Genomic DNA, 135,995 nt, shown 5'->3' with positions numbered 1-135,995 from the left:
GCCCTGCGACATGTGAGGGGTGACACTTCCCTGCGACATGTGAGGGGTGACACTTCCCTGCGACATGTGAGGGGTGACACTTCCCTGCCTGTTCCCGCTGGGCACAGGGATCGGCGGCAGATGGAGCGAGTCACCGCCGGGGCAGCGGCACACGGGGCGGAGAGAGGAGCTGCGGGAGCATCCTGCTGGAAGGATGCGGGAACGGAGCCAGGGGAGAGCGAGGGACACTGTCAGGGGTCTGTGCAGGGCCCTGCATCGTTTTGCTGTGGGGCTCGGGGAGTTTTGGCACCTTCCTGGGGTTGGAATCCACCCTGGTGACGGCAGATGGGTGATAGAAGGTGTTGCTGCTCCTGCTCCTGTTCTTGCTCCTGCTGGTGGTCCCACAGCCCCATTGCCTGTGGGAGAGCAGGGCCCTTCCTGATCCAGGCCCCTGTGTCCTCAGGACCCACCTTCATCAGCTCCTGGGCGATATTTTCCTTCCCTGCACTGCCAGTGGATTCACTGATCCTCGGTGTGGTTTTTCCCAGTGGATTTTGGTCTGGATGGTGAGATCCTGATGGAGCCTGGAGAGATGGATTTCACCTAGACAACCAGGACTCAGAGCTCCAAAAATCCAGAAACCATCCCCAGCTGGTTTTTGGGCAGTGGGGAAGGTGATTCTTCTCCCGTGACTGCTCCAGCAGACATCAAGCAAAATCTCTTTTAAAGGAAGTTGGCTTTGCCCATCCCAACTTTTGGAGGCTGTGGAAGCTCAGCCAGGAATTTCTGCAGGAATTTCTTAATTCTTTGGGAGCTGGGACCTCCTGGCTGGATCCTCCTCCCAATCCATCACCTTCCAAGGCCACATCTGCCTCTAACCACTTGTTACTGCACCAATGCATGGCCAAGTGCTCCCAGGGTGGCCACGTGTCCCCTTCCTCAGGGGGGACACCTGGAGGGGACAGAGCAGCCCATTCCTCTTCAGGACCACCAGCACACCAGAGCAAAGCAGTTTGGCAACAACTGTAATAAATTGATTCAATCTGGCGAGGCAAAAAGGAAGCGAAAGAGAAGCGAGAGATTAAAACGTGAAGGAGGAAATTACCCGGAGTGCTCCCAGCAATTGTGCTGGATGGCAAATCTCTTCTTTATTACTCCTTTATTATTTCTAGAATCTGAAGTTTAAATAATTAAGCAGAATAAATGGTGGAAGATTTTTTTTTTTTTTGTTCGAGTTTGATTTATTCTTGCAGGACGGATGTGCAGAGAAGGGCCAATTCCTCCCCTGGTGTAAATCAGGGCAGGATCATTAACACGGGTGTCACTTAGAGGAGATTTACCCCAGCTGAGCATCCAGCCTCCTCATTTTGGGCCAAAAACGTGGAAGGCTATGTAGATTTTATTAATTCTCACCTCTGTCTCCTGTGTGATTAATTTATTTTCCAATTTAAAAGCACATCAGGTTTGAGTTGGGACTTTTTTTTAATATATATGTATAATTTAAATACATTTGTTGACAGTGCTGCTGACTCTGAAGGTCTTTTTGGGAGGCTGGGACTGGAGAGGCTCCATGTGCCTGCGGGTCTGTGCTCAGACATCTGCCAGGCCGGGCTGCGTCCTGGCAGGAGAGGAGGAGCTGGATCCCAACGCTGGATCCTGAGAGCCTCCGGAGCCACAACATCCTGGGGGCTTCTCACCTGGGCAAGCTCAGGGGTTGGGGGCATTTACAAATGCCCTGGCCGAGGATTTTCCAGGCTTAATTCCCGATTTAGCTTGATGTGCCCTTTGGTGTTGAGAACCCCCACTTGCCCAGGGTATTTATCCTTTTGAAAATTAAGAAAATTTCAGAGTCCTGGAGTGCATCCCTCAGTGCATCCCAAGGCTCCAGGATGATTTGGGGTGATCATCCTGCTGTTCTTAATGGCAGCTTCAATCTTGGGGGTCTCAATATCCACAGCTCTTCAGCTTGGGGATGTTTGGGACAGGAGGGAGGAGGAGGAGAAGGAGAAGGGGAAGGAGCTGGCAGCTTCTGCAGGAGGGGAACAGGAGCCTCAGAGAAACAGAGGCTTCGACCCGGTATTAACAGTGGGGGAAATTAAGGAGAGCAGGAATTAAGAAAAATCTGACATCTGTAAGGAAATTTGTGCCGCTCAGAGGGTGGCAGGGACAGAACAGCCCCATGAGGGGATAACCAGGTGCTTCCCTTCGTTATGCAGACCTGCCCCGTGTGTTAAAACAATGAGCTGGGGATGGTGCCCAGCGAGAGGCACTGCCAGGAGTCCCCAGCTCCGGGTGAGCTCTGTCCTGGAAGTCTCAGCATCACCTGCAGGAGTTTCTTGTGCCAGGAATGCCAGGCTGGGAGTGCAGCTCCACCTTGGATGGCTTCACTCTCCACTGGGGAACCCAGATGGAGCTGTGGGAGGTCCCCTGGAGCAGTGGAATTTTCCTTGCCCACAAGCAGGGCATTGGAACAAGCTGATCTTCAGGGTCCCTCCCAATCCAAACCATTCTGTGCTTCTGGGATTCTGTGGAGCTGTTTTGTCCCAGCAGGATGGGAGAAAGTCTTGGGTGTCAGGAGCTTGAATTGGGTTCTTTCCCACCTATTTATTACCGGCCTGGAAATGAAAAATCTGCCCGTGATTGGCAGCACAGTGGGGCAGGAAAACATCTCCAATCCTTCTCTGTGTTTGTTCCACACTCCTGACAGGACAAACCATTGGATTTTGGGGAGCTGAGAGGGGGTGGCTGTGGCCTTCCCAGCTCCACCTGCATTGCACTGAGCCATGAGGTCGGGGTGAGCGACTGAAGGAAAATGAGGGAGTTGAAAATGTTTCAGAGCAGCGCCTGGAATTTGGGCACCGTGGCTGGGTTAATCAGGTACCAAAGGAAGGAGGGTCCCTGTTGTCCTTGGGGCTGAGTGGGGCTGTTATCCCAGCTCGGATGGGAAGGCAGGAGGCAGGAGGCTGGGCTCCTGGCTCTGCCAAAGGATGCCAAATTAACCTCCCTCTGGGAAAATTCCTGCCCGGCTTTAAAACTGGGACAGTTGTCACCTGCCTTTTTTTCAGGGGAGGATGGTGTTTTTCAGCGTGGGTTGGAGATTCCACACTCACAGCAGGGTGAGGTTCGGGCCTTCAAAATGCCACTCAATAAACAAGGAGTGATGACAAACACTTATTGTTATTCCCCCGTTGTGTCTGTGGGAGTAGCTGATATTTCTAAGTGACCGAGGATTGGCGTGACCCTTTTAAACAGCAGGAATCTTGTTTAATTCATGGCTTTTATTTATAGGTTTGGGCTCCTCCAGTTCCTCTCCTGTGTGGTTGCTGCTCAGCGAAAGGGTCCAGCCAGAGCTGCTCTCCAGGGACAGCTTTGGGGACACTGTCGTGGCAGGAATTCTCTGCCCTGAGCACAGGCCTGGCTCTGGCAGGAGCATGAGGTGTGTGAAGCTGGGAGAATGTTAATTATCAGATTAATGAGGACGTGATTGAAAAGTCGTGAGAAAATGATGGGGTGGTGCTGGGCAGAAGCAGCACGGGCAGAGTGGGGTGAATTAGAAGGGAAAGGCAAAATCCTAATCGTGTGTCCTGAGCACAGCACGGGGACCTGATTCCCTCCCTGCTAAAACCTCTGGAATTCAGAGGGCTCTGGGCAAAGCATCACAGGGAGGAAATGGAGAGGCAGCAAAGGGAGGGAGCTGCAGCCTGGGGGAAGATAAAGGCTTTAGCGAGGATGGCTGTGGAGAGAGCGATTACAGCAAATTAAACACGGCCAGGCTGGAGGTGGAGGCTGGGGAGGGGAGTGTGGCCGTGCCAGCGCTGTCACCGCTGAGCCGTGCAGGGCTGGGAGGGACAGCAGCACTGGAGCAGGAGGTGACACGCGTCCGAGGGCAGCAGGGACGGGCTCTGGGCTGGAACAGCAGCACAAGTGCAAGGGGCTGGAGGAGGATGTTAATTCCTGCCTGGCAAAGCACCGCTGCACACACTCCAGGAGTCCAAAGGAGCTTTTCTGCCTCTGGTTTTCCAGCCAGCGTGGAACATCCAGCGTGGACCTGCTGGACAAACCTCTGCAAGGAACGGAGCATCTGAGGCACCAACCATGAACTGGGCAGCTCCTGCAGCAGGAAAAAGCCACAGCAGATGGATGTGTCATTCCCAGCATCTGGGAGCACTCGCCTTGCCTTGGGATCTCTGGAGATGCTGGAGGACTGATCCCTGAGGTGCCAACACAGGGCAGGGTTGGAATTTGGGGATGGATGAAGGTTTTCCCCCAAATTCCAGCAGTGCTGGTGACATCAGTCTTGCTGTTTTGGTGAGGGAGAGCAGCCGGGCTCCTGGGAGCTCTGCAGCCACCCCTGGGAAGTTGCTGATCCTAAAACTTCCTCTCTGGAAATTGCTGCCAGCCTGTGGGAGCCCTGGCAGTGGCAGGGCTGTTGTGTTTGTCACATGTGCCACGTCTCAGGGAGGATGAGGAACAGCCAGGAGACCTGAGGAGTTCAGGACAGCCACATCTGGAATTCTGCTGCTGGAGAGGAGAGCCTTGGTCCCTTCTCCTGCTGTTCCTTTCTCCCACCACCCCTTCTTAAAAATTAGGGAAGAATTAAATCCCATTTGTGGCTTTTAGAAGCCAACTGAAAATGTCCTTTATTAAATTACCACCCTATTGATCTCACAGTCGTCCAGGAGGGGATTGATTGAGGGCTTAAACAGACGCGCAGCCGGGCCAGACGTTCAATTAATGTGCATAAACGGGCAGTGGAGAAGCAATTTCCAGAGCAAGTCAAGCAAAAGATCAGGCCTGCTCTGCCTTCCATGCCGAAGTTGCTTCTGTATTTATTTTCATGTAATTTCTTTTTTTTTTTTTTTTTTTTTTTAATTCCCCTGTCCCTCTCATGATAAGCAAGGTGTTGAGAGGCAGCTCTCAAAGCACAGCTCATGAACCTCATAGGGCCACGGCTCGCTCGGAGAGGGAACAACTCCAGGAATGATGGGGGAAGCCACATCCCTTGAAGATCTTGAAGCTGAGGGGCTTTTGAGTCGTGTGAATCCCAGGTTGTCCATTCATTCCTGCAGAGAAGGCCCCGTGCAGCAGCAGAGCCATTGCCTGCTTTGAACACTCCTGTCTCTGATGGGCCTTGAAGTTCCTCTTCTGACTCTGGGGAGGAATTCTGTGCAGAAAACCCTCGTTATTGATTGGGGCCCTCCCACCTCTTCACCACAAGGTAATTCCAGCTGGGATGGATATGTAAATATTCAGCTTCAGTCTGGCCTTGACTTTGGATGCTCCTGGAAGTAGAGGGAAGCACTGGGAGGCAAATCCCTGCCCTGGGTCTGTGAACGAAGCACAGGAAATTCCATGGGTGGCTTTTTTCCCTGGACTTAGGGAGAATCCTGATAAACTCTGGCCCCCAAGGCCACCAGCTCTGGCAACTCCAGCTTTTGGCTCTTTGAAGTCAGAGGTGGGTGGCACCATGGGGGTCACCTGTGGTTTTAATTGGCACAGAGAGAGCCCCAGGGTGAGGGCAAAGTGCTCCTCCCTTTGCCCATGGCATGCCCAGTGTTTGGGCACATGGAAAAAGCCATTGTCCCCTCCCTGAGCAGCCTCCTGCTGGCCTCAGCCACCCCCTCGTGCTGTTCTGTGCGACAAGGTGACATGGTGGCATCTCCTGTGTGTAGGAGAAGGGAATACAGGTGACCTTGTCCCTGATAAATAACAGCTGCGTTAGTTACCCAATACAGCCTCACAGCTATACATGTGATAAATGAGGGTGAGTTAGCTGGTGAGGTGTGGGAATTCCAGGCACAGGAAATTCTCAAAATCCTGAGCGTGCAGGCCCAAACATGGCAGTGATCACAAGGTTTGACCTGAGACCTTGGAAAAGGCTTCCAGGTCTAGAGACCATAAGTAAGAATGTGGGTTTGTAGTTTATAATCAAACACAATAAGCTGGGTAGTGGAAAGTTTTAAAGGCTTTAGAATGTGCATATAGAAGTAGTTACAGAAATAGCAAAAAAGTTGAAGTGTAGCAAGTAAGTTTGTGTGTCACTCTATGATTGGTTAAGAAAGTCCACATTGCAGCAAGATGCATAAGAAAAATTAATTAGAGATTGGTGTGAAAGTAGAAACATTCCGTGTTGCAGTTTATTGGCCAGTTAACCTTTAAGAGACCTTGTAACCTGTGGTCTTGTGACCACTGACCACAAACTTCTGGTTTACGTGGTGAAGACGTTCTCACTCCTCATGAGGCTGTAGAAGAAGAGCAATAAACCATGCTTTAAGACATCTCCCAGCGGTCCCCTCTCTCTTAATAACCCGACAGTGAGGGAGGATCATGAAGGAAAAGGAGCCTGGGGAGAGAGAATCACTGCTATGAGGTCAAGTCTGGGTGTGCAGAAAGAGCCTGTTGTTTGAACCTGGAGTCACAGTCTAGCTGGGTAAAAGCCGCAGTCACAGTCTGCAAACTAATACCTGCAGTCAGAATTTAGCAGTCACAGTCTAGCTGGGGAAAAGTCTGCAGTCAGAGTCTAGCTAGGTGAAAGCCTGCAGTCAGAGTTTAGCAGCCATAGTCTAGCTGGGGGAAAGCCTGCAGTCACAGATTGCACACTAATAGATTCAGAGTTTAGCAGCCATAGTCTAGCTAGGTGAAAGCCTGCAGTCAGAGTTTAGCAGTCACAGTCTAGCTGTGGAAAAGCCTGCAGTCAGAGTCTTGCCAGGTAAAAGCCTGCAGTCAGAGCTGCAAATGAATCCCCGCAGTCAGAGCTCAGCAGGCAATAACCAGCAGTCAGAGGCTGCAAGGGAAACCCACAGCAGGATCTTGCTGCAGGCAGAGTCAGGGAATGGTTGGAGTCAGGATGGCTGAGCTGTAAAGAGGAATAAACCAGGACCGTTTTCATGCTGTGATAAACAAGAAGTCTGTGTCTTGGCTTGTTTCTACCCTCTAACAAGAGGGCTGCTGTGACATCCCATGGGCAGGGGACGTGTCCTGGTCTGGCCTCGCTGGTGAGTCATGGCGCAGAGCCTGGCGTGTCCCCTGTGCTGCAGGGGGAATGTACTCCAAGCTGCAGCTATAATTAGCAGGAACTCCTCACAAACTCTGGGATTAAGGACCTGTTCATTCCTCCCCCACTCTTTTTTATTAATTTTTTTTAATTCCCTAAAATCATTGTTTCTCGTGCAGGAGTTTCCCACAACTCCCCGACCCAGCAGCAGGCAGGGGGTTGGATGGTCCCTGTTAAATTAAGGGCTGCCCAGCAGTTAAAAGGCATTCCTTGTGTTTGTGTTTTAATTTTTAATGGCTCTGCTTTGGGGATCTTTCGGAGCCAGGATTTTATTTTAGTGCATTACTTTGTCCCTGCTTGTACAGGCTGTAATTTAGTGATTCTGCATTAATAAGAGATCATTCCTCCTTCCTCTCTCACTTGTCCTTCCTTTGGTAATAATCAAAGAAATGGAGCGTGTCAGGAAGGGGCTGAGAGCTCCAGAGTGTGCCTGGGGCCATGGGGCCCCACCTGGCAGGATGCCTGCTCTGGCCAGACCTTCATGCCTTTTTCCTGTATCTTCACAGTCCTTGGGTGTTTTTATTCCCCCAGAAATGTTGTCCCTGCAGCACTCTCACTGCTCCAGGACAACGACGAAGCATTTGGCTTTGTGGTCTGCTCTGCACCGTGTGGATTTAGGGGTTTAGCCAGCACATTCCAACCTCTCTGACTGTGGGATGGGGAGTATGGGGGGTTGATTTGGGGGCTGCCCATCATCCTGGCAGCACCAGCAAAGTCACTGCTGGGGACAAACCTCTTGCTGCTGAGACCATCCCGAGGTGGCAAACAACAGGATCACTTCCCTTTGGAAGTCAAACTCACCAGAGCAACATCAGAGCCCTGCAAATTTGGGGGGCTGGGGGAGAGAAGTGATTTACACTGATTGTATTTGCATTTTAAATCACGCTCTCCGCTAAACGTACGGACCCCCTATTTATAGCTGACTCCAGCCTAAAGTGAGCGCTAATTACTACAATTAATACAGCACCGAGGCTTTGCAGCCAACTCCACTGCCAAGGAGTCGCCTACTCATTTTCAATTAAGGCGCATTGACAGGGAGAATATGCGGCCAATAATGGCCTAGGCCTGGGGTGTAATTACATTTTGCCAAGGTCATTAATCTCCTGCAACCACCTGGGTGTGCCCCCAGGGCCGGAGTGGGGGCACTTCGAAGGGACAGGTGAATAAGGATGCGGGGTTTTCCTGTAGGACTGTGGGAGCACATCCCTGGATGGGCATCCCTGGCTCTGTGGGTGCCCCAGGAGTGCCAACCCCACCGTGCTGCACCCCTGGGTGCCTGCATTAGGGTCAGGCAGAGCAATCCGGGGGCTGTGGAGCTCATGGGGAGGTTTTCCTACCTTCATCAAATTTCCATGGATCATCCCCATATTTATGGCTATCTCCTGAGCTCTGTGCAGATTAAAAAGGGCTTTTTCCTCCCCTCTGACCAGGGAGCAAGACAGAAACAGCTCTGGGTTTTGCCCTGGGTGTTTTGTGGGGTCAGAGGGAGAGCAGAGGAGCCAGGAGGATGAATCCCAGGCTGGGCCAGGGTTATGAGGAATGCCAGAGGCTGGATCATCCCAGAAGTGATGAACACCTCCCTGCCCTCATTCCACACCTGCCTCATTTCAGCTTTTTGGCAGAGGGTCCACGAGGGCACCAGAGGAGCCGCTCGGAGAAGCAGAAGGAGAATAAATAAAGAAAAATCAGAGTAAAGAAGAGACGTTACCGCAAACAAGAGAGCAAAACCCCCGGAGCAGAACGGGAGCAAAGGCTCCCGACGCCTCCGGCTGCGGCTGGGGAAATCATGTGTGAAATGTTGCGGTGACAAGGGGCAGTGCTGGGGCGGTGACAAAGGGCAGCATCGCGGTGGCAGGAGCACACACACGGCCCTTTAACACTGCCAGGGTTTGACTGCCCGGGACTCGGCGCTGGCAAAGCAGCTGCAGCTCCAGGGTGCCCGTGTGGGATGAGGGGAGAGGGGAAAGAGGTGGAGAGGGGGAAGGAGATGCTGGAGAGGAGAGGAGAAGGTCTGAAGAGCAGGGAAATAGGAAAAAGGACTGAAGAGCAGAGAATGAGGGTTGGGGAAGGGGAAGAAGAACTAGGGATGGGAAAGGAGCTGCTGGAGAGGGGGGAAGAAAGGCTGGGGAACAGGGAAGAGGGGCAGGGGAGCAGGGGATGAAGGCTGGGCAATAGGGAAGGGCTGGGAAATAGGGAAGAAGGACTGGGCAGCAGGGAATGAGGACTGAAGAAGGAGAAGAAGGTCTGAAGAAGGGCCCAGAAATCACAAGATGCTTCCCCTTCCACTCCTTCCCACCCACTGTGGGAGCTGCTGTGGGACACCTGGCTGCACCCTGTGAGCCTCAGGGCGTGACCCAGCTCCCCCCCATCCCACGGGTGTCCCAGCGCTCCTCAGTCCCTGTCACAGAGCCCTGGCTTTGCAGGGGTGGCTGTTTCAGGAGTGGGGTTGTTTATCTTGGAGCTGCTTCTCCGAGTTCTGTCTGCTCCCTTTGCTCCGTGCCCTGGGCTTGGCTCTGGACTCTCTGAGGTTCTGGATCTCCTCAGCCTCCTGGAGCCAGAACTCTGCTCAGCTCAGCTGTGTCCAGCTCGGTGTTCCCGCATTCCCCGATCCCCACAGCTCCAGGTTTAAACACTGGCACTGAGCAGGGAAAAGCTCCCAGTCCATGTTTGCTCCCGGCTTTTATGGACAGCCCGGAGGAGCAGCCAGGGCTGGGAATGTCTGAGGAGCTCGTGCAGAGGGACAGGAGCAGCACCCACCGCGTGTGACACTCTGGGGACACTGTCCTGCTACTCCCTGGAAGGGGATGGCTCTGCCAGAGCTGCAGACAGCGCAGTGACAAGGCAGGAATTCCATCCAGACACTGGCAGGCTCAGGATGTTCCATCCCTCCTGCTCCTGACCCTTCTCCCAGCTCTGCAGGAGCTCTGGATCCCATTCACTCGCATTTCTCTCGGAGGAAGTGCTGCTTTTTGCCTGCTAAATTCCCAACATCTCTCTGCTCTCCCCAGGGCTCAGCTCCTTGGCTTGACTGACACGGAAGCGTTGCAGCATCACACACCGAGAGAGACAAACGAGCAATTTGCCAGGAAATTATCCTTTGGGATTCCTCCTCTCTCCAGTCGGTTTAATTGGGTGAGCTCAGGGTGGCTTTAATTGCTGTGCTCCCAGCACAGCCTCACCCCCTCCTTGCTTTTGTGTCTTCCATCTTTCTCCTTCCTGGGACCATTTATCTTCCTCCTCCTCCTCCTAGGTTTTTTCCCCCCCCCAATATCTCCTGGAAATGGTGACAAGCTGAAATGTTCGAGTCCCTCACAGCTGACAGGTTTTTTAAGACTTTGGTACTTCTCAGAGGGTGATGAACGGGCTGGGGGATCCCTTGGGTTCCCCGGGGATTTGGGATGGCTGCGTTCCAGAGGGATGCCCCATGGGATGAAGGCTCTATGTCCACCTCCTTGTCCTTGTGCTTTGTACCCAGCGCTTCCCAAACGTGTCCCAGGGCAGGCTGAGGGGACAGCTGGGACAGCCCAGGGTGGCACTGGGAGCTCCCGGTCTAGAGCCTGGAGGATGCTCCTTTTCCCTGCTCCCGCTTCCCAAATTGCTCATCCATTTCAAAGGGGTTGGAGAACACCTGAGGTTTGTTGGCACTGGGCACAGGTGGGGCACAAATTGCACCCTCTTAATGTGTCCTGGCTTTTGGTCTCATCCCAGAGGTGCCTTCAGTGCATTTCATGGGCCACATTCCCAGTGACTCAGCTGGGAACATCGAGAGGGTCCAGTCTCATTCCAAAGTTACCTTCAGGGCATATTATGGGCCACAATTCCATAAAACTGAGAGCATTGGGAGTGTCCAAGGTGCTCCCAGAGGAGCAAAGGACTTGCCTGGAGGGCTGGGGGGGGATCGGGGAGATGGAGAGAGACAATCAGAGTCCATCTCCGCTCCTTCCCAAGAGGCCTGGAGTCTTTCTACCTGTCTTCACCATCCCCCTCCTCCCTCCTCACCTTTCCCAGGAGATTCCCCACCTTTCCCAGGAGATTCCCCACTCTCCCAGCCCGGCCTGGCTTCTGCCCATGGAGGCAAAGCTCATTTTTTGGGAGTTCACTGCACGTTCCAGCTCAGTGCCTGGATTTTATGCAGTGTATGGAAACGAGGGAATAACAAGCCCAGTCCCTGGCCAGGAAACAGCAGATTTGTGGCTCTCTCGTGGTCCCCAAGGACCCAGCACAGGTATCCAGGCAGCACACGGTGATGAACGAGGGACAATTCCAAACAGCAGCTGTAGTCCAAGTTCTGGCAGTAATAAACACATAAACTAGTTAAAAATAAATTGATTAGCCAAGGATATTCTCTTAGCACTCTTTAAACTCTAGCATCTGCTTGTAATAAATAATTCAGCTGTGGATATTAATGAGGGGAGGCTGGGCTGGGTGGGGAGGATGCTCAGAGCTCTGTGGGGACACGAGGTGTCCTTGTGCTTCCCCGGGGACTTCAGGTGTGCCCATGTGATTCCCTGGAGGCTTCAGGGGTGTCCTTATGCTTCCCTGGGGTCTGTTGGAAGCAACACACGTGTCCAGGCGTGTCCCAGCTGACAGATACACGAGTGCAGGGGTGGAGGAGCTGAGAGCCAGGCACACACAGGGTGACCCTCGTGTCCTCAGCGTGTCCCTGCTCCTGCCCTGTGGCCCATTTGGATCCTCAGGAGCAGCCAGGCACATCCCGTGGTGCTGGATCCCTGTGGATTGGGAGATCCCATCATGGAGCCTGTTCCCTTTGGAACTTGTGCATTTTCTGCCGCATCCCTGTGGGATCCAGGGAGGACTTGGGGACCCAGCCTCCCCCTGCCCTGTCCCCAGCAGCAGCAGGGGCTGTCACAGCCTGATAATTGCTGGGTTTCTCCGTTTTTAATCAGCACCAGCAGCTGCTGTGCCCAATGCACCAGGGGCTGCTCCTGGCACACGCCTGCCAGCCCAGGGCCGGCTCCAGCTCCGCTGGAGGAGCCAGCTGGACCCAGACCAGGGCTGGGAGTCAGAAACACTCGGGGGGAGAGCAGCGGGACCAGCAGCTCCAGACAGGGCTGCAGCCGAGGTCCCCGCCTGGCTGCTGGTGCCCCTGGTGCTGATGGCATCTCTGCCTCTGGGAATGCAGATCCTTCCCAGAGGATGCAGCAGGAGAGGAGTCCAGCTCCCAGTTTAACCAGTTGCAGCTCCTGCAGGCAGAGAGGGAAGGGCCAAAGGCCAGTGCTGGCACATCAGCTCAGGGAAGGAGCCCCGTGACGTCCCTGGAGCACCAGGCGTGCCTCTGTGTCTGATGGGACAAAAGGGACAGAAGAGGACAGGAGAAATGAAGGATTTTAATCTCCCCATGAACCTCAGGGAAGGTCCCAGACCCGGGAGATGGTCAGAGGCACAGCGTGAGCAGGGGGCAGAGGGACTTTGTGAGCAGTTGTCACCTCCTGTCAGCTCCTGGTCCCCAGCCTGCCGCCTCCACCCTCCGCCAAAATACCTCCCTGACCTCCTGAGGCCACGACGAGTCGCTGGGCTCATTAATCACCCCCTCCCATCGGTGTCTGCCCAGGAATTAAACTCATTTGTCACTGCTGCCCTGTTCCCAGCCGCCCCTCGCCCGCTCTCCTCGCTGCCCCGGGGCCGATGTGTCCCCACATCCTCCTCAGCCACCGCGGCCTTGCTCTGCCTCCACCTGCTCAGAAATGCCCTGGGGCCTGCACAGAGCTGCTTGCTGTCCCCTCCCTTTGCCCCATCTCACTTTGGGACCGCAGACCTGGCTGCGCTCAGAGGCAGCCCCGGACATTGATGCGCCAGGGCTGACCAAGGCTGGGGTGACCCCTTCATCAAACCCCGCTGGCAGACACCACCAAGCCTCTTCCATCCTCCTTTGGGCCCAGGTTTTGGGTGCCCATTTGTCCTGAGCTGTTCCCCAGCCCATCCTCTCCCTGCCCTGGTCACCGAGGCCTCGGTGCTGCTGGAGCAGAAGGTCAGTTCCCAGTTCCTCCATCCCCTGTGCTGCTGCCTCCACACTCCGAATCGTGCTCTGCTCCAGCTTCCAGCACGGCCCGGAATGCTCCTGGGAATGCTCCTGGGAACGCTGTTAATGAGCCTCCCGTCCCTGCCCAGCACCCCGGCAATAACACCGGTCCTGCCTTTTAACTACCTGCTCCGACTCCAATAAAACGGGCCGGAACAAGCCCCTGGTCACGTTGTTAGCCATCATTTTCCCGGCTGTTAGCCCGCTCCCCTGCTCTCCTTCTCCCCGAGAAGCCCCAGATGAGATGGGGAGGCAGCAGCCAAGCGCAGCTCCAAGTGTGGCCACATCCAGCAGCTGCTGCTGCCCCCTGCCCACCCCTCGGGCTGGGTTTGGGGGCATGGAGGGTTTATTTATCCACGTGGCTCCATCCCACATCCAGGCTGCGAAAATTCTGGAAAATGGGAATGAAAGTGGAAAATTTAAGTCCCTGCCCCGAATCACCGCCCAGCACAAGGAAACATGATGCTGTCTGCACTGGCTCTTCCCACGAGACTCCTGTTTTCCTGTAAATCCCTGTTTTCCTGTAAATCCCTGTTTTCCTGTAAATCCTGACATGCCAAAAGCCTCTCCCTGACTGGAGCCTGAGCCCGGCGCAAAGCCCCGAGGCTCTGCTGCGGCTTAGCGTGGCAAATGTAATGTTCTTAGTCAGCCTCATCGCGGCAAATCTCCATATTTCCCAGGGATAAACACTCACCTCTCCTCCCCGGCTCCTGCTTTAGGGCTGGATTCCTCCCACGGGAGGCGGATGGAAGAAGTCCTGGCCCCTCTCTCACGGGGGGTTCTCCACACTCTCAGCTTTGTAATCAGATTTTTTTCTTTAAAGGGAGGTGGTTTTGCAGAGAAAGGAGCTGTGGGGACTGTCCTGAGCACCTTCCAGCCGGGCTGGTCCTGCTGGGGATGGAGGAGCCCATGGCATGGGCATGGAATGCTGAGCTGAGCACTGGGAGCTCCCTGGCATTACTGTGGGGATAAAGCCCATGGGGGTGGTGTGAGGATGTGGGGATAAAACCCATGGGATCTCCCCAGAGGGTCTTCCCCGGATTTTGGGATGTCTGGAGCTGCCAAAGGCTGCACCCTTGGGTGTCACCCCACCTGCACTGGGCTGCTGCCTTTTGATTTTTGGGTGTAAATGGAGCTGAAATCCCCACCCTGGCCCACGTCTGAGCTGTGCTGGTGGAGAAACCAACCCGAGCCCCAAACCAGCCCCAGGCAGGGCTGCACCAGGGCAGGGCCAGACTAAGCTCAGAGCTGTCCCCATCTCAGATCACCTGGAGCTGGGCACATGGCATGGGGTGCTCCTGTCCCAGCAGGACCAGCCCAGCTGGAAGGTGCTCAGAGCAGTTCCCACAGCTCCATTCTTTGCAAAATCTCCTTCATTTAAGGGAAAGTCTGTTCACGAAGCTCACAGTGTGGAGAACCCCCCATGAGACGGGGCCAGGACTTCTTCTGAGCTGGGCTGTGCCCAGGTGTGAGGGGCAGGGGGTGTCCAGGGAGGCCTGAGAGAGCTGCTGGGCTGCTTCAGCGCTGCCAGGAGCTGCAGGTGTCCTTCCTGCTGCTGTCAGGGCTGTGGGGCTGAGCTTGGCCGTGGCCACAACTGCCCGAGGCTCTGCAGCAGCTCAGAGTGTCACTGTCCTCTCCTGGTGACTCCCCGGCCCAGCTCCGTGGGTGGACAAAGGGAAAAAAAGATGCTGGTGGAAGGAGAGAGATTGGGGAGCTGATGGGAGGAGGAGAGAGACAGGCAGGGATTGTTCCTAAAGCACTGGGGGGGATGAGGATGTAGATCACCAGAATTGGCGGGGGACAGGCCATAAAGCAAAAATAAAAAGGTATTATAATTTATGATGCACAGTAAAAATATCCTGGGAACTGGGTTATGAAGAAGAATTCATTCTCTCGCCAACTCTGCGTATCTTTAAAGATGATAAACGACGTTATGATTCTTCCCTGTATCCGAGAGCTGGAAAATTCACTCCGCCTTGCAGCTCCTGTCACATCCCCTCTGTGCTGCTCCTGCTCCCCAAAACACCGCGGGGGTCTCAGCTCTGTCCAGGTGCCCCTGTGGGGACAGCGAGGGTCCCCAGTCCTGGCTTGGGGACAGCAGTGCCCGGGGGGCTGCGGCACAGCCAGGACCTGAACTCTCCCTGCTTTGTCCCTGTCCCACACACAGCACCTCTGCCAGCACTTTTGGGGTGTTTTTTGTCCCCCCCATCCCCAGGCACAGCCCCTCTTGCCTGTTGTGGGTGGCTGCTGCTGTCCCTTCACTCTGAGTGTCCCCAGATGTCACAGCAGAGCCGGGGGAGGAGCCTCTGGGTCACATCTCATGCACAGGGCAGTGTCTGGGGTGAGTCAGGGAGAGAAATTCCCCTTATCACCTGGATCCATGGGATCCTGAGCCCTCAGAGCCGAGGAGCAGTGCCGGGAACGGGACAGGAGGTTTGGCGCTGCCCAGCTGAGCCCTGCAGACACACGGCCCAACGTGGGTCAGCTGTTCACAGGGCGGATTTAAAGAGCTGCGAGAGGAGGATGAAGCTTTCTGCCAGGCAGCTTTGGCATCTCTCCCTCCCCTCTGCACAGAGCCGGCCGCTGGGTTCCTGCTTTGATAAGAGCCCTTGATGCCTTCGCGCCTCCAGGCACCGAATAAAAGCTTTAATTACCCACTGCCAGCAGCGCAGCGCTGCCGAGAGCCGGGAGAGGCCTCCTGCCCACACCCGGGGAGGGGACACTTCCATTCCCAAATTCCCATTCCACGAGCAGAGCAGCCAGTGGCTGGGTAGAGCCTCTGCTGGTCCCTCTGCTCCTCCAGCCCTGCGGGCCGGGGAGGTGAGTCCAGGACACTCAATCCCACCTCCTGAGGGGTTCCTAAAGGATGTGGCTGTGGCCCAGAGGCTCCTGCCACGGCTCTGCAGGGACCCCAGTGTGGGTGAGGGATCCATATGGCCCCGTCCTGTAAAGCCTTGGGGACACCACCAGCCCCGATGTCCTTGGCACGGTGACAGCCACCGGAGCTGTGTGGCGCTTGCAGCCAAGCCTCCTGGTGGTGGCACTCCCAGGAGGGGGTTTTTGGCAGAATTGGGGTGAGATGGAGCCTGAAGCCCACGGCTGGATCTCCCCGAGCTCTCCAGCCCCAGCAATGCCAGATCCCTGCCCCTCCATGAGGACGCTCGGGGCTCTCCTGACCTCCCCCAAAAACCCGTGTTAGGGAGGAAGAGGGAACGAGTCGCATCCTGCGGCTCCAGCTGAGCTCCAAAGGTCAGTGCTGCCCCCTCGGGCTGCCTGGAGGCCGGCCTTCCTCACACCTGGAAATTTCCAGCCTTTCCCAGCCCAGCAGCAGGCTGGGAGCAGCTTCCCAAGGCTCCAGGTCTGTGAGGTGCTCTCTGCCCCACGGAGCTGGGTCAGGGCTTCACTTCAGCCCCCCAAATCCTGGTGGGGACCAAGCTCTGCTGCCTGCAGACCCCTGAGCTCTCCTGGCTCCCCTCCCCTGCTCCTGCAAACCCCATGAATGATGGAAGCAGCTCCAGCATTCCCCAAGGAGCCGTTAACGGGGTAACGGGTGTTCCTTTACAAGGGCTCGGGAAGCCTTTGGGAACGGCAGGAGCCGGATTGCCTGCCTGCAGTCGTGCACAGGTTGATTTGCACAGCGGGATGGCGAAGTGCCACATCCCATAAACTGCCCCAATCCCACAGGAGCAGCCTGCTCCGGGCCCAGCTGCAGCGGGACCGTGTGCCCAGCCCGCTCTGCCGGCCCTGCCTGTCATTTCTTAATCGAGTTCTGCAATATTTTATTACTCCTGGCTCGAGCTGCTCCTTCCTTCCCTCCTCCCCTTTCTCTCTCTCCGAGTCACTTTTGTGCTGCTCTCCCTCAGGGCAGCTCCACCCTCTGCTCAGGGGAAGGGGCTGGCTGCGACCCTCCAGGCCAGGGGATGCTCTGCCCTCAGGCATTTCGATCCAGGAGGGTCCTGGCGCTGTCCCCGCACCTCCTGCAGCCCAACCCTGCTCCAACAGCACCTGCACCCACCTGGCCCCACCTGGGCCCTGTGCCAGCCAGAGCAGGGGGTGAGATTGGCATTTTCAGGGTGAGCTCAGCTCCTCTGGGGCGAGTTCGGCACCTTTGGGGTGAGTTCAGCAATCCCAGAGTGAGTTCAGCACATTTTGGGTGAGTTCAGCACATTTTGGGTGAGCTGAGCACCTTTTGGATAAGTTCAGCACCTCTGTAGTCAGTTCAGCAATCCCAGAGTGAGTTCAGCAGCTCTGGAGTGAGCTCAGCACATTTTGGGTAAGTTCAGCACCCTCGGGGTGAGTTCAGCATTCCCAGGGTAAATTCAGTACCTTTGGGGTAAATTCAGCACCTTTGGGGTAAATTCAGCACCTTTGGGGGCAGTTCAGCACTCCCAGGGATGGTTCATCCCCCCAGCAGGAGCAGCCCGGACCATCTGCCATCAGAATCGGTGTTTTCCAAGCTGTATCACAGAATCTGCTCCTTTCCCCGCAGTTCCCCTCTTTAAAAAACTCTTTATTCCCAAGCAAGTGATGGATGTGACAGCCGGAATGTCCCCCACGGCCTTCCCTGCCTCGAGCTCTTCCTGTGCCTTTGTCCATCTGCCACAGCGAGGGGGCTGCGGCCGCTTTTCTGCCGGGAAAAGCCGAGAATTCCGGGCAGTTCCGTGCCTTTTTCCCAACTGGAATTGTGGCTGGAGACGCGGCGGGGAGGGAAGGCAGGAGGGGGTTTGGCAGCGAGCTCACATCCCCTTCCCACCTCCCAACAGCTTCTCAGCCACGGAGATGGGGGGATTTGGTTTCATTTTGCTGCCACCAGTAAAACACGTGCGGAGAGGGGACGGAGGGATTTGGGAGCTGAGGGTGGGAACAGCCCCATCCATAACTAAAGAGGGAGCGAGCAATAAACAGGGGTGGGGATATGTGCCGAGATAAACGGCCCTCAGAAAAATCTGCTCCTCGCAAACTTCGCGGGGATAAAAATGATTTAGGGAGACGCTGTCAAGATAAAAATCATATCTATTCAAGAACAACTCCTTACAAGTGTTATTAATAGCGCTGGGGATGGTTCGGCTGGGAAGGACTTTAAAATATTGTGTTTGCTTTGGGCTGCCGGCGCTGCCGGGTGTAATTCCTGTGGGGTGTAATCCCTGCCGGGTGTAATTCCTGTGGGGTGTAATCCCTGCCGGGTGTAACTCCTGCTGGGTGTAATCCCCAACATTCCTGCAGGGTGTAATCCCTGCGGGGTGTAACTCCTGCGGGGTGTAATTCCTGTGGGGTGTAATCCCTGCCGGGTGTAATTCCTGCTGGGTGTAACTCCTGCCGGGTGTAACTCCTGCTGGGTGTAATCCCCAACATCCTTGCAGGGTGTAATTCCTGCAGGATGTAACTCCTACTGGGTGTAATTCCTGCAAGGTGTCATTCCTGCCGGGTGTAACTCCTGAAGAGTGTAATCCCTGCCGGGTGTAACTCCTACTGGGTGTAACTCCTGCGGGGTGTAATTCCCGCAGGGTGTAATCCCTGCCGGGTGTAATTCCTGCCGGGTATAAGTCCTGCGGGGTGTAATTCCTGTGGGGTGTAACTCCTGTGGGGTGTAATTCCTGCAAGGTGTAATTCCTGTGGGGTGTAACTCCTGTGGGGTGTAACTCCTACTGGGTGTAACTCCTACCGGGTGTAACTCCTGCCGGGTGTAATTCCTGCCGGGTGTAATTCCTGCCGGACAGTGCGGGAAGAGGAATAACCAGGGGGCAGTGGGGCCAGCAGAGCCGCAGCCTCCCTGTGTCTGCCTCCTCAGCACCCTCCGGGATGTGGGTTTGGGGGTTTCTCTGCCCTGTGTTTCAGCCACGTCCCGCATCCCAAAGTGCCTCGATGGGGATGTTGGGGCTGGACAGGAGCAGAGAGGACTTGGCTTTGGTGGCCCCGGTGCTGAGGCTGCCAAATCCTCTCCCCGCTGCACCCCAAAACCAGCAGCAGGCTGTGGTGAGACACTGGGGAGTGGAGAAGGGAATTGGGGAGCAGGGAAGGGAATTGGGGAGCGGAGAAGGGAATTGGAGCCGGGAATTGGGGAGCAGGGAAGGGGATTGGAGCAGGGAATTGGGGAATGGAGAAGGGAACTGAGAAGCGGCGCAGGGCTCAGCTCCAGCCCCATTTGGAGACTTTGTGCTCTGTCCCGGGGCCAGCTCAGGGACAGACAGACAAAGGGACGGGCAGATGGACACCACCGGAGAGGAGGGAGCTCCCTGCTGCCCCTCAGAACGGGCAGGTTTTTGTGGAAATTCAGGAATTGGGAACAGCAGGCAGTCTCAGCTCCTCCTGCTTCCCCAGGCCAGTGGGAAAGGGGTTGATCAACTCCTGAAGCCTGTTCCAGGTCGGGACGGGGACCCAAGGCCTTTCCCGGGAATGGGAGGGGTGAGATTGAGCTCCTGAAGCTCCCCTGTCCGCCTCCTCCACTGCTGAACCCTCCAGAGAATTTCCCTTCCAGCCAGCCCAAACCTCTCCATCCCTGACCCCAGGGGACGGATTGTTCCTCTCCTCCTTCCCTCCCTTTGCAGTCCCCCATCATTCCCGCCGCTCTCCACGGCCTCATTCCCGGCACTTGACACCTCTCAGCTGGATGAAGATTCATTTTCCCCGCCGGGATGGCTGGAACAGGAGCGGGGAGGTCACTGCTGTGCTCTGAGCCGGCGGGTTTGGAAACTACCGAAGCAGAGCTGAGGGTTTAATGGCACCTTAAATATACGGCTGATTGTTGGGTCCAATTCTGATTTGAAAGCAAATACAGGCCTGGGAATTAAGGAGGAAGATGAGTTTCACTAGAAGGTAAATAAAAATTAACTGGTGGTGATATAAACGTACCTGGGTACAAACGCAGGCACGTGGGGTTTGAAATACGCTCAATTAGAGAAGCGAGAGTTTGGGGTTATTTTGAATAAAAGCTTCATGGTGAAATTTCAAGGACTTACAAACAATAAAAACACCCCCAGCACCGACACCCAGCTCGGGATGTTTATGGCTGTTTAGTGCTCTGAGCATAAAATAAAAGCACCGGCACAAATTAGCCGGTTGTTTGTGCCACCTCTTGTCCCTGATCTCTGCGGTGGCTCCAGACCCCGACTGAGCGTGAGGAGGGGACCAGGACACCCCGGGGTGTCCCTGGGGATGTGTCAGGCTTCTCTCCAAGCTGGGAAATGGAGGGGGAGATGGAGTAATTAGAGGAATTAATTAAGCAGGAGGCCCCTTGGCTGGCATTCCTGGGGTATGGGAGCAATTAAGCATCACCCTGATGATGCTCTCGTGGGCTCTGTTTATTCCCGAGGGTGTTGGGGCAGGGCTGGGGCACTGGGGCTGCTGGAGCACAAATGTGGGAGATGATAAAACTGGGCTGGAGCAGCTTTGGAGCAGCTAAACTTGAACTTTGTGCGAGCAGCGCTGCCGGCAACCTGCTCTGGTTTGGGAACCGAGCTGGGGTCCATGAATCCCAGTGAATCCCAGTGAATCCCAGTGAAAGGGGAGCTCCCTTCAGCCAGAAAAACCCCTAAAATGAGGAGAAAAGAAAAAACAGGGAAGGGAAAAGCTCCTGCCGGAGGGCACGGTCGCCCGGTGGTTGTTTCCAAACTTCTCGCAAACAGGGAACAACAAAGAAGTGAAACGCGGAGATAATTAAGGACATAATTGTACACACACAACTGCTTAATTAAGCTTTTCCTCTTTAAACCTGACAGAATCTGCTTACAAGGTGCGAGCACGAGGGGAGGCTGCCCATATGCTGGGCCATCTGCACCGCAGGCGGGAGGCAGCAGCCCCGGCGCTGCAGCCCGGAGAGGGAGGAGGAGAACCGGGGAAAGGAGGAAAAACAGGGGAAAAAACCAGGAGAAGGAGGTGGTGGGTGCTGGCCTCAAAAAAAAAAAAAAAAAAAAAAAAAGAGCATCGCAGTTCTGCTCTGGCCATGTGCCAGTGGCTGTGCCTTGTGCCTGTGTCGTGGATCTGTTCAGCCCCCACTGCTCCTGCTCGGGACCTCCCGGCTTCAGGAGCCCCAGGACTCCCCAGAATTCAGACTGAGACCCCTCCCTCACTTCTCTGAGGTTCTTGGGATGGGAATTCGGAAAAAACTTTCTCTTTTTTTTGTTCCTTTAAATAAGCAGGACCGAGTAAAGCTCATGAGTTTTGTCCCAGCTCGGCCCCAAGGGTCTCTCTCCTCTCTGACACTTGGGTATGGATCCAAAGAAACCCTCGGGAGTCTAAGAGGCCCTAAATCCACGTGTCAGCCCCTCCTCACCACAGCCCTCAGCGAGGGCAGAGCAAAGGCCCAAATCCTGCGTCCAGGGTCTCTCCTGGCTGCAGCCTCAGCTCCTCTTCCCATATGTTTCAGAACACGTTATTTGATGCTCTTCCCTGCCTCCTTTTCGAGGCTGGACAGCAGGGATCCATCCCAGCTCCAGCTCCTCTCCCTGTTTCACCCCCAGCATCCATCACTGAGGCCTGTGGGGGATTGGGACGATGAGTAAAGACTAACAAACGAGAAGAAAAAGGATGAGGGCACCCGACCTGAGCTCCTCCTTCCTGAGATCCCAGTAAAAGCCCCAGTGCTGTTGGGATGTGGAGATTATAAACATGTTTTTAATACTGATCCATCCCCACAGCCCTCCAGACTGGCTGGAGATGATGAGGGGTGGCACTGCCAGCGCTGGAGCCAAGCGTTGGTGTCACTGTGTGTCCAGTGTTGGAGCAAATTCCAGCGCCTGGGGACTGTCCCAGGATTGTGGCACCAGCAGGACACGCGGCCATGGGATGGGACACCCGGGAACCCCAGCTGTCCCCAGACCCTCTGGGAATGTGCCCAAGAGCCTGCAGGACCCACCCTGGCCGTATCCCACATTCCCACTGGGATGTGCAGCTTGTCCCTCGTGTCCCTTGTCCCCAGGCACTGCCTGGGCAGAGCCCCCGAGCGCCTCGCTGCTCCTTCGTCATGCAGCAGTTTTATTCCATTTTTTATTCCTTAACACGGAGTCCCAGCGGCCAGGACTTGTCCCCAGAGCCGGGAAGGGAATTCCAGCCGAGCCCGGGGCTGGCATCCCTGGCTCTGGGTGTATCCCAGGTGCTGCCCCTACTGGGGAATGTTTGCTGTGCTGGGGGTGGCTCCCTGGGGACAGTCCAGTGGCTCCCTGGGGACAGCCTGGTGCTTCCCTGGGGACAGCCCGGTGGCTCCCTGGGGACAGCCCGGTGCTTCCCTGGGGACAGTCCGGTGGCCCCTGGGGACAGCCCGGTGACTCCCTGGGGACAGCCCGGTGGCCCCTGGGGACAGCCCGGTGGCCCCTGGGGACAGCCCGGTGGCCCCTGGGGATAGCCTGGGCCCCTTTGGGGACAGCCCGGTGGCCCTTGGGGACAGCCCAGTGCTTCCCTGGGGACAGCCTGGTGCTTCCCTGGGGACAGGCCGGTGGCTCCCTGGGGACAGTCCAGTGGCTCCCTGGGGACAGCCCGGTGGCCCCTGGGGACAGCCCGGTGGCTCCCTGGGGACAGCCCGGTGGCCCTTGGGGACAGCCCGGTGGCTCCCTGCGGGGCGTGGCTCTGCGTTGGGGATGAGTCCCCCGGGATGTCAGGATGGGGCTGCCCCAGAGCTCTGGGGAAGTTGTTTCTCTTGAGGCAGCTGCCAAAAATCCCTCCTTGTCCTGGGGAAGGCGGCTGTGCCCATCCCAAACTGGAAATGCATCCCTGGGGACGGGATGGGTGAATCTCCTGGGGGAGGAAAAGTCTCCGGGAGGGGAAAGTTTTCTTCGGGCATTTGTCCCGCTGGAATTAATGGGATTGGAGTGGGGAGGATGAATGAAGCGTGGATTGTGGCTGGGGAGGGGTTACAGGGGCTCACAGGATGTTTAATTACCCCGGGAAGCTCGAGGGCAATGAATACTTGATAAAGCAATGAAATTATTAATTATCTGTTCATCGAGGGCAGTGAGATGAACCCTCTGAGCCGGGAATGACCTCGCTCATCATCTCTGAGGGAACAGGATCCCGTGGGGCGCCCCTGACACGGATTTTGGGGAAAAGTGCTCCCTAAAGCATTCCTTAATTTGTTAATCATGTGCTGAGCCTCATCAGGCACCTGGAAACTACCGGGAAGGGCTGAGATGGGGTTTGGGATTGTGGAGGGAGGGAGCAGGACAGGCTGGGGCAAAATTCCATGTATTCCCCCAAAGGACCGGGCAGAGAAAACCAAACTAAACCCCAAAGCTGAGCTCAGGGCTCGCTGCCTTGAGGCTGTCCAGGGATGCAGGACAGAGCCAAACGCGGCGCACAGAGGAGTTTTAGCCACCCCTGACACATCCCAACCACCCCAAATCCAGCTTCGGGGCTGCGCATCAGCAGAGAAACGCGGGGAAAAGCAGCGGCGGGTGAGGCCGGGCTGTGTAAATCCCTGCTCGGGGCTGGCCGGGAGCGCTGGGTGGTGACAGAGCAGGGACAGGGCCGGGGCTGTCGCATCCCGGCTGCCGCAAGGAGCAGCCTCTGCTGCCATCTACCTCCGCCGGAGCCGCGGGGCCGGGGGCTGCGGGGCCGGGGGCTGCGGGGCCGGGGGCTGCGGGGCCGGGCTCGGGGCTGCCCCCGGCTCCGGGGAGCCCGAAACATCCCGAGCCGAGGCTGAAAGGTGCTGGGAGCCCGCAGCGGGAGCGCTGGGACTCTCCTCTGCAGCCTCTGCTCTGCTCCGTGGTCTCCCTCCAGCATCAGCCCGGGGATTCCTGGCTGGGAATGCTGCCCTGGTGCCTGGGAGGAGGAGGAGGAGGAGGAGGAGGAACGGGGGTGGAAACATCCCCTCGGCACCACATTTCCCCGAGGTTCTGCTGCCCGAGCCTTGTGCCCCTGAGGCTCAGCCCCCGAGGGCTCCAGGCGGTGCCAGTTTGGGGCATCCTCTGCCAGCAGCCGCGGCTCTGCTCGAGCCCTGCGAGGCCAGGAGCTCTCCCGGCACCTTCCTCCCTTCCCTCTCCACTGCCTGCTTCATCCTCTTCATCCTTTCCCCTGGAGGGGCAGAGCAGCCCGGCACATCTGCATGGCACAACTGGCAGGACGGGATATTCCTCCCCAAACCCCTCTTGGCTGTGCTGATCCCACTGGGATGTCCCGGGTCTCTCCTTTCCCTGCTCCAGGCCATCCCCTCCCGCTTTTGGTGCTCCCAGTGTCATTTTGTGTCGCTGCCCCTCCGAAATCCCCGCCGCCGCCGATGTTCTCTAGACCTTAAAGGATATTTAACCATCTGGTAAATTATTTATCCCTCGGAGGTTCCGTGCGCTCGGGGCAGCTCGGGGCCCTCCTGGAGAGTTAACGAGAGCCATAAATCAAAGAGACGTTGGAGAAATGTTCCCACTCTCGGGCTGGGTCCCCAAATGCCACTCGCGAGGTGGGAGCCGGGCGCTGCCACTTTGCTGCCGCTACTTGTTTAGGAGCTTGTTAAATTTAGAAGTTAAATAGACTCCAGGAAGCGGATGAGACACAGCAATCGCTGGCTAAGGGGGAAATTGGGTGGCTGCCACCTCCTAATGCTCCTTTTGAAGGTGGTGGTTTTTTTTTTTTTTTCCAGGCTTTGCAAAGCTCCTCCATCAATCCATCTCTGGGAGAGGAGGAGCCGAGGCTGCAGCGCTGTGCCCGGGGGATGGGGACAGTGGCAGGGCTGGGTCAGGCTGTGCTGGAGGGGACAGCGGTGCCCCAGGGGCTCCTGGCAGCGCTGGGGGTGTAAAAGGCCGGTGGGTTTTACCTGTTGTCCTTCAGGTGAGGATGGGGATGGAGCGAGGTCTCTGCATTCCACCGGGATGCTCGGGCTGCTCCTGCACTGCTCAGATGTCTCCTGGCCAAGGGACAGTGACACATCCCGTCCTGGGTGTCCTGAGAGCCCCAGGAAAGGATTTGGATCAGGAGAATTCCAGCCCGGGGGCTTTGCCCACAGCTGTGACACCTTTGCCTCCACCACCCACCCCTTCTGCTCCCCCTACCCCCTCTGGGTGAGACTTTAGCAGGGTTTGTCCTCATTCCCACCCTTCAGGAACCCCCAGGCTCACCCCGAGGGGCACAGAGGTGTTTGGGACAAATCCCTGGGGACAGTGGTTCCCCTTCTCCCCCTGGAACCACGACAGGGTGTCCCAAGAGGAGCCAGACAAACTCCAGCTCCCCTTTGGTACTAAATGGATTAATTTATCTCCCCGTGGGATGATGTGAAGCTGCAGCCAGACCCCCGAGGTGGGAGCTTCACCCCTCCCGTGCTGCTGCCTGAGCCCTGCTGCTGATCCCCCACAGAAATGCGAATTTTGGTTTATCACGTCTGCCTGGCGGGCAGCAGGAGCTGCACAGCGAGCTGGGGGAAAGCACAAGGTAATAGAGGTATTTATTAAAGCAGGGAGGAAATTTATATGCTATTCCTGCTTTTTCAGCTCTCAGTCATCACCGAGGGGAGAGGAGGAGTGGGCAGCCTGTGCAGGAAATCGCCAGGAGTCTGTTTTCTGCCCATTTGTCAGTCTGATGAACAAGAAAAATACGGGCAGGCTGGGTGAAGGGGAAATGGAGAGTCTGGAGGAGGCTGGAATGTGCTTATCCAGGAGCAGCCCCAGGTGCTGGGGGAAGCCTCCCTGGACCCCTCGGGGCTGGGGGGATTGTGCCACCGAGGGCTTGGGGACCCTGAGGCTCCCGTGGTGTCGGCAGAGAGCTGAGAATGGAAGGGGATGGATGGAGAGGGAGTGTGGGGAGGGGAAAAGGGCTCGGGATGGGATGGGATGGAGGAGAAAAGGGATTCTGGAGAGGACAGGCTGGAGGAGGAAAGGGATTCTGAAGTGAATGGGCTGGAGGAGAAAAGGGGCTCTGGATGGAACAAAGTTGGAGGAGAAAAGGGATTCTGGAGGGGAAAGTCTGGAGGAGAAAAGGGGCTCAGGATGGGATGGAGCATAAAAGGGGTTCTGGAGAGGACAGGATGAAGGACAAAAGGGGCTCTGTATGGAACAAGCTGGAGGAGAAAAGGGATTCTGGAGGGGTCAGGCTGGAGGAGGGAAGAGACTGTGGAAAGGACAGTCTGGAGGAGAAAAGGGCTCTGGAGAGGATGGGAGGAAGGAAAAAAAAGGGGATTCTGGAAAGGACAGGCTGGAAGAGAAAAGGGGCTTGGGATGGAGGAGAAAAGGGACTCTGGAGAGGATGGGATGAAGGAGAAAAGGGGCTCTGGATGGAACAAGCTGGAGGAGAAAAGGGATTCTGGAGAGGATGGATGGGAGGAGGGAAGAGACTGTGGAAAGGACAGTCTGCAGGAGAGAAAGGCTCTAGAGGGGACGGGCTGGAGGTAAAAGGGTTCTGGAAAGGACAGGCTGGAGGAGATGAGGGGTTCCAGAGCGGTTCCAGTGGGGCTGGACTGGAGCAGGGCCCTGGCAGTGGGATGAGGTGGATCCCAGTGCCCAAAACCCTCACCCCAGTCCCTGCAGCCCCCCCTTGGCAGAGCCCTCCCGCTGTTGGAGCAGCATTTGGCACCTCCCCGAGAGGAGCACTGGGGAGTGCAAACCCACCGAGTATGAAGTGCTAATAATTCCCTCCTTTCATTTGCAGTTATCCACCTACATGTGAGAGGCCGGGATTTTGCTGACACTTTCTGGCTGGGAATTGAATGCTGCCTGAATCATCCAGCCAGGGCCATTTGTTCATAAAAGTAAGGAATTGCTGTTTGAATCCTTTTATTGCTGCTAACGTGACACAGGCAGCCGTGATGGATTCAGACTTGGGGATGTGACACGAACGTGGCCGTGCTGAGAAGTGACACAAATGTGGGAACTCCTGAGCCCTCCTGGGTGGGAGGTAAACACTGCCTGGGTCTCCTGGGGCTGTGCAAGGTGCCCCTGGCACTGTCAGGAGCAGTTCTGGCTTCTCCCAGGGTGTTATCCCAGCAGTTTTTCCCTTAAGGAGAAGCTTTCCCCCCTGGTATCAGGGTCTGGGCACGCCAGAGAGGGATTTGGCGGCCCCAGCCCTATGTGTGATGGCACAGAGGGAAGAGGGGGAGTGTTTGAGGGTTTTAATCTTGTTCCCAGAGCTGCTGGAGTGGCTGGACAAGGAGATGTTTTCTCCTTTGGCAGAGACAAATGAGCAGAGCCAGACCCTCTGGCATGGAGCTGCTCCTTCTACACTGATGGGATAAAAATGTCCTGGGAGGAATCCAGGCAGTGCCATTCCAGCCTGGAGAGAGAACTCTGGGCAGGATGAGGATTGTGGGGAGCAGCACTGGGCCAGGAGCCTGGTTTGTCCTTTTTTTGGGGGGGGTTCTGTCTGTGCTCAGGACTGTGGGGCAAAGCCCAAGAACATCTCCCCACTGAGACCTCCCCTCCTCATCCCTGCGGGTGCTCCAAATCAGGATGTTATTAACTCCAAGCTGCTTTTCCCCGAGTGCCGCTTGCACAAACGAGAACTGATTTAAAATGAATTGAGCCAATTACTGCCGTTTTCCTAAAGCAGCTGACGGCAGTGCTGGGATGAGGAGGAACAGTCCCAGCTGCACAAAGATGGGACTCAGACACTGAAATGGCCTTTGGGCCCCAGATTCCAGCTGTCTCCTTTCCCTGGATAAATCTGGCTGCTTTCCTCTGTTTGCATCTGAGTTTAGGTGGCAGCAGTGCCAGGCCAGTGGCGCTGGAGCAGGTGGTGGTGCCTGCTCTGAGTGGGTGATGCCAGGATGGTCCCTGCTGCTGGCAAATGCAGTGCCTGGATATATCCATGGATTTCTGGAAAAGTGGAAGGAAAGAACTCCTGGGTGGTTTTTCGAGAGGAACTTTTGAGTGAGGTGTTTTCTGCCATGGGAGGGTTGGGTTGGTTGGGCTGGGTGAGGTTTGGGTTTTCGGTTACCTGGTGGTTTTTCCACCCCTGCCCCCATGGTTTGAAGGAATCAGTTCTGAGCTTGGATATTTTGGGTTTTTTTTAGGAATTTGGTCAAGGAGAAGGAATTCCATCATCATCCTCAGTGGCTGCTGCAGAGGGGCTGTGAGTTTGGTTTGCTTCGGCGGGCTGACTCCTGGGCGAAAGTGAATCGTGAGAATTTAATAAAACCCAGTTGAAGCCCCCCACCGGAGTTCCATCCCTTTATTTCTCGCATCGTTCACGCTTCTGCTGAGGCAAGAACCTACAGGATGGGAACCGCATTCCAGAATACAGGACCGTAACTTTTTGCAACGCCGGTGCCAGAGCCAGGGAAAGAGGACTAAAGCCCCGAGAGAAGCACCACACCATCGCAGATTCCTTGTGGATTCCTGGTGGATTCCTTCTGGATTCTCCCAGCACTGCTGCGTCACAGCAAAAGGCAGCAGCCCTGGGCTACGGCTGCAGCATTTAAAAACCATCACAGACACGGGGGACACACGGCTGTTCAGGGGGTCCAGGGCTCTGTTCCTGGAGAGGTTTTCACTCTGGGGTCTGGGGGGAGATAAGGGATGCCGAGGGCTCCTCAGTAGATTCAGTTGCTCGCTATAAAACAGCCCCAGTGCCTCTAAAGGAACTAAAGGAAATGGGCTTTGGAGAGAAGCAAAAAGAGGCTCCTGGGATGGGCAGTGGCCATGAATTATTCAGCATATCAGGAGCGGTGTGGGAGCTGCTCCAGGGCAGTCCTGGGAGGAGCCCTGAATTCGGGTGGGCGCAGAGACAGGAGGGTGCCTGGAGAGCCGGGGCTGCATCCTTCCCCCTCCCAGGGCATGGTGTTTTGGGGCAAAAAGTGCTTCCTATCCCTGCCTTCCCATCCTGGGGATGAGCCTGGGGCTTCCCGCTGGTTTTGGTGGCTTTGGACCCAAAAAGGAGGAAAAACAGAGGAGAGGGCAGGTGTGAGCTGAGCAGGGCGGGGTTCTGGCAGCGATGGCACCGCTGTAAGGAATTCACTGACACAGGGAACAATTTTTCCCGGACTAATTTTCCTCTGCCAATTCCGTCAGGGTGCTGCCTGGAAGGGCCCCGCAGGAACGGGAACTTGAACTCTGTGAAAAGCTCTCAGCTGAATCTTTATTTAAGGCTGCATGAGGAAACCTTCAATATTAAAGTACAAAAACCAGCAGCTGGGCAGTGAGGGCTGTGCCCTGTCTGTCTCTTTTTGTCACTTCGGTGCTCCAGCTATGGGGCTGTCACCTCGTGGGCATGGTGTCACCCTGTGGGGATGGTGTCACCCACAGATCCCCCTTCCCATGGCTTTTGGGACATCTTGTGTCTCCAAGAGCAGCATCTTGTTCCCCCAGCTGGCCACCAGCATCTCATCCCCACAGCCCAAGAGAAAGGACAAGGACTGAGCATCTGTGTTTTTCTCTGTGCTGCTTCTTTTTATTTCTTTTTTTTTTTTTTCTTTTTCTTTTTTTTTTTTTTTTAATCCCTACTCCTTGACTGCAGACGTCCTTGTGCTGAGATGAGATTATTTATTTATAAAATATGTACAGGAAAGCGCTCGGGTCCCGGCCCCACCCTCCAAGGTTGGCCTGTGCCTGTCCAGCCAGAGCAGAGGTGGAAAGGGAATTTCTCTGCTTCAGAGTCGGGAAGAGGAGGAGAAAGGAAAGGTCTGAGAGGGATAGAGACTTCAAAGAACGTGAGCAAATATTTACAGGTTCCAAGACAAAAAAATATATCTACAGTGTTGTCTTGGGGCTAGAAGGAGTCGGGCTGGAAGCAGAGCCTGCTCGTGGCTCTGTTTGTTATATTGATTTATAGGGACTGCAGGAATCGATTCCTGCTGGGAATCCCAGTGGGAGCACGGCTCTGGAGAGTCCCGGGCTCAGGCTCTGGCCAGGGGCAGGAGGGGACATGGAGTCCTGCTCCTGGGGCTTTGCCAGGTTATCCAGATTTTTGCAAATGAGGCCCGGATGCTCCTGTGACACTGCCTGGAGCTCAGGGAAGGGCAATGCTGGCGGGGAGCAGGATTCAGGCAGGAAAAGGTTTGGGCTCCCCACCGACCGCTGCCGTTTGAACACAATGGGGACAGGTGGGGACAGTCCCCTGGAGCTGGGGCAGGGCCCTGGGCTCCCAGAGTGGCAGAGGTCAGAGTGCCACGTGTGGGTCCCCATGGGTGTGTGGGGTGGGGTCTGCACAGGGGACGCTATGGCAGGACGGGCACAGCTAAATTCTCCTGCAGGGGAGGGGGCCGGGGCACGAGGGAGTGGCTGTGGGGCGTCTGTCTGGGTCCCCGAGCTGGCAGGTCACCCCAGTGCAAACTGTCCATGCTCTATGCGGGTGATACTTGGCTGGAGGACACGGAGGAGACCTCGGTCTTGCTCTGGGATACAGTGGAGGAGGTGTCTTCATCCCCAAAGGGGTTCTTGCCGCAGCAGATCGTGGTGATCATGCAGTTACGGAACTGGGGAGGGGACAGAAATAAGAATGGTGGCACTGGGGGGCCAGCAGGGATGTGTTATAGGACCAGGAGTCCCTGGATGGATGAACTGAGATCCAATCCCTGCTGGGAAGGAGCAAGGTGCCCTTGGAGCCCCGAGCTGTGCCCAGCCCCGGGGCGTCTCACCTGTTTGTTCATGAGCACGTAGATGATGGGGTTGTAGAGGGAGGAGCTCTTGGAGAAGAAGGCAGGCACTGCCATCAGCGTGGCCGTGAAGTCGGCGCCCTTGTTGGTGAAGATCCAGAACGCCACCACGGCGTAGGGCGTCCAGGCCAGCATGAAGCCCAGCACCATGAGGATCACCATCCGCGTCACCTCCTTCTCCGCCTTCTGGGTGGTGGCCGATTCCTGCTGCTGGGCAGCTGCCTGTGGACACACAGCGTGGTGAGGGGCAGCCTTCCACCCCCAGCCCACGTCCCCTGTCCTGCCTGGGCCACCTGGCCTGTCCCCATCGGTCCCCTCCGGCCCTTACCTCGCGGACTTTGCAAACGAGGCGCCCGTAGGAGAAGAAGATGATGACGACGGGGATGATGAAGTGGATGACGAACATGTAGAGCACGTAGGACTCGTTGTGGAAGTCGGGGTTGTGGGTGTAGTAGTCGGGCCCACAGGAGCACTGCATCCCCTCGGGGATGTACCTGGCAGGGAGAAAGGTCGGGATGTGCTGCAGGACCCTCCTCAGGGGAAAACAGGGAACTCCCTGAGGACGGGGGATGCTGGGAGGGTGGCACACGTGGCTTGGGTGCACTCCAGCACACGGTGACAGCTCGCTGTGACACCGCCATGAGAACAGGACATTCATTTCCCTCCTCCGAGGCTGGGCTCTTCCCTGCCGGGAGCCACCTGCTCTCCCTGTCGGGTGGAGGGATCCAGGAGCTGGGGCTCCTGGGGCTCACCTGGACCAGCCGAAGAGCGGCGGGGCGGCGCAGGAGATGGCCATGACCCAGGTGAAGGCGATGCCCATCATGGCGTGGCTGGCCGAGAAGCGGAAGTTGCCCATGGGCTTGCAGATGACGATGTAGCGCTCGATGGCCAGGACAACCAGGGACCACAGGGCGACCTGGCCTGCGGGGAGGAGAGGGAGAGCCCACAGGGTGCTCAAACACCTTCCCTTGGTGCTTCCAGAGGAGAGCACAGGGAGCTGGGGATCAGTGTGGGATAAGCAGCAATCCCGCTAAAAAACTGGGAATCCTCCACCTGGGAACATGCATCTGGGAGCCGAGGGGATGCAGAGGGCGGAGGAGGAATCACCGTGGGGTTTTTAATAAATTAGGAACCAAGGGGGTGAATCCCACCTGGGCGTGGGGAAGCACAATTCCCGGCAATGCTGCCAGATGCCTCCAAACCTGTTGATTCCTTTTTAAATGTGCGTTTCACCAGCCTTCCTTCCGCCGGCGCTGGATCGGGGGAGGTTCAGGGAGGGGGGGTACTGTGTGGGTGGGCAAACGTGCACATGTATTTATGAGGGATAATTAAACTTCAGGGGATTTGGGAGCGTTTAGTCGGTGCTGTAAGCCTGCTAATGCCCCCAGCTGTGATAAGCTGCTGATAACGACACCCTGTGCTGGGATTCGCTGGGGACCTGCTGCTCAAACAGCCGCTGCTTCCCAGCCAACTTCCTTCCCTGGGAACAGCAGCCTCCTCCTCCTCCTCCTCTGAGAGGTACAAACATTGGAGGGACAGAATAATGCCGCCCAAAGCTCACTGAGCAGGGATGGGGCAGACTTTGGGATCTCCTGACCCCAAAACCAAGCCTTTCCTTGCTCCTCGGCTTGGATCAGGACATCCAGCTGTGCCTTTGGCAGAATGTCCGTGTTTTTAAAATGCGTGTTTTCAGAGCAGCATCACTGTGGGAAACGGCCCCGTTTAGGGGAAGGAAAGCAAAGTCCCTGTGGTGGCTCTGGGTCTCTCCAACAAGGACTGTTGGCTGTCAGATCCATCACGAGGTGTGGCGTGGGCAGGGTTGGCTGCTGAGCGAATTCTCCCTGTTTTTCCACAGGGCGAAGTGTTGGCAGCAGTCGAGTTCCTGAGAAATGCCTCAAGGAAAATCCCAAGGGCACCCAAATCTGGAGCTGAGCCATCCCTGTGGAGCCTGGAAGCCACCCTGGATTCTCCTCAACCTTCCTTTTGCCCCTGGATAAGCTCTGAGCCCTCTCACCTCTCCACGCCTGTAGCTCTTCCATGGGATTCCCTTCCTGAGGGATTTCTCTTCCCCTTCTAAACCCTCCATTTCCCCAAAAAGGGAAGCCTTTGGGCAAAGGAATAATCATGGAATCGTGAAGGTTGGGAAAAGACCTCTAAGGTGATCAAGTCCAAGCCTGAGCTTGGTCTCAGCTGCTTGGCGTTGATTCAGGAACACGCTGTTGTCACCCCCGGCAGGTCCCTGGTGACCACCTTGGCGTGACACCCCCAGTGACCAGCAGGGCCAAGTGACTCCAGGCTGGATCCTGCAAACGAGGATCCCATTCCAGGCTTCCTTTTCCTGCCATGGAGGCTCCTTGCTATTGAGGCCAAACACGCAGAAATCAGTTTTTCCTCCCCAATTTTAAGCACAGGGCGAGCCTCACACGAGGAGGAACAACACTGCACACCCAAACAATGCCACAAAGAGATGGAGCCAGGCTCTCAAAACCCTGCAGAAAGACTCCCCGAGCCCCCACTCCCAGCCCTTACCTCCCAGCGTGGCAAAGAACCCCTCCACGGCGCAGCCGATGGGGCCGAACACGAAGTAGCCGTTCCAGGCGGTGTAGAAGGTGACGGTGAAGCCAAAGCAGGCCATGCACAGGTCAGCCACCGCCAGGTTGACCAGGATGTAGTTGAGGGGCTGCCGGAGCTTCTTGTGCTTGAAGGTGACCAGGAGGGTGAGGAAGTTGATGGGGAAGCCGGTGGAGATGAGGAAGAAGATGTAGCAGCACACGAGGCGGTATTTCCAGGGCTCGGCCAGGTAGTACTGCGGGTACTCGAAGGGGCTCCGCACCACCCCCGTCTTGTTGGACATAGGCACGTAAAAATTGATCCCCTCCGTCCCGTTCATCCTGCCCTGGCTACGGGAGCTGCTCTGCCGGAGGGGTTTTCTGCAAGGAATCGCGCTCCCACCCCGATTAATTAAAAAAAGGGAAGCCCCACCCCCTCCCAAGGCGGAAAATGCGCAGCGAGAGGATTCCCCTCCAACCTAAAAAATGGAATGAATTAGTGGGAGCAGCAGAAGTTGAGAGGATGGAGGTGGTGCCCTGCCCTGTGCCGTGCCGGGGGCTGGCGGTGCTGCCCCCGGGGTGGTTTTATACCCTCCGGCCTCCTGGAGGGAGGGGGGAGGCTGATGAGGGGCTCGGCTAACTTTGTGTGACAAGGGCAACGGGATTGAGAGGGGTTGATGGTTTAAGCACCCTCTAAGCAGCCAGTTGGCCCCAAAACCTGCATTAAAGCGTATTAATTGCCATTAAGTGTTTAATGTTGTTTAAGGTGTTGGGGGCAGGAAGGGATGGGGTGGGGAGCGCTTGGGAAGAGGGGCAAAGGTGGGAGGAGCAGTGGGGAATTTGGGAGTGGCCGATGTGGAAATGGGGCTGTGTTGTGGTCCAGGGTGTGTCACAGGTTTGGGGTGTCCCTGGGTGGCTGAAGGACCCTGTGAGACCATCTGGGGAATGGAGAGTGGCCAGCTCTGCCCCACTGACCTTGTGGAGGTCACTGGGGGAAGACTGGACGGAGCATTGTGGGTCTGAGCTGTCGGCTGGGCTCTGTTTCGGGTGCCTGGTGCAGTGTGGGGTCTGCTGGGGTCTCCATCCCACCGCAAATCCAGGCTCTGCTGACACAGCCAAGGGCCTGGAGCTGGGCAAAGCTAGGAGGGGAAGCCACTTCCCATCCCAAAGGTCATGCAGTTGGTGATTGTTTTTTGTAAATGTAACGTTTTGGGGGAGGGCTCTTGGTTATGTGGCCCTGATCACACCCCCGATTGAGCCACGCAGCAAAGGACAGCAAAGATGTGCAGAGGGTGAGGAGAGACCAGCCCAGCCTGGGAGAGTTGGGATGGAAGCAGAGGGATGGAAGGGAGCTTTTCCCAGGCTCTCAGCACGGAGTGTGGGATCCCCACACCAGCACACACCGGCCTGATAAACCCTTCCCAGCAGGGCCAGTGCCAATGCTCCATCTCATCCAAGTTCTTCTTCCCCATTTCTTCCTTCTGGGTCATGGGTGCTCCTTCTCCAGGGGACCTGCCTAAGGCGCCTTAGGGAAGCTCTTCCATTAATCCCGGGGATGTGGGGCGTTAAGGGAGCTGATCGGATAACGAGGTAAGCTGCGCCTCCTCCTCGCTGCCCTCCCCAAGGCACAGCCCATGGAAAAAGTCACCATTGTCCCATGGGATGAATGAGGTCTCCTGCACGCCTGGAGCGTCACCGAGCTGGGAGCGGAAGGCTAAGGGGGTGTTGGGATGAATGGTGTCCTAATCCCTGATCCTCCTGCACAGATCCAGAGGGAGCAGAAGTAGGACGTGGTGCAGGGAAGTGGGTCAGGCCAGCCTCAGGTGCCCCAGGATGAAGCTCTCCATGGGATGGATGTGCCTCTTGGAATCGTCACGCCGTGGAACCACCAGGCACCAGATTCCTGCTCCAGGTCTTCCTGGAGTGTACAGAGCAGTTTCCCCAGGAAAAAAGAGATCCCCTGGAAAAAACGCCTTGGGAAACTCCATCCTTAGTGCCATAAGCAGAAGGCTGATTGACATGCTCTCTATGCTAATTGTTACCAGAAAGTTCTCAGTTCTTTGTGTTATCATAAGTTGATTTTTAGTGCAAGAATTGTAATATTCCTAATAGTTGTCCCCTGTTGGACCTCTCCCTCAGACTCCTCCCTAACTCCCCACCCACACCTGGGTCTATAACTACCCCTCTGTGCCTCTGGGCTCCACCTTTGGCCTCGTGCCTTTTGCCCCTTGTACTGCTTTGTCTGGCTCAGTCCAATACAGTGGACGTCTTATTGTTTGTCATTTTTGTATTATTAAGAGTACTTTTTGGTCAACTGGATCGAAGCTGTCTCTCTCTCTCCATTCAAGTTGCTGTTGGGCTGAGTCCCGAGGAAACTCAAAGGGGTGGGATAGTCTGGGCCAGACCCCAGGAAGCCTCAGTTGAGGGGATGAGTGGAAAGTGGAGGAGTCCCATGGCCTTGCCTCTAAGAGAATTCCTGGAGGAATTTCCTGCCTCTCCTGGCCGTGGTCAGATGTACAAAAATTGGGCACATTGTTGCAGAATGAGTTGAATATCGAAGGAGATCCCAGAAATTCCAATCCACGAAAGCAGCTGTGCGCCCATCTCAGTTCCAGTGTGCCCCTCGCAGCTCCCATGGGAGAAAGCAACTCTCTCCAGCTCCGGTATTTCACTGTGGTGGCCCACCTTCAAAAGGGAAAGCAAGTGTTCAGCTCCAATATTTTGCTTCAAAAACACTTGGGCCTTGCTGCCAGCACCAGCAGCAGCCCAAAGCTCTGGTGCCTCTCCAGGGTTTTGCATGTGGACACGGGTGTCCCATGGGAAAGTTAATTGTCACCTCCCATCCCTTCCTGACACTGCTTTGGGGTGTCCTGTCCTCTTCTAAAGTCAAGAGTGTTCAAAGGAAGCTGTGGGGGGAATGAGAGACACCGAGTCTGGGTGCTGGGGGCAACTTTTTGGGAGAAGGACCTTTCCTGGCTCAACAGATCCTCTCCACTCACCCTGGCAGCTGAGTGTGGAGGAGATTTGGCTTCATGGGTGGTCCCCAGACCACACCTTTCAAAGGGACAAGTGGGCTGAGAGGTTTCAACTGACCATCAACAAGGCCTGGAGCAGGTAAGCCTGAGCCACCTGTGCTCTGTAAGAGGGCTGTCCCCTCCCAGCTGTCCTCATGGACGTGTCCCCTTGGGTCACTGTCCTGAGGCTGGTGGATTTAGAGCTCTGGGCAGCCGGAGCAATGGCCAAGGCCTCGAGTAAACCCAGAGCAGGGAAATGACACCGGTGAGGGTGGCTGGTCCCTCCAGGACGTGTCCTGAATGCAACCTCAGCTCCTGCTGCAGCCCTGTCACAGAGATGGCTTTCATTTGGTGTCTCTTAGCGGAGAAAGTTTATGAGCTGCTCTCTCTCCTGGAGAGCTCCCGGCTGCTTTCTGTGCTGACTCTACGACAACAGCAAATTCCAGCCCTGCCTAATGCGGGAGGAAAGCTTTGCTGCTCTGTGTTTGTCCTCCAGAAAAGGCTTTTCTTGCCCCTTGCAGGTTTCCCTGCTTTGCTGAGCGCTCTGAGCTGGGATTGTCTCTGGCTCATTGTTTGTTCACACGCAGCGTGACGGGGCCCTGAGCTGCTCTGGGCTTTCATGTCCCGTGTAGAGCAAGGAATGATAATTATAATCAAATAACCGGCTTGCACGGAGCCGACACGCCTGGTTCACAGGGATCAGCGACAGGCAGGGCTCACACAGGGGAGAAGGGTTCCTGGAGCCCTTTGTGGTGCCTGACCCCAGCCCTGCTGGGCACAGGAGCCACTCGCCCAGGGGCACCCAGGGAACACCTGGCAGAGCAAGGTGGAGGAAAATGCAGAAACACAACAAATCAGTCATGAAGGGAACATCTGTGCTGAGCTCCTGGTGCTGGGCTGACCCACAGCCCCGTGAACCCCGGCCGTGAGCACGGTGCTGCCTGCACGGCTGAGCTCACTGCTGTGCTTCTGGAAGGTGTTGTAACCAGTGCTGCCCTGAATCTCCCTCCCGTGGGGGCTCATTCCTCCCCGGTGGGCAGGAAAAGAGGGAGGAATGTGCCTCTGGGTGCCCTGGGAAGACCCCGTTTCCCATATCACATAGCAGCCACCCAGGGCCATGGCGCTGAGCCGCTTAGGCCCGGCTTGTGAGCTCCCTCACCAGGAAAGGGGTTAAGGCAAGATAAAGCCAGAGCGTTATAGAGACCATATGGAGGGGAAGAAAACCCTTTATCCTGTAATTGGATTCGCTCTGCGCTGGAGGTGAGGCTGAGTGGAGCTGACAGGCCGTGATGGGCGAGGCGCTGCCAGCCGCCCGTCCAAAGCAGGATGTGTGTGCACAAACTTGTAGATCAATCCATTAGAGTGGATCAAATAGATTTAAACGTGTGGCAGGGAGAAGGAGGACACTGATGTATTTACAATTGGGTTCGCTGGGCCCGCCCTCCCCCAGCAGGGATTACCTGGCCATGGCTGGGGGCTCTGCGGCTCCGTGGTTGTGCCCTGGGCACTCACCCAGAGCAGGGGCTGGGGTGCACGGAGAGCTGCCCTTGCTTCTGTCCCAAAAATTAAGAGTGCACAGCAGGCTCTCTTCCATCTTTCATGCACAAAATTTGAGCAGGAGGGACGCCAGCTCCTGTTTTCCATGCAGTTCTCCATCTCCATCCTGCTCTGGTTCTCCATTTCCATCCTGCTCCAGGCTCTCTCCCCACAAGCCATAAAGCAGTTAGGATGTGGGGAGAGCTCCCCCATGCCAACCTCTTCCCCGGGTATTTGCACGCTCTGTCAGCTCCCAGCCTTTTCCTCCCGCTGCCGATCCAGGTAACGTCTCTCCAAGCGCTGCAGGATTTCCTTGGAGAGACAGGTGCTCTTTGGGCCCTGTCATTTCCCTGCCAAGGAGCTGAGCAATCCCGGCTCAGCTGCGAGCCTGCTCCGCTCCGTGTGGTGCTGTCAACACTTCTCCCTCGGTGACAACCCGGGGCTGTGGCAGAGTGGGCAGGTGTGCAAGACATCCCCCCAGCCCTGCAGCGAGGAGCGGGCGGCACAGCCGGCAGATCCCGGCAGATCCCGGCAGATCCCGGCAGATCCCGGCAGATCCCGGCAGCTCCAGCGCCGCTCCCGAGTCGGGCTCTGCCGAGGCGATGGTGAAAATGCTGCTCTGATCTCCCTGTCTTGCACACTGGAGCCAGTTTGGATTTTGGGCTGGTTTCTGGGCTCTCTGAGGTGTTGGGCAGGAGACAGCACGGGGAGATGGGGGTCAGGGATCTGTGTCAAGCTCTCCTCCTTTGCCTGACCAGGGGCAGGTGTTTGACTTCAGAGAGGCAAATTCCCGAATTCCCGAGGGATGCACGTGCACCCCACCCCCCCACCATCCTTCAGTGTCCATTTGAGCCTGCCTGAGCAGCCAGGAAAGGGGGTTCAGGCACACACAGAAATAATCCAGCTCTTTTATTTTTAATTTGTAAATCTCATTTGAAGTGGAATCCTGTTACTCCCGAGGGCCTTGTGGCTGCTCACGGGCTTCCACAGCGATGCTGTGAACGCGCTGCTTCGTTTTGTCATAACTGGGTCAATTTATTTTTTTTTTTTCCTCTTTCTAATACAAGCCCTGTGTTTTCTCAGTGGAAGTCTGGAGCCTGCTGTGACACGGGCAGCTGGGTTATAATCTTATAAGAATCAGCATGGAGGAAATTTGGGGGTTGCCTGCTTGTTTCCCCTTTCCAGCAGGGCTGTTCCCTGCTGCCTGGCGGGGCTGGCTCTGCGCTCCAGCATCCCCAGGAACAGCCAAACTGCTGTCCCAGCTCCCAAAGAACCACATCCTGGCAGTGTTTCTCCCTCAGCCAGGGGCAGAGCCCCATTCCAGCCTCCTGCCCAATTACAAGGCCCCAACTCCTCTCGGTGGTGGCCGCGTGTCCTGCACCGCGATTCATTCACATCCTCTTCTTGCCGTCCCTGCTTTAAAGCCTTTTAGGGATTTGCTCCAGACCAAATATGTCCATCCTCTCCCCATGCCCTTCATCCTGTAATTGGATTCATTTCCTCCATCCAGCCCAGGCCGGGCTGCTCCCCATCCCTTTATGTAACAGCGCTGGCTCTGGCTGTGACCCGCAGCCACTGACACCAGCGCAGGGTTTGCTGCCTTGAATCCCACATTTGCCATTTTTTTGGGCAGTCCCTGCTCCCTTTTCCCTCTCCCGTGGGAGGTGGGCTCTCTCCAGGCTCTGTGTGGCTCCTGAAGCAGTTCCATCCCAGCACAATCCCCCTGAGCCTGTGGAGCTCCTGCTCTAGAGACCCATAAATCCAACAGCCCCATGCAGAGGAGCACGGGCAGGAGTGTCTGGAAAAATCATGGATCTTCCCACCCCTTTCATTAATATTTATTCTCCTTAATTCCCAATCTTTACTGTTTAGCCCTCTGAAGCCTTTGTGGTCGAGAGGCTTTCGCTGAGGTTGCTATTCCACCCTAAGCAAAATATCCACGGATTAAACGGGCATTTTATCAAAAGTGAGCCCTGTGCTGGGATCAGGCCTGGCTGCACAGGCCCCAAGGCTCTGCAGATCTTTCTGCTGCTGTCACAGCTTTCCATTCCATTTTTCCACATCCCAGCTGGGATGGATGTGCTGTTGTTCCTTCTCCCCAGTCTCCCCTGGGATCCCTCACCCTGGAGCTCACTGACCTGCCACGTGTGAGTCTCTTTTTCCCCCTGAAGCCATCCAGCTCTGCCTCCTTGCTCCTCCCGGGATGAATTGGTGCCTTGAGAGCCAGAACCCTTCTCCTCTGTGGCAGATAAATGGCCACTGATTGCTGAGGGGTGCTTGGGATGAACAGGGTGATTCCAGTGAGAGCACCAATAAATCCTGGGAATCTGGCATCATCCAGTCTTGGGAAATCTGCTGGCAGCTGGCACAGTGATGATGCCTGGTCCCCTTCTGTCCCCTCTCTCCTTTCTTTCCCTTCTCTTATTCTCCCCCTGCTTGTTTTCCCTGCCCTTCTTTCCCTCTTTTCTTTTTTTACTCCTCTTCTTCCCCCACAATTGTTTTCCCTGCCCTTTTCTTTCTTTTCCTCTTCTTCCTTCTGCTTGTTTTCCACACTCTTCTTTCCCCCCACTTCTTTGTTTCTTTTCCTCCTTTTATTCTCCCCCTGCTTTTCTTTTTCTTCCTTTCTTTCTTTCTTTCTTTCTTTCTTTCTTTCTTTCTTTCTTTCTTTCTTTCTTCTTTCTTTCTTTCTTTCTTTCTTTCTTTCTTTCTTTCTTTCTTCTTTCTTTCTTTCTTTCTTTCTTTCTTTCTCTCTCTTCTCTCTTTCTTTCTTTCTTTCTCTCTCTCTTCTCTCTTTCTTTCTTTCTTTCTTTCTTCCTTTCTTCCTTTCTTTCTTCCTTTCTTTGTTTCTTCATTTATTCCTTTCTTTCTTCTTTCATTCATTCTTTCTTTCTTTCTTTCTTTCTTACTTTCTTTCTTTCTTTCTTTCTTTCTTTCCTTCTCTCTTTCCTTCTCTCTTTCCTTCTTTCCTTCTCTTTCTCTCTCTCTTTCTCTCTTTCTTCCTTCCCTCCCTTCCTCCCTTCCTTCCTTTCTTCTTTCCTTCTTTCCCTCCTTTTCTTCCCCCAAGTTGTTTTCCTTGCTCATCTTTCCCTCCTTTTCTTCCCCCCAGTTGTTTTCCCTGCTCCTCTTTCCCCCTCGATGGGCCCAGGAGTGGCCACTGCCCATGGTGAGCCCCGGCAGATCCCGGTGCTTTGATCCTGCTCCCACCTCAGATGGTCTGAGCAGCCCCCAAAAAACCCCTTGGGGCTTTTTGTGGTGCCTTGGTGGTGCTGTCCTGCAGGGCTCCACCTGCCCCACTGGTGTTGGATACGGGGACAGGGCAGGGGAAGGAGGGAATGAGGCAGTGAGGGGTCAGAGGGTGCCCGGAGTGTGGAAAAGCTGAATTCCTCCTCATCAAAGTGAATAAATGTCCCCTGTGAGCAGGGCAGGGATCTCTTTGGCTGAAATCTGAGTGATTTCCCTGCCTCTGAGCTCAGCCCAGGCCCTGGCTGGGCTCTCCCATCTCCTGCCCGGGGTCACAGCACCCCAAAAGGACACGGGGGACATCACCCAGCCCCATGGGACAATCCAGTCCCAGCCCCTCCCCGGGTGTGAGGCTGCATTTTGTACCGTTCCTAAAAATATTCCTGATCCCTCAAGTGAAAACTGGGTGGCTCAGATCTGAAAACCAAAATGGGAACAGCTGAGCTGCATCCCATCGTGTTTTCTCACCTCCTCTCCGTTCTCTCTTCACTTCTTCCAGATCGGGGAGAGGGTGGCAAAGGAGTGACCAAAAATGTAGAGAAATGAGGCAAGGAAACATTTTTCTCCTGTTTATTTCTTTCCTTATTTGAGAGAGGAGAAAGTTTTTATAAGCACAGACATTTATTTTACTAGAGAAAGGATTTAAAAGAAGTTTTGGTTCTTTTCTAATCTGCAGTGAAAGGAGGATTGTTATCGGGATAGGAGGTTTTGGTCAGTGCCTGTCCCCTCCAGCCCTTGCAGAGAAGCCAAATCCACCCAGGCTCTATCCAGAAAACCATTTCCCCTCTCTTTTATTCTTTCATGGAGAAACTGAGGCAGCAGGCAGAATTTCCCCAGTTTTGGGGTGCCCAGATCACCTCAGAGCTGGTTTCCAGAGAGGCTTTGGGGTGAATTTTGTGCTGTAAATCCCAATCCCAGAGCTGCTGCCATGGAGCTGCTCCTCAGGGAGCTCTGGGAGCTGCAGGTGCAGAGGGGCCACAGGAGGAGGTAAAAGTGAGAGATCACTGCTCCTGCCAGGCTCCTGAGCCTCTGCTGCTCCCCCAAACCTTTCCCTCCTTCCCCACACCTGCCCCGTGCCGGCAGCCTCCGGAGTGGAGAGGGAGAAACTCCATGAGACAAATTCCCTCTTAATCTGAGACCACCCTTTGCTGTCAGAACCAGGAGCTCAACTGGGCTGAACTGGGAATCCTCGAGCAGGAAGTGAATCTTTCCTATCGGTCCTTGCCCAGCCAGGAATTGCCAGGAATTTTCTGGAATTACACCGGAGCTGGGAGGAATCTGAGTGAGATGAGAACAGGAAGGGGCAAATGCAGACCCTTAAAATATTCACGCTGCAAATGAACATGTCCTTTAAGCCTGCGACACTGCAAATGTGTATCTGGCATTAATATTTGGAAAACTGCATTAAAATCTGCCACCGGCGCTTTATTCCTCAGGAGCCCGTGAAATCTGTGCCACATCCATGCCGGGCCAGCAGCTGGAGGATCTGCCTGGGCTGGGAGAAGGAGATTTCAGCTCCTGCTTCCTGAGCAGGGAGCCCCAAACGAGCTCCTTCCCACTCTGACCTCACTTGTGTGACTGCAGCTCTTCAATCCCGTGCTGGGTTTTGGACCCCTCTGACCCCAAGCGAAGATAATTCCATGGAGATGGGGTAATAGTGGATTCCTCTGGGCTCCAGGAAGGGAACTGGGGGTAGGGGATGGGATTTTCCCAAGCCTAATGGTGGGTCTGGCAGGGCTGTGGGAGCAACAGGTCCTGAACAAAGTCCTGTCCCTCATTCCCAGCTCCATCCAAGCAGTTGTTGGATATGGGGGAAAGGGGATGTGGCCTTTGGTGGTTCTTGGAGCTCTGATGCTCAGCTCTGAACTGGAAGCTTTGCTGGGAGCCCCCAGTGCCTGCCAGGGTGGGATTTGGGTCCTCCCCATCACCCCATGTGCTTTCCCCAGGCTCAAATTCCACATCAGGCGCTGATCTCCTGCCCTCCTGCATCCCTGAGCCTGGAGCAGCTTGGAGAGGGGAGCACAGAGAGAAACGCTCCGTGCTGCTGGCACAGACAGCTTGTTCTGCCCCTTGTTCCTTGACACTGCAACTGCCAGCAGGCCCAATGGACTGCACTTCCACTGCCAGTTTCCTGGGAAAACGACTCCCAGTTATGCCAAACGTTTAACTTTTGGAACAAGCAGAACTGCACCCAAGCCCATCCTTCACATCGTGTTTTTGTTGAGCCTCTAACCTCTGCTGCCATTTGGCACCGGAGCCCAAAGGGGAGTTTCGGGGGCTGCAGGTTGCAAACTGTGCCAGGGATGCAGCAGGACAGAATTTTAGAATTACAGGGCTGGCAGGGAGGCCTCCAGCTGGGATATTTTATTTTCATTTATCCTTGTTTTGCAGCCAGGATGTGCCAAAAGCTGCGTTTATGGACTGAGCCAAACCAGAGCCAGGAGGAGCCTTTTGCTCCCACCTGCCCTGGCGCTTCCAGACCTGGAGTCAGATCCTTTATTTTCAGCTCCACGATTCCTTCCTGTCGGAGCACTCCTGCATAATTAAGAGGTGAAGCTGGCAGGCTGCATGCAGCTAATACAGATATGATTAATTTTCATCCCTCTGTTTGATTTGGAAGGTAGTCCTTCCCGAGGCAGAAGGCTCCATCCCAGATGGATGGAAAGCTGCCAGCCGGACACGTCTTGGAGGGACAGTGGGACAAGACACGGGAAAGTTTAGTGCTTTGGAAAAGTGACCTTTCTTGGTGACTAATTTGTCACTTCCCAGCACCATCTGCTGACTCGTCAGCTGCATCCATCACGACCACGTGAAGAAAAGGACTGGAAAAGTCAATTAAAATGGGAATCGGATGAGGTTTGTGCAAATTGTTTAGGGAAGGGAGGGGGAAACCCCACGTTGTGTGGGTGACATCCTTTCCATCACCCCCAGCCACATTCCCAGGGAGGTTTCCAGGGAGCAAAGCTGTGCTGGAGTCTCTGGGAGCTTTCCACTGCCCAGGGGTTGGTGATAATCTGCAGTGAATGCCCAGGGATCCGGGAAGCACCTGAGTGCTGGACACGAGGTTTTTCAGGGGGGTTCTGTCCCAAATCGAGCGTTATTGACGGCTGTGACAGCAGCAGCTCCTTGGTGACACCTGCTGTGCCCGTGTCCTATTGACTGGGCCAGGTGACAAATGGCATTCCCAGGTGACAAATGGCATTCCTGGGCTGGGCAATCGCTGTTCCCGATATCCCTCCCCAGCCAGGCAGGAATGCTCCCCGCTCTCCCAGCCCATGGATCCTGTTGGATGCAGGAAGATTTCATGGCTTCCCAACTCGTTTTTCCCTCCTGCCCCTCGCCTGGCTGCTCCCAGACTCCCTCAGGAGCAGCGCCGGGATGTGCCTGGCCTGGTCCCAAACCCTCTGGCATCAGCTCCCGGCTGATGGTCCCGGGAGAGCACAGATGAGTTCTTGCACAATTCCCTCCGTCTCTCATCACCTCGTTTGTCTGGAGAGGGATGACAGTGCAGGGCTTGCGTTCCCCAGGGGGATCGGTGTGCCAGGCTCACTGAGGATGGGAGAAGAGGCCACTTGAAGACTCAAAGTGGCAATTTTGATATTGTTGTGATTAGCAATTACAGTTGAAATATAATTGGCACAGGTGTCACTTTAGTGCTGGGACATTCACATCACAAAACCTTGTCCTGCAGGCTCAGGATGTGAAAACATAATCCAGGAGAGAGGAACGTCTCTATTTTAGGGAAGGGAGGGGAATTCTCCATCTTAGAGATGGGGAAACTGAGGCAGCAGCAGATCTGCCTCAGTTCTGGGACCACCAGGAACAGCCGAAGGACCTGGGGAGGGAGCGAAGGGGATCTGCCTGGAAACCAGAAACTCGGAAAACTCCAGTGCAGATAACAACATTCCCTGCCTGGGAAAGCCGTTTCCACGCAGGCCAGGCAGCTGCACAGGGTCACAGGTGAGGGACTGCAGTGCTGCATGGGTTTATAAAGGGAGGGGAAGCGGCAGGAGCATCCAGGTGTGACAGGAGGGAGAAGAGCTCCGATCTCCAGTGTCCCGTGGCTGCACTCCCAGGTAGGTCTTGGCAGCTCCTGGCCACAGCAGAACCAGCTCAGAGGAGGAGGAGGGAACAAAATCGATGCTGAAACAAGGGGGAAGGTGCTTTTCCCTCATCCCCATCTCGGGAGCAGCGATTCCAGCAGCTCCTGCCTCCTGTGGGTGGCGGGCACTGTCACAGAGCTGTGGGGAGCCCCGGTGACTCTGTGCTCGGGGAGCTGCTCTGAGCAGGCAGGAAAGGACTCTCAGACAGGTCCTAGTGACAGGAATGCTTGGATTTTTTGGGAGACAGCTCGGTAGGTGAATGTCCTGTCCTGTCACTGTGCCAGCTGTCCCCACCCTGGCACTTGACTGAGTTTTGGGGGTTGAGCAGAGCTGGCCCAGCCCCGTGTGCCCGCAGTTCTGATGCTGAACTCGGGGCTCTCCTGCTTTTTTCTTTTCCCTTTGGAGCTGGGAAGCAAATCCAAGTTCTCTCTGCCTGGACAGGTGCTGAGCTGGAGACCTCAGGGCTGGAGTACAGCAGGGGAGGGCTTTCAGCAAGGATATTTCTGAGTGGAGAAGTCTGTGTGGGTGTTCTGGGAGAAGAGGGAGAGAATCAATTCCCAAAGGGATTAGCCAAGACGAGATGAAGGAGGTGACTGGGTTTATTTTCTTGGTATTCAGCAGTATTTTATTTATTTATATATTTGCTGCAGTGATAGAACAAATGAAAAAGCAGCAAAGATTGATGTTGCTGAGGCTGCATTGCAAGGAGAGAGCTTGAGAATTCCTGCCTGGATCCCTGCAGGAAACAGGGCTGGGACACCCTGGGATGTCCCAGGGCAGGAGGTGGCTCTGGTGGCCCAGTCTGGGTGGGCAGGGGGAGATGGCAGCGGTGCTGCCCTGAGCAGTGCCCTGGGAAGGGAGAGCAGAGGATGTGACTGACAGGTGCAATGGAAAGGGAATATTTATTAACTTCCACTGGCCCTCCGTTCAATACCAGCTGATATTTATGGGAAATCTAATTCAGGAGTCCAATCTGACCTAACAATGCCTTCTCAATAAAGTCCAAACCGAGAGGTTGTTGAAACTAATTAAGGATCAGGCTCCAATCAGGTGGAGAAGTTAAGCTGTAGGACCTGACTTCATTAAGTCTGTCCAGAGAGAATATTTTAATATTTAAAGAGAACATTCAGTGTTTACATAAGTCCTTTCCTGACGTGAAGTCACAGTTAGATCACTTCAGAGGTGGTTTTTAAAGCCCTTTATCCAGGCTCAGATAGCTGGAAAACGCCTTTCCCATCTCCATTGGACTCATTGAGGCTTCTCAAAAGATCCAGTTCCTCCAGGAAGGTTTCCAATGGTGAGGAAAATCAAAACCAAAATTAACAAAACGGCTGTGTGAAGGTTTCTCTCTTTGCAGCATCTCAGTTTCCCGTGCTGGCACTGGGGTTGATGGGGCTGCTCTGGATGTGGTCAGGTCTGAAACCAACACAGTTGCAGGGCTGAAGCTCGAGAACTCAGGAAAGCTTGAGCGATCCTGAAGGGCTGGGCTTGAAATCTCTGGAGGTGTTGCTCAAAAACAAATCTGTTTACACCAACAGCTTTGAGAAGAGAATTGTCAGTCACGTCTATTCTCAGCTCAGGAGCAACTGGAAGAGTAAATATCCCTCTGATGGGCTGGGGCTGAGCTGGATTGCAGCTGGTGCAGAGCCAAAGGCATTTCTTGTCAAACACCCCTCTCCACTCTTGCCCCTGGTGTCTCCTTTCCCGTGTTGTCCAGGCTCTCAGGATGATTTCGAGGAAGGTGGTGGCCAGTTTGCTGCTGGTGTCCCTGCTGTCCGTGCTGGCTGAGCAGACCCAAGGCTTCATGCCCTTTTTCACCCAGAGCGACTTCCAGAAAATGCAGGTAACCCCTCTGGAATGAATAAACCAGGGAAGGTTTCTCCCACTCTCCTCCCCCAAACTGCCAGTGCACAGCATCAACAGGAGACACTGTGATATCCTTCTCCCCAAATCCATGGCTTCGGGGGGAAGCAGAGGGAATTTTTAAAGTGTGAGACAGAAAGGAAGGGTCTGGACCCCTCTACTAAAGGTCTGTCACACCTGTGGGGGTGTCACCTGCAGCCCCTGTGGGTCCTTTCCCTTTCCTCAGTGCTGGAATTCTTCCAGAGCAGCTGCAGCCTCCCATCAGCTCAGTGATGGCTCTTTTGTTGTAACAAATAATTAACCATCCCCCGGCTGGTTGTCACCTCTGGGACGTGCCGAGAGAACGTTTTTCCTTTTGAAGTGAAACAAATACCGTTGAAAGGTGTCAGGCAGGCTCAGAGACGGCAGCTTCTGAAACACAGCCCCAGTGAGCTTCCCCCGCACTGCCGAGCCCCTGGATACCGGGAAAAATCCCATTTCCAACACCTATCCCTGGATAACAATTGCTTTTTGTGGGCAGCACAGGCATCCTTCAATGTCCTTGAGGAGGATGGGGACCCACACGGGCTGTGTTTGTACCCCCCAGCCCTTGTAGCTCCATGTCTGTCAGGAACTGGGGGTTTTCTGGATGACCAAAGGGAACTCTGTCCCCCAAAGGCTGTCCCTGCTCCTCCTGTGCTCACACGCTGGACACCGAGCATGGCTTGTGCCACGTTGGACATGTCCTGCTGCGTCTGTCATATTCCAAAGCACTTCTGGCTTTTTCCAGAGGGTCCTGAAGGCAACTTTAGCCCCATAAATGGGAGGAGGCTGACATTACCAACCTGCAGAAAGGCTGGGAAAATGTGACCTCAGCGCAGGGCTTTGCACGTGCGGAGGTCAGTTGAATTTCCGTGCCGTGATCCAGAACAGACGCAGGCCGAGTTCTCTGGGACAGCTGGGTAAGGTCCCGGTGCTCTCAGCTCCCGTGTCCCGCTGACAGGGTTCCTCCACCACGTGTAGGTCTTGTTTACTGCACACCTCCACTCCCGTAACCCGACCTTGCCCCCGGCACTGCTGAATTTCAGTCCCCAAAGGCCACTCAGGCCACAGCTGATGGGCCCTTCCCAGGGGGATTCCACCACCCCGCTGGTTCTGTGCCCAGCCCGGGGGATTCCTGCCTGCTGGGACAGCACAAGTGTGGGTTTCCCAGCATCACCAACTGCCCTCTCTGCTCTCTGCCCTGAAGATGCAGGAAAAGGAGAGGAACAGGGCAGGGCAGAAGAAATCCCTGAGCTCGCTGCAGCAGCTGGAGGAGGAAGGTTTCTCTGAGCAGTCTGGTGTGGATGTCAACACAGCCAAGACCCTCCAGGTATGTGGAGCCATTTGACTCTGAGAAGCCCACGAGGATGTGCAGGGGACACGGAGTCCAAGAGATGTCCTCTGCCAGCCTGCCTGCTTACATCAGAGAGAAGTTATAGCTCCACTGCACAAATTACCTTGGTTGTTTGGCAGCCAGGTCACCCCTGAGACCCAACTGCCTCCCCTGAGGAAGATGGGAACAGCTCGAGGTTCCTTTGCCAGGCAGTGAAGCCCAGCCAGGCGCAAGGCAGGAACTCCCAGTTCTGCTTCAGCTCCTGCTCGGTGTCACCTCTGACCCCACGGTTCTCTGCACTGACAAGGTCTGATTTAAAAACTAGGGCCCAAAGTCTGTATACAGAGCAGAAAATGAGCAATTTTAGGGATTGAAGTGCCAGGCTAAGCCCTCAAAGGCAGACTTACCTGGCAAGCCAAGTCTGAAAATTGTGCTTTTCCACTTGAGCACAAGGAATTTTTTTTCCCTGCGTGGGCTCCTGCAGGGAGCTTGGCTGTTCTCTGCCAGCAAAAGGAGGGTGCAGGTCCCCCAGACAGGGACAGAGCCAGTGGGACAGGCAGCAGGACCAGCCAGGCTGGAATTTGGCCAAGGCACAGCTTAATGTGCAACTCCTCCTGCACTCGTGATGCACCGACACTGGGTAACAGGATTGGAACAGCAAAAAGGCCCAGTTCAAAGTGTGAAATACCCAGCACATCCCCACAGCTCACCAGCACCAGCACAGAGCTCTTTGCTTCAGGCACAGCTGGCTCCAAGTCCAGCAGGCTGGAGCAGGACCACGGCTCATCCTCAGCTGCTGCTGGGGCAGGAGCTCTGCAGGCTCAGGCTGGAAGGGTTGATGTGCCACACAGTGGAGGATTAGAAGGTTCAGAAATTATTTTCTTTGCAGTTCCCTGCTGCCAGAAGGTGCCTTTATCTGGATTTCTGAACCAGCCCACGGGTTATGCAACAGCACTCTGAACAACTCGAGAGTGCGTTGCCTTCAAAATGTTGCTTTTTTCCCTATATGAGGATCATCCTCTTCCTTCCAAGTCCACCCTAAATTCTCCGCCAACTCGATCCAAGTGGGGTCAAAGCACCCCAACCTCCCTCCCTCTGCTCCCCTCAGCTTTTTGTTCTGACTTCTCTGGCTTCCTCCACAGCAGGCCATTCCTGTCAGAGCTTGGCTCACCCCAAGGCAGCTGGAAAAATACCAAGATGTCCTGGAGAAACTGCTGGCAGAGCTGTTACAGGACACCCCAGACGGTACTGTCAAAGGGTTGATTTCTGCCTTGGGGACTCTGCCTTTCCCTCTTCTCACCAGCTCATCAGCACGGAGATATTTATATTCCCCAGAAGAGTTTTTGTGTCGTGTTTGCTCACTTTGTGGAGCCCTCAGATCCCAACCACTCCCGTGTGCACCCTTCTGGGAAGGTTATTCCCTCGGAAGGTGCTGCCTGTGCCCCAGAGCCGATATTGACTGGCAGCAGCAGCACAACCCTCCCCAGCATCTCTGTTTGCCACTTCCCTGCTCCTCCTCCTCCTCCTCCCAAAAAGTCCTCGGTCTCCAGGGAACAATTTCCAGCAGAGCTTGTAACAGCAGCTGTACCTGGGAGGCAGCTCAGCACGTGCAGCCAGCTTGGAACACCTCGCTGCCTGCACGGGGGCTTAACACTGACACTTAATTACTCTCCAATTTGCTGCAAATCCTCCTTTTCCTTTGGGAAATCGTGTGGGGGAATTGCAGCAGCAAATATCCAGGGGCAGGCTGTTGTGCTGCTCTTCTTGCCCGCAGGTTGAGGGATGTTGGGATGGGGCTGTCCCTGTGCCTTTGCTTTTTCTGGGATGTTTAAGCCCAGGGAATGGGGTCCTGCTCTCCCTGTGGGATTGCTCTGTTCTGCCTGTGCTGATCCCGGTTTGCCTCTGAGCTTTCTGCTGGGGAGCTGAGGAGGAGGAAACAACACATAAAGCTCTGGAAAGACTGAATGCCAGATTTAAGGACGCTTGTGCTTTTCTCTCTATTTAGCTGACTGATATCTGCAGAGGATCAGAAGAGAAAGCGTTGGAGCTGCTCAAGCTGAAAGACTCCACTTATGTAAACGAAATTTGTGAGAGAGATTAACAAAATCTGAGGTGAGATAATAAATGTGCAGCATAATTAAAAGGAGGATTTTCGTCTTCTGTCCTGCGAGCTTCTCAAACAGATGGGGAGTGCCCAAAGTGGGAAAGAAGAGAGAGGGAATGCTGCAGGTTCTGGAGAACATCCCTGTTTTCCTGAGCACTGCTCTGGAGAGTCTTGTGAGGAGCTGAGGGAGCTGGGGACGGGCTCAGCCTGGAGAAAAGGAGCTCAGAGGGAATTTCTGGCTCTGCACAACTCCCTGCCAGGAGGGGACAGCCGGGGGGATTTGGGATCTCATCCCAGGGAACAGAGACAGGAGGAGAGGGAACGGCCTCAGGCTGTGCTGGGGAGGCTCAGGTTGGACATCAGCAGGAATTTCCTCATGGAGAGGCTGGTCAGGCCTTGGAAGGGGCTGTCCAGGGAGGTTTGGAGTGCCCATCCCTGGAGGTGTCCAAGGAAGGTCTGGATGTGGCACCCTGCGCTCTGGGCTGGTGGCAAAGTGGGGACAGGGCACAGGTTGGACTGATGATCCCAAAGGGATTTTATAACCTCAAGGATTCTGGGATTCTCTGAAAGTGTGTGGCAAAGCCTGAGGAATCAGTCTTTGAGGAGAATTAAGTCTTATCCCTCCCTTTTGGCAATGAGGGAAACTGAGGCCAACCTTTACCAGATCTCCTGGCTGACCTAGGGACACAAGGGGGGGACCTGGGTGTCCCTAACCCAGTTCCCTGCTCCAGGAGGGTTCTCTGGCACATTCCCACACTACTGGAGAATGCAGGAGCCCTGATGGGCAGCCCCTCCCTGTGCCCAAACCCCTCCTATCAGCCTGCTGCTATAAATCCACCAGCACGGTGAGGAACGGCTGCGCCAGGCACAGTGTGAGGGAACGGCACCGAGCTCTGCCCTTTCTCCTGCCTCTCAAACACACCCCAAGGTGAAAACCTAATTCCACTTGAACATCTTGCTTTCCATTTCCATACCTTTGGCTTATCTGAGAGCTACTCCTCTCTGCTGGCAGCAGGAAATCCAACATATGTAAAGTACGGATGGATGAGATCAATGGCATGTACGTGAATATATCCAATTTCAATCCAATTTTATCCTCCCAACCTAACAGGAGTTCTGTTCTCACTGAGCTCATTCCAAGAGCTCTGTTTGTGCTGGAACAACACCCCTCAGAGCACTCTGCCGTAAGCAGCCCTCGGGAGAGGAGAAAGCTCCCAATGGATAATGGAACAGGCAGCGTGCAGTGGATTACAGCTCTAATGTTTGATCCAAAGGCACGCTCCTTGTCCAGGGACTGATCAGCTCCAGGAAGCTCCCGGTATTGCTGAGGCTGTGTGAGCTGTGGAAGCTCTGTAATGACTCTGAGTGGGAGGGAGATGGGAAATAACACATTCCATTAGGCTGGGAGTGAGAGCAGTCTGGGCTGCAGGAGCTCCATCTGCAGAGGGGTGATATCCATGGAGGTGCTGGCATGGGAATCACAGGAGGAGCCGTGGCACATTCACACCAGTGTGCAGCGAGGTGACAGCCTTGTTCACTTCAGAGGGCACCTCTTGTCTTGTTACTCCAGAGACACCCCAACCTTCACTCTGGGTTTGATTTTGCCACATGAAAACAAGGAGAATTCCCCCTCGAGAGGCAAACTGCTCCCAAACCCCCTCCATAAGCTCACAGTGGGTCAGAGCTGCCCCTCCAGGGTGCCCCTTTCCCAGCTCCTTCCCTCCCATCGTTTTCCAGGCCGACACCTCCCCTGTGCCACCCAGGAAGGGAAGTTTTCCAGTGACGGAAAGAGAGAAAGTGAACATGAGCCTCTTGGATTTGCTTCCTGGACCATTTCCCACTGGGGTGATTGTGGGGCTGACGCTGTGGAAAATTCCAGAGGGTGATCCACAAGCACCGTGATGAACAGTGAGGATCTTGCTCTTATCCTTGGACCCAGACAAGCTGCATCAGCAAGGGTCAGCTTTGACCCTGGCCATGGATTCTGCCAGTGGCTCTTTCCAGTTGTCCCAGTTATAAATGAGCTCAGGATGTAATGCCTGGTTGTGGCAGAGACCCTGTCCTGTCCTGCAGCACCACCTGTGGTGTCCAAACAGGCACCAAGGTACATCTTTAACTTGTGGGAGTAAATTCCTTCCACCCTCAGAGGCCTGAGCAGGAGAAGCAGAAATGTTTCCACTGGAAATAGATGGAAGGACTCCAACCAGCCCCTTCCAGGCCGTCAGAGCTCTGAGTGAGAAGGAAGTGGTCTCCAGGTTGCAGGACAGATCCGTTTTCCCCCTGCCCTGGAAGGTGCTTTGGCAGCCAGGTCACACCTGCAGGCAGGAAGAATCTGCTGCTCCAGAAAGCAAACAAGAATTTCATGGTGAGGGGAAAGAGGCAGAGAAAGAGGAGGGAAGGGAATGGAGTCACCTCTGACTTCCTACGGCACTGAGCAGGCTCAGGCAGGAGGGTGAGGGCTCTTGGGTCACACCTGTGCCGTGGCTGTGAGTGACAGGGTGACAAATGGGCACAGTCGGCTCCCAAGGAAGCCCTGACACTTCCCCGGGCGCCGTGCGCAGGGCTGTCACCCAAAATCCACGGATAAGGAGGTGGGTGGGGACGCAGAGTTTCAGCAGCCCATCAGTCAGCCGTGGCAGGGTTCAGCTGTGGGGTTTGGGGTGCAGCCATTCCCTGCTCCAGCACAGATCCATTCCCAGGGCTCTGCTCACAGCAGCCCCGTCCCCAGGCTGCCAGAACTGGAGCAGCCAGCGCGGTGTGTCTGCTCCTCTGGCATCGGAGCCGCTGCCAGCAGCTCTGAGGCAGCTTCTGGGCTCGCAGGGAAGGTGGAGGCTGTCCCTCCGTGCTGTCCCAGCTTCCCACAGCCAGCTCTGGCTGTTTCCAGCCAAGAAACGGTTTTTGCCGAGCCCATCTGCAGCCTCGGCACCACTTGGTGCTCCCAGAGCCGTGAGGACGACGAAAGGGCTGCAAAAATAGAAATTCCACCGTCAAATTCAGCACTGGCACTGTGGGCAGGGGATGGGAACAAAGATTGCCCAGGGTCTGACACGTCTGTTCCTGCTGTTTTCCCTCTGGGTACCAAGTGCCTTCCAGGGAAGTCAGGGACTCTCCCACGGGGAAGAAGGGAAAGGCATCGCGGATTTGTCTCTACAAAGAATAGGCACCTGATCCTTCTGAGCTTTGCTGCTGCCAACCTCCTTCTGAGGAGGAATCGCAGTTTTCCCCCCATTCTCCAGTTGTCCAACACCCATCCCCTGTCCTCCCCTCCAAAGATTGTGCAATGAGGCTGCTGGGTCTGGCATAACTCCCTAGATGGACAGAATCACAAGTTGGAAGGATGGGTTTGAGCTTTTTTTTTTTTGCTGTTTTCTTCAGAACAAGGTGAGCTCATATAATTCCCAGGTTTGCATCAGCTCAGCCAGCACGCATCTGCATGTCCAGGCAGAGCTTCTGCAGGGAGAGCTGTGAGCTCACAGGATCCGTGTGATAGGAGCAAATTGGAATTTTTTATTTACATTAGACCCCTCTCCACATCATGAGCTGGCAGTGGAGCACAGAGGAGGCTCAGCTTAGCACGTTCACACTTCCCAGCGCAGCTGAGTTTGCTCTTTTAATGGGCTCCCTGGCCTCTGCTGAGGATGTATTTGCTGTTGCCAACCTGACAAACAAATCTCAGCATCTTGTTGCTGCTTTCTTGGATAAATTGGGAAGAGTGAGGTGAGCCTTGGGTATCTGATAAGGAAGAAGGTTCCTGAAAGAAGGATTAGTGACAGGACAAGAGGATATATCTTCAAACCGTGCCAGGGGAAGGTCAGGTTGGACATCAGCAAGAATTTCTCCATGAAAAAGGGGTGTTAAACATTGCAGCTCAGGGAGGTTTGGAGTCCCCATTCCTGAGGTGTCCAAGGAAGACTGGACGTGGCACTCGGGTCCAGTTGGCACAGATCGGTCACAGGCTGGACTCGATGGCGTCGGAGGGATTTTCCAGCCTCACTGACTCTGGATTCCGTGATTTATCTTGGGAAGGCACAGCTCAGCTCTTTCAGAGGCTCCTCCAGAGCCTCCCTCTCCCCACAGGTGCCATTCTGTGTCACGGTCGTGTCCCTCACCGCAGTGTCACCCATCTGTCACCAAACCCGTGGCACACAGCCCGCCCTCAGCACCTCCAGCACCGCTCTTCCATTACCTTTAATTAAATCCCGACATTACGCCGCCGTATTTCAGCCGCTTTCATCGCTTTCTTTAGCGGCGGCGGCAGGAAAAAGCGATTACTGTTCATCACAGCTGTGCCAAAATAAATTTACAAGTCAACGCTTGAGTTTGCTGTTTTAGGTGTGGGGTGTGGAGGGACCCCCCCCTTTCCCAGGAAATATTTCACGGATCTGGTCCTGCCTGAGGTTCTGGCCAAGCTCAGCAAGCGGGCAGCGATGATGGAAACGCGTGTGGGGGTGGCAGGTGCCAGGGAAAGGGACGTTTTGTGGAAGAATGGCCCTAAAGGTGTCAGAACATCGGGGTGAGTGAGACGGGAACTGCTCCAGACATGCCCATCATCGACGCCGGCTCGTTCCGCAGATGAGGCAGCTTTTGCCTTTTGCTTCCCCCATTTTCTCTCCCTTTTCCCCGGTCCTGAGGGAGCAGCAGTCCCCCTTTCGCGCCGCTCCCTCAGGACACGGCGGGACGCGGAACCCGCACCCTCCGTGACCTTCTCAACATGGCGCCCGCCCTCCGCGCCCTTTCCCCACACGCCCCGTGCCCTTCCCAACATGGCGGCGCCAGGGGCGCGCGGGGCCCCTCCCAAGATGGCGGCGTCGCTTCCCGCCCGCGGGGCGCTTCCGGCGGGGCCTGGCGCGGCCATGGCGGATCTGACGGACGCGGAGCTCCGCAAGGAGCTGCTGGCTCTCGGCTACCGCCCGGGTCCCATCACCGCCACCACCCGCAAGGTCTACATCAAGAAGCTGGGCTGCCTGCGGGCCGAGGTGGCGGCGGCCCGGCGCAGCGGCCGCACCGCGCCGCCCAGCCCGGGCCGTTCCTCCGCAGGGCCGCCGCAGGCCTCGCCCTCGCGGAAGCGCTCCGGCTTCACCAGCGGGGCCGCCCGTGAGAGTGAGGAGGAGGACGAGGAGGAGGAAGAGGAGGAGGAAGTGGCGCGGGCACCCACGTCCCGCTGGGGGACGTCGGGGGAGAGCGGCGGGCAGGTCTGGGGGGACCCCCGGGGATCCCCGCCGGGCCGGGGCGGAGGCCTCAGGGCTGAGGGCGGCCTGTCCCGGGACAGCCTCGGGAGGCTGAGCCCTTCGGAGCAGTGGGGGACGACTGTGGAGAGAGGTGGCGGTGGGCTGGGGACATCCCTGGCCGGGCACGGGGGGTTCAGTTCCCCCTCGCAGTGGGACACGTCCATAGAGAGGAGCGGGGGCCTTGGGGCGGACAGGGCCGGGGAGCTGAGCTCTGCGTCCCACTGGGAAACATCCCGGGATGTCACCGAGCACGGCCGGGGGCTCGGCCAGGGGCTGGGGGCCACCCTGGATGGCTTTCGGGGCTCCTCACTGCACTGGGGCGCCTCAGAGAGGAGTGGGGGGCTCAGCAGTGGCCTGAGACCGACCCTGGACAGGTTTCGGGGCTCAAACTCCGCGTCCCAGTGGAGCCCCTCGGCAGAGAGGAGCGGGGGGCTCGGCAGCCGGGCTGCCTCGGGCTTGGACGGGCTTGGGGGGCTGAGCTCCACACCCTACTGGGGCTCCTCGGCAAGCTCCAAAGCCCTTCCCGGCGAGGAGAAGCCCGGGAGCCTTTGGGGGACATCGGGAGGGGGAATTGGGGCGCAGAGCTCCCGGGCTGCCTGGGACACGGCGGGGGAGAGGAAAGGGCTCTCCTCCAACACCTGGTGGAGAAAGGAGAGCGAGGTGACCCCCAGCACGCACTGGGGCTCCTCGGCCGGCCCCGGGAGGTTCAGCAGCCTCTTCAGGAGAGGGAAGGAGGACGTGGCTGCCAGCGTAGGGAAGGAGAAGGAGCGGGATGCGGGCAGCCGGGCTGGAGGGCTGATCCGGCGCTTCCCGTGGCGGGCGGCCAGCGATGGGGGACACGGAGTGACCCCGCGCACGGCCCTGCTCCGCTCGGCGCCCAGGCAGCAGCCGGAGGGAAAGGGGAAAGGCCTGGAGTATTACCTGTCCCAGTTCCTCTGCCTCGCCAGCTTGGTGCTGCTGCTGATTTTTCTGGGCATCCTCGTGGTGAAGATGGTTGGGTCAGGCTGGCTGGACGGGAGAGAGGACAGCTGTACGTGCACTGGTTTAATTCTCGTTTAAGCTTTATTCCTCACCTGTCTTGCTGCTTTCCCTTTATTGCTTCCGTGCCCATCACATTTGTCATCCTCATTGCCATAACCTGACATCTCTGTTTCTGTCCTTCTTCCCATCTCCGCTTTCCTATGGGAAACCTTGTTAGTCATGGGAAGCAAATCAAAAGTTTGCCTTTTCCAAACGAGTTTGGCCTTCAGTCCCTCAGAACTGTGGGGTTTATGTGGAGTGCCATTCCTGCTGGGCCAAGGATGGATTTTATGGATGCCTGCTGGGCCAAGGATGGATTTTATGGTGTAACATGATGTCTGTGTGGTACCTGGGGTGTGTTTTTGATGGTTCCTCTGCCAGCACAGTCCTTCCCAGCCTCTATTCTGTCCAAGGGGGAAGTGCAGCAGATCAATTCAGCACTTCAGGTGTGGCAGAGTGTCTCTCTCTTCAGTGAGAAATGAAAAGGGATTTCCCCAGCAGCTGGTTTTTAAAGCAGTTTCCCAGCTGGAACAGTTGGAAACGGGGATATTTCAGTCTTTGATCTGAGCAAAGAAGGGTTTGAGGGCTGTTTTGGGAAGGTGCTGAGCCTTGGCACACTGTGCCCTTGGTGTGGGCTGGGAAAACTGCTGCATTCCCAAAGCCAGGATAAAAGTGCCTATTGTCACTGGAGTGTCCTGTTCCAGCTGTGACAGGAGTTCTGGAGACAGGAATGTTGCCCAGGTTTGAATTGTGCCCAGCCCTCCAGGAAGGTTCATTCCCTCCCCTGGCTGTGCTGAAATATTTCAGGTGACCCTGGTGGGCAGCAAGAGGCAGCACTGGAGTGTAAAGATCAGTGTGAGGCTTCTCAAACAGGAGCTGTTAAAACAGCCAGCCCAATTTTCACTCCCCAGCTGAACACATTCATCATCAGCTCCATCACTGGTGTGTTTTTCCACAGGGCTGCTCCCAAAGCAGCTCCTGGAGGGGCTGTTTGCATCTCAGGGTGCTGCCAGGGGGAGATGAATAATAGCAGAACCAGGCTTTAAGTTGAGCCTGCTTTTAAAAAGATAATTATTTTCATGATCAAAGCTCTTGTTTGCAGCCAGCTAACTCACCCTCTTCTCTCTCCTAGTTAATCTCTTGCCTGTGGATTGTGACAAAAGAACGGATGATGTAAGCATTTACTTATTTATCCTCAATCTTGTGAGCTCTCACAGAACAGTGATTATTCCAGGTATTCTATTCCACCCATAACAGTATCGCTGTAAAATGATTAGTTCTATCGTTTTACAGAAAAATTGGGACTTGATGAGTTGGAATTAATGGGCCAGATTAAGTTAGGAGTGTGTATGAGACTCTGAAAGATAAAAATTTAAATTCCCAATTATGTGAATCAATTTCTTTTTAACAGTTGTACCAGCAGTGGTATTGGTTTACAATAAAGCTGTTTCCAGCTTTAACAGTACAAGATTTAATCTCAGCCAATTCCCTGAGCTCCACCATGGAGCCCTGCTCCCTTTGTCAGGATGGAATTTTGGAAAAGCTGGGGCTGTCCCATCCCTGGAAGTGCCCAAGGCCGGGTTGGATGGTGGATAAAGTGGCAGCCTGGGATAGTGGAAGGTGGGATTGGATGATCCCTTCCAACCCAAACCATCCCAGGATTCCATGTGCTCGTTTGGATGGGTTATTGGGAATAAATCCTTCCCTGTGAGGGTGGGGAGGGGCTGGGATGGAATTCCCAGAGGAGCTGTGGCTGTCCTATCCCTGGAAGTGCCCAAGGCCAGGTTGGACAGGGTTTGGAGCAGCTGGGATGGTGGAAGGTGTCAGGGGTGGAACTGGATGAGCTTTAAGGGTTCCTTCCAACCCAAACATTCCATGATTAGGAGGGAGCAGGTTTTGTGCTGGATTCTGGGTTCTGGTGTGCTGGGAACTTCTGGAGGTGATGGATCCATCCGTGGTGGGGCTGAGGCTGGTGCTGCAGGCTGGGCTGTGGGCTGGTGGCACTTTACAGAATCCCAGAATGGGCTGGAAGGAACCCTAAAACTCACCCAGCTCTTCTGGGCAGGGACTCCCAGAAGATGCTCGGGGTCACTGGAATGTTCCTCTGCCCGGGAGGTTTGGTTGGAGCTGGTGATGCAGCACTGAGCCAGACTGCAGTGCTGTGGTTCTGTCTGGTGTCTGGAGCTGCTCTCCCACTGTCCCCATGCCACTGCTGTTGATGTGTGTCCCTGTCCTGTCTGTGTCCTGCAGTTCTGCCAGGCCAAGCACAGGGATGTGACCATGGCTGTGCTGCACGAGCTCTACAATTACCTGTCCGTGCAGGCAGGTGAGTGCCAGCACATCCCCACCCCTGCTGAGCCTGCAGCAGCTGCCTCTCCCAGCTCCTGCTCGCTGCTCTCCCACTCTGGAGGGGTTTCTGGAACAGGCAGTTCCCTTTGAGGAGTTTTGAGGCAGGCAGGGAATAGGAAAAGAGGGAAAGGTGGGTTTATTTTTATTCCGAGTGGTGTTTGGTTAATGCGCTCCTGTCACCCTGCCTGGGTGAGTGGGTCTTGTTTGTGCTTGAAGTGTTGGGAGTTTCAGGTAGGATTGGTTGGGTTTGTTATTCTTTTCTGCCAACAGCTCGAAATTATCTTCAAGATAGAGGCAGGAGTGTAAACTGATGTGTTCTTACACATGAAGTGACCTAAGGAATTGTCATTTCTGCTGAAATGTGGCGGCAGATGTGTGAGTGCCTCTCCTTTTCCTCACCACAGAGTGGGACAGGCTCTCTGAGATGAGGAGCTGACCCAGCACACTCCCTGCTCTAGGAGTAAATCCAGCCCATCACTGGTATTATGGGATGGAGTAGGCTGCTAGAAATCCACTCTATGAGCAGGGACTTGTTCAGCAAGATTCACAGCAGTGCTAATCAGGAAAAGGGTTTCAGCTCCATTTTCTGCATTTCAGACCTCAAGGCTGAAGCCTTTGGATACTGAAGCTGCACAGAATTCCTAAATCTTTTCAAATCTGACTTCGGATTTCCACCAGATTTACTTAGCACATTTGTTTAGTCAACTTGGTGAGGCAAGATTTAGAGGCTTTAGTGCCTTGCCAGCATTTCTCTGCCTGGGTTAGAGGCAGAGCTGTGATTTCAGCTCCTTGGAGGCATTTTAAACACTGATCATTATCTCCACACCTGATACCTGGTGGCAGCTGTGGTTCTGTGCTCTGCAAGGGGCAGGAGCAATACTTTCCCCCTCATTGTGTGTTCAGCAGCTCTGAAGTGGCAGCTTTGATTGCCCTTATCCAGCAGCAGCTCTGAAGTGAGAGGTTTGATTGCCCTTATCCAACCTCCGTGCAGTGGCTGAGCATTTTATTAATAGTCATAATCTGATCTGCCTGCAATATAAATCTCACCCTGGAATCATTTTGCTCAGGGCTGGGGCTGATTGGAAGGGAGAGCATTTCTTGGTGTACATTCAGAGCCTGGTTCTGAGCTGTTCAAGGGCTTTTTTACAAACATGATTTTTCTATTTGACTTTCCTTACCAGGTAATTTTGAATGTGGAAACCCTGAGAACTTAAAAAGCAAATGCATTTGGGTTAGTGAGGTGAAGGATCATGTGCTGGTGAGTAGGCTGTGAGCAGCTTTGTTATAACCCAGTGCTCAGTCTCTTATAAAGCAATAAATAATAGACACTAAAACAATTCACCATCCATTTTGCTTCCTCATCCTGCTTTGATTCTCTCCCATCTCTCTCACTTCCCCTTTGGCCAGTCCTGTTCTCAGCAATTCTTTTGAAAATCATTTTCTCCTCCATCTCTGATTCACCCCCTGTAAATCTTAATGGTTTGTTGTTTCACTGGAGCCATCAGTCTTGTGAAACCAGAAATTTCCCTGGATTGAGGGCTGGGCAGAAGAAGGATTTTTCTCTACTGCAGAGTGTCAGGAGACAGACTGCTCTGATCCAGCATTCCATTTCTTTCCTGGTAACCTGTCAGTAAGATTATGTTGTATTTAGTGGTTAGCCCTAACAGTCTGGGATGGTGTTATTTCACAGAGTGCTTCATGCATCATCTCCCCAGTCAGAAGACTTTAGGCCAGGCAGACCTTCAGGCTTAGTTCTCCTCGCTCCAGTTTGCAGAATCCTGATAAGAATTAACCTGGGAGCAGCCCCTATGGAGTGAATTCTCCCAGTGCTGTAATGAAATCATGTTGGTCAGTATTTTAAATGAGTGGAGGGCTAATCTTCTTATGGCTTCCTTTGCACAGAATGTAACTGGCAGTTCCTCACAGAAGTTTGAAGCTGCCCTGCACTGGATCCTGAACAGCAACAAGGATTTGGGAATTCGGTGAGCAGACACCCTCTGTGTCAAAGGGATTTGGGAATTGGGTGGTCAGGAGCCCACTGTGTCAAAGTTGGGGATCTGCTGATACTGAACAACAACAGGGATTTGGGAATTGGGTGGTCAGGAGCCCACTGTGTCAAAGTTGGGGATTCTGGGGGTTGGCTGGGGTGGAATTTGAAGGGTCAGTGGTGCCCTTCAGCTCCCAGAGCTCATTAGGCTTCAGCAGATGGGTTGGGATTGGTTGTGGCACAGCTTGCTGGGCAAACTTCCAAAGGAAAAATACAGCCCTGCAGCAGGATGGGAGCTGAGCTCCCTCCAGGAGTGTCATTCCCAGGCTGTGGGACACTGTGTCCAGGGATGCGTTGCAGGTGAGATGGAAGTGTCAGGTCAGGGCTGCTGTGGCCATCACTGGTTGTGTTGTGTCTCCTGTGGTGTCCTGCCCACAGTCCTGTGCCTACAGCTCTTCCTTTACCTGCCCACGTGGTCACTTTTCCCAGGATAACCTCTCTCCTGAACATTTGTGCCTTTGTGGAGCTGCATCCTTGCATCAGAGGATTCATTGGCCAGCAAAGCCACGCTTTGGGATCCTCTGGAGCAAGTCCTGAGGAGCAGCAGAGGGAAAGGGATGTTGAATGATACCTTCAGTGTCAGTTGTGTCTCTGGCAGAGCACCCAGTGCACAGTGAATCCCAGAATTACTGAGGCTGGAAAATCCTTCTGGGATCACCAAGTCCAACCTGTGACTGATCCCACCTGGACAACCTGACCAGAGCACTGAGTGTCACATCCAGTGAACGCTTCCAGCACTTGGCAGCCCCTGCCAGTGCCTGACCACCCTTTCCATGGAGAAATTCCTCCTGAATGGATGGTCTGACTGACTGGGGGTGCTGGTGGGTCGCTGAGGGGGCATTTCTCAACCAACAGGCTCCATCCATGAGAAAGAACAGCCATACTGAGTTTTCAGGGAAAAACCACAATCTCCAATCCAGAACCTATGGAAGGAGTGTTATCCAGAGTGAGCAGCCATCCTCACCTTCCTCTGGGAAGCGTGGGCTGCCTCCAGTCTGCTCTAACTCTAAAGCCTTAACAGTTGTTTGCATTTTCACATTGCTAAATGTGTCTCTGATTAAGTGAATTGCAGCAGTCGTGGTGCTGGGGTTGGTGGGCAAGGCTCGTTGGAATTCCCACTGCTCCATTTGCTCTTAAATATTCCTGCAGCTGCTGCTGTGATCCACAGATCAGACAGCATCTGCTGCTTTGATTCCTGGGGTGTGCAAATTCCCAGGACGGGGCACAGCTTCCTTAGGGGCAGGGCTGGATTTGTAGGTGGGCTGGGATGCAGAGTTTTCAAATTTGGTACTTTTATACTCCAGCACATTTCCAGTCAGAAGCAGTGGGATACAATATCCTCCCACTTTTTATTTTGTTAATTAGTAGCTCTGCTGGCTGGTCCCCAAACAGCTCCACTTCCCTGGAGCTGGCGTGGCAGCATCCCCAAAACCCTGCCCCTGGCAGTTTTAGCTACATGAGATTATTTTTTAGTTGCTAGTCTGAGAGGCAGGACTGAAAATGAGCTTTGCACTGGGCGATTCTGCTGCAGGTTTTAAATATTTCCGTGGGATTTGGGTTGTAAATAAGACAAGGAGGTGGGGAAAAAAACCGTGTGTGTGCAGCTCCTGCAGAATCGGCCGAGCTCTCTGCAGTTTGTGAGCTGAGCACCTGTAAATCGAGCAAACTTCTTTGTTTAATGTGCTGTTCATAATTAGGAGCTTAAAAAATACAATCCCCTTTGGTGCAGCTCCCCTGGCTCTGCTGCAAGCTGTCCCTTGGACCCCTCAATGCCTGTGAGCTCTGGGAATGGCCCAGTGTGGAGTGAGCCCAGGCTTGGGAGCAGCAGTGCTGCAGAGGGGCTGAGGGCTCTGTGCTGGGGCTCTGTCACTCTTTGAGCTGCTCCTGCTCCCAGCCTGGGTTCCCCAGCTCCTGCTGAGGGGCTGAGCAGTGACTCTGACTGGGGGAACATTCCCATCTCCCTGCTGGCAGGTGGGAATCCAGTTCTGAGTTTAATCCTGTGCAGGCTGAGAGGGGCTGTCAGAGAGGCAGTGCAGGGATTCTCAGTGTGCCAGCGGGAGCTGCAGCCCCGCTGCCTTCCTGAAGCCACATCCATCTCTGGCTAAGCAGCCAGTCCCCAAAGCAGAATGAACCTGGGGACAGGCCCCAAATGTTCTGGCAGGAGGCTGTGCCTGGCTGTGGGGGCATTTCCTGCCAGCTGCTGCATCCGCAGTCTGCTTCTTCTCCCGGCCTTGATTAAAGACTGCAGTTGCAGCCTGCTCTCTTCAGTGAGATTTTTCTGCCTCTTCCCATCAGGTTGAAAGGCAGGGAGCTGTGGGAGCCGGTTTCCAGCGTGGAGGAAGTGTTCTGCCTGGAATCTGCCCACCCCCAGATGGGGCTGGGCTGCCGCTTCCGCCGGGCCGTGGTCACGGCCATCATGAACCTGTTCCTGTTCTTCTGGAGTAAGTGGCTCTCGGGGCTCAGCTGCAGGGATGTGATCACACATTCCTCAGCCATAGGAAATGCCTGACAGAGGTGAAATAAATCTGCTGATGAGTTAATGTCTAATTAACCTTTGTTCTGGCAGCGCAGGAGACCCACAGCCCTCCTCTTGTGCTGTGAGTGCTTAAAAGTTGCTTTAAATCAGGCAGCTGATGAGCTCTCTGGGTATTCCTCAAGTGCCCATTATTATGGGCTGCAGAGTAAGTGTGTTAACTTACCTTAAGGAGTCAGTTTTTCTTTTTTTCTTGCTCTAAGCTCCCAAGTCCTCCAGCCTCTTTAATAATGACTTGTAGCACTTCAGGATTGGAGGTTTTATTGGAATAGTCTGTCACGCTTCAGCTGAGACAGGGGTTTTACCCAGCGAGGTGATAACGAGAGCTGTGTGACTGCAGGAGTTTCTAATCCAGCCTGACAGGGAGGGAGTGACAAGGGACACTTCTGTTTATTGCAGACACTGAAGTTTTCTTCTGGGGGCATTGTCAGTGCTAAACCTTCCATACACATCTCCTGCATTTTGGGCTGCCACTGGAGCCCCAGGCTTTATTTCCCTGTCCCGCAGCTCTCCGTGGACCAGTGAAACCTGACAGTTTTCCAGAGTGAAACCTGACAGTTTTCCAGAGTGATCCTTGTTGGGGAGGCCTCTGGCAAAGCCTCCTCTGAGATTTGCAGAACTGGGGTCCTGTGGTTGTGCTGAGGTTTCTTTTTTGAGGGCAGCTCTGTGCTGAGGCTTTCCCACAGGTGCTCCTGTGCTGCAGGGGTCAGCACCATGGGGGCTTTTGGGGTGCAGCTGCTCTGGGGAACAAAAGGAACCACTGAAATTCAGTTCCAAGCAGGCCTGGCTCACAGTGTCACAACTAAAACTGCATCCAGCAAGCACCCAGCTGTCAGTTCCTGAATTCCCTTTGGTTTTATTCTCCAAGGTCTGATCACCCTTTGGGGGATCCTGCTCTACCTCCGGTATCGCTGGCGGAAGATGGAGGAGGAGGAGCAGGCCATGTATGAGATGGTGAAGAAGATCATAGGTAGGAGCTGTGGGGGGCTCAGGGAGCCCAGCTCTGCTCCCTGCAGGGCTGAGCCCTCACTGCTGTGTCCTGTCCTGCAGCTGTTGTCCAGGACCACTACAAGGAATGGGAGAGGAATTTGGAGCGTTACCCCTACGTTGGCATCTTCCACGTGCGGGACAGCCTGATCCCTCCTCAGAGCAGGTGAGCTGGCTCTGGGAGCAGCAGGGTGGGATCCTGCACAGCTCCAGAATGCATCCCTGGAGCTGTTCTGCAGGGCCAAGCTGGAGCCTTTGGCTTGGGAAAGGCTTGGACACAGCTCAGGCTGTGCCGGGTGCAGATCAGTGTGCCAGCCCCGGGGCTGGAATTTGGTACAGTGCCACAGGTGTGTTGTCACTTGTGCAGTGCCACAGGTGTGTTGTCACTTGTTCTGTCCAGCAGTACCTGGGTTTGGTTTGCCTGGACCTGGAGCATCAGGTGTCCTCTACTTCACCTGCTGGGTGCCTGGTGCTGTCCCCTTTCCCAGCCATCCCACCTGGCTCTCCAGACCAGAACTGGACAATTCAACAGGATATTGGGGCTCTTCTGCCAGTGATTGTGTGCCTGGAAAGGGCCAGTTTGAGTTGTGCAGCTGGTAAGGGAGCTGGAGTGAGAGGATTTGGTTTGGGGCTTTCTCAGGTTGGGTTTGGGGCTTTCTCAGACAGGAATTGTGGTCGAGGTCATTGCTCTGTGGGTGGTGGGGCTGCAGGGCTGGATCCTGGTGCTTTGCTCCATTTCTGCAGGTTTATTTCTTGTGTTTTGGTTAAATGGAGCTGCTCTGTCCTCCTGTGAAGTGCTAAACGTCCTCCCTCTGTATCAGATACGAGATTTCTTTTCCTACAAGGGATGGCTGCAGCTGTTGGAGCCGTCCCTGGGTGTGAGATGCTCAGAACTGCTGGATCTAAAGCTGGGGTGAACATCGGGGTGTCCCCCCGGCTGAGATCTCTGTGTGCAGGACCAGGGAGGGCAATTTGCTCATCGAGTCCCTTTGCAGCACAAATTGAGGCAGAAATTCAGGGCACTGACAGAGCCTCTCATCTTCCCCCCAGGCAGGATTTGTGTGGCCGTGCCCTGGTCTGAAATCTCTCCACCAGGGTTTGTTTGATGCCCTTTTCTGCCTGCACAGCGAACAGGAGGCAGCCACATCCACAATTGCCGTAGGCAGGGAAGCACAACCAGCTCGGGATTCTCATTTCTTTTCTTGCTGTTCCTTGCAGAAAAAAGATGAAGCGGGTGTGGGAGAGAGCCGTGGATTTCCTGGCCTCCAACGAGTCCCGCATCCAGACAGAATCCCACAGGGTGGCAGGGGAGGACATGCTGGTGTGGAGGTGGACTCAGCCCTCGTACCTGTCGGACTCTGAGCACTGAGGGCAGCAGGAGGAGGAGCAGCCGTGGGGACATGGACCCTGTGCAGGGCTCAGGGCCCTATCTGGTGGTGGGAGGAGCAGGGCCTGGCCCGAGGGGTTGGGGGTTGCACGGCTCTGTTTGCTCTCACTGCTGAAAACTCTCCAAACACACACGTTCAGGGCAATACTGGCTTGGAAAGAAGATGGGCTTGAGCTGGTGGAAAGCTGGAATTGCACCAAAGTGAGCCTTCCACAGAGACCTGGCTCCCGTGGCAAGCAAACAACAGCCTACAAAGAATAACTGCACACCCCTCTCGAGGGCTGGGGGGGCTCTGCCGGAGCCTGGGGGTGCAAAATTTGACCTCAGTTCTGCAAAGGCCAACTGGTGGCAGAGTCCATCAGGGAATGTGCTGAAAGAGACCATTTCCCATGGAAACATTAGGGTGGCAGTGCAGGCGTGTCTTTGTTTGTGTTTGTCTTTATCCGTGCAAAGACAGTGAGGAAGCACTTGCTGCTTCCCAGCGAGGAAAATGTTCTGTGTTGGCTTCATCCGTCCAAAATTGGGGAGAGGGGGAGTTGGGTGAAGGTGGGCCTGGAGAGAGGGGGGACCCTGATGTGCCTTGGTTTGGGCTGGGCTGGGGGTGGTGGAGGAGAGTTTGTGACCCTGTTACACTTTTAAGTCTGCAGTCTGTGTGCTTTATAATTTTTTTTTTTGGGGGGGGGGGCGTGGGGGGGAATTTGGGTGGAAAATAAAGGATATAGGAAGCTTTTAAAGGCGCTTTCTTGTGGCTGCAGCCCAGGATTGCTCCGTGGCTGCTCCAGAGCAGCTCTGGGAGGGCTCTGAGGGCTCAGTGTTCATGTTTGAGCTGGGCAGCTGCAGTGTCTGTGTTTGTGTCAGAGCAGGGATGTGCCAGCTCTGGGACTGTGGCTGTTCCTGCAGCCCCCCAGGAGCAGCCTGGCTCTGTCCCAGCCCTGCTGCATCGTATCTCGTGTCTGTAATCACTTGGTTACTTCAGCTTCTGTTTCTGTCCGGCCAAGGAACGTTTGTTTCCCAGGAAATGGCACCAGTGCGTGGCAGCTCAGGCTCTTCCCAGGGCTCTGCAGCAGCTCCTGAGGCTGCAGGACTCAAATCCTTTGCTGGCCTCGGGCAGGAGGAGTTGCAGAGTGGAGCCAGCAGTGATTTGAGCCCTGTAACCCCGGGATGTTGCTCTCCTTGAGGACACCCTGGGGCTGGGTTGCTCCTGGCCAGGCTCTGGGCTGGCTGAGGGCACAGCCCTGGGCAGGTGATGTCACTCCAGGTGTTGTTCCTTGTGGCTGCTCACCTGTAGAGTGTGCACCTCTCCCCACGTGGGGTGTTCCCCTGGCACCCCTCGGGCTGCTGGGCTCCACAGAGACTCCTGTGGATGGAGCAGAGCTCTCCAGGAGCAAAACCAGGGAAGAACCAAAATATTTCCCATTAAATGGGGAATATCCTGCGTGGAGGTGGCTCTGACCCCAAATTTTTGGGTGTGGGTGTTTGGGCAGGAGACTCAACAGCTTTTTGAGGCAAGGACCAGCCCCTTGCAGTGTCATAAATAGGGAATAAAGGCAACCTTGATTCTTCCAAAATGTATCAAAATCATCACTGCTGCCAGAGAAATTCTCTCAAAACACCGGTGCCTCTGTTCTTAAACCTTTTTAAACTCTTGGTGGGGTTTGGGTGAGCTTTTTTTAACCGTCCACAAGCGCAGAGTCAGGCATTGCTGTCATCCTTTTGTATTAAACCTGGTTTTGTAGAACAAACTTCAATGGCTTGGTGCTGTTTCTATGTTCCATTTAGCTCTGTAAAAAATCAATATCGAAAATAAATTTATTACCAATAACTTACTACTTTTGTTTGTGCTGAGACATCACAGACTGTCCCGAGTGCTTTTGCTTGGATCAGGTCGAGTTCCAGCTTCCCCCAAGTCCTGGGGTGTGGCAGGAGTGTGACTTCTGTAGAAAGGGGTGACTCACGTTGGGATTTACTCATCTCATCCTGTGGCTCTGGGTGACAAAGGGGATTTCCAGTGGCACAGGAAGGGAGTGGCTCCGCGGGCAGCAGGAGCTGTCTCCTCTCTGGCTGCGGCTGTTGCTGAGATTTGGGAACAAAAGGAGGGGAATCGGTGCGAGGCTGATTCTCCTCAGGCCCACGCTCCTGGTGGGCTGGTTTTACCCAGGTGAGGTTGCTAAGTTACCGCTGGAATCCGATCCAGGTTAGGAAGTGGTGCTGTGTGGAGCCATTCCGTGTGTCAGGGGGTGTTGCTGTCTGATGTGGCTGTGACTGTCACCCCCAGCGTGTCTGTCCCCTGTTCCCTCTCCTCTCTCCAGGGCAGAGCAGCCCCATTCTGTGCCAGTCTGGACTGGGAATTCTGGCAGTGCCAGCAGTTTTCCTGGGAAAAGCAGGTTCTGCCCCCCTGCCCTTTTCCCCTCACTGCCAACCAGAGCTGCTGAAGGCCCTTTCCCACTTTCTTGCAAAGTAAATTTCTATAATTAGCCACATCTCTATAAATAACCTCTCCGATGGAGCCACTCCATCCCCTCCCTGGCAGGGAGGCAAACGTGGCCCAACGAGGGCTCTGAAATGAAACCAGCTCTTTATCTTTTCCTTTCCTGCTTCCATTTAAAGCCCTTCCCACGGGATGTTTTTCCTGCTGCTGACACAACAGCTGATGCTGCATTTTATTGATGGGTCCGGAGTCAGGGCACGGGGCCAGTTCTCCTGGAAAGGTCCAGGGAGCTGGGGAGGGACAGGCACAGCCAGGGAAAGAGTCCTGCCAGGAGCTGCCTCCCTCCAGCACTGCCCCATCCCTCCATCATCCATCCATCCCTCCATCCCTCTGTCCATCCATCCATCCCTCCATCCATCCCTCATCCCTCCATCCATCCCTCCATCCCTCCATCCATCCCTCCATCCCTCATCCAATCCTCCCTCCATCCCTTCATCCCTCCATCCCTCCATCCCTCCATCCATCCCTCATCCATCCCTCCATCCCTCTGTCCATCTATCCATCCCTCCCCATTGCCCTGGGATTTATCTGGGATTCCACCCAGCTTTGAGGAACCGGAGTTGTTGCAGGAGGGGTTTGTGGATGTCAGGGATTGACCCTCGCTGTGTCACCACGCCCGAGGCCAGCCCTGTCCCCACCTCCCAGGCCTGTCCAGCAGCACCTTTTGTAGGAACGCTTCTGTGGGGTCGCTGGGATGTGATGCAAAGCCCACGGGGGTCTGAACGGGCTCTCCAAAGCCAGGAGACCCCAGTGGGTCATGGAAACCGCTGCCTTTGAGCTCGTCTCCCCCAGGGCAGGCTGTGGGCTCTGCGACCCCGCATTCCCCATCCCAGCTCCTGGCACAGCGGCAGCTCCCTGGAATGTGCTCCTGGGGGCAGGAGGACACCGGAGCCTCCAGTGATGTCCCCAGTGACGGAGGAGAACGCCCCAGGCGCTGCACGGGGAATATCGGGATGAATCCCGGCGTGCTCAGGTCACCCCGGGGCAGCCCAGGCTCCCCCAGGCTCTGCCACTGTCCCCAGCCCCAGCCGGACTGGGACAGCTTTGGAGCGGGGGTGGCCAAGGTGGGAACATCGCTGTGCCCCTAATTAACGCCTAATTAGCATTAAAGCTAATTAGCTTTAATCCGAGGCAATGCTCCCTCTCCTCGGAGTTACAAAATCACCTCTGCCCAGCTCCGGGACCTCGGGGAGCTCCTGCTCCACCCGGGAATGTTCCGTGTGCCAGCCCGGGAGAGCCCCGGGGGGACGGGCACTGCCAGGGACAAGGGGGACACTGCCAGGGACAAGGGGGACACTGCCAGGGACAAGGGGAGCACTGCCAGGATGGAAAGGTGGCCTTTGCCAGGGGCAGGGGGGGCACTGCCAGGTTGGCTCTGCCAGGATGGAAAGTGGGCTTCTCCAGAATGGAAGACGGGCTCTGCCAGGATGAAATGTAGTGTGGGCTCTGCCAGGTGGGCACTGCCAGGATGAAAGGTGAGCTCTGCCAGGTGAGCTCTGTCAGGATGAAAGGTGAGCTCTGCCAGGTGAGCTCTGTCAGGTGGGCTTTGCCAGGGGAAAGAGGGGCACTGCCAGGTTGGCTTTGCCAGGATGGAAAGTGGGCTCTGCCACGGGGAAAAGGTGGGCACTGCCAGGTGGGCTCTGCCAATGGAACTGTGCTGGGCACTGCCAAGAGGAAGGTGGGCTCTGCCAGGTGGGCACTGCCAGGATGAAAGGTGAGCTCTGCCAGGATGGAAAGTGGGCTTTGCTGGGGAAAGGTGGGCTCTGCCAGGTGGGCACTGCCAGAGGGGCTGTGCTGGGCTCCCCAGTGCCCACCTGGGCGCTCAGTCCTGCCTCTCACTGAGCCCCAGGGACCCCCAGCATGGGCCTGGCCCGTTTCTCCCGGCTCTGGGATGGTTGGATTTAAAGCCTGGCACGTTTGGGGCTTGCAGCCTGGCTGCTCTTTGGGGGCTTTAGGAGCCGGTGAGGGACAGAGCAAGTGCAGGGATGTCGGGACCTGCTGGGCACAGGGACAGGAGCTGCTCTGGAGCCCTGCCCTGGAGAAGGAGGAGGAAGCTCAGCTGGACTCAGGGGACAGGAGAAGACGCAAGCAGAAACCTCACATCTGGTTGTGCAGAGTGCTCAGGTCAGCTTTTTGCCCTTCAGAAACCAACTCTATTAAAACAAAACAAAACAAAACAAAACAAAACAAAACAAACAAAACCACAACACCCACAAAAACAAAACAAAACAAAACCCAACAAAACAACAACAACAACACAAAAAAACCACCAAAAAACAAACAACCAAAAAAAAAAAAAAAAAAACCCAAAAATAAAAAACAAAAAAACCCCAAAAAACCCCAAATAAAAAAGTGCTTTCCTGAGCTCAGGTTCCAGCACGAAGCAGAGTGAGGCCAGGCCTTGGGAATCTGGCTCTTTCTTTCATCCTTGTCTTAAATCTCAGCCTCTTCCCTCACCATCATTTCGATCCCTCTGCTCGTCCTGAGCCTGGTTTCTCCCCCCTAGTTAGTGGGAATTTCCACACCCACCAATCCTCATCCCAACTGTGAGGTTTTCTTCACAGGCCTGGGCACGGCTGTGCTGCACTCCTCAAGTTCCTGTTGGGGACTGGGGGTGACAGTGGGCACCGTCCCCTCCTTGTCCTGGGCGCTGCCCAGGCTGGGTGTTCCTTGTGATTCCCTAAAAACCCACATGGATCCCATTGTTTGGGGTGCAGGGGCTGGCAGGAACCCTTGGCACACGCTGGACAGGACAGTGTGGCCGGTGGGGCACACGCTGTCCTTGAGTGGCTGCAGGGGACAGTGTGGTCCTGGCAGGAAACTCTCTGGGACTTTTCCATTCCCCACACGGCTCCCGAGCTCTGACGTGTCCCTTTTCCCGTTGGCAGGCTCAGAGCTCTGGATTCACTCGTCTCCTGCCCAGCTTTGGGCAAACCCCGGCCTTCCCCCGCACCTTTTCTTTGCCACAAAGGGGGATTTGGTGTCCCCTGTCACCACCCTGCCCGCAGTGTCCCCAGCATATCCCCGGGCTGTTTTTCCCGGTGGCTGGGGAGCTCCATCCCTCTCCCGGTGTCTGCCCACTCCGCTGGGAGGTGCCGGACCCTGCGGGGGCCGAGCGGAGGGACAGTTCCGTGAAAAACAGATGGACAAACCGCCGGTTGTTTTCCTGGAGAGCCGATTTCCCAAGACAGCCGGAGCACACGGCCGGCTCCTCTCGTTCTGTTCCCAGCCCTGACACGCGGCCGTTTCCCTCCCCGGGCGGTTCTCCCGGGCACAGCCCCGTTGGAATGTCAGCTGGACATTCCGGGCTCCTGCCAACGCCGACGCAGTCGGGCCATGCCCAAACCTTCCCTCATTCCTCCCTCTGGAGCCGCAGCGAGGAGAAGCAGCGAGAAAACCGAGAAACTCTGCACAGGCAGCGCCCCGAGGCTCGGCCACAGCCCCCGGAGGACACCTGCAGCCACAGGTGAGCTCCGGGCTGGACTGCAGGCAGGAGGGATGGGGAGGGATGGACACGGCTTTGGGCATGGGTGGGATGCTGTCAGGAAGGCTCTGGCTGGTGGAAAGGGATGGGAGCAGAAGGGACAGCCAGTGCTGGAGCCACCCTGGAGCTGGTGGGTCTTGGTTCCACATCCTGCTCATGGAATGGCCGGGAAGTGGAGGGGAGGGAGGTGCTGAGGGAACCTGTGCCCTTTTCTGCAGAGTCCGCTGGCACAAGGTCCTGCGGTGGCATTGAGTCCTACAGTGGTACTGGGTCTGTGGTGGCACCGTGTCCATGGTGGCAGGAGGTGCATGGGAGCACTGTGTCCATGGTGGCATTGAGTCCTTTGGTGACACTAGGTCCATGGTGGAACTCGGTCCATGGTGACATTGAGTCCTGTGGTGGCACCGTGTCCATGGTGGCACCAGGTTTATGGTGGCACTGTGTCCATGGTGGCACCAGGTCCCAGCTCTGGGGCTCCATGCCGGGCTGGCTGGGTCTCCAGGTGAACTCTGGCACCGGAGCTCCGCACACACAGATCTGCACACACAGATCTCAGCCACCTTCTCTTCTTGCCTTTTAATGAAGCAAAGAATCTGCGGGCCCTGCAGTGCTTGGACCCCAGCTTTGGAGCTCTGGGGTGCTCTGGGAGCAGGGAGGTGACCAGGAGGGTGACACTGAGAGCACAGCCCTGCACAGAGCTCTTGTTTTCAGAGGGATTTTGCATTTTAATATTCCCGGGTGTTCCTGCTGCACGGACCCAGCCCAGCCTGGCTGTGCATTTTCCCGCCCCTGTTTGGGATGGGATGGAGCAGGCGCCACTCAAAGATGAGAGAATTGAATCTGCTCAGTTCCCTTTGGCTCGGTTTGGAGTTGGGGATAAACAACCCGTTGAGCTGAGACTCCTTTGACATTTGGCCCTGCCTGGGAGCAGGGTGGGAGGTGACAGTACCAGGGGAGCAGCACTGTCCCCAACACTGGGGCAGAACTCATCCAGCTGCAGCCCTGCCAGCAGCAGGGACACTTTTGATGATTTCTCCAAAGCCCTTTCCTGGAGGATGGAATATTTCTCTTCTATGCAGAGGAATATTCTCCATATTCTCCTTCCCTCATATTTCCTGGCTCACCTCCAACTGCAGCACCTGAGCTGCTTTTCCCTTTAGCTGGGGGAAAAAACACTGATAGATTCTGGTTTTGCTTGGAGGGTCTGGATTTATCTGTAATTCCGTGTATTTTTAGTGACGAAAATATCTCCTGGCACTTGCGATACCTTGAGCCAGTGGAAGTGATTTATTTCCAGTGTCTTGTTTCAGGGGAGCTCAGTGTTCGCAGGAACATTTATCTGCTCCGAATGGATGAGCTGCTCCCCAGCAGAAACTCCCAGAAAAGAACCTCCTTCTCCTACTGCAAATCCTGCTCCGAGTTTTGCTTGGGAGAAAACGTTTGGGAGCTTTATCAAATTGTGAATGTTTTTTTTTTTTCCCCCCCAACTCCTTTCGTAAGGTTGCCAGAGCTGTCAGGGGGTTGTGTCAGCCTTGGACTGTCTCAGAAGCAAGAAAGGATTTAAGTCGTGTTGTTCCCTGCTCCTAAGAGGTGTTATGACAAATCCGCTTGCTTTTGGCTTTTCTCCTTCTTTTTAAAGATGGGAGGAAGGGGGCGGGGGGAAAGCCACACAAAACAAACCACAACAACCTGCGGCTCCCGAGGCAGAAAATCCTCTTTAAAAATTGCCACAACTTAACAAAATGCCGAACGCTTTTATTAACGCCCAGGGAAGCTTCCAAGGAGCCGCTTTCTGCTCGGCTCGGGGGGCCTGGTTTGGTTCCTGCGGGGAAGGTAATTGCAGAGCAGGAATTTCTCTCCAAAGAGGAATAATGGGAAGGGAAAAACCCCACCCTGGGGGAGATAAAAGAGCTACCGGTGCGTTCGGAGGTGGGGAGTGGCTTTTTCCTGCTTTCAGCCCACTCCATCCCACTGCTCCAGGTGGGAAACAAAACAGGCACCTGCGCCAGGTGCTTTTCCCTCGGGGGTTTATCCCAGCAGGAGGAGATCTGAGCATCACAGAATACTCCGAGTTGGAAGGGACCCAGAAGGATCATGGAGTCCAACTGCTGAGCTCTGGATCCTTCCTGCGGGATGGGGAACACGCCCTGTGCCAGCAGATCCAGCCCCGGGGCAGCGCTGGCTCCAGGGGAACCCTTCCCACAGCCCGGCACGGGAAGCTCCAGGTGCCCCCAGGAGGTGCCACCATCCCTCTGCTGCTCCCTGTTCCTGCACCAGAGGGGTGACAGCGCTGCCCTGGTCACACCCGGCCCCTGGGGCTGGCAGAGGTGGAGCTGGATGAGTTCTGCCCCAGTGTTGGGGACAGCTGCTCTTGGAGGCACATCCTGGAGGCTTTCCTGGAGAGCTGGATCACTGTCCCCTGCACTGGGGTTCTGCTGGCAAAAACACGGTGCAAAGCTCCCCAGGTTGTGCTGAAGCTGGAGCAATCAGGAGAAAGGGCCTGTGGTGCCATGGACCCATCCTCAAATGATGATTTTAGTCATTTTTTCCCCATCTCTGTGAGTCTGGGATGTGGAGTGTCCATCTCTGGTGTGAAACCAGGCTGCCCCAGCACCAACACCAGCTCCTTTTTGTCATCCTTGGTGCCTGTGGGATTCAATTCCTGATGTCCAGGAGCCATCCCTGGGTTTCCTGTGAGCAATGGGGGAAGGAGCAGCTGTTGGGTGCTGCTGCTGGGGACGCACCACAGACGTGCTCTGTGATTTTGCTGCGTTGCTGCTTTAGAGATGAGATCTGTTGCTGTCAGAACCAAGGAGGAATTTCTGGCCTCAGGCGTGGATCCATCGCTGGGGACAGGGTGGAAAGCTGGGTGTGACCCCTGTGGGTGCTGCTGTGACACTTCCACGTCCCCCTGTGTGTGTCTGTTAGCCCACGAGGGAAACGCTCCTGCTGCTGCCCCGCTGTTAAATGACAGGGAATGTCCCAAACTGAGGTTTCTTTGGAAGGTGCAGAAATTGCTGCTGACCCCAGCTGCAGAGCTGTGGGGCCTGGGGGCTTCAGGGGCTTTGTACCAATGCAGGGAATGTCCGAGGGAAGGCCTGGGAGCATCCTGACACGGCCTGTGGGACAAACTGGGGTAATTCACAGCATCAATGCAGCGTGTTAATAATCTGCCCAAGGAATCCCTGACCCTGATGTCACAGCTTTAACTCCCAGCTCTTCTGATCGCCGTCTCCTGTCCCCAACACACTGAAATTTGGGCTCTGTGTGTCAGGCTGGGGCTCCCTGCCAGCCCCTGGGCACTGCCAGATCCCATCTCACTCGGCTGCTGGGTGACCCTTCTCCTCTAATTCCTTAATCCCCTCCGTTTTGCAGATTTCACTGGTAAGGAGCAGCGTGGAGGAAAACCCAGCGCGGGGGAAACACCGGAGTGGGTGAAAACCGGCCGGGCACTGCCCATCCCAGGCTGTGCTTCCCAGCTCCGTGTGCTGCTGCCGGAGCCCCCTGGGCCGTGCCCGGCACCATGGTGGGTCAGAGCCCCCTGGGCCCTGCTGAGGGCAGGGCGGCCGTGCTGCTGCAGCCCTTCGTGCACCAGGTGGGCGGCCACACCAGCATGCTGACCTACGACGAGCACACCGTCTGCAAGCCCCTGGTGTCGCAGGAGCTGAGCTTCTACGAGTCCCTGCCCCTGGCCATGAGGCAGTTCACGCCTCAGTACAAAGGTGAGTGGAGCTCTCACCTTCCAAAAAAGCATCCCCAGCTGCTGCAGGGTGCAGAGGTTTCTCCTGCCTGTCCCTCTGCTTGCTGCCCCAGCGCTGATCCCCATTCCCAGCTGAATTTCCCAGCAGCACAGGTATTTTTTTAAAGACATCCTCCCTTCTCTTTCTTATTCCTTCAGTATTTTCTGCTTTTACTGCCAGGCTTGTGCTGCTCATAAAGCTCCCGACCCTGGCTTTTTGGGGGAGGCGAGAAGCTCGGTTGTCACGTAAAAACTTAAAATATCTCTTGGTCCTTCGGTGTTACAGCAAAGAGCTCAGTCAGCCACGGCTCCAACACGCTTCCAGCCCAATCTCTTCCCTTTCCCAGAAAGCCAGGGGCTTCTGCAGATTTATGGGACAACATTAAAAAGATATTTAAGGGAGAAAAGTTTCCTCTGAGTGGTTTTCTCTGGCAGGAGCTGGGTTTTGGTGCTGCAGCACTGAGCCCTCACTGATAAAGCTGTTAAACAGTCCCAGTTTAACCAGTCCAGGGGTGCCCTGGTCATTCAAATATTTTTGCCTTTTCTTCTCCTGTTTCAAATCCCGGGGAGTTTTAAGATGAGGGGTAATTAAACAGCAATTCTCCAATCAGGCATTGGCTTGACAGGGTTTATTCCTCTCCTGGCTGTCCCAGCCCTGCTGCCAGGCAATTAAAGAGGTGAAACGCTTTCCTGTGAGGATGATGAGGGGCCTGAGTGTCCAGGGGGATGATCCTGGTGGCTCCATCCCCCATTCACACATCCCCATGTACCTCACCTCTATTTCTGGGCTGTGGGAACAGCCCTGAGACCATTATGTAATGGTGACATTCTGCGCAACGGTGACATTCTCCACAATGGGGATCAAATATCGTTCCAGCCTCACCTCGAGCCCGTGGCTTTTCCTGCTCACCTCACCCACATCAGGCAGTTTGGGGACTTTTGCACCGACTTTTATCCCTGCTTTGTCCCAGTTGAGCTCGCAGAGGGATGCTGGGCTTGTTTTCCAGCCCAGTTTTCCAGGTCCCAGCGCCCTCGGCAGTGGATGAATGCGCTCGTAAACACAGAAATAAACCCACGAGGGCAGAGTTACAGAGTGAAACCTCCTGAGAGCCCCTGGGATGCCACCAGCATGGTGACAGCACCCAGAAATACCCTCTGGCTCCTCGCTGGTGCCGGCAGGAGGGGGATTGGGGTGTCAGTGACACCAAAGGCCAGCGCAGACAGGCACCCAAAGGCTTTGGAGAGATGTTTGCCCACCGCAGCAAAGGAGGAGCTCTGGGGGTTGTCTGTCACCCACAGGTCACTGCAGGACACCTGCAAACCCCCGTGGAATCCCCCCAGGGGAAACAAAAACCACTTTTCAGGCTGAGCTGTAGGTTTTTTGAAGACTGAATTTCCAGCTGGGAGGAGGGAGAGGATCACATTCCCTTCCAATTTAACGCTCGGTTCTCGCCTTTGAAAAATCTCCCCATTAATTTTCATATTAATGGCTGATATTTAACAACTCTTACTTTCACGCTATATATAAGTTTTTTTGGGGCCAGACCGTCAGCACTATGCAAATGAGCACAGCCCTGCTGACTGCAGGCAGGAACTGGGACAGTTTTTAAGGTTATGGTGTTTGCAGTTGAGGGCTCCAGTCGCCTCCCAGTGACTTTTTAAAATGAAAAAGGCTTTGATTTAGGCAAAAGACACGTTGGCTTTTTTTGTTTTTTTTTTTTTCCCCATGCCTACATCTCCTGAAAATGTGAAGCAGTCATCCAGGCTGAGAGCAGATTTTGTTTGCTCTCAGAAATACGGATTTTTTAAAGAATGGAACTCAGGGAAAAGGTAATGCTGGAGCCTGAGGAAGACAGAGCTCCCTGAGCTCTCCACAGAGGGCTGGGAGGGCTAAAAATATTCCTTTTCCCCCTGTTGAAGGTTTGCAGCCCCACAGCTCCCCTGGCAGAGCAGCCTGGGTAGATTTCCCCCCATTTCTGTGCAAAGGCAGCCTGTTGAACCCAGCCTGCTCACAGCAACGCTGATTGAACAGCAGAAGGGACCAGCAATGGTTGTGGTGAGGGAGAAGCATCCAAACCCAAGGTTTTGGGCTGCAGGGACAGTTCAGGTGGGGAAACCCCCCTGAGGCAGCAGAACCTGGCAGGCACAGGAGGCAAAACCTCTGGTCGGTGTTTGTTCACTGGAACCACGCTTGAAATGGAGAGAAGGGGCTTTGCACGTTTATTTGCTTTGGCACCTTCGCTTGGGAGAGCAGAACTGTTTGTTAAGCTGCTGAGATCATCTCCCCACATGGCCAGCAGACCTGGTGGGGCACAGCTGGATCCATCCCAGCTCCCCAAATGCCCCACAGACCCTCTGAGCACAGCTGGATCCATCCCAGCTCCCCAAATGCCCCACAGACCCTCTGGGCACAGCTGGATCCATGCCAGCTCCCCAAATGCCCCACAGACCCTCTGGGCACAGCTGGATCCAACCCAGTGTCCCCAGCTGGGCTTTTTCCAGTGCTGCTTTTGCTGGTGCCACTGCCCTGTCCCTGGCCCCTGTCCTCTCTGGGAGCTGGCAGCCCCTCGAGCCCCAAATCACAGAATGAACCAGGCTGGAAAAGCCCTTTGAGATCACCAAGTCCAAGCTCTGAACTAACACCTCCTCACCAACTAAACCTTGGCACCGAATGCCACATCCAGGCTTTTTGTCAAACACCTCCAGGGACAGCCAGTGACTCCACCACCTCCCTGGGCAGAAAATTCCAGCGCCCAATCACTCTTTCAGTGAAGAATTTTAAATTTTTTTCTGATGTTTAACCGAAACTTCCCCTGATGCAGCTTCAGGCTGTGCTCTGAGAAGGCCCCCGGAGCGTGGGGAGGCTCGGGGGAGCTGCAGGATGGGGACGGCGTTATCAGCCTTTCCCAGAAAGGTCAGAGCCGGCGGCAGCGCGACCCGTGGCCATTCCTGCGCTGTCACTTGAGACGCGCAGACAGCCGCCCCCCTGCCAGGGACCGGCTCGCGTTGGGCTAAATCCGTGGTGGACTGGCTGGCATTTGAGCCCTGTGATTCCTGTCAGAGTCAGGGAAAATTGCGATGTTCAAATGCAGAATGGTGTTTTAAGCACTCAGGGTGGGGGAAAAAAATAACCTCCGGTCACAGTGCTGGTGCGTGTCGGGCACAAATACCGGAGGTGTGACACTTCGGCCCCCCAGGGGAGAGCTGGGTGCTGGTCCTTGGCGCCGGGGGAAGGACACGACCATGACAATGTCCATGGCCACATCCCTGCCCTGCTCCTGGAGCTCTCCGGTTAAAAGCAGTAGTTGGCACGCTGGGTGTCCTTGGGAAATGCCTTGTCCCCAACCCTCCCTTTGCTTCCTGCCAATGAAAAGTGTTTCCAACCTTGTGCTGTCTTTAAAAAGAATTTTAATCCCTTGTGATAAATAACCTGGGAGCTCCTGATCTGGAGCGGGGGTCACCCAGAGCACAGCAGAGCTCGGGGGGGTGGGGGACAAAGGAACGTGGGGTTCAGAGGAGGCAGGTTTCAAACTGACCCTTGCGAGAGGGAAACACTGGAAAATCCTGAGACTATTTTCCAGTGTCTCAGCCTAATGATGTTTGATTTGGCTCCAAATCTGAGTGGGATCAGTAAAAGGCCACCAAAACACGAGGTGGTGGCCAGGCCTCTGTGATACCCCACGGGCTCATCTCTGCCTTGTTTCTTTTCCCCTCTGTCCAGGCATCGTGTCTGTGCACCTCAAGAAGGACAGCCTGGGCAACCTGACCCTGATTGCCAGCCCCAGCCTGGGCCAGCCCGACGGCAGTGCTGGTGGTGACCCTGCGGTCACCTTGTGGCACAAACGCAAGTGGAGCCACACCCAGGTCACCAAGACCTTCAAAGACAGGTGAGTGTCACTCCCTGCAGTCCTCCTGGCTGGCATCTGCCACTTGGGTGGGGTTGGGAGGGTTTGGGATGGGTTTGGTGGCCCAGCTGTGGGTTTAGGGCAAAAGCACAGCCCAGTCAAGGTGAAGAACAGCAGAGCCAAGCCCTGTGTGTGTGGTTCTGCTCTTTCCACGAGTTGGGATGGAGTGGGGTGGATCTGGGATGTTGTTCTTAAATAGGTGCCCCAAATTCCTTGGAGCACAGCATGCGCCAGGAGAGGAAAAGCCATGGGAGAACAGTCACCGAGCATGGAATGTCCCTCTGCTGGCAACAGAGGGGCTTCAGTCCCATCCCATCCCATCCCATCCCATCCCATCCCATCCCATCCCATCCCATCCCATCCCATCCCATCCCAGGGGAGGGCTCTCCCAGGAAGGCACCTGCTCCTCCCAGCTCCTCTGGCTCCCAGAGGTTTTCTGCAGGAAACCCTTCATCCCAAACTGGTTCAGAGCAGCCCTGGGCCACCCGGGACTGCAGGTGGAATATCCCTGCCATGGAACTGCTGCCTTTGGAGTGAGGGGAGTGCTGGAGTTGGGATGAGCGAGGCCAGGGAATGACCCTCCAAGGAGAACAGATCTCCTCATCACTCTTCCCTTCCCTCCCTTCCCTCCTTGGAGCCAGCCCCTCCAAATTGGGAATCATTCCCATTGTTGGACCACTTGCCTGTGCTGTGCCCATTAGGTGGATAAATGGAGATCTCTGGCAGCTGGGGCTGTGAATGGCTTTTCAAGAGAGCCAGCACACTTTAAATTATAATAAAAAAAAATATTGGCAGGCAGCAATAGCTGGCTTTCTGAAAATTACTGTTATGGAGTAACAAAGGATCTCTGCAGGCTGGACATGATCAATATGGTTCCTTTGAGAGTTCCTGAAAATCCACCTTATCAAGTTTGAGGCTCTACAGGAAAAAAAAAAAAAAAAAAAAAAAAAAGAGAGAGGGGAGAATATTCTCATATTCTCCTCTGGAGCTTATAAACCTAACATGTCCCTTTGTGTGCTTTGTCTAGCTGCCCTGGGAAGATGCTTTTGAGGACAGACCTTCAGTACCACACAGATTCCCTTTTGGAAGATGCAAATGGGAAGCAGCCAGAAAGGAAGAGCTACAACCCCTGGGGGCTGCACTGTCACCGGCAGCACCTGAACCGCATGTCCTCCAAGCACAACGAGAACAAACTTCATCGTATCCTTTCTCCTCTCTCCCCACCAGCACAGTCCTGGCTACAGAGAACAGCTGGAAATCAGTGTAGGGTTTACTGCAGGGGGATGCATCCCCTCTTTTGCACAGACCCAGAGAAAATAAAGGATATTCTCTGTTATCTTCTGTGGCTGTTAAAAAAAAACAAAAACACCAGAAAAAAAAAATCCCATTTCCCATAAAGAGTTCTCAGCAGAAGTCAAAGATCCCCTTGGCATACATTTAAAAACACAACTATTCAGGAATTAGCAGCTGCCTCGCCTTTTATTTTCCTATTACACTTCATTACCCACCAGTCATGTGAGTAATAGAGTTTAACAACTTCCCCCACCCACCGGAGCCAGCCCAGCACCGAGGGAAGGTGTCGGAGCGACAGCCCAGGGCTACGGTGTCACTGGAGAATGGAGCTGTTGGGGCTTTAATTGGTAGGGCTGTAGTACAGTAAATTAACTGGAATTGGCAGCGAGAGGCCCATAGCAATGACACGTCGGAGAAATTGGCTCAGAAAGTCTCATTACAGTGGTGAGCCGTTATGGAGAGTGTCAGCAGTTGCTTTGATTTAAGGCCTCTTTCAATTAGAATTTAAAAGTATTGGGTTTTGCCCTTAACTCGCGCTCAGAGTTTCTCCTGCTGGAGAACGTGGTGTCCAAGTACAGCTACCCCTGCATCCTGGACCTGAAGATGGGCACTCGGCAGCACGGGGACGACGCCTCGGAGGAGAAGAAAGCCCGGCACATCAAGAAGTGTGAGCAGAGCACCTCGGCGTCGCTGGGCGTGCGCATCTGTGGGATGCAGGTAAAGCCTCCATCCCCTCGGCCTCTTGGTTCCCACCTTGGTTCAAGCCAAGCTGGAATCTCCAGGGGTTCTTGGCTGGTGTGAATTTTATTCTCTTTTCCCCACCCCGAAACATGGGATGTAAAAAGTGGCCGCACCCGGCTCTGTGTCCTGTCAGAGCAGGTGTAAAATAGGGCACATTTAGGGTGACCCTTTCTCTGTGCCACTGCCACCTGTGAGAGCAGCTGGAACCCTTCACAGATTCCTGCTCAGCTCTTGGCTGCTGCAGGAAAAGACCCCAAAAGCATCACATTGCCCCACTTGTGCGTTCACTGAGCTGCCCCATCTTGGAGCTCTGAGAGCCAGGGGTTAATTTTGGATTCAATTTCTCCTGCTGGAAATCCCCATCCTTCCTCCTGAAATCCCCAACCACACGTTTCCCTCACTCACTACTCTTGAGCAGGTTTTGAAACCTGCCTGAAGGATAATTTGAGAGTAATGAGAATGGAATATAAAGCAAAATATGTAAAGTCAAAGCCCATGTCCTTTTCTTTTCTGATCTCTGGCATCTTCCTACGGGCAGAGTTGAACTTCCGTGGTCACAGTGATGCCTTGGAGTGGAACAGAGGCTACATAGAGTTAATAGAATAAAGCGGGTATTTATTAAAGGCCTATAATAGTTACACTTTGGGCAGTCAAAAGCCTCCCAGAGGCCACACCCAAGTTGGAGTTTTTCAGACAGATATAAGTATATTTGCATATCAGGGGTTAATTCTCCTATTATAGCTTCAGGTAATGAAGTAATTTACTTCATTTACCCAGTAATTTACCCAGTTTGCTCCTCCCCAATTCACTTTTGTTTATACTTGTCATGGCCTGAGGCTGTAGGGTGTCCTTGGGCTCCAGGCCCAGAGGAATTGTTTTGTCTGACCAAGTGTCAAGTGTTAACTACCGAAGCAGTCAACACTTTATATGAAGTTCAGAGTTATGCACTAAAGCAGTGCAGGATTCGAAAAATATAAAGGCTAAAACCTTAAGGCATCACTCGTGCATCCTCCATCACTCAGCATATTCTACGATTTAATGGCTTATTCCTCCCTTCCCTTCCAGGTTTACCAGGCAGACACGGGGCATTTCCTGTGCAAAGACAAATACTACGGGAGGAAGCTGTCCCCGGAGGGATTCCAGCAGACCCTGCGGCAGTTCCTGTGCAACGGGAACCAGCTGAGGACGGACCTGCTGGAGCCCATCATCCTGCGCCTCAAGGCCCTGCTGGCCGTCATCAGGAAGCAAAGCTCCTACAGGTTCTACTCCAGCTCCCTCCTCATCATTTACGACGGGCAGGAGCACAAGGAGAGCGCGGATCATCACCTGCCCTTCCCAAAAACTCACGGCACGAACCCCTCCAGGGTGGATGTGAGGATGATAGACTTTGCCCACACCACCTTCAAAGGCTCCAAGAGCAATCCCAACCCCACGCCGCACGACGGGCCGGACCACGGCTACATTTTTGGCCTGGAGAACCTAATCAAAATCCTTCAGAGCCTGTCAGAAGGGAAGTGAGAATTTCTGTGAAACGGCCTGGATTTCCTAGCGACTGATAGCCCTGCAAATCCCGCCTGGGGTCGGCTGCGTGGGACCCTCCGGCCGCTGGATGTGCCATGGAATGAGCACGGGAAAAATCGGGAAGTGCTGAGAACTCTCCGTGCGCCGTCACTGAACTGAAGCGTGGAAAGCAGAGAGCTGGGAGAATCCGCTCTCTCTGCCGTCCAGCAGAAGATTTATTTTCCTTTCTGGTTTTTACTGCTGTCCTTGATTTATTTGTGAGCCAAAGAAAGCATTACTTGGGAAGAGTCTTAATGACAAACCGGGAGCTGCTCGCCCCGCAGCAGAGCGGGAGGAGGAGGTTTGGGGCAGGAATGGACAGATGGAGCTTCCCTCTGGAGCTTCCCTTCCTGCTCCTGCTCAGGTGGGAGGGAAAAACCTCCTCCAACATTCCCAGCGCTCCCGGCAGGGATTCTCTGCGCACCTTTTCAGACCAAGAGCTGCACCTCACCAAGCTTTAACATCCCTGTGGGGTTCTAACAGGGAATTTTCCACGGATTTTCTAGGAAAGAGGCTCCGCTGGGGCCGGAAGCGTGGGAATGGCACGACTCTGTCAGCCATGAGAAACTTTCTGTATCAGCCACAAAAAACATTCACATCAAGGGATTTTTGCTTAAAAAAAAAAGAAACAACGGGAAAAAAAGAAAAAAAAAAGTGTGAGATTGAGTCAGGGACTGGATGTCAAAGGTCACCCAGAAATTCTTTGATACAAATACTCTGTGTGTGTGTGTGTGTCTGCGTGTGTGTGTGTGTGTGTGTTTGAAGGAGACAGTAACAAAAGACTCTAAAAATAATGTTTACAGCTTTTGTGGACAGATTTTATTATTACGACGGAACAAATATAATTCCTTCCTGCATGGTGTGGGAAATTTGAAGAAATCCTTGCACAAGGAATAGAGCTACAGAACTCCACTATGGGGGAGTGGGGATATAAATAAAATTGTGGAAGTAACTCCCACCATTGTCCATCTCTTTTTCCCTCCCACAGCATCCTTGAGGCGCATTATCCTTTGTTTAAGCCCATAATTTTTTAAGAGAGCTGCTATCACCGCAGGTTCAAACACCAGATCCCAAGGGAGACGCTTCACTTGGATTTACAGCAGAAAGCTGGGGAGCTACTGCAATTTATAGCTGGAAAATTTAAGACATCTGGCCCAGTTGTGTATTTTGCTTGGCCCAGAGTCCACCTGGGAAGACTCTCGTTCAGTGCCGGGTTATTGCTTGACCACAGACCGTAAAACAAAAGCCGCAAACAGCCGGTTTCAGCAGGGATTGAGCCGTGGATTGTCCTGGCTCACATCAGAGGTCTGTGATAAGGCTTTGTGGCTGAGTTTGTGCACCTGAGCATTCTCGGGGTGCCCAGCAGGACACGGGTGGGACACGGATGGGAAAGGTCCAGACCTTCGTGTGACAGCCACAGCGCCTCGCTGGGCAGCCCCTCGCTCTTCACGGCTGCACAGGTAACAACTTGATGGATGAATAATTAGAAAAAAAGCTCAATGTGCTGTCCCTTTTTAGCCCACACTGCACGGTGCGGCTGCCCCATCCCTGGGAATGTCCAAGGCCGGGCTGGACGGGGCTTGGAGCAACCGGAGATGGTGGAAGGTGTCCCTGCCCATGGGGATAAAATGGGATTTAAGGTGCCTCCGACTCAAACCATCCTAAATCCTGTGAGGAGCGGCTGAGGGAGCTGGGGAGGGTCTGCAGCACCAGGACAGGCTGTGGGAGCTGGGACAAAAGGAGGCTCAGGCGGAATTTCTGGCTCTGCACAACTCCCTGACAGGAGGGGCCAGCCGCCTGAGGGTCAAGCTTTGCTCCCAAGGGACATGACAAGGGAAAACACCTCCAGCTGAGCCAGGCGAGCTTTCAGGCTGGAATTTCCTCACGGAAAAGGCGCTGAGGCCTAGGAAGGCACTGCCTAGGGCGGTGTTGAAGCCCCCAGCACCGGAGGCGCGGCACTCATCACTCCAGACTGCGAACAGTGTGAGGATGAGGCGCACTTTGACACCCGCCGCCGCTGAGGGAACGTCCCCCTCAGGAAGCCCCGCCCCCCTCAGGAGGCCCCGCCCCCCTCAGGAGGCCCCGCCCCGCCGCGAGCCCACGTGACCCGGCGGCGGCGCCACGTGACCGGCGAGCGGCGCACGTGACGCGGCGCCATGGCCGCCAGCCGCTACCGCCGTTTCCTGCGGCTCTGCGAGGAGTGGCCGGCGGAGGACAGCAAGCGGCAGCGGGACCTGGGCTCCTTCCTGCGGCAGCGGGTGGCGCAGGCCTTCCGCGAGGGCGAGAACACGCAGGTGACGGGCGGGAGGGCGGCACCGGCCTGGGAGGGCGCGGGGAGCGGCCCGGCGGCGGCTCTGAGGGGACTGAGGGGACTCTGAGGAGACACTGAGTGGGGACTAAATGGGCTCTGAGGGGACTCTGAGTGGGGACTAAATGGGCTCTGAGGGGACACTGAGGGGGCTCTAAGGAGACACTGAGGGGACACTGAGTGGGGACTAAATGGGCTCTGAGGGGACTCTGAGGAGACACTGAGTGGGGACTAAATGGGCTCTGAGGGGACTGAGGGGACTCTGAGGGGACACTGAGGGGACACTGAGTGGGGACTAAATGGGCTCTGAGGGGCACTGAGGGGACTCTGAGGGGACTCTAAGGAGACACTGAGGGGACACTGAGTGGGGACTAAATGGGCTCTGAGGGGACTCTAAGGAGACACTGAGTGAGGACTAAATGGGCTCTGAGGGCACTCTGAGGGGACACTGAGGGGACTCTGAGGGGGACACTGAGTGGGGACTAAATGGGCTCTGAGGGACACTGAGGGGACTCTGAGGGGACACTGAGTGGGGACTAAATGGGCTCTGAGGGACACTGAGGGGGCTCTGAGGGGAGGCGGGCGCAGCGCGGTGTTTGGGCCTCACGCTCTGCCCTCCGCTCTCGCTGGGCTCTGTGCCGGCAGGAGGTTGTGCTCGGGGCTGCCCGGGGCTTTATGGAGTATATCAGGACATGCTGAGCTGGGAGGGAACGGGAACCACAGCGGTGATGGAGTCCTGCTGCTCCCGGCTCCTCCCGGGCAGGGCAGGAGTGTGAGCGCTGGGCAGCTTTTGGAACACACATCCATCCTGGCAGCCTTTGGAACAGCGGCCACGGGCTTGTGCAGGTCAAAACTGCAGGTCCAAAACCCTGGACACCTGGGTTGTACCTGGGACAAGTGATTGCTATCCAGGACCACCTGGTTTGTACCCTTGACACTGGGCTTATACCCTACCCTTGACACTGTGCCCAGGATAAGGGGTTTATGCCCAGGACAATGGGGTTTGCACCCAGGACAATGGGGTTTGTACCCAGGACAATGGGGTTTGTACCCAGGATAAAGGGTTTGTGCCCAGGACAAAGGGTTTGCGCCCAGGACAATGGGGTTTGTACCTAGGACACCTGGTTGGTGCTCTGGACAAATAGTTCACACTCAGCACACCTGATCTGTGCTCAGGACAGCTGGTTTACCCTCAGGACAACTGCTTTGTACCCAGTTCTTGCACTCTTTACAGCATGTACTTGGGAAAACCCTATTCCTGTGGTGATGGGAGCGGGGTGCAGAGCTTTGGGAACTTGTCAGCCGTGCTGCAATCCAGTTAACTCCTGTGATCTCCTTACCTCGAGGGCGGGATGATGGGCTGCTGCAGCCCTGCCTGACGCTGATGGAATGCAGCGGTTGTACAATTGAATTCCGCCTCCAGATGTAATTCTGTTGGAGTTTAGGCTTTGCTGCTGAAATAAATTAGGGAATCTGATGCCTGACTTGGCTGCAGACCTTCCCAGGCGCGGAGGTGTCGCTGCAGAATGTAAATGTGCCCTTTCTTAGCATAAAAACATTGTTCCAGAGATGCGTTTTCGACCTCAAGGGGCCTCCTAATACTGTACTGGTGACCAGAATAGTCTGCAGCAGGCATTTTGGGGAGGGTTTTATTGCTTTTCCATATGCTCAGGACAGCTTAATGTGTTGCAGCAGTTGGCTCCAAGATCCCAAAGCTGCCACTGATCCTGGAAATCTGAATTGATGCCTGTAGCAGTGGTGGCAATTTGTGTGCAGAGAGGCTGAATGTGCTGGCAGGAGGAGCTTCTGAGAGGGGAACTAGAGCCACAAGGCCTCTTTAGCCACCTAATGGAAGGAGATTTGCTGGATTTCCAGGGCTGGGATGCTGTTTGTGCCACCCTTTTATTGGCTGGAAGTGCTGGAGCCTTGGCAGGGGGTGTTTGGGATGGGGCTGCAGGGCACAGGTGGGATCACCTGCAGAGGGATGTGCCTGTCCCTGTATCCTCTTTCCTGCAGCCCTGCTGAATGAGGAGGGTTTTCCTCCCTCTTCCTACTTCATCCTGACACCTTTCTGTTGATGTTATTTTTACTCTTGACCTATTTTAACCACTCACAGAGCAGCAACATTGAGTTCTCCATGAGCTGGGCTCATTGTACCACAAAACCCCCTCAAAACCTCCTCAAAAACCCAGGAAAAACATTGGTAGACTGGAGAAGCAGAGACACCTGGCACAGGTTGGGGATGAGCCGGATCTTCCAGCTGAAATAGAAATCCAGTTACTCCTCAAGCTGTTCCCTGTCATTTGTGCTGATTTCCCTAATCAATTACAGGCTATTTTTAGCCCCCTGCAGGGAGTTTCTAAGGTCCAGCCTGGCACCTTGTGATTCCCTACAGGGAGGCAGTGACAGAAGTGGCCTCACAGCAGGAAGGGCCCCAGATTTCACAGCCCCAGGCAGTAACCTTCTCTGTGGCCGTGTATTCACTGTCACGTCTTGTTGGTGCAGAGTTTCAGATCCAGTCTGGAAATCCCCAGTGTTGTTACTCCTGCAGGCCAAGCTGGTGGGAGATGGAGGGGGAAAACCTGGAGCAGGACAGCAGATGGGCAGTATCCAGCAGTGCACTGGGAATTCTGAGCTGCTCCTTCATGGCCTTGGGACGAGGAGGGGTTTTGCTGTGGGGGTGTAAAGCCAGACTTGAGTGCCACTTGTGTCCCCTGCAGATCTCTGACCCCGAGGCCTGTGACCAGATGTACGAGAGCTTAGTCAGGATCCACACCAACTTCTACAAGAACAAGGTGAGAGCTGTGGCACTGGCCACTGCCCCTCTCTCTGGGGGGGAGCCACCACCTGCTGCAGCATTCCTGGGGATGGCAGCATTCCTGGGGATGGCAGCATTCCTGGGAATGGCAGCATTCCTGGGAATGCCTGAGGGACAGCTGGGGCTGGATGCAGCAGTGCCTGTGGTCACCCAGGGCAGCTGCTGGGTCAGCAGGGCAGGCCTGGTTCTTGGTGTGGATGAATCCTAGCTGAAAACAGAATCAGACTGTGCCAGCTGGGGACACTTGTGCCTTTTCCGTGCACTACAAGTGACTTCTTTTGTCTCTCTCCCTCCTTTTCCTGCTCTCCTGGGAAGTACCCACGGCTGAAAGACACCACCTTCACTGGGGTGACAGTGGAGGATTGCAGGACGATCCTGGCCACAGGTACTGCTGCTGGGCTTGGTCTGAGAGGGCAGGGCAGGGGAGAGGGACATTCTGGGCTTTGGGGTGCTCCCTTGCACCCCTCCTCAGCCTCTGGGACTGGAGGGCACCAAGGGGCTGCCTGCAGTTCTGTGAAGGTGCTGGATGAGGAGTAAGTTCAGGAGTAACTCGGTATATTGGGATGAAGAATCAATTGGAATTTGCACTGTCAGGAGCAGCAGAGGGTTAGCAAAGGCTCTGTGGGGTCAGACAGCAGGATCTGTGTGGAAGGGACACGTTTGCTATGTCACCCCAACACTGAGCTCAGCTTCTCTTTCACCATCTTCCAGCTCCCTTCATATTCCTTCTGTGTCAGACCTTGGGAAGAGCCGTGTGCCCCACGCAGAAATGCTCTCAGCACATCCTTTATGAGGGGCAGAGCTGGGAGCCACAGCAGTTTTGTTCTGCTCCAGTTCCTAACTTTGATTGCAGTGCGTGGAAACTGAGTATCAGTTGTTAGTGATAAGAGACTCCCTGCATTGATTGGAAGGGAAACCAACCTCGCCTCGGGCTCGGAATGAAAATTCATTAAGATGAAAATTCAGGGAGGGAAATTAGATGGAAGGCAGAGCTGTTTTAAGAGGGTTTCATTCCTCTGCTTTCCTGCATATCTTCCTCAGGCCCCATGTCTGTCTCCCTTCTCCTTTTGCAGACATTCTGAAACAGATGGATGACATGAAAAAAGGGACGTGGAAAAGACTGCGGGAAAAGTTCTCTGCCAAGAAACCCGAGGAGGACTCCAAGTGAGGGCCCAGCTCTCAGCTTCTCCACTGTACATATCCCTGAAGCTCTGCGTGTTGCCATGATGAATAAAACCACTTATTCCTCTTAGCAACAGCAGTTTTGTTACCCTCTACATTCTTCATATTTAGTGCCTCCTTTTTTTCTGCTGAGAATCTGGGGCAGAGCTTAACACATCCATGCTGGAGCAACGTAGGGAAGGGAACTTTGTGGTGTCAAACCTGGCCCTTTGTATCTCAAAAAGTGGAACGAGCAGGAGCTGCCCAGAGGGAGGAGGTGCAGCTTTAAATGTTCTTGTGAAGAGAACAGAGAGGATGTGAAAAACCTCTCTGTGCTTGTGTTTGTGTGTCAGCCCAGGGACCAGGGCAGTGGAGGGAGGGAGAACTTTAATCAGCACATTTATTTTCCTTCGGAGAAGACAGAGAGGACGGAGGGTGACTTTGCCATGGTGACAGTGGAGCACTGCACGAGTTTAATTGAGATTTTAATCAGCTGCTGCAGAGCTGCTGCTGGAGGAGCCAGCTCTGTGCAGATCCCCCCAGCCTGAGGAGAGGGATGTGTGGGTTAGTGCAGAGCTGAGGGTGAAGGCAGGATTAAATGACATGCTGCTAGATGGGGCCATAAACACACTTCAAGTGCTCTGCAACTTCACTGTTACGAGCTTTTTTATTCCTTTTTAGAGCTTTACTGCTTTCATCAGTGTCTGTTCTTGGGCTTGGAGCAGGGGCTGGCTTGGGAAGGATGAGTGTCTGGAGCTGAGCTGTGCCAGGGCTCCACAGCACCAACAGCTGCTCCTTTTTACGGGTTTCAGCAGTGATTTCCTGGCAGGCAGTGAAAGAATTTGGAACTGCAGCAGGCTGTGCTCCAGAGCTCCAGGAACCAAGGCTGGTGGTACTCGTGGTGGCTTTCCATGGCAGCATTTGGCAGGGGATGTGCAACACCTGGAGCTGGGAACAGCAGCTGGGCAGCACCTTGGTGCCAGCCCTGCTTTGGGTTCTGCTCCTGGGCTTGTCCTGTGCTTCTGTTTGACAGCCCCATCACACACCAGAGGGCACAGGAAGGGGACTTTCTTTACCACGTTGTAGTTTTTATTATAACACGATTCTGTATTTAATTTAGTTAAGGCAATTTACACTTCAGTTCTTAAGTAACAACGGTAACAACCAAAAAAAAAAGAAAAAAAATGAAAAAAAAAAGGTAAAACATGACACCAGAGATGAAACTATGAAACTAAAACACAGGACACCCCTTCACAGTGAACTCCTGTAAACCTGCAGGCTCCTACTACTGCTGCCCAAAGATCCTTGGTCCACAGAAGGCAAAAGACTTTTTTAGTTCCCACTAGGACAAGCTCAGCTCCTCATCTGGTGAGTTAATTTAATTAAATCCACCTCCTTGAGTTCAGCTTCTCTTTACTGCACCACGGGATGAAGGGAATTCTGTAAATGGAGAGGGGTCAGCGTGGAGCAGGCACAGCAGATAACGAGGGCTGCTTGGCAAATATCCACAAAAGGGACAAAGTGGCACTCGGAATAAGTTAAATAGTGCGGCCCTACAGCTACTTACCCCACAGCTGAGGGGCTGGAGCACATGGAGATAAAGATACAACCCTCCACAATTGCAAAATAAAGAGTTATTGCAATGAGGAATGAAAGTGCTGTATGGTTTATCTTCCTACGAGGGTGTTGGAAAACCACCTGGGCCCAGGTGTGGGGAGGACTCCGGCCAGTCCCTGCTCCTGGAATTGCTTACAAGTGCTCTAAGGGAGATGCTGCCTGGGAAGCCCTTTCCATGTGGTCCGTTGTCCCCAGACAGTGACAATCCATGCCTGGAGCCCAGGGAGGAGCAGCCTCCTCAGCTGACACAGGTGCAGTCCCTCGGTGGCTGGAGCTGTGTCTCAGTGGTTCATGGTGTTCTGGACATCCACAAACCCCATCCTCTGCCTGCGCTTCCGCTGCTCCGTCATCTGCAATTCCAACGAGGACACGCTGAGGCAATTCCGGGCCCTCCTGCTCTTGGATGTGCTTCCCAAGTGTCTGACTGTGCTGCTTTGAGCCTCTGCCAGCAAACTCGGAGCTGGTGAGGCACTACCCAAACCCACATGTCCCAAGTGTCCCCAATTCCCCCAAAAAAGAGCTGCAGGAGCCGTGTGCTTGTACTGTCACTGTGCTGCCTTGGGCTGCCTCCCACTCCCTGCCCTCAGCGGCTATTTTGGGAAGGACAGAGAGTTCCTACCAGGGATTTCCCATCTCTCATACCTGTTCCTTCAGCTCATTCAGCTGGGAGGTGAGGTGGGACACGAGCTTCATGGTGGTGTTGAGTTTGTCCTGCAGATTGCGGATCTCGTTCTGCTCCCCTTCCCCTTCATTGCTGACCAGAGACATGGCTCGCATCCGGGGGAACCAGTCCAGGTTCTTGTTCTGGGAATGTGACCACGGACAAGGGGAGTTGGGGTGAGGGGTCAGAGAGGACGAGGGAAGATAAGGTTTAACAGGCAGCGTCCCTGTGCTTAGGGATTAAAGAAATTCTCTTTGCAAAAATATGCAATTTTGCCATATATGGTCCATTTCTAGGTTGGTTCATGGGCTGAAGTTTTTCTTTCCTTGCTTTCCTTTCCCTCCCTTGCCTCAAAACCCCCTTGGAGTCCTACTCCCTGCTTGGTTCAACCCTTCATCTCACGGGACAAACCCTCCAACAGACCACATGGAAAAAAACAGCAAACTACAAACTCAGGCACTACACCATTAGCCAATATTTTCCAAAAGGACTTCCCAGAGCTGTTCTTCCTTGGCCAGCCCCTTGTTCCTGCTATCCCTGGGGCAGGCAGGTTGGGATAGCCCAGGAGCTGCCCCGAGGGCACCTGTACCTTGATCATCTGTGCCACGTAGCTCTCGGGGCCGGTGTAGTCGGTCTTGTTCTTCACCCGCACTAGCACGATGAAGTACAGGTAGTTCCACATGTTGTGCTCGTATTTGATGTGCTCCTCAAAGGACACGGTCTTGTTGTCAAACTTGTCCCTTTCCAGCCCTGGGAAAGGCAGGGAAGGGTGGAGGAGGACAGGGAGGAGATGGGGAGGAGGTGAGTGAGCAGCAAACATGTGGAAGGAAATTCAGCCCAGGGCATCCCCTCCCTAAGGCCACGTTGAAGTGCTGTTAATAATTAGTTGGTATTTCGCACAGAAACATCCAAACCAGAGGGCAACAACCCAGCTGGGCGTTCAGGAGACTTCTGTTTAAAATCACAGAATCAGAGAATCATGGAATGGTTTGGGTTGGAAGGGATCTTCCACCCCCTGCCATGGGCAGGGACACCTCCCCCTGTCCCAGGTTGTCCCAAGCCCCATCCAACCTGGCCTTGGACACTTCCAGGGACACCCACAGCTGCTCTGGGCACCCTGTGCCAGGGCCTCACCACCCTCCCAGGGAACAATTTCTTCCCATATCCTGCTGGCTCTGCCTCTGCCCAGTAAAATAAACCCAGAAGATCTTTAAAGGAAAAAGCAGAGAGATTTACTGGGTTTGTTGGGGTTTTTTTTTATGCCTACTGCTGACTGAAAGGATTCCAGAGCATTTTCTCTATTATATTTCTCCAGTAATATGCTGCTTTTTTCCCCCCACTGGCCAAGGGAAGGTCTCAGCACTGAGATGCACAGCAACAAGAACCAGACAATGAGGTTTTAGTTTAACACCTCATTAGCAGAGTGAGGAACAACGCCGAGAATTTCCCTCCAGTCGTGTCCTTGTTTAAACCCCTCCCAGTGCAGTGACCTCTCGCTGAACAGATTCAAGTTTTGCAGTGATAAATAAAACCCAGAATCCAGCTGAAATTCTTTTCCTTCCCCCAGCCTGGGAGGAGAGGAAGGGCTTTGGGGCAATTCCTGTATTCCCAGTGCTCACCACAAATAAAACAGGTGGTCTTCAGGATCTCTTCTTTCTTCTGTTTCTCGCTCCTCAGATCAGCAAAGGTGTCAATAATGACCCCGAAGATGAGGTTGAGGACGATGATAATGACAATGAAGAAGAAGAGGAGGTCGTAGACAACTCGAGCAGGGAACAGGGACTCCTGTAATGGACCAGAGGGAGAACTGAGTGTCTTGCACAGCTCTGCTCCAGCCACCCCAGCCCTGTGACCCAGCTGAGGCACCAGGGCAGGAGGAGAGCACGAGGGATGGAGCTGGATGTGTCACAGCTCCCAGGAGGGAGAGGCAGCAGTGATTGCAGCAGGGTTTAGCAGAAGAAAGAGGTCCCAGGTGCTGTCCCCACTCACATCCTTGGAGGGTTTCCTCAGGATGTCCCCCACGCCGCCGCCGTTGCGCAGGCCGTGGTTGAGGACGGTGACAATGCACATGAGCAGCGTGTCACAGGCACGTTCCCACTGCTCCGGGTCAGCTTCTGTGGGGAGAGCAGAGCAGGGGCTCAGAGCACAGGCACAGCACTGGCAGGAGGTGGTTCCAGCTGCAGTGACACAGGAGCAGCTGCCAGCAACATCCCAGCAGCTCCTCCAGCAGCCAAAAGCTCCTGCAGCTCCCACCTCCTTTCTGACTGAATGAATCCACCCCAGCGTTTTTTGTGCCAGGGTCAGTGTGAAAATCACAGGCCTCTTGCCCAACATGTCCCAGGAAGTGGATTGAGTTTCCACCTTGGAAAAGCTGGGATTTTCCTCAGCTGGCTGGCAAATCCACGCCGCCACACTGAGCTGGCATTTCCACAGGGCTCTCCTACCTTCCAAGGCAGTGGGTGCAGCGGAGCAGCTGATTTTATCACTGCTGCACGACTCCATGAAGGTCTCCACGTTCTTTTGCATCCCCAAGGGATCATCTGCAAGGAAGAGACCGCAGCCCTGTGAGAGCAGCACCTCTCCCCAGCAAACCACTGCCACGGGCTCCCAGGAAGCTTCCAACCTCCTTGGGGAAACGCTGCCTCATGTTCTACTGTTTCTAGGCCCTGAAGCTTTTTCTCAGAGTTGAGACCCTGCAGTGCTGATGCTTCATTTGTACCTCTGTGCCCCCCTCTCTGCCACCACAAACCCCAAACCCTGCTCTGTGCAGGACAAGCACAAAGCTGTCCTCTCTGTGAGCCCAAAACCAGTGTCAAAGCCCACAGGGGTGTGTGTGGAGGGCCCCATGACCCCGAGACTGCCCAACCTTTGGCTTTGCTGTCCGGCAGCCGGTCCACCTCGAGGATGAAGTCATCCTTCAGGAAGAGGAAGCCCACGATGGAGAAGAGGTAGACGAGGATGAGGGCCAGCAGGGCTGTCAGCAGGATGGAGCGCCCGTTCCGCGTCACGCTTTTGATGACATTAAACAAGGTCTCCTCACGGTAGATCAAGTCAAACAGCTGAAAGGAGCCAGGAGCAGAGAAATGCTGCGGGGTGCTTCTCTTGATAATGCCTGGCCTATCTATATCCCCTTTTATCCTGAGATCTTGGATCGCTCAGCAGACCTTGACTAACTTTTCTCACAAAGCCTTTAAGTTTCCCAGCTTACTGAAGGGAAGCAGAGAAGAATGGAGTGACTTATGCACAGCAGGAGAGCCAAGAATAGGCCACATGTACCCTGGCTCTGCCCTCGCCGGCTCACGTTGCCTCCCAGCTGACCCAGATAAAGCACACAGCAGATTAGAAGGAGAGATACAGCCCAGGACCAGGAGAGAGAGAGACAGCAATAGATACTGTCGGGAGGCAGAAAGCTCAGCCCGTGCAAAGATTAGAGCACAGGGAATTGTTCTCTCTGCTATCAATCAGTGTCACAGGGACCTTCCAGCTCCTAAAGCAGCAGCCAGGCTGCCTGTGCCCCCAGCCACCTGTATTTTATCATACCAGGATGCTGTAGAAGAGCTCGTGCACGAAGAGCCCCAGGACGCTGGTCACGATGTAGCCAACGTGGTACAGGAATTCCACATCCATGATCATGGCCTTGTAGCCACGGATGAAGGTGCCTCGGTTCCCCACGAAGCTCACCACGAACACGATCTTGTTGGTCAGCTGGGGACGGCCAGAAACGGGAGGGAGTGGGGTTTGCTGCGCCCTGGGAGCCTGGGACAGCCTCCTGCTCCCCCAGCGCGGGGAAAACTCACATTGAGAGCTCCCAGGATGTTGAGGGTGAGCCCGATGCCCAGGTAGTAGATGGAGCGCAGGATCAGGGCCACCAGCAGCGGCCTCACCCCGTAGCGTTTGGTGAACAGGGCCATGATGGAGAAGCAGATCAGGATCCAGAAGAGCAGGGAGATCAGCGGGGAATCCAGCACTCCTGGGAAGAGAGACACATGGATGTTAAAGGCGGGGACACTGCTGCTGCCAGGCTGGCCAGACACACTAAGGAGCTCTTGATCAGAAATGATGATGCTGCACTGCCAAGATTTGTGTTGGTTCAGGTGGTTTTTACTGATACATTGTTCTAACATCTTTTATCTGAGAGCTCAGAACCACTGCAGGTGATGGAGGCTTTGCCTGACAACACGAATGGATCCCATCACTGCTTCCCACGGGCAAGGGCAGCCCAGGAGAAATGAGGTTTCCCTGAGAAGGAAGGGTTGGGAGGGCTGAAAGCTGAAATCCTGACGAATCCTTTATCCAGCAGAAAGAACCTGGGGTTTTAGGAGCCCAAGGATGAGGGCAGTGCCAGTTTTCCTGCATGTGAAGATCTCTTTCCCTTCCACCCCGAGGAGCAGCAGGTGCCAGGGCACTTACCCATGGAGGTGGCCTCCACATAGGGGTAGAAGAAAGCAATGATGATGTTGATGAAGACGGCCAGGTTGAAGGAAATGCTTCCCCAGAGCGTCATTCTGCGGGAGAACCAGTACATCAGCGGCATGCCTGGGGGGAGAGGAGGCAACACACAAACCTCAGCCAGCCTCGTGCCAACCGGGTCCTCCTGGAGCCCCTGGGTCAGCCCAGACCCCCTGTGTCATCCCTGAGTCCTTCTTGACCCTCTGTGTCATCCCTGTGTCCTCTCTGACCCCCTGTGTCACCCCCCAGACCCCCGTGAGCTCTGCAGCTGCTGGCCCCAGACTGACCCAGCCTCCCACCTCCTTCAAACCATTCATGAAGTGTCCTGAAAACATTCCTGCTCATCTGCTGGGAGAGGAGTGCACCTTCTAAATGGCTCTCCTCACGTTCCTTGGTTTCCCAGCCCTCTGGAAACCTACTCTGGAATCAGGTTGGCTCTGTCCTCCCTCACAGCCCCCACACTGCTCCTCAGTTGCACCCCAGTATCCATAGTGTGACCCTCTGCTCAGTTCCCAGGATTTACAGCTAAGATTTCTACCCTGGAAGCCCCTGAGCAGGTCTGCAGGGGGCAGAGAAACTGGTTTTATTTCCCATGTGCAGCTACAAGTCCCTGGTTTAGGGTGAGGCAACTGAAAGGGCTTTCCAGGGAAAACAGCTCAGCTGGAATGTGAGCGAGGTGCACCTCGGAGTGTGGAAACACTGCCCTGGGAGCACAGAGGAATCCCACCCTCACTCTGCCAGGCGTGCGGTGCTCTGCAGGGCAGGGGCAGCTCAGTGATGCCACCGCCAGGTGTGCAGCCCTTTCCCAGCAGGAATGTCCCCCAGTGTCCCACCGGGGCAGCTCTGCCTCGCTCTTACTGCGCAGCTTCTTCTGCCACTCCATCTCGTTGTGCAGGAAGGAGGACTGGTCGAAGAAGTCGCTGACTTTGCTGCCCTGCTCGTCCTGCTCCGTGGTGGTGAAGAGGCGGTATTTGGTCTCCTTGGTGAGGAACTCGCAGATCCCGGGCACGGGGAAGATGATCTGCTCCATGCTCCGGTCCAGCCGCACGATCTGCGGGGAGCAGAGCCCTCAGATCCTGCCCCGCTGGGGTTTTTCCCCTCCTTCCCAGCTCCAGCTGTGCCTTCCCCTCCTCCCTCCCGCTCCACAGGATCCAAATATTGTCAGCCACTCGTTTAAAAGCTTCCAAAGTGCCCCGAGCAGAGGCAGCACTGGCTGTGGGAGTGTGGGAATGGGGGATCCATGGGATGAGGCTGCCGGATCAGCTGCATCCCACTGCTGCTGGGACAGAGGGGAAGGGTCCAGGGGGCTGCTCATCCCTCAGTTTCTGGAGCTAACGCTCCTGCCAGCATGGGGATGGGAAGGTGGCACAGCTCCTGGTGCAAAATAATGCGACATGAGGCATCTGGAGCCAGGTGGGATTCGTGGACCGTGGGCAGGCTGGGAAGCCAACAGCCAAGAGGTCTTGCCTCGATTTGGGACGTGTGTTTCTCGTAATAAGCCAGCGGATCCTCCTCTTCCTCCTGCACCGGGGCCGTGGACTTCAGCATCTGCGACAGCTGCTTGTTGTTAAGGCTGAGCTGGATGGGGAGAGGGAAAGGGAGAGGATGAGGATCCAGCCAGAAGCAGGATCCGACTGTTCCCACAACGTGCCTCAACATCTCCCACAGCTGATGAGGTTTTCAGGGAAAAGCAAATGAATTAAAACTTCCATAAGGGGTGCGAGTGCTCCCCGCAGTGACAGACAATCGATTCCCTGCAATAATTACATCCAAGTGCTGCTAATCCACAAATTACAAACCAGCGCTCACAAAACCCCCGGGGAAATCACATTCCTGCTGAATCTTGTCGGGATCTGAGGAACCTTGGCGAGGAACAGCAGCAAAGGACTCAGCCCTTCCTTTCTGAAGGGAAGGGGAGAGGTGGGGTAAGGGCAGGACCCCCCCAGGGCCACCAGCCTGTGTCACCCCACAGCGGGGCACACACACACCTTTGGGCTTCTGGCTAAAAGGGCGTTCAGGTGTCTGCCCCTCTTTAACCCCCTGGGGGACACCAAAATCCATCCAACCCTGAACAACAAAGCCCAGGCGGGCTCTGCTCTTTGCAGCCTTGGATCAGGGCTGTGCCTCCACCCCCGAGGCCTCTCCATACCATGGATGAGATTCCCTCCTCCTCCTCCTCCTGGATTCGCTTCACCGGCTTCAGGAGCTGCTGCAGAGACTTGTTGTGTCGGGAGAGCTGCGAGGGGGACAGGGATGGTGACAGTGAGCACAGGAGGGCAGACACGGAGTGGGACGTGGGGCACAGCATGGCCAGCGAGCCGTGGCTGCTCCCCACAGCCAAAGGCACATTTGGCTCCCCAGGGAGGCCAATCTGGCTGGAGGAAATGTGCATAATTATGGAGGAGAACGCGCACAGAAAAAGTGCAACCTGTGAGCACAGCCTGGCAGGATGCTTTCACAGCTCCCTACCTGCAGAGCCAGGATATAAATGTTGTGTCCAACCTCCCGGGGGGAAACCTCGGCGTTCTCACACTCCTCCTCCTGCAGATAGGCCTTCTTAATCACATCCACCTGCAAGGCAGCACAGGGGCACTGAGCTCCTCCCCACACCCTGTTCCCTCCTCCAGCCAGGGTTTGGGCAGGAGGAGCAGCAGTGGGGCAGGGGAGGTGGTTTTTGGCTGCAAAGCAGGAACTGCAGCACCACCCAGGGCAGAGGATGTTCAGCCACGGGCTGGGGGCTCAGTGGGACATTCCCAGTTCCCTCACCAGTTCCTGGGGACGGAGGCTGATGAGGATCCGCTCGGCGTTCTCGCTGTCGTGCCTGCTCTCCATGAGGGCCAGGAGGAGCTTGGAGGCATTGTCCTGGCGAGGAGGAGCCCGTGGTGAGGGGAGCTGTGCCCTGCCACTGCCCAGGGCTTTGGGGTGGGCAGAATTATCCTGTGCCTCCACTAACTCCCCGGTGCCAGAGACATCTGAGTGTGGTGGAGGTGCCCCAGCCGTGCCCCACCGAGCCCATTTCTCCCACAGCCGAGGGTCTGACACAGGCAGGAACCCCTCTACAGTGACCACCTCACCCCACAGAACACCCTGTGACACTGCCAGTGAGTCCTTGCAGTGACACACTCAGTGACACACTCAGTGACACGCACAATGACACGCACAGTGACACACAGACATGTCCCCACCACCCCAGCCCAGGGCTCTGTGCACCTTCAGCTGCAGGACCAGGTCCATGCGGTACTTGCAGAGGGGGCTGATGTCGTTTAGGATCAGGGCTGTGATGATGTCAATCCCGTTGGACTCGTGGGTCACGATGCAGCTCTGGGGGAGTCAGGCAATGTGTTATCCCACAGATCCTGCCAGCTCTATCCTCCTGGTCTGAAACACATCCCTGGTCCCCCAAACCTCCCCTCTCCCTGCAAAGGGCCCCGTTCACACCACTGAATTATTGATCACCCCGTCTGCATCACCACATTTGGCAGCCAAGCAGCAGCCGGTGACGTGTGCAGGAGCCCTGTGACCTCTGCTGCCCACCTTCTGCTCCTGTTCACACTCTGAACACAAAACCTGTCCCTGCTTCCCCCACACCCCCCCAAACCTCCCCTGGTCTGTGATGAGACTTGGGGGACGATGCCCAGACCTGGTTCTCGTGGCAGGGCCCCTGGCAGTACTCGGTCAGGGTCTCCAGGGTCTGGGTGATGAGGGCCACGTTGTACTCGTTGATGTAGAGGCCGAGCAGCCCCAGCCCGCCCGTGGTGCTGCCACACATGATGTCCAGGAACTGCAGCGTCTCACACACCAGGTTGTAGTTGGTTTTGTTGTTCTGGCACCGCAGGAAGTTCTGTGGAGCACAGGACAGGAATAGGGTCCTGATCCCTCTGTCCCCACTCCCCTCCAGCTGCAGTTTGAGAGACTGCCCCTGTAACCCACAGAGCTCAGTTCCACGGCCATGAACCCCTCCCACAGCCCCAGGTTATCCACGGGGGATGCTGCACTGCACATGGGGAAACTGAGGCACAGAGCTGCTGGTGCCACAGCGTTTTGGGGCCAAACTGGGGCAGATCCCAGCCTTCCTCTGGACCGGATATTTCTGAGTCTGAGAGATTTTAGCCTGCTAGCAGCTGCTAACTTTTTCCCCAAGGAAAAAAAATTCTCAAGAAAGTTTCTTCTTAAAATAATCTTGGCGAACAACTCTCCTTTCTCAAAATCATCTTTCTCCAGGTGGTGTTTTGCTGTTTCTCTGGTTTAACCCATGGGATTACAGAGGTGTTGTTCCTATTCACCAAGTCTGTATGGGAACACCTTATAAAAGGTAGTAAGAATTAGACAATAAAGCCTTTTTGCTGTGCTTTTTGCCTTCTGAAATGTTTGGAGTCTTTATTTCATGTCCTACACCGACACCTTGTCTCAGCCCAACCCCGCGGCTGAGCCCCAGAGCCCCGCAGCCCCAGCACCAACCTGCAGGTCCCGGTTGTGGTTCTCGCAGAGCAGCTGCAGGAAGCGCAGGATGGGCTCCATGATCAGCACCGTCACCCCCATCTCGTTGTTCTGGCCCTGCTCCCCGGGCTCGTGGCCCTTGCGGAACCCCACGGCCATCGGGTACCGCGTGGGGGTGCCGGGCATCAGGAAGGTGTCTCCTCGTCCTGGAGGGAATTGTCCCCCTCGTCAGCTCAGGCTGTCACCCAGCCAGTGCTGGCCTTCCCAAGGGGACAAAGGGACGCAGCCCCACACCTTTGGTGCCAGGGTCTGGCTCGTCCTTGTCCTCGCGGGGCTTGTTCCCGATGTCGCTCATGTTCACCGACACCGTGGACTTGGTCTCCTGCTGCGCCTTCTTCATCCGGTCGTGCAGAACCTTGAAGAACTTCTCGGACTTCTTGTCGCTCGTCATGAGGTTGTAAAAGGATTTCTGGTGAAAGGACGCTCGTTCAGGTCCCCACCACGGGGTGTCAAAGTGTCCCTGCCTGTCCCTCCGAGCAGCAGCCTCAGCACCCCAGACACTGCCCAGGATGACCTGGCTTTTGCCTGGAGCCCCTCTGGGTTTTGCCCACAGCGTTTTTCAGCCTCCCTGTGACAAAGGGTTTGGGATAACCCTGGAAGTCCCCCCACAAGAGCTGCAGCCCTGAGTCGTTTTAGTTCCCGGCAGAGGGCATCAGCAGAACTCCAGAAACAACCTGTAACACCACCTGCCCCTCCCACAGCCTCCAGCCCTTCACCCAGCCATGGAGCTGGGAAACTCAAATCGCCACATTTCAGCACAAACAAGAGGTATTTTGGCCAAACCCACTGCCCAGGGCTGAGCTCTGGCCCCTCACACATCAACCCCTGTCTGCTCGACCCCCCTCAGCACCTGGATCTCGGTGTTGCCGCCGTCCAGCAGGCGGATGGCCAGCAGGATGCTCTCCTGGAAGATCTTCTCATTCTTGGTGTTCATGATGAGGTCAGCCACCAACTTGGTGGCCCCTTCGCGGTCCAGCCGGCACTGGACAGCAGCAATGGCTGACCAGTCCTGGTCCTGGCCTGAGGGAGAGAACACCAGGGCTGTGATGCTGTGGTAGCACAGCTCCACCACTGCCAGGGCACCTCAGGGCCATCCCTTCACCTCCCAAAATTCTCTGCTCCCGTGGAGGTGGAGACACGGCAACCAGCCACAGACCTGGTCCCGTCACTGCCTGGGGGCTGGGGATTTGAGGGGAAGGGGCAGGAGAGGGGCACTCACCTCCCCCAGCAGCATCCCCCATCTCGCCCTTGGAGCTGGACCTCTTGTTCTGCAGGTAATTGTTCATGAGCATTTTCCGCAGCAGGTTGCCCTGCCAAGGCAAACGAATGTCACCAGTGTCCCCAAGGCTGGGGCCAGGGCAGAACCAGCTGAGCACCCCTGGGTGCCCCTCTGCCAGCCCGGGAGTGGGGCCTGCATTACACGGATCACGGTGCTCACCCTCTCCCCATACTTGTTCCTTTTCACCAGCATCTGCTGCAGCGTCCTCAGCACCTTGATGCAGAGCTTCTCCTCCGTCTCCATGAGGTCCTTGGTGTGCTGCACCAGCCTGCCACAGCAAAGCCATCGTCACACAGCTGGGAGGCACCCGGGGACCCCTGAGGGGACTGCTCCGGGCTGCAGGCATGCAGGGATGCGCAGCTCAGCCAGGATGAGGGTCCCAAACCCTCCCCAGGACCCCCGGGGCAGCCCCAAACCAGGCTCACTTGGACAGGAACCCGCCGCTCTCGCAGCGCTGGAACGCCTCCGTCCCCTCCATGAAGAGCAGCTCCGGCCGGTGCAGGACGTCCACCAGCACGGACAGCTCGGCCTCCACCAGCGGCTTCAGGCGATCCTCCAGGGCGTTGATGATGTCCTGCAAGCCACAGCACTGTCCTTCAGAGCCAGGGGACACAGGGGACCCTGCAAGGCCAGCGCCCTCCTGCCACCTGAGCCCCGCCACGCCCTGCCCTGGCACAATTTAACACCTGGCCAAAGTGTCATGAGCCCGCTGTAAATGTGTCCATCTCTGAGGGTCCAGCCCTTGCCGGCTGGCTTAAAATAATTTTGGCCAGACTGCTCTTCAGAGGTGTTTAATAAATGAAAAAAAAAAAAAAAAGTTGCAGAAAACAAAACAAAAGTCACTCACAGGTGTCCGAGAAAACTTCTGGCACCCTGCTAAAAACACCCTAAATAACCACTTAGTTCCTTTGTGCTCTTTCCTAAATACTTAATGTTTTAGGAGGGACATTTTGGCTCGCTGCCAGCAGGGAGAGGTGCAGGATTTGAAGAACAGCCACAAAGTCCAACAGGGGCTTCTCTCTTGGCACTGAGCCAATCACAAGGAGAAAGGCACAGAACTTTCTAGTTCGCCATCCTGATCTGTTTAAGCTAAGCTGAAACTCTTTCCTTGTAGAAAGATGCCCGCTCCTGGGGGACGCTTTACTCCATCCCCCTGTACCTGCAGCTTCTCGATGATGTTCTTGTAGTCCCACTGGTTGGGGGTGGCAGAGACACGGGGGAAGGGGCGTGTGGCCGCCTTGTAGCTCGAGGTGTTCCTCTGCACCGTGCTGGTGGAGCTGCTGTTGAGCAGGGAGCTCACGTGGGCGTCCAGGTCCATGGGCAGAGCGATGGAGCGGCTCTTGGCTGAGGGACACAAGGATGGGGTTGGGACAGCCACCACCCAGCTGGGTCCCACCACTCTGTCTGGGCACCCTTTTGCCAATGTTCACCTCATTTGAAGCAGATTTGGGGTAAATACACGAGTAAACTCCTCCAGGCCAGTGTGGGTGAGAGTGTTCCCACACATCCCAACACCCATATCGGGTGGGAAAAGGCCCCAGCGCAGTTTTAGGTTGGGAAAACCCGGCGTCAGGAGGCTGCAAGCACCCTGCCTGGAATTCCAGAGGGAAATCCCCACCCAGAGCCCAGCCACCAGCAATCCTTTCCACGGTGACTCAGTGCTAACAGTCCTCAGCCTGAGTCAGGCAGCTGCACACGGAGGGCAAAGTCCTGGCCAGGGAAAACCACTGTCAATGTTGGCTTTGTGTCCGGGCAGGGACACACCAGGGAGCTCCCAGCCAAGCCCAGGCTGTGGTTATCCCCACATTATCTTGGGCGTGCTGAGATGAAGCTCAAAAAAAGACACATCCCTGTGGGCCTGATATTTCTGGGTCTGAGAGATTTTAGCCTGCTAGCAGCTGCTTTTTCCCGAGGAAAAATTCCTCAAGAAAATTTCTTCTCAAAACAACCCTGGCAAAAAACTCTCCTCTCTCAAAACCATCTTTCTCCAGGTGGTGTTTTGCTGTTTCTCTGGTTTAACCCATGGGATTAGAGAGGTGTCGCTCCTATTCACCAACCCTGTTAAGCCTGTATCAGAACACTTTATAAAAGGTAGTAAGAATTAGGCAATAAAGCCTTTTTCCTCTGCTCTTTGCCTTCTGCAATATTTGAGGTCTCTCATCATTCTTTTGTGTCCTACAACGACACATCCCGGAGCTGAATGTCCCCATCCCCAGCTGGCAGCCCCTCACCGCAGTGTCCTGCCAGCCCCACAGGAGGGACAGGGTGTCCCCGGGTGCCTCCTGGTGGGCACAGACAGCTCGGGGTGGCCCTGTCCCCTGTCCCCTGGGCAGGGCAGTGGCTCCTTACCGACCATGGCCAGCGTGCGGATGCAGGACTCCACCGAGCTCTTGTGCTGCTGCTGCAGCCACGGACACTCCAGCAGCCTCGTGGTGGACTGGAGAAGCTGCACCACGATGGTCTGGTGGGTCTGGGGGAGACAGGAGCATCAGCACACGCATCCAAACTGTGTTTTGGGGGCTGCCTGAGCTGCTGTCCTCGCCCTGCCACCCTGCCCACCCCGTCACCTGCAGCGAGGTGCTGTTCTCCGAGAAGGGCGAGCTGAAGAAGGCGTTGATGGTGTCCAGCACCACTGTCAGCACGTACTTCTCCAGCGTGGCGTCCGGCAGGCGCTTCTCCCGCTTCTTGCACATCTGTGAGGACAGGGAGGACGCTGATGGCACCTTGTGTCTGCCCAGAGGCTGCTGGGACCACACTGAGCTGAGGGACACGGCCGGTGACACAGCTCCTGTGGTCACAGACAGCCCTGGCCTCTCCCCAGCCCCGAGAGTGGCAGCTATATGAGGTCCCACATGGGTATCCAAGCCCTGCAGAAGGCTTCAAAGGAGCCTTGGTGACACCACCCTGTCCCCACCCAAGCCACCACCGCTGTGTCCCTCCTGCCCAACCCTCCCCACACACCTGGGCCATGTCCAGGGTGAAGTTCTCGAAGAGGGTCCAGATGTGGTTGCTGGTGTAGATCTCCTTCATCTCCACCTCCGTGTCCACATAGCAGTGGTTGACAAAGTTCACGTAGGCCATCTTCACCTGATGGGGACAGGGGAAAGGGGCGGGGACACTGTCAGGGGACAATCAGTGCAGAGCCTCCAGTGTCCTCCTGGCTGCCACCCCGTACCTCCGTGATGCAGTCCTCGTGTGTCACCACCCGCACCACGTCCTCCAGGGGCAGCAGGGACGTGCACTTGATCTCGGTGTAGACGTTCTTGCCCTCGGCACAGGCAGCCAGCAGGTCCACCAGGGAGATGTGGTACATCAGGGGGCTGTTCTCCTCCACCCCCTCCCTGGCTGCTGTCATCATCTCCAGCAGGGTGGCCAGCGAAGCCTTGTCATTGTAGAAGACCACCACATCGTCCCCGGCGTTGGTGAGCTGCAGGGAAGGGTCGGTGCTCAGTGGTCAGTGGTCACCACACTGAAAAAGGAAGGCCAGAAACCTTCCAAGGCCAATGGTGTCCCCTCTGCAGTGGGGGATGAGCAGCAGAATGGGGACAGGGATTTGTGTGAACAGGGAAAATCAGGCATTTGCAGTACAATCAGAAATTGTGGGACCCCCAAACTGGCTCTTGGACCTTGCATTGAGCCCCTGGAGATGGCTGATGGCCACTCAAGATGACCACAGGGGCTGGCTGGTTCCAGGGAGGATCCAGCATGGCCGGAAGGCTCTTCTCAAGGAAGAAGCCAACGGTGCATGTTCCAAGAGCCTTGTCCTCCTTCCCCCCAACTCGTGCCTCGCAGGAGAGGTCCTCACCTCAGTCATGATCATGTCCTGGCACTTCTTGACGTACTTGCCCTCGGCCTTGATGATGGTGTGCAGGAAGTCGAGGTACTGGACGTGGCGGCCGTGGGTGGCCACGCAGTGGATGAAGTGCTGCGGCACCGTCTCGTTGATCTCCGAGCACAGCTGGTAGTTGTTGAGGAAGATGTGCTGCATCGTCTCCGCCTCCAGCAGCTGGGGACAAGGCGCAGAGGGAGGTCAGGGGGCTGCAGGAACTGTCCCCACCTCCTGCCCTGCTTGGTGCCTCCTCCTGGCTTTTCCATCCCGTGCTCTCAGCCCCAGGAGTGGTGCCGAATTCCCTCCCTGTGCTGCTGCCCCTCCGTGTCCCCTCCTTACCCCTGGGGTCAGGAACAGGTTGATGTGTTTGTGCAGCAGGGCCTGGTTCTCCTGGTTGCCAGCACAAAACTTCTGCAGGAACTGGTGGGTGAACTTGAGGATCTCCATCATCTTGGCATCCCCCTGAGGAGGTGACAGAGGAGAAACGCGTGGAGCTGAGAGGGATGGGAGTGGCAGGAGGCCACTCAGGGGGTCCCCGTGTGCCCTCTTTGCCCTGGGCGCTCAGGGCCAGCTGGTTTCTGTCCACCCACCTTCTCATAGGGGATCTGCAGCAGGTCCAGCATCACTTTGTGGGCGTCCATGTTCTTCAGCAGGCGCTGCTGCTTCTTGCGCACCTGCTCCCCCACCCCGCACATCTTGTTGAGCCTCTCCAGGATCTGGGGACAGAGGGACCACGGAGGGCAGGGGCTGAGCCTGGAGCCACCCAGGGTGGTCACCAGCACTGGGGCTGGTTTGCATTCCAGGTGTTCCCTCCATAATCCCGGGTTGTTCCCTGCTCTGCCCTCAGGGATCCTCCCTGCGGCGCCGTGCAGAGCACTCAGGTGTCACCAACCCAGTCCCCTCCAGTCCCCCCAGTGCAAGGATGTGACAGCTTTTCCCTGTGCTGAGTTGGCAGGAGCAAGCCAGGCTTGGACTTGTTTCTACTGAAGCCCAGGGGAACTTGGAAGTCCCCCCAGGATTTCACCCCATTCCTTCCTGCTGGTGCACCGGGGTTTGGTGTCACTCACCCCCTTCACTATCTGGTAGTTTTCGCTGCTCTTCTCTCCTGGAGCAATGACCTCCTCGTCAGCGCCGTGCTGCAGGGGACACAACAGCACTGGGGTCACACTGTGCCCCTCCCGCCACACCCCACAGGACCCTCCCCATCGAGAGGCATCAGGTGTTGGATTAAGGTGAGCTGCCCCCTGCCTCCCACTCCTTTCCCACCCTGGATCCCAGTGTCTCACTCGGGGCTCTCACCTCCTTCTTCTCCTTCTTGTTGCCCTCCCCTGTGCTGTCCCCTTTGGTGCTGCCCTTCTTGTCCACCCAGAGCTCCGATTTCTCCACCATCGTGCGCAGTTTGTCCAGCTCCGACTTGATCACCTTGTAGTTCTCCACATCCTGGGCTGAGATCAGGAGCTGGACCTGCAGCGACATTCCCGGGGGTTTCCAGTTCAGGGCACAGATCCCACTCCCAGATCTCCCTCCCAAGGAAAGGGCTGGGATCCACCCCACATCCCCCACCCACAGCCAGGTGTCCCCTCGGTGTCACCTGTTTGAAGGTGTGCAGGACCTCCTGCCTCTGGCTGAAGTGCTTGAAGAGGAGCTGCAGGGAGCCGGAGATGAGCGGGGGGTAGTCGTGCATGGTCAGGTGGATCAGCACCCGCAGGAACATCCTCCCTCCCTCGTCATCCACCTCCAACATGCTGCTCGACTTCCTGCAGCGGGGTGGAGGCACTGGGTGTCAACACAGAGCTGATGGGGACAGCTTTAGAGCCTCATCTTCCTCATCACCCGCAGCTCCCAGCCTGGGTGGGATGGACAGAAGGGGAAGGGCCCTGTGGCCAGGGGAGCTCTGGGGACAGGGACTCACCCCACACCGAACATGGCCTCGGCGTGTTCCCCGATCCGGTCCAGGTTCATGGCTGCGGCTGCAGGGAGAGGAAAGGAGTGACAAGGGTGGACAGTGCCAGCCCTGTGTCTTGGCAGGAACTCCCAGGAACCAACCCAGCTCCCTGATCCTGTTCCCACCAAAAAAACTCCATCCCTCCCTGCCCCCTGCCAGCAGCAGCTGCTGGAGATGCCACTTCTGCTGGAGATGTCACCTCTGCCACCCATGTCCTCCCAGCCCCTGCTGAGCTGGGGGAGTGCCAGGGGAAAAGTGAGAGAATTACTTGTGGAATCAAAGGCTGGAGCTGTCCCGTCAGCTGCGCTGTCCTGCATGGGGTAAACCTCCACAAACTCCTTCTTGAAGACAGAGAGCAGGTAGGAGATCCTGTAGTCCAGCCGCACGTTCAGGATGAACTGGAAGCAGCAGGGAAGGAGAAACCAGAAGTGGCTGAGTGCCCTCCTCATGCCAACTGTGCCTTTGCCCGAGAAAGTCCCATTACACACCCCCATCCCACCACCCCGTTGGCTCCAACCTGCAAGATCTCCAGGATCTTCAGCTTGGTCTCCATCACCACAATGTTCTCGTTCTCAATGCTCCTCCCTCTGTCCACTTGCTCCGGGGCAGAGCCGGCGCTGAGGCTGGGGGCGCTGAAGATGGACTGTTTCCTGCTCAGCACCATGGTGGACATCATCTGCCCCACGCCCTGGATCGACCTCCGCACGTTCTTCCCTGCAGAGGCAGCCACAGTTAGTGCGGGTGGAGAGAGGCGGCAGAGGACCAAGGAAGGACCCACTTGGACTGGAAAATGCTCTAGACTTAATCAGAGAATGAGCAGAAGGAACAGAGTATTTGTTTTGGCACGGGCACGGGCTCACCACCCCATGTCCTGCTGCACACCCAGCCACATCAGCGAGCCAGTGTCTGGTTTTCTTGCCACCAAAACGGGAAAGCACTGGGCAGACCAGGGAAAACTCTGGGCAGACTACAGGAAACACCTCCCTGGCCATGAACAGGGACTCACCTGCCACCTCATCGTTGTAGACCGCCTGCATCATCAGCTGAGGGTTCTGGACGCAGTCGATGATGCCCAGCAGGGTCCGTGTCAGGCGCAGCAGCTCGCTGAAGCTGTAGAAGCCGAAGTAGATGAGGTTGTGGGCAAGGCTGACGACCTGGGGAAGGACAAGGCAGCTCCAGACCTGGCCCATGGTGGGGGACAGGGACACCGCAGGGGCACCAGCAGCCAGACAGTGTCACACCCTGCAAGGTGCCGGTGACACAGGAGCGCCCGCACCTCAAAGGTGAGCTTGTTCTTCTCCTCGTTGGCGAAGGGCACGGCCTCGCTCACCACGTTGTTGAGATAGTCCTCCACGAACTCCATGGTGCTGGCAAATTTGTTCTTCTTGTCGTCACGCGAGACGTTGAGGTTGGAGTCGTAGCTGCAGGGGGACACATGGGGGTGAGCTGGGGACAGCGGGTGTCCTCACACCCAGCTGGCAGGAGCACTGTCCTGGCAGCTCCTGAGCCACCATGACCAGCAGTGATGCTGTGACAGATGGAGCTCACTTCCTCCTGAGGGCTCAGACCTACCCAGGTCACTCCACAAACGCTCCCCTGCCACCCCCTGTCCCTCAAAGCCACCCCGAGCCCTGGTGTGTCTCACTCTTTGATGGTGATGGCTGTGGGGATCTCCGTCCAGAGCCGGGCAAACTTCACGGGCATCACCAGCTCCTGGGGGTCCCTGTCCACGTGCACGTGCAGCATGAGGTGGCAGAAGGAGGCGCGCAGGTCGAAGGGCAGCATCTCATCTGCCATGCACAGGAAGATCAGGTCCACCCCCAGCTGCTGGGAGATCTCCTTGATGGCCAGGTACTGGCGGTCCAGGCACATGCGGGCAAAGAGCTTCAGCTGGTACCTGCCCGGGGGTGAGGGGGAGAGGGAGTGAGGCCGTGCAACCCTCACAGCCTCACCTGGAGAGGAGGTGCCACAGGAGTGTCACCTGTAGTAGCTGAGGACGTTCTCGTCGTGGGCATTGCCAGCCCGGGCCTCCTGTGCCAGCTGCCGGATGCTTTTCTCGTGGTGGTCGTTGTTCTTGTCCGTCCAGGTGAGCCAGACCTCCTCCTCCGAGTACTCGATGCTCAGGTACTCGTGGGTCTGGGACATCTCCTTCACTGGCCTCAGCCTGGGACAGGAAAGGGGAAATCTGGAGATGCTCCCATGGATGGAGGGGCTGCACCTCGAGGGGTGACAGAGTGGGACCAGGCCCAGCCTGTAGTGGGTTCCTTGTAGGGTGGGGAGAAGGTGTTTCTAAGGGTTTAACTTCTCATTATCCTGCTCTGATTTATTAAGAATAAACTTAAATTATATCCCTAACCAAAGCCTGTTTTGCTTGCGATAGTATTTGATGAGTGATTTCTCCTGGTTCTTATCCCAACCCTTCGATAGCTTTTCTCTCTCTCTCCAGCTGCAGAGCAAGCGGCTTTGGTGGGCTCCTGACATCCAACCCCGACAAACCTGAGGTGCAAACCCTCTCCCTCAGCCACTCACTCGGTTTTGATGAGGATGTCGCTGTTCTTCGAGTCCAGCACGCACTTGCAGATCAGCTCCTGCGTGACGGGGATGGCGATGTGGTTGGACACGCAGAGATCCGAGAGATAATCCAGGAACCTGCCGGGGGCAGAGGCAGCTGTGCCGTCAGAGGGGGGCTCCCCGTGGCTCCCCTCACACCCCGCAGGGACTCCACACGCACCGTGGCTCGCGGTTCTTGCGCACCAGGCTGACGAAGGTCTCCACCTCGGTCTTGGTGATGTGCTTCTCCAGCAGCTTGCGGTTGTTGTGCAGCAGCGCTGTGATGGTGTCCTCGGCCAGGATGTCGTAGCCGATCTGAGACTGCATCATTCCGAACTGCTTGGCAATGTGCTCCTGCAGCGGGCACAGAGAGGGGCTGTGAGCGACGTCCCCGTGTCCCCCCGAGGCTCCATGGGGATGGGGGGTCACATCCCGCCCTCCAGCACCTGGTTCTTGCGGTAATCCTCCTGGGAATGCCGGAGCACGCGGTAGCACAGGCGGAACATGTATTGGTAGGGAGCGTTCTTCTGGTCCGACAGCTCTTCCAGCCTCACCAGGGGCCCCTCCCCGCCCTTGTCCTTGAAAGGGGCCTTCAGGATCCCAAAGATCTGCGCAAAGAAGACATCAGGGCTGCGTCCTGCTCCACACCAGCCCCCTGTGCATGGCTGGACACCACAGCATGAGCTGGAGGCCAGACCCTCCTCCGTGGGGTTTTCCATCCCTCTGGCCCCCAGAGTGGCCCTGAGCAGGACAGGACATCTCCACAGGACACGTCCCAGCCTTGCTGGGATGCAGGGCCCTAGGGCCACCCACCTGCTTCAGGATGTTCTGCTCCCGCATCAGCTTCTGCCGCTCCCGGTTGGGCTTGGTCACCACGATGTCCAGCACGTTCTGGCCATTGTTGGGGACATCACTGACAAAGAACACCAAGTCCTCCAGTAGCTGGATCACGAACCTGTGAAGGGACAAGGGGTGAGTGGGCTGGGGGCTGCTCAGCTGCCCAGACTCAGGTCCCTGCAGTGATGTTGGTGGGTTTTGGGGACCAAAGAGCCTCAGAAACCTGCCAGGGGAGCTGCTGGCTGATCTTGCACTCCTTGATGGATCAAGGGCTGGATCTGCAGCCCCTGTGGTTCCTGTTCGTGCCAGGGCGAATGTCTGGAGGGGGCTTTGCCTGTGGCTTACACCCGGGATTCTGCATTTAACACCTCTGCCCCCGTGGTCACCCCCTGCCGTCACTCCATGGTCACCCCGTGGTCACCCCGTGGTCACCCCGTGGGCCAGGCTGGCAGGGTGGCAGCCGCTCGCTCTGTCCCACAGGGATCTGTGTCTGCTCAGGAAGCACCAAGAACCCACCCACCTAAAAATAATACAGTGACTAAGGCGGCTGCCCCTATCACGGAGCCATCTCCCAGCCCCTCGGATATTTTCCTAGGATATTTTTCTGGGATATTTTTCTAGGATATTTTTCTAGGAGACGCCGGAGCAGGGCTGTGCCGTTATCTGGTTTCCTCGCCAGGCTCCTGGGAGAAGCAGGCGTGGATTGGGGCTGTGGGCAGGGAAGCGAGGGCAGCACTGGCCCCAGCACCAGGCAGGAGCCTCATCCTGCTGGGGAGCCCATGGAGGAGCCCAGCACAGCCCCATCCCCAGGGGTCTTTTACCTCCGGTCGTTCTGGCTGAGGAAACCCTCGTTCATCTTCTCCACCACGTTGGCCAGCATGGAGCTGGCGTCGTTGGCGAAGTCCAGGTCCCGGATTTCAGACACGGGCACAGAGACGATGGCAAAAGCTTCTTTGTCCTCTTTGGTGGGGCACGTGCCCAGCTGGGAAGTAAGGGAGAAGCAGTGTCACACAGACAGGGCCATGACAGGCGTGTCCCCACCGTCTGCCACCACCCCTGCTGACGTCAGTGACACAGCTTGTCCCCACCAGAGGGGCTGGGGTGGGCTCTGGGCTCTGGGGTGGGCTCCAGGCTGGTGTCCCCCCACCCCTTTGGATCATCCAGGGTGTTTCAGTCCACGGGTGCTGGGAGGGAAGGAGCACCCTAAGAGCTCCTGGAGAACACGGAATAAACCCCAGGAGAGAGGAGGGAGCGGGGCCCTACCATGAGGCGGATGGGCCTCTCCTCGTCGATGTCGATGGGCACGTTGGTGCTCTGGATCCACGTGTTGGTGCAGAGGTGGCGCAGCCTCACGTAGGAATTCCTGCCAACAGCACAACGTCCTGCTGAGTGACCCCCAGAGAGCGTCCTGGCGAGCGGTGTCCCCTCCTGGGGACATTCCAGCCCTGTCCTTCCCCCAGCACTCAGTCTCCCCTCCTCCTGCCCTACCGTGGGACGAAGGAATCCGTCTTCTGCAGCGTGGTGGGGTCCAGCTCGAAGAGGGAGGCGATGTCGTTGCCGTGGGGCACGGCCACCAGCCGGTACTTGATCTTCTCCCCGGTGTTCCTGCGGCTGGCGCGGCTGCTGCCCCCCTGCACGGTGGGGAGGGGGTCTCTGAGCCCGGCCCGGGGGTCCCCTGCGCCCTCAGCATCGGGGGGGACGCAGCAGAAGCTTTGCCAGGGCTGAGCCTCGCACGAGCGGAGCACAAGCGGCGTGGGTGCACCTGAGCTACGAGGCCCCCCCCGGTGCAAACCTCACCAACAGCACAGAAAACTCCCCCCTGAACATCCAACTCGCTCATCTACCAAATTTCCCCGTGGTCTCTGGGGAGCCAACATGCACTGGGACACCTCTGAGAGGTTTGACAGGTGGGACACTGCCAAACCTGTCCCTCTCACAGGTGGGACACTGCTCTAAGGGAGGTGCTGCGGGACAAACTCGGCTGCAGTCCCCTCAGAGGGCTCTGTTTTGGGGCATTTCCCTGCTTTCAGGCCCTGGCTGAGAGCTGGCGTGGTTGGGGCAGCGGCAGCAGCGGTTCTGCTCACCGTGGGCGCTGCTTTGGGCTCAGCCACGTCTCCTTTATAACTTGGGTTTTCCTGGAAAGTTAAAGAGGGAGATGAAAAGCAGCTGTCAGTCGGTCAGTCCCTCCAAACCCCTGGGGGTGGTGTGTGATCCCTATTCCTGCTTTCCCTGAACACAGCACGGGGAGGAAACCTGCCCAGGTGGGGCTGGAGGATGTGGCGGTGCCCAGTGCACGGTGTCCCAGCCCTGGCAGCAGGATGGGGGAGCCCAGGGGAGCAGACCTGGGCTCCGTGTGGCAGCAACAACTCCCTGGAGGCTCCAGGCTGAGCTCCCAGTGAGCAGCACCGGCCCAGGATGGGCTCAGTCTGAGATCTTCTTTTGTCTTCAGGTGTTAACAGAGTATTTTTGGGTTTAAAGCACCCATTTCAGAGCCCCAGAGTTGGCTGTTTTCCACCCTGCAGTGATGGAAGGGCCCTGAGGGCCACCCTTGGGTGTCTTCTCCAGCTGGGGCACATCCCCAGGATGTCCCTGCTGCCCTGGCAGCAGAGCACAGCCCTCAGTCCTGGCAGTGCCAAACACCCCCCATTATCCAAGGGCAGCAACTCCTTCAGGAGGCCTTGAGCTGGCCTTAAATGGGAGCAGAAAAACCTGGCAGATGGTGCTTCCAGACCCAGATTTTGCCCCCACCCTCTGCCAGGATGAGTCACGTCCCACTTCCAACGCACCGGGCTGTGCCAGTGGCTCCCTTGGCGTGGGGTGAGCACAGAAACGCCTCAGCCACCCCCTTCTGTCCCCCGGGGCCAGAAAAGGAGCCAAACCCCAAATCTGAGCAAGGGAATCCCTTCACTGGGGGATTTCAGGGGTGAAGTTTGGTCCTAAACGATGACGGGGGTCAGGTGCCAACGTCTGTGAGCAAGGAGGAGCCGAAGGGAGCAAAGTGGAGGGGACCAGAGGAAACGCTGGGAATCACTCCCTGCCCGAGATGGGCACTGCCTTAGCAAGGGGTGCCAGAGCCCCAGGGCAGGTTCCTGCACCCCTCTTACCTCTGCTGCCAGGTAGTTTCCCGTGGCGAGGTGCTTGAAGCGGTACAAGCCATTCCAGTGGCCGGCCCCCCCTCGGCACGGGTCGTGGTGCACCACCTGGGAGAGGCAGGGCACAGCTCAGCCACAGCGCAGGAGGGACTGGGAGGTCTCCAAACACCCCTCCGTGCCCCCCCTGCTCACCTCCACCTCCCACAGGGCGTTGGAGCTGGTGGCCGAGGTGGCCGACTGGCGCAGGGTGGTGCGGAGGAAGACGTGCAGCTTGCCCTTGTACTCGTCACAGGTGAGGAACTTCTCCTGCTCGGCGTGGAACAGCCTCACCACGTCCCCCTGCACCAGGACACAGGGGTGAGGGTCAGGGTCAAAGGATCCTGGAGTCTTTCAGGCTGGGAAATACCTCCGAGGTCATTAAGTCCAATCTCTCACCACCATGCCCACTGAACCACATGCTGAAGTGTCTGTTTTTGAGCACTTCCAGGGATGGTGAGTCCTGGGGAGTCTGTTCCCGTGTTTAACCACTCAGTGAGAGTTAAGGCTCTCCTGCAATGCATCTCCTCTTGTGACCCCTCATGCTGCAAAGGGGACAGGGTTCCTCCTGGACACAACTCTGGGACCCTGGGGACCACAGGGCACTGTCACCTCTGCCCACCCAACCTCCCTGAGCTCTGCTAAAACCTGCCCCAGGCAGCACAAACACTCCTCTGAGCCCAGGGGACAGGGCACAGGCACCCTGCACTGCCACCACTCCCATTATCCACGCAGTGACCCCTCTGCCTCCACCCCCAGGGGATAAATGGATGTGAATCCATCACTTCCCAGCCCTGGAGCAGGCAGAGGCTCCACTCCCTGACCTGGTAAAGGCATTAACACCCCGGGAAGGAGGATGTGGGAAGCTGGGATAAGCACAGCACCTGGGGATGAAGGGCTGTAAGATCCTAACAATCCACATCCAGCCAGCTGCTTCCTGGAGGACCTTGGCCCTGAACAATAGCTCAGCAGGGAAAGTTCCTTTCCCAGGCAACGGCAGGGCTGGGCAGCTGGAATTGTCCCTGCACAAGAAGCCACTGGTGACACTGCGTGGCCCTGGGGTTGTCCCCAAAAATCAGTTTAACACCCTGAGCTCGGTAATTGGTGCCCTCAGCTCCCTGCTGCCAGCAGATATCCTAAAATATCCCACTCTGCCTCACTGTGCTGCTCTCCGGGCGATGAATTCTCGCAGGAATTACGGCCCCCAGGGCAGGACCTCTTCAGTGCCCTTGTCACACGTCCTGTCCCCCCAAACCTCCTTCCTTACCCCCTTCAGCACTTCCTCCATGTGGTCGCAGAACTGCATGAACAGGTTGATTTTCCAGCTGGTGTTACAATTGACCGAGTTCACCTACAGAGCAAGAGAGCGTGGTCAGGATCCCAGGAGAAGGGGGAAAAAGGAAAAAGAAGCGGGGAGAAAAAAGAAGGGGGGAGAAAAAAGAAGGAAAGGAAGGAAGGGAAAAAAAGGAAGGGGAAGGGAAAAAAAGGAAGGGGAAGGGAAAAAAAGGAAGGGGAAGGGAAAAAAAGGAAGGGGAAGGGAAAAAAAGGAAGGGGAAGGGAAAAAAAGGAAGGGGAAGGGAAAAAAAGGAAGGGGAAGGGGAAGGGGAAGGAAGAAAAAGCCCCCCAGGCCCTCCTGTACCTCCTTGCAGCCAGCATTGTCAGCCAGCTCGTAGTTGCTGGCGTGCAGCGGCTGCCCGGCGTTCACGGGGTTCAGGATGACTTTGTCTCCCACGACTACCTGGGGAGCAAAATGGGAGCAGGGGAGCGAGAATGAGACTGGGCGCCCGCTGAGGAGCCCAGCCCAGGCGCGGAGCTCTTGGCACACCCCTTCAGGGCCTGCTGGGCCCCCGTGCTCACGTTGTCCCCGTTGCTCCTGAGCTTCCAGAAGGGCTGGATGAAGAGCCAGGAGCCCTCGTTGCCGGTGGCGTCCAGGGTGACCCGCATGGCGTTCTTCTCCAGCAGCGCCGGCAGCCGCTTGTTCACCGTCAGGTACTTGTTGCTCTTCATGTGCAGCAGCTGGAGGGGCCAAGGGTGGGAGAGATGAGAATTGCAGCCCCCGAGGTTCCCCCCAGGCACCACCAGCCCCTTCCCAGACATGTTGGATCCGAACCTGGATGACGCTCCCGTACTTCACCACGTCCCCGTGCACCTTCTTGTTCTCCGTCTCGTTCTGCTTCTGCTCCATCTGCGCTGCGTGCTGCTCCCAAAGGAGAAGAGCTGAGTGGGGCAGCACCCTCCTCCCTCCCCAGGAGTGAATCCCAGCAGGGTCACTCACTCACAGCCTTGGCTCTGGGCTCAGGGTCAGTGTCCCTCTGTCCCCCAGGGCCACAGCAGGGAGCACCCAAGAGCTCAGCCCAGGGACACGGTGTGGCCCCGACCAGCCCTAAGGGACTCCAGCAGGGCTTTAAATTGAGGACTTGACAAATTAGGACAGGGCCAAAAGGGCACCAAACTCCCCCCAGGACAGCAGGTTTTGGGGTGACACGGAACGAGGATGCCGGGCTCAGGGTGAGGAGGGGGGTAAAACACCCCAAAAAAAGGGCTGTGGGCACTGGGGGCTCTTGGCAGCACCAAAACCAAGGAGCCAAAGGCACCGTGCCCAGAGCTGGAGCAGGCCTGGACCTGCCGCAGCAGGATGGGTCCCCAGGAGGGAAGGCTCAGCAGCCCCCTCCAAAAACCACAGAGATTTTCCATGTGCTGGCTCTGGCAGCTGGAGCAGTGATGAGATGCTGACACATGTGGAATGAGGCAGGAACTTGCTCCCACAGCAAATCTGGGAATGGCAGAGGAGCGCCCACAGCCCTGGCACCAGGCTGGGCACAGCCCGGGCAGCTCCAGCCCAGGGCTCCCCCAAAATTGTGTCAGGAATCAGAGAGGGATGGAGCTGGGAGAGCCTCTGCCCCTTCTCAACCTGCTCTCAGCCCTTTCACCTCAGGGCAGAGGAACTGGGAAACATCTGCAATCATGGAATTGGAAATTGCAATCATGGCTTGGCACTGGGAGGGAGGATGGGGCAAGTCCTGAGTGCCCGAGCAGGTGAGGGCTCTGAATGCACCTGGTACCTGTCCCCACAGAGCTCTGGGTGCCATCAGGGGTGACCCTTCCATGCCCACAGAGCTTTGAGTGCCACCCAGGGTGACCCTTCTCTACCTACAGAGCTCTGGGTGCCCCTTGGGGTGACCCCTCTGTCCCCACAGAGCTCTGGGTGCCCCTTGGGGTGACCCTTCTGTCCCCACAGAGCTCTGGGTGCCCCTTGGGGTGACCCCTCTGTCCCCACAGAGCTCTGTGTGCCCCTAGGGGTGACCCTTCTGTCCCCACAGAGCTCTGGGTGCCCCTTGGGGTGACCCTTCCGTCCCCACAGAGCTCTGGGTGCCCCTTGGGGTGAACCTTCCGTCCCCACAGAGCTCTGGGTGCCATCAGGGGTGACCCCTCCATGCCCATAGAGCTCTGGGTGCCATCAGGGGTGACCCCTCTGTCCCCACAGAGCTCTGGGTGCCACCCAGGGTGACTCCTCTGTCCCCACAGAGCTCTGGGTGCCCCTTGGGGTGACCCTTCCATCCCCACAGAGCTCTGGGTGCCCCTTGGGGTGACCCCTCTGTCCCCACAGAGCTCTGGGTGTCACCTGGAGCCACCCTCACCCCGTGCAGGGCCGGCTGCTGCCGTCAGGACCAACCCTCTGCCAAACAATCCCACACTGACGCTGCTCCGGGAGCTGAACAACAGCCCCATGGAGCAACAGGGCCCCGATGGGAGATCCAGCAGCCCGAAATCTCCCTGCAGATCTGAGCTCCTCCCTCGCCAGCAGCCAGTGGGGCTGGCACTGGGAGCTGGGGCTGCCCCAGCCACGCGAGTTCCCGGAGCTGATGTTCCCACACTGTCCCTTGGATGGGGTGGGGACTGTCCCCAAGCCCAGGGGTGTCACGGATGCCCACAGAGGACTGGGGAGGACTGGGGGACATCAGCAGAGAGGCTGTCTGAGCTGTTGTGGGCTAAGAAAACACAAGGCTCAAACCCACTGAGACACAGCACCGAGGGCCACCAGCTCGGAAAGACAACCACAGGCACCACAGGTGGGGCTGCTCCACTGCAGACCTGGCTGCTCCTGCCCCAGGAAACCATCTCTGTGGGCTGGGAGCTGCTCTCAGCCTGTTCCTCAGCCTCCCTGCTGAGGGGCAGGCAGGAGCCTGGCGGCTGCAGAGCTGGGCAGGGCTGGGCCATGAAAAAACACCACCGGGAGCAGCAGGAAGGAGCGAGGAAATGGCAGAATCTCCTTAAGAGGAGCCCTACCCAAGGTGCAATCAATCAGGCTCAGCAATGAGCCTCTGGTGGGCTGGACAGCTCGTGGCCAGGACAGCTGGGATGTTCCAAGCCCGGCTAACGGGAGCAGGAGAACCGGGATTCAGCCAGGGAGCGCCCAGGGCTGGCCGTGGAGCAGCCACACACCCTGTCCTGGCACCTGCAGGGCAGGACACGCTGTCCTGGCACTGCCCAGCCCCCCTGCCCCAGGCAGAGCTGCGGATGGTGGGGCCGGGCTCGAGGCCCGATGAGATGATTTAGTGAAATCTCTCCCCAGCTCTGGTTTTATGAATCATCGGCGGGGCCTCACCAGCTGCCTCAGGCCGTTGTGCAATGTTTGATGTGGGCCCTGGCCAAAGCTCGGGGAAGCCAACGGGAGCCTTTCCCTTCCCCAGCCTTTTGGAGCACGTCCTTTTGGAAACAGAGCTCCCTCCTGCAGGGGTGTCCCGGGGTGCTGAGGGGTGTCCTGGGGGGCTGAAAGGTGCTCTGGGGTGCCCTGGGATGTCCTGAAATACTGAAGGGTGTCCTGAGGGGTATTCTGGGGCACTGAGGGCTGTCCTGGGGTGCCCTGGAGGGTCCTGGAGTGCCCTGGGGCACCCCAGGGTGCAGGGCTGTGCTCACAGAGCTCCTCAGCCACAGCACCTCTGCACAAGAAGCATGAGGAGGGTGACACAGCAATGGCTGGGCAGGGGACAAGGGGCACAGCACAGCTGGAAATCCCGTCTGACCCCAAACCACATCCCCAGAGGTGTGGAGCCGTCGCCCACCTGCCTCGTGGGCACTGCCAGCTCCTGCTCCTGCTCCTGCTCACCTGGAGCTTCTGCAGCAGCACCACGTCTGCGATCTTGTCCTTGTCCTGCTTGGTCTGCTTGGCCTTCCAGTACTGCTTCTGGGCAGAGTAGCGGTTCATGGGACACACCTTGAAGAGGCAATCTGGGGAACAGAGCAGAGCACAGCCTGCTGAGGCTGTCCCCGAGCACGGCCAATGTCACCGAGGGGCAGGGACACCGCTGGGATGGGCCCTGGTGGCCCCATCCATGAGGGAGACACGGCTGGAGGTCACGTCACCGCGTGCTGGCTGCCGGGCTGGATTTCAATCAGGCGGAATAACGAGGCCAGGAATGACTGCACTCCTTGGACTCGTGGTCGGGAGCGCTCCCATCGGAAATGGCTCCGCTGCTCGGGAAGGGAAGCTTCAGGGGGGAGAAGGAGCTCTGATGGAGCCCAGCTGCACCAAAGGAGGAGAGGATCCCGGCAGGAGCGACCCGGGACAGGATCAGCCACCTCCACGTCCCTCGTCACCCACGGGACACCACAGGATGTGAGGACGGTGACAGCGCCTGAAAATCTCCCACTCACAATGGCTTTGGGGACAAAATTCCCTACCCAGAGTGGCTTTGGGAGCAAAGCAACTCCGATTCTACAGGAGGAGCCTGTGGTGGCCCTGCCATGGGGACACACACGTCCATCCATCCCTCCGTGACCCGGATCACCAGCTCCCGAAACCTCCGTGTCAGCAGCTCTATTTCGAGATCCTAAAAGATGCACAAGACGCATCTCAGCTCCTCCAAACCCTCCCTGCGCTGCGGCTTGCCCCCATTCTCCCGTTTTCCCCCAGGATGGTGGGCGGGAAGCGCAGACACTCACGGCCAGGCTCCGGGAAGGGAAGCAGGAGAGCAGATGTCTGGGAGACAACGAGGCCCTCACATCTCCCAACCCCATTTCCCGGGCTGGAAGCTGCTCCAGGGTGAGGGCAGGAAAGGCTCTGCAGCCTGAATCGCCCTAATTAGGCCCTGAAATAGCAGCCCAGAAAGTTCAGGCACAAAAAAGAATTTATTTTTTTTTTTTTTAAATAATAATTAAAAAAATTTAAAAAATATATAAATAAATAATAATAATAAAAAAAGAAAATAAAAAGTTCCTTCCCTGGCTGGCCTCGGGCCCGAGGCGCTGTCGAGAGCGTATTTATTTACCTGGGAGTGCCGCTGGGGCAGCGCCGAGCGCGGTTCTCACCGGCCGGGGCCGCTGGGGCAGCGCCAGGTTTCACATTTCGTTTTACCTGTTTGCCAATGGCACATCCCGTGCCGAGCAGCCCCGGCCCCGAGCAGTCCCCATTAAATTGCTAATTAGTGGGAACTGCTGCAAAAGGCGCTGGTGGGAAGGAGAAACCGGGGGCAGGTTAAAAAAAAAAAAAAAAAAAATAGAAATAAAACTCAGCACAGCGACTCTGAAATGGCTCCGAGCGCTCCCTGCCCCCGGTTTTGCAAGGAGGGAAACTGAGGCACGGCCGGGGTTGTGTGCAGGAAATCTCCAGCGCGGCTCGTGTTGGGAGCCGGAGATTTTTGGCAGCTGGGTCAAAGCACCGCCGGATTTCGGAGAGGTGGATTGGGGTGGAAAAGAGGGAAGGTGAAGGAAGCTCCTGGAGCAGCACTGCCCTGGAGGGTGATGTGGGGTCATCTGCCAGGAGACAGAGCGGCTTTGGGGGCAAAATATCCCATCTAGAGAGGCCTGGGGGGCAAAATTTCCCACTCACAGTGGCTTTGGAGGCAGAATTTCCCACCCAGAGTGGCTTTGGGGGCAAAATATCCCATCTAGAGAGGCCTGGGCAAAATTTCCCACCCAGAGCGGCTTTGGGGGCAGAATTTCCCACCCAGAGATGTCTGGGGGGGCAAAACCTCCCGGTGACTCCTCCGGAGAACTGGGGGCAGCAGTGGCACAGCTGAGGGTCCCACATCCCCCTCTTGCCTGGGAGGGCTGAAGCTTTTCCTGACACGCCTGAGCTGGGCTGGGAAGAGCCTCGACGGGAGGAGAAACCGCAAAATAATAATAATAATAATAATAATAATAATAATAATAATAATAAATAAAATAAAAAAGCAAATAACTGAGAGGTGTCGGGCGTCTCTCGGAGCCGGGCAGGGCCAGCAGCAGCTCCCAGGTGGGTTCTGGCATTTCCAAAGAACCTTTTCCGAGCTGACCTCGGCAGCAGGGTCCTGTTTTCCCAGCGGGAAGCCCCGGCACGACCCGTGTGCCGCTCAGGATAGGGCAGGGTCCGGCCACAGGATGTGGGGACGGCGACAGCGCCTGAAAATCCCCCGCAGCCTCTGGCCGGGGCCGCAGGGAACAGCCCCAGCCCGTTGTTTCCACCTCGCTGCGGGCGATGGCTATCGAGCACGGAGAGCTCTACCTTTCCGGCCATTAAAACAAACAGCTGGATATCCTGATAGCGAGCGAGCAGGGCTGAGCCCAAAAAAACCTGAGCCTGCAAAAGAGATTCAGCCCGAGCGCACAGAGCATCCAGCCCCAGGTGGAAATGGAGCTGCGAGAGGCTGGGGGGATGCTGGAGATGCTGGGTGGGTTGTTAATTAGGCTCGTGAATAAATTAATGGGAATCGCTCCCAGGTCAATGCTTGGTGGGATACTAAAAGAGCGGGGAAATGGGTGTCTTGAGGTATTTTGGGGTGTGGAGGGAAAGGAGAGCGGCCAGGGGGTGGGTGCTGTTAAAGGCAGCCTGAGAAAAGGTGGAGGCACGAGGCAGAGTGGGGAACCGGTATTTAAAAAGTGTTATTTAAAAGAAGACATAAAACGACGACACCGGGGGGAACGAAAGGAGCAGCTGCCCTAAACCAACCCCAAACCCAACCCCACAGCCACGGGTTTGGGGAGATTTCCCAGCTCTCTCCTCTGGGCCTGATAATTCTGGGTCTGGGAGATTTTTAGCCTGCTGGCAGCTACTAACGTTTTCTCCAGGAAAAAAAAATTCAAGAAAGTTTCTTCTCAAAACAATCTTGGTGAACAACTCTCTTTTCTCAAAACAACCTTTCTCCAGGTGGTGTTTTGCTGGTTTTTCATTCACCAATGGGATTAGAGAGGTGTCGTTCCTATTCCCCAACCGTGTTAGGTGTGTATCAGAACACCTTATAAAAGGTAGCAAAAATTAGAAAACAAAGCCGCCTTTTTTTGATTCTCCTTGCCTTGTGAAACATTTGGAGTCTTTCTTTCATGTCCTACAGCGACACTTTACACCCTGCCTGTGTGATCCAGGCCCTCAAATCCCGCTGGGATAATGGGTGTGGAGCACCCTGAGCACACGGAACATTCCAGCAGCCCCCAGGTGGGTGCAGTACAGGGCAGAGCTGTGCCCCCCTGCCCCAGCCCACTGACCCCGATGTCACTCATGGAGACACGGAGCCGCCCCAGCCTCACCTCGGAATTTTTTGGGGGGGTTGTCCAGGTCCCCGGCCGCCGGCTCCACCACGCAGCGATCGTCCACCAGCCTGAGGGGGCGAGGATACACAAGGCACAGAGTAAGAGATTGAAGTAGCACAGTTGGTTTGATAAGCAGGATGCCACGGCAGGAACAAACAGAGCTCTGAGATTACGAGAAGGTGGGATTAAACCTGCTTAAGGGAAGAGGAGAGTAAAATGTTGGAAAATGCACGAGTCGTTTGTATGATCTTTTTAACCTAATTATTGTAGTAGGGATTATTAACCCTCCTGAAATGGTAAATAAGCTTTTGGAAAAGCTGAGTAAAATCGAATTCTGATCACTGGATCAGTCTTCCTGTCTCTCCGTCAGCCAATATGAGGGGGACAAAAAGCAGGGACAGGTGTAGGATCAGTTGTAGGGTCAGTGACAGAGTCAGGTGTAGGGTCAAGGTCAGGAGCAAGGTCAGGTGTAGGTTCAGGGTCAGGAGCAATGGGATGGCAGCAGGGCTGAGCATGCACAGTGCTTGTACCACCATCACCCGGCCTGGAGTGACAAACCCAAACCTGCACCTCCTGTTTCCCACCCCCATAAATATTTTTTCAGGAGCTGAGCACCCCTTCCCTGGGTTCCCACTGCTTCCCTGGGTGTTTCCCATGCCGTTCCCTCGGCCACACAGGGCTGGTACAGCAGCGAAGGACCAGGGAGGGTTGGTGGCAGTCACTCTGGGCCCTCTCTTTGGTGACTTGTGCCAGAGGGGACCCTGCCCTGCCCAGCTCCCCCTGGCACGCAGAGCTCTGTTATTGCAAAATCCACCAAAATCCAGCAAAATATTGCAAAATCCAACAAAATATTGCAAAATCCAGCAAAAAACCGGGAGGAGTTCAGCTTCTATTCACCGGTTCTCCTTCCCCGGCTGGGAGCTCTCCCCACCGGGGCACAGAGGTGCAGGTGCCGTGGGTGGGGGCGGCAGGGCCCCCCCAAAGCCAGTAATTATTTATTATCTAATCCGAGCTGCAGCCTCTGCCCATCAGATCAAGGCTCCGCGTCTCCTCCCTGCCCACCTCTGTTTTCCCAGCGTTGAGCAAAACCCCTCGGGCTTGGTCTCGGCTGCTGGAGGCTGATTTGGGGCTGATTTGGGGCTGGAGGGGACGTCGCCTTTCAGAGTTACCGAGCAGGGCGAAGCAGAGCGCGGCAGCGGGATGTGCCCAGAGCACAGAGGGGCGAGCACGGCCCGAGGGGCTCCGTGTGCTGCGAGCTCCGTGCGAGGCTCCCCAGGGAACTGGGTGCTCCAGCAGGACGGGCTGTACCCGCTCGCCCGCTTTCCCCAGCGCCGGGGAGCCGGAGAGAAGCGTGTCCCCACCTGCGGGAGGATGCGGGAATGCGCCTGCGGTGCTCTCCCCGCAGGGACAATCCATCCCTGGGGCACGCACAGCCTGGAGCGGCGAGGCAAAGAGGAGCCTGCGCTGTCCCCGCCACCCCCAAGGGACTCTCGGTATCCCCAACAAACCAAACGACCCGAAAAACCGCCGGAGATGGACGGCAAAAAGCGGGGCAGATCCATCCCCCGGGGCAGATGCGGGTTCTTTCCCCCAGCCCGGCCGCTCTGGGCAGGACAGGAGGATTCCTTTCGCTCGGCAGAGAGGAATTTGGCCTCGGCGCTGATGGATGGGGACCCGGGGACCCCGGTGCTGCCGTGTCCTTGGTGAGGAGGCGTGGGCTGGCCCCGGGCTCTGACCGCCCCGGGCTCCTCACGGCTCCGCGGGGCCGGCGACAGCGGCCTCAGCATTCACAGAAAGACAGAAAAGCGATCTGCCCGGTGGCAGGAGAAGCTTCAAAACAATTAGCAAAGACGTGGAAGGGGTTGGGAAAAACCTCCAGACCCACGAGATGCGGCCAGACAGGGCTGCTCTGGCTTTGCAAACTCCAGCAAAGCGGTTTTGGGCAGCAGCACGGGGGGTTTGGGGCTGTCTAAGCACCTTTTCCATGGGCTGTGACAGCAGGGAAGGAGCCTGGGACATTCCCAGATCTCAAACACCTTTTCCATGGGTTGTGGCAGCAGGGAAGGAGCCTGGGACATTCCCAGACCCCTGCAGGACACGGAGCCTTGTGAAAGGGGCAAAGGGCAAGGGGGAAATCCAGAGCGGCTGCAGCAGCACAGGGGACAGGCAAAGCCCCAGCCCAGCCCTGGTGTCACTCGGGGGCACTTTTGGTTTCTGTTCTGTTATTCTGGTGGGAGACAGGTCAGAACAAACCCTCGGGGTGTGCCTGGGAGCAAAAAAACCACCGAGGGCACCAACCCACGGGTGGGGTCAGGGAGTGAAGCCCTGACCCTCAGCGCATCGCCAGCTCCCATCACTGCCCGTGCAGGCAGAAAGGCTCGATCCAAAACCGCCAAACCCTCCGCTCTCAGGGCTCTCTGAGGAAGTGCCTGACCTGCCAGGGTTATTTTCAGCGCTGAAGAAAACAGCACGGGAGCCTCTCCTCCCCTCGGCCCTGCTGCGGCGCTGCCCCGTGCCCGCCATCCCCGCTCCACCGGGCAGGATTAGAGACAATGACCTGCCAGCCTGCAAGTCTTAATTAGTTAAAGATCTCAAGGCACTTTCAGCATCTTTAATCCCAGGATTACGCGCTCGGCAGGAGCGCCAAGTGTTCTTTTCATTAAACCGATGCTCTGGGCGAACATTCCTCAGTTAAAATATTGCTGAAAATTAAAAAAAAAATTAAAAATAAAAAGGATTCAGCCAGAGTGGACATGAACCACCTGGGAGGCTGTTGGGGCCGGGACATGCTCCCGCTGAGAACCGGCATTCCCGCGGTGGGATGGGGCAGGGAAGCTCCCTGAAGAGCAGCGGGGATGTGCCGAGGGCACCTTTCAGTGGGAAAACGGTGTCCGAGCACCGGGAGGAGGATCCCGAGCGAGGCAGGCGGCGGGATGCGCCCATGGAATGTCATTTTACCATTCCAAATTCCCCCTTCCCGGGAGCAGGAGGGGCGGGACCCGGCCCTGACCAGCAGCTCGAGCATCTGGCCGGCTCTTGGTGAGCCCCGGAGTCCTCGCCGCGTTTCCAGCGGGGCTTCCTGGGGCTTCCAAACGCCGAGCACAAAGTGATTCCCTGGACCGGGGCCAGCGCGTTTGGCCTCGAGCGAGGCAGAGCCTTCCCCGAGGTCAGGGGAGAAAGGAGCTCGTCCAGAAAATCCGGAGCAGTCGGATCCTGCCGAGGCCTCCCCGGGGACAGCCCCAGCTGGAGCCCGCTGGGCTGGGCAAAAACCTTCCCCAGATGTGGCACGGACGGTGCCAAGGGGAGCTCGGGCACGCCGGGAGCAGGGAAACCCCGACAGAGCCGGGAGAACCCCAATACAGAGCCCAGAAATCCCCGAGGAGGAGGAAGAGGAGGAGGAGGAGGAGGGTGATGAGAGCTCGTTGTTGGCCAGATCAGCCCCTCTGGCACCCACAGGGTGGGCGCTGCCCCAGGGAGGGGAGGGTAAAGTGACCAAAAATGCAGCTTTTTGGTGCTGTCGCGGTGCCAGGAGGGCTCGGACTCCTCCTCCTCCTCCCCCGGCAGGGACGGGTTCATCCTGACCCGGAGGAACTGCAGTTACGCTTTAACCAACTGCATCTCCCCGAGCTGCTCCACCCCAAAATCCACCTGCAACCACAGGTACAGGTGTTATTTGACCTGGAAGAGCCGCCCGGCGCCCAGCTGGGTTTGTCACCCACCCTTCCCCTCTGCCAGGGCCCGTTCGGAGCCCCTGAAGGGTTCTGCGAGCCTGGCAGGGATGGGCCAGCACAAAACCCTCCTGGAGCAACCTCCCGTGTCCCCAAAACCCGTTGTGGCCACTCCGGTGTGCCCAGCCCGTGCCCCAGCCCGCCCAGGGTCACTCCCAGGCCGCTGTGGGCAGCCCTGGGCTCAGTTCTCCCTTCCCAGGGCACTGCTTTGGGCCGGCCACAACATTTCAGCTGCTTTGGGGATCTTGGCTCGGCGTTCCCGAGCTCCACGCCCGGCCCGGGATGTTTTTCCTGCTCCCGAGCAAAGGCGCGCTGCAGAGAGAGGAGGTGAAAGGGAGGCTCCGTGCCCGGGGGCCCCCACAGGGAGATTCGGGGAGCAGAGAACCCTCAGGTGGGGCTGCAGGGCTCTCCCCACCTCTACCCCACAGCCCGGAGCCCCCCGGCGTTGCTCCGCAGGGATGTCACAGCAGCCACCCTTCAGGTGACCAACACCTGGCGACACTCCGTGTGGCCACACGAAGAGAAACCCCCGCTGCAGAGGCCGGGCCATCCCAGAGGCAGCTCCTGCACAAGGAAGGATGTCAGGAAGGCTTCCGCAGGGCGCCCGCGTGGGCTGGCAGAGCTGTTTGCCTTGCAAATGAGCTCGGTGAGGTCCCTGTGGCAGGAGGAGCACTCTCGGTGAGTCACCTGGTCCCTTATCGCAGGAGTGATTTAAGGTGTGGTTGGGTCTCCCAGGTCTCAGGACACCAGGGAAAACAATTTTAGGAGGGAGTGGGGAAAGAAGCTGCAGGAAGCAGAGGCCTGGGAAAGCGAGGCTGCAGCAGAGGATGTGCTGGGCTCAAGGAGAAGAGGCTCCCCAAACCCTGCTGCTCCTCAGGTGCCTCTGAGGGAGTCTGGAAAAACACCTGGCACAAAGGGAGACGTGAGGGCCGGAGCTGCAAAGGGCTCAGAGCTCTGAAAAATCCACATATTTCTAACCGAGCCCCTGGGACGTGTTCAGGGGGCAGCAAGCAGCGCTGCAGAGCCCATTTCCAGGCGGCTGGAGGAGCGCTCAGCATCCCCTGCCTAGGGACAGCTCCAAGGACACCTCTCCAAAACCGGGGACGCAGGAAGGGCTGGCACAGGGCTGCACGCACGGGGATTCCGGGCACTCGTGCACCCCGGTGCACCCCATTTCTGGGCGGCCAGGGGCACGGAGCCCCGGTGGGCAGCAGCCCAGAGGCCACACGTGCCCGGCGGTGGCGGAGGGAACGCGTGTGGGCGCAGGTATGCGCGGCTCTGCTCCGGCACAGGCATGTGGGAGCAAGTGCATTCAGCGCAGATTATAGAGCCGGGCAGCTCCTGCCCCAGGAATCCCATCCAAGTCAGCATTCCTGCCTGAGCTCAGCCTCTCCTACACGCAGCAGCAGCGCGGGGCAGGAGCGCTGGCACGGCCCCAGAGCCCCCCCATCCCCCCGGGGAGCGCTTTGGGGTCTTGTGTCAGGGAAAGGAAAATCCCACCCGTGCCCGGGGCGGCCCTGTGGGAGCTCTCCCTGTCACCCACCGTGTCCCCCACCGTGTCGCCGGGCCACCGGGCAGAATTCCCGGTGGGAGGTGGCATCGCTGGCTTGGCTGTGGCCGGGGGCTGCTCCAGCTGCTCGTTTGGCTTGCACAGACACAGGAGTGACACGGGACACGTCCCCAAGGTCTGCGCTCCTGTCCCCAAGCCAGGCAGACATCCCCCGGCCTGTCCTGCCACGTCCATGGAGCTGCCTCAGCCCGGAGGTGACCCTGTCCTGTCCCCAGCCCCTGGCAGCCCTGGGTAGCCACGGGCTTGGTGACCCTGCAGCGATTCCCGCTGACCAGCGGCCGTGTTGGTCACCGAGGGGGACACGGCCACCGCTGCCTGTCCCCCCGGCAGCCTCCAGCCACGCTGGACAGGGCTGGGAGCACAGAATGACCCCGTGCCCAGGAGGGGCCCCGCCTGCCCGAGCTGTCACCCTCAATGTCCCCATCCTCACCCCACCGACCCCTCCCGCTGCTCAAACCCCATTTCATCCCCCAGCCCCTTAATGGGGGGAAGCCTCTTGTGGCCAGGGGAAGGAGGGCTGAGCGTCCCTCCAGGGTCACATCCTGCCCCTGACAGCAGCTGGAGCCGGGGGCGAGCCCGGGGACGAGCCCGGGGACCCCCTGTCCCCCTGCCCGGCACTGTCCCCTTCCCTGCTGCAGCACCCCGAGGTGCCCGGCTCCCTTTCCCGTCCCGTCCATCCCGGGATCACCGTCGGTCGGCCTCGGGAGCCCCTCGCTCACCCCAAGGTGCTGATGAAGCCATTGACGGAGCCCTCGGCGTACAGGGAGACGATGTCCCCGATGTGCAGGAAACTCGACATCTCATTCATGGTTACTCTGACCCGGCGCGGCGCCGCTTCCTCCTGCAGTCACCTTCCCGGGCCGAAATCCAGCATGGGCGAGCGGGGCCGGCGGGTCCCCGCTCCGGGGGCACGGAGGGGTCTCTGCTCCGCCGAGGGGACGAGCCCAGCCCGGCTCCTGCCGCCGGCAGCACCGGGAGCGGGACGGGAGCGGAGCCCCACGCACAAGTTTTACATGTGCCGGGCAGGAAGGGAGCCGGGCAGGGAGGGAGGAGGAAGACGAGGAGGAGGAGGAGGAGGAGGAGGAGGGGGCGGGGGATGAAGCTCAGCTAAAGGTCCGCATGGGCTCTGGCCGTGTGGCCGTGCCCCGTCCCGCACAGCCGCGCTACCTGCGGCCAATGCAGCGGGATCAGGAAGTCCCGCCGGCAGCAGCGGGCGGGGAGGGGACCCGGGGCCGCCCGGGACGGGGGGAGCGGCGAGAGGCCCCACCTCCGCACCCGCCTCCCGTCGGGGGGGCCGGGGGTGCGGGGGCTGCGAGCCCCGGTGTCCGCGGGCAGCCAGCCCCGGCACACAGCCCCCAGCCGCCCCTCGGGCCGCTGCAGCCCGGCCCGGGGTCCCCAGCCCGGGGTCCTGCCCCTTTGGAACGCTCGGGGGGTCGCGGGGAGACCCCCACCCACAGCCAGCAGTCACCGGCAAAAGCCAGCGGTCACTGCCCAGCTCCTTCCCCGGCCCGCACGGCCCCTCCCGTGCCGCCCCTTGGCTGCTGCCCCTCCTCAGGTGACCCTCGGGAGCCGCAGGTCTGTGTCCCTGTGCCTGTCCCTGTCCCTATCCCGATCCGTGTCCCAGTCCTCGTCCCTGTCCCTTTCACTATCCCTGTCCCTGTCCCAGCGCATCCCGGTCCCTGTCCCCATCCCGGTCCCTGTCCCTGTCCCTGTCCCCGTCCCTGTCCCAGCGCATCCCAGGATCCCGCACGGCCCCAGCTGAGGCCGAGGCGGCTCTCGGTGGATTTTTCTGCCCCAGGCGAGCACTTGCGGCTTCCCCAAGCCCAGGTGGCTGCAGCCACTCTCCGCTCCCAGCAGAGCCAGCTCGCACCTGCTTCTCCTCTCAGCAGCGCCGTCCCCTCCTGTCCCCGCAGCGGTGCCAAACCCGGCCCGTCCCCTGCGTCCCCCGGCCCTGAGAGCGGCTCAGGGCTCAGCCAGCACCGAAATGTCACATCCAAGCCCTTGTCACCGCCAGGAGACCCCCCATCCCCTGCTGCAGAGCCCACCGTGTCCCGGCACTCAGGAGCCTTCCCGACACCTCCAGGCTCCCGAATTAACACCGGTGGGAAAGGACCACGTCCTCAGAGCATCTTCTGGACAGCACAAGCGACCCAGTTCTTCACTTTAATTAAAAATTTGCCTGCTGTAAAAACAATATCGGAAGGGGAAAAAAAAAAAAAAAAAGCAGCATGATGCTTTTCTCATTTATTTCCCTCCTGTCCTCTTTTCTCGCAAACAAACACAGGTTTTGGGAATATGAACCTTGCCCTAAATAGTGATTTTTTTTTTTTCTTTCCACTAGGAAACGGACAGGTCCCCTGGCAGAACAAAGGGGAAAAAAAAATTAGTGCAATTCCTCTGAGGGGAGATGCGAATTCAGGTCCATCAGGATTAGCTGCGTTTTCAGCACAGGACAAATTTAGAAGCCTTTATCTCAGGGCAACAGAGGGGGAAAGAGAAGATCAGGAAAAAAAAAAAAATAAGAACCTCACTGCTTTTAGAAGCAAATGAAGGTTTCACAACAGGAGCTCAAGAAAAGCCCCAAAGAGCAAAACTTGGTGCCCGGATCAGCTGCTCCGAGCACAGACACGAGCGGAGGCTCAGCTCAGGGGCCACCGGCCTCACCGGGCAGGGCTGGGCAAGGAAAACCCTCTGGAAGTGCAAAAAACCCCGCGGCACCGAACAAACGGACACCTGGCCTCAGGAGCACCGGGAGCAGCGGGACAGAGCCTCTGGAAGCCTCTGGAGCCACCCCACCCATGGCACCACCGGGGTGGTGACAGTGCCCAGCTCAGCGCTGAGTGGCCCAGCTCAGCTGAGGGTGAGGAACCCAAAATATTCCAGGGGTGTCGCTCTGCCCACTCTGAACCCTGGGAAGGGTGACACAACATCCCCAAATCCTCCCTGGATGGGTGAAACCCTCCCCATCCTCCAGTCCAGGACAGCTCTGTCCTTTTGGGGGGCACAGAGACCCCCAGCACCCCAGAAATGGTGACAGCTCTGTCCCTGTGGTGGGCACAAACAGGGACCCTGAGAACGCCAGGAATGGTGACAGCTCTGCCCTTTTGGGGGACACAAACAGGGACCCTGAGAACGCCAGGAATGGTGACAGCTCTGCCCTTTTGGGGGGACACAGAGACCCCCAGCACCGCGGGAATGGTGACAGCTCTGCCCTTTTGGGGGGCACAGAGACCCCCAGCACCCCGCCAATGGTGACAGCTCTGTCCTTTTGGGGGGCACAAACAGGGACCCCCAGCAGGTCCCCAAGGTCTGTCCCCACACGAGCAGCAGCACGGGCAGGCAGCTTCCAGCAGAGAAAAAATGACTTTTCCCCGGGGCTCAGTGGCTCTCAGCTGCCCCCGGAGTTGCTGTGCCCACCCTGAGCCATCCCCGCGCCCACCCGGCGTGTCCCCTCTCTGCACAGGGTCCCTGGGATGCTCCTGACCTGAGGGACACTCCGTGCATGGCTCAGAGCCGGCAGTGCCCAGGTGAGAGGGAGCCCCTGGCCACGGGGATGCTCCTGGTGGCCACCTCGCCGTGCCAGCGCTGGCCCAGGCCCCGGGGAGACAGAGCAGTTAAAAATAAGAACATTTCCTTCCTTCGCCCCTACTTTAAGCCGTGTGATAAATAAAAACTGGGAGTTTCTGCCTCGCCGAGAGGAAGCTGCTGCGAGGAGGCTGCCAGTGAGTCAGGCCAGCAGAAATCATCCCTATTCCTGAAGGCACAGCCTCTATCCCATCCCTGGCAGGGCCGGGAGCCACATTCCTTTCTCATGCTGAAATTGCTGCTTTGAAAGAGCTGCAGGGTCCCCTCCCTGCCCCGGGCCCCCGCCCTGCCCGCGGGATGCTCCCTTGGCAAAGCTCCCCTTACCTGCCCACCCTTCCCACGGGCAGCAGGGAGCGGTTCCCTGCGCTGGGATGGGGTTGGAGTCCCAAAACGCCTCACTGCGGGTTTTATCCTCGCCCCCAAAGCTCCACAGGAGCCCTCATGGAGCTCGGGTTTGTCCAGAGGCGCTCTGGGAGTAAACCCACGGAGGGGATGGAGCAGGTGAGGTGGGTGGGTGGGTGGCGGTGCCCATGCCAGGGCTCCCTCAGGCTGTCGGTCCCCTCAGGAATCCCAAATCGAGGCCGGCAACTCAAGGGTGAAACCGCTCGGAAGGAGAGGGAGAAAAATATCTGTGGCTGCCTTTGTTTGAGGAGGAGAGAGGGAGACACTCGGTCCCTTGTGCCGGGCAGAGCAGGGAGTGAGAGGGCTCTGCTGAGGGTCAGGCGGAGCAGGGGGGTTCCTGGGCCACCAGGGCCATTTGTCCCCTCATCCTGGGCACTCTCTGACCCCGCTGCTGCCCCCAGAGCCAGCCCAGCCCGTGCGGAGCCTCGCACGCTGCTGCCCCATCCTCCCAGCCCAGATGGAGCTGGGATGGATAAAACCAGCACTGACCCCAGGCCAGGAAAAAAAAGGCCTTGTTTCAATCCCATTCCTCCTTCTGCGTGAGGATTTCAGAGCCGCCGCTGAATCAAACCGCTGCTTTGGCAAAGAGGCATGAGGGTAGAGACCCCAAACCCGCTCTGAGCTGCAAACCCCAAACCTCCCCTCTGCAGCAGCCGCTTGAAAGGCGCTCCAAGGTCTGCGGGGGAAGGGCTGAGCCCCCTCGGGTGACTTCATTAACGGAGGAGACGGGAGCAGCTCGCTCCTGCCCGTCCCATCCGTGCCCCGGCCGGCTCCGGCGGCGGCGGTGCCGGGGCTCCCGCGGGAGCAGCCGCTCTCCCCTGAAATAGCTCCAGACTGGATGACTTTGGCCCACATCCTCAAAGGTGGTGAGGCTCCGGGTTACCTCGGGGCACCCCAGCCTCCCTCACACACACCCACAGCGCGGGGAAACAGCAGGGTGAGGAAGGAGGAGGTGCTCAGGGAAGATCTCGCCGTGCCCTGGTGGGCCTGGGAGAGGCAAAACCAGCGGCAAACAGGGCAAATCCCTGAAATCCCACACTTCTCCTTGCCTGCCTTGCTGTCCGCGCATCCAAACCCATCCTGCTCCGAGCAGGGGCTGAGAAAAAGGGAAGAACCCCCTTAGAACACATTTTTTTCCTCCCACTCTCCCTCCTGGGAAGGGTTAAACGGCGCTGGCGTGGAAGACACTTTGTACTTGGGTTTAAAAATACAGCCAAAGCCCCGGTGGCCCAGCGCCATGCAAGGCACAGGTACATTTCCACACTCGAGCCAATAACCTTCCCCGAGGGAAATTTAGGCTTTTTATGATTAAAAGGGGAAAAAATAATAGTAGGGGATTAAATATAGTACAGAGCGCGAGAACAATTAGCAGTTGCTGTTAGCGACACCGGGCCGAGCTCGGGACAAACGCCGCGGGTTGTGCGGGGTTGGGGACAGCCAGCGGGTGACACGCGACACCGCTGTGACACGGAGGGATGCTCCGGACTCATCAGTGACCCTCGGGAGCCCCCCAGACCCCTGGAGGAGCCTGCAGGGCACGGCCACACCTCACATACAGGGGTTTTTTTTTGTCGTTTTCCCTTCTCCCTTTGGCTTTATCGAAAGCGAATGGAAGTGTTTGCACAGGCTTGTAACTTCCCTAATAAGCAAACACGGGTTAATTGGGGGGTGGAGCAGGGGCTGGGGCTGCCAGCTGTACCCTCACCCCAGGCCAGGATGGCAGGATGGCTGAGGGAAGAGCCTTATTCCTCATTTCCCATCCCTTCCGTCAGCTGCCCGAGGTTTTGCACCGCCCAGTGTCACCTGAGGGCAGCCACCTTCAGAATGCCCCAAATCTGCTGCTTTTTGGCCCGTTAGAGCTGTGCCCGTGTGGGAGCAGAGCAGACAGCCTCACTGCCTCAACCCCACAACTCACACCCCAGGAAAAGCCTCTTTTATCCACCCGAGGGTTTCTCCCGCACCCCAGGGCAGCACCCGGAGCAGGCTGGTGCCATCAGTGCTGGCCAGGGCCGGGAGCAGCCTGGAGGGGTGATGGGATGAGCTTGGAGGTCCCTCCCAACCCAAACCAGGCTGGGATTCTCTGACTGTGGGGTTTTTATCTTCTTTTCTTCATGTTAGAGCCGGGATTAACACACAGGAGTGGCAGTTTCGTGTTTGGACTCAAAACAAGTTTTGTGTTTTATGTTTAAAAAAGAAGTTTTGTGTTTATTAATTCTTATCTACGGCACAGTCTCGTGAGTTGTGAGCTCCAACTAACGAGGTAGAAAATGGAGGTGCCTCTAGTTCTTTCCAAGGTCTTCTTAAGCATAAACTATCCAATAACGAGGCGACACTTATATTATTTGTACTTTTAACCCCAAAAGTGACCACACAAGGTCTGCAATGTGGGCCTTTTTCACCCAATTAGAAAAAAAAAACCACCCCAAACCATGAAGAAGGAGGAGAAGAAGAAGGACTTAGCCAGCACCCCAAATCCTTCATCTTTCCTCATATATATTACTATATACAAAAACCTTAAAATCTGAGTTTCCAGGGTGTCAGCATAGGACAAACGGGCAGATTTTCCCAGCAGATTTTCTGGGCAGTGCTGGGATCAGATCCCACAGCGTGCCCAGCCCCTGCAGAGACCCAAAAGAGCTCCAGCAGCTCCTGGAGGATGGATTGCCAGGCCAAGCCGAGTTTCCTCTGCTCCCAAGTGGCCCTCTCATGTGGCCTGTGGTCAGCACACAGCCGTGAATGAAGGCACATCTTATCAGAGCCTGGCAGGAAATGTGCTCCAGCTCCAGGCCGGGCACACAGCCCACGCTGCCCTGCCAGCTCCAGGCAGGCTCAGCTCCATCCCAGCCCGAGCTGGGCTTTGGGGATGCTGTGCCAGGCAGATTTTAAGCAGGGAGTACAGCAGTGAGGCTCGTCTTGGGGATGGTCGGCTCTGAAAGAGCTCGTGGGGATGTCACAGGGAGAAGGGACAGAGCCAGCCCTGTCCTGGCTCCGTTTCTCCCAGTAAAATCCCACATAAAATGGCTGAGCTGTGGTTTCTCCCCTCCTCCTCGGCGTTTTGAGGCAAGTTAGTGCCAATCAGCCTAATTACAGCCCTCGCTGAGCAAACCACACGCCTTCCTTCCTGCTGAGTGACAGGCTGGGAACCGAGCGGCCCAGGGTTCGCTGCCTCCCTGTCACCGCCTCTGTCACCCTGGGCATGTCCCCGAGGGCAGGGGGGACAGGCAGAGGCTGCTCCCCTCGGCACAGGGGGCACACAGCCTGCCTGGGCTCCTCCAGGTGACAATGGCAGGAATAGAGGTGGCAGGTTGGAGCACGGCTGTTCCTGCTGGGATGTCACCAGAGATGCTCAGGGTAAAGCTGGAAGGGACCCTGTGCCCTGCTGGACACCAGGAGTGGCACGCTGCACATCTGTGGAGGATCATGGATGGGGTGGGAGGATCTTAAAGCTCATCCAGTGTCACCCCTGCCAGGGACAGGGACAACTTTCACCATCCCAGGGTGCTCCAGCCTGGCCTTGGGCACTTCCAGGGATCCAGGGGCAGCCACAGCTGCTCTGGGCACCTTGTGCCAGGCCTCCCCACCCTCACAGGCAGGAATTCCTTCCGTATTATTCCTTCTGTGTACATATCCCATCCGATCACCTCAAAGTGGGGACTGGGCGTGGAGTAACAAACCTCATCAGACACGTTGCCACCCTCAGGGGGGTGGCTGTCCCTCCCAGGTGAGGAAAATCTTCACTTCCAAACTCAGGTGAGGAAAATCTTCACTTCCAAACTCAGGTGAGCAGAATCCTCACTCCCAAACTCAGGAAAATCTTCACTTCCAAACTCAGGTGAGGGAGATCCTCACTCCCAAACTCAGGTGAGGAAAATTCTCACTCCCAAAATCGGGTGAGGGAAATGCTCACTCCCAAACTCATGTGAGCAGAATCCTCACTCCCAAGCCCAGATAAGGAAAATCCTCATTCCCAAACCCATGTAAGGGAAATCTTCACTCCCAAACTCAGGTGAGGGAGATCCTCACTCCCAAACT

The 135,995-nt window shown here is 56.3% G+C and overlaps 6 protein-coding genes across 8 annotated transcripts; 4 read left to right on the top strand and 2 right to left on the bottom strand.

Annotated features, from left to right (window-relative positions):
• Positions 1 to 30,258: 30,258 nt before the first annotated feature.
• LOC136371664 (green-sensitive opsin) lies at positions 30,259 to 33,460 on the bottom strand. Its single transcript, XM_066335905.1, has 5 exons — positions 33,100 to 33,460; positions 31,323 to 31,491; positions 30,899 to 31,064; positions 30,553 to 30,792; positions 30,259 to 30,390 (listed from the first exon to the last, which is right to left on the bottom strand). The coding sequence occupies exons 1-5, from the start codon at positions 33,458 to 33,460 to the stop codon at positions 30,259 to 30,261; spliced, it is 1,068 nt and encodes a 355-aa protein (XP_066192002.1).
• An 11,483-nt stretch (positions 33,461 to 44,943) lies between these two features.
• On the top strand, positions 44,944 to 50,366 carry MLN (motilin). 2 transcript variants are annotated; one of them, XM_066335730.1, is made up of 5 exons: positions 44,944 to 44,985; positions 46,730 to 46,855; positions 48,110 to 48,226; positions 49,372 to 49,474; positions 50,235 to 50,366. In XM_066335730.1, the coding sequence occupies exons 2-5, from the start codon at positions 46,739 to 46,741 to the stop codon at positions 50,240 to 50,242; spliced, it is 345 nt and encodes a 114-aa protein (XP_066191827.1). In that variant the 5' UTR covers positions 44,944 to 44,985; positions 46,730 to 46,738; the 3' UTR covers positions 50,243 to 50,366. The 2 variants fall into 2 exon arrangements, with proteins under 2 accessions (XP_066191827.1, XP_066191826.1); XM_066335729.1 differs by having other exon boundaries at positions 48,104 to 48,226.
• A 4,776-nt stretch (positions 50,367 to 55,142) lies between these two features.
• Positions 55,143 to 66,375, top strand: LEMD2 (LEM domain nuclear envelope protein 2). The gene is made up of 9 exons (XM_066335911.1): positions 55,143 to 56,591; positions 57,714 to 57,754; positions 58,832 to 58,907; positions 60,112 to 60,188; positions 60,833 to 60,912; positions 63,273 to 63,418; positions 64,379 to 64,480; positions 64,561 to 64,663; positions 65,716 to 66,375. The coding sequence occupies exons 1-9, from the start codon at positions 55,187 to 55,189 to the stop codon at positions 65,864 to 65,866; spliced, it is 2,181 nt and encodes a 726-aa protein (XP_066192008.1). The 5' UTR covers positions 55,143 to 55,186; the 3' UTR covers positions 65,867 to 66,375.
• An 8,875-nt stretch (positions 66,376 to 75,250) lies between these two features.
• Positions 75,251 to 84,052, top strand: IP6K3 (inositol hexakisphosphate kinase 3). The gene is made up of 5 exons (XM_066335594.1): positions 75,251 to 75,578; positions 79,317 to 79,482; positions 80,528 to 80,700; positions 81,335 to 81,510; positions 82,600 to 84,052. The coding sequence occupies exons 1-5, from the start codon at positions 75,380 to 75,382 to the stop codon at positions 83,050 to 83,052; spliced, it is 1,167 nt and encodes a 388-aa protein (XP_066191691.1). The 5' UTR covers positions 75,251 to 75,379; the 3' UTR covers positions 83,053 to 84,052.
• Positions 84,053 to 85,210: 1,158 nt separating this feature from the next.
• On the top strand, positions 85,211 to 89,508 carry UQCC2 (ubiquinol-cytochrome c reductase complex assembly factor 2). 2 transcript variants are annotated; one of them, XM_066335752.1, is made up of 4 exons: positions 85,211 to 85,388; positions 88,123 to 88,197; positions 88,536 to 88,605; positions 89,262 to 89,508. In XM_066335752.1, the coding sequence occupies exons 1-4, from the start codon at positions 85,251 to 85,253 to the stop codon at positions 89,300 to 89,302; spliced, it is 324 nt and encodes a 107-aa protein (XP_066191849.1). In that variant the 5' UTR covers positions 85,211 to 85,250; the 3' UTR covers positions 89,303 to 89,508. The 2 variants fall into 2 exon arrangements, with proteins under 2 accessions (XP_066191849.1, XP_066191848.1); XM_066335751.1 differs by having other exon boundaries at positions 85,213 to 85,388; positions 89,294 to 89,508.
• Positions 89,509 to 90,448: 940 nt separating this feature from the next.
• Positions 90,449 to 129,181, bottom strand: ITPR3 (inositol 1,4,5-trisphosphate receptor type 3). The gene is made up of 58 exons (XM_066335750.1): positions 128,696 to 129,181; positions 122,676 to 122,746; positions 119,281 to 119,402; positions 116,284 to 116,370; positions 116,031 to 116,189; positions 115,813 to 115,911; positions 115,441 to 115,524; positions 114,330 to 114,476; positions 114,150 to 114,245; positions 113,130 to 113,180; positions 112,534 to 112,676; positions 112,309 to 112,408; positions 111,867 to 112,027; positions 111,022 to 111,163; positions 110,655 to 110,816; positions 110,390 to 110,562; positions 110,188 to 110,307; positions 109,640 to 109,822; positions 109,304 to 109,555; positions 108,935 to 109,079; positions 108,665 to 108,812; positions 108,176 to 108,372; positions 107,927 to 108,056; positions 107,626 to 107,683; positions 107,305 to 107,470; positions 107,013 to 107,177; positions 106,781 to 106,849; positions 106,304 to 106,429; positions 106,053 to 106,175; positions 105,690 to 105,890; positions 105,060 to 105,311; positions 104,846 to 104,971; positions 104,452 to 104,577; positions 104,234 to 104,354; positions 103,044 to 103,228; positions 102,310 to 102,458; positions 102,044 to 102,152; positions 101,825 to 101,915; positions 101,456 to 101,625; positions 100,840 to 101,014; positions 100,567 to 100,751; positions 99,749 to 99,949; positions 99,319 to 99,429; positions 98,875 to 98,970; positions 98,578 to 98,679; positions 98,258 to 98,344; positions 97,576 to 97,686; positions 96,967 to 97,159; positions 96,070 to 96,195; positions 95,457 to 95,629; positions 95,200 to 95,364; positions 94,526 to 94,718; positions 94,104 to 94,199; positions 93,649 to 93,773; positions 93,279 to 93,444; positions 92,249 to 92,409; positions 91,641 to 91,802; positions 90,449 to 91,348 (listed from the first exon to the last, which is right to left on the bottom strand). Exons 1-58 carry the CDS (start codon positions 128,782 to 128,784, stop codon positions 91,280 to 91,282), a joined length of 7,995 nt encoding a protein of 2,664 aa, XP_066191847.1. The 5' UTR covers positions 128,785 to 129,181; the 3' UTR covers positions 90,449 to 91,279.
• Between the last annotated feature and the right edge of the window lie 6,814 nt (positions 129,182 to 135,995).

Source organism: Sylvia atricapilla, chromosome 25 (assembly GCF_009819655.1).
Source record: "Sylvia atricapilla isolate bSylAtr1 chromosome 25, bSylAtr1.pri, whole genome shotgun sequence".
Lineage (NCBI taxonomy): Eukaryota > Metazoa > Chordata > Aves > Passeriformes > Sylviidae > Sylvia > Sylvia atricapilla.
This window is presented reverse-complemented; position numbering and strand designations above follow the sequence as displayed.

Coding starts and splice junctions, on each gene's coding strand:
- LEMD2 (XM_066335911.1), top strand. CDS start 55,187: ATGGCGGATCTGACGGACGCGGAGCTCCGCAAGGAGCTGCTGGCTCTC. Junction 58,908..60,111: donor TTACCTGTCCGTGCAGGCAG/GTGAGTGCCAGC, acceptor TTTCCTTACCAG/GTAATTTTGAATGTGGAAAC. Junction 60,189..60,832: donor AGGTGAAGGATCATGTGCTG/GTGAGTAGGCTG, acceptor TCCTTTGCACAG/AATGTAACTGGCAGTTCCTC.
- IP6K3 (XM_066335594.1), top strand. CDS start 75,380: ATGGTGGGTCAGAGCCCCCTGGGCCCTGCTGAGGGCAGGGCGGCCGTG. Junction 79,483..80,527: donor ACCAAGACCTTCAAAGACAG/GTGAGTGTCACT, acceptor TGCTTTGTCTAG/CTGCCCTGGGAAGATGCTTT. Junction 80,701..81,334: donor CAACGAGAACAAACTTCATC/GTATCCTTTCTC, acceptor ACTCGCGCTCAG/AGTTTCTCCTGCTGGAGAAC.
- UQCC2 (XM_066335751.1), top strand. CDS start 85,251: ATGGCCGCCAGCCGCTACCGCCGTTTCCTGCGGCTCTGCGAGGAGTGG. Junction 85,389..88,122: donor GCGAGGGCGAGAACACGCAG/GTGACGGGCGGG, acceptor TGTCCCCTGCAG/ATCTCTGACCCCGAGGCCTG. Junction 88,198..88,535: donor CCAACTTCTACAAGAACAAG/GTGAGAGCTGTG, acceptor TCTCCTGGGAAG/TACCCACGGCTGAAAGACAC.
- MLN (XM_066335729.1), top strand. CDS start 46,739: ATGATTTCGAGGAAGGTGGTGGCCAGTTTGCTGCTGGTGTCCCTGCTG. Junction 46,856..48,103: donor GCGACTTCCAGAAAATGCAG/GTAACCCCTCTG, acceptor TCTGCCCTGAAG/ATGCAGGAAAAGGAGAGGAA. Junction 48,227..49,371: donor ACACAGCCAAGACCCTCCAG/GTATGTGGAGCC, acceptor CTTCCTCCACAG/CAGGCCATTCCTGTCAGAGC.
- ITPR3 (XM_066335750.1), bottom strand. CDS start 128,784: ATGAATGAGATGTCGAGTTTCCTGCACATCGGGGACATCGTCTCCCTG. Junction 101,626..101,824: donor GGGGGATGCTGCTGGGGGAG/GTGAGTGCCCCT, acceptor TCTCTCCCTCAG/GCCAGGACCAGGACTGGTCA. Junction 93,445..93,648: donor TGAGGAAACCCTCCAAGGAT/GTGAGTGGGGAC, acceptor GGTCCATTACAG/GAGTCCCTGTTCCCTGCTCG.
- LOC136371664 (XM_066335905.1), bottom strand. CDS start 33,460: ATGAACGGGACGGAGGGGATCAATTTTTACGTGCCTATGTCCAACAAG. Junction 31,492..33,099: donor GTTCTTTGCCACGCTGGGAG/GTAAGGGCTGGG, acceptor TCCTCCCCGCAG/GCCAGGTCGCCCTGTGGTCC. Junction 30,391..30,552: donor ACGTGCTCATGAACAAACAG/GTGAGACGCCCC, acceptor TCCCCTCCCCAG/TTCCGTAACTGCATGATCAC.